The sequence below is a fragment of the Cinclus cinclus genome, chromosome 6 (assembly GCF_963662255.1).
Source record: "Cinclus cinclus chromosome 6, bCinCin1.1, whole genome shotgun sequence".
NCBI lineage: Eukaryota > Metazoa > Chordata > Aves > Passeriformes > Cinclidae > Cinclus > Cinclus cinclus.
Genome location: NC_085051.1, coordinates 48,235,443 through 48,349,821, shown reverse-complemented (window position 1 = coordinate 48,349,821; position 114,379 = coordinate 48,235,443). Strand labels below are relative to the sequence as shown.

The 114,379-nt window shown below is 41.3% G+C and overlaps 1 protein-coding gene across 1 annotated transcript; it reads left to right on the top strand.

The window, feature by feature from the left end:
* Positions 1–25,416: 25,416 nt before the first annotated feature.
* Positions 25,417–94,066, top strand: CLMN (calmin). The gene is made up of 13 exons (XM_062495277.1): positions 25,417–25,498; positions 74,924–74,985; positions 77,497–77,592; positions 79,061–79,144; positions 81,685–81,777; positions 83,024–83,211; positions 84,968–85,161; positions 86,114–86,196; positions 87,399–88,712; positions 89,909–90,084; positions 91,278–91,341; positions 92,367–92,428; positions 93,913–94,066. The coding sequence occupies exons 1-13, from the start codon at positions 25,417–25,419 to the stop codon at positions 94,064–94,066; spliced, it is 2,652 nt and encodes an 883-aa protein (XP_062351261.1).
* The last annotated feature ends 20,313 nt before the right edge of the window (positions 94,067–114,379 follow it).

The following is a 114,379-nucleotide window of genomic DNA, read 5'->3' as shown; positions in this document are numbered from 1 at the left end:
ATGCCTTTAGTCATAGGACTCTGCTTATTCAGTAGTTGATGTCAAATTTACTTCAGTAAGCAAAACTTAGAGTTCTTTCAGAATTGCTTTCCTGTTCCCCAGTGAAGGAAGTGTTAGACTTGTTCCTTCTCTCACTAAAATACATTTGAGCTTTGTTGTTGATTTCATGGAGGCCAAGAAGGCATGAGACAATAGTTTTTGAGCCTAAGTCTCTCCAGAGCTATTCTAATTCACACCATCTGAAGTGTCTTTTTAAAGGAATCAACAGTGAAAAGAAAATAAGCTTTTGGGACAAGCATTTCAAAAAGGTAGAAACTAATTTAAAAGTTCATCATAGCTCAAGTCCTCCCGGCCAGCTGTACTGTCGAGCATGAAGCCTGGGTCTTTGATAAGGAATAACTTTAGGCTGAAATCAGACAACAATAATTCCTGATGAACAATAACCCCCAAATGCTAGAAGCAGTCTGAAATGGGGAGGCTGCACCTCAGTGCCTTCAGGGACAGTTGTAACCAGTCCTCCTCTAGCCCAGCTACAAGATTCTGGTTGGCATCAACTGCAGCCAGGCCAAAGACCTTTCCAACAGGTTATCCATGCACGTGACCATGCAGTGGGAATGGTCACTGCAAAAAGTAGTACAATAAATGCATCTCAGAATCCCAAATTCAGGTAAGTATGTTGGCCTCTGATGTCAAAAACCTGGACTTGAGGGCTTTGCTTCATGATGCATTTAGTGATACAATAATATGGAAGATTATGGTTTTGTTAAGAGTGAGCAAGTATCCACTATTTTGGCTAAGAGAGCAAGCCTTTTGTTTGCTCAAAATAACTCATAAATTGGAGTTGTGCCGTTAATAATACAGCTACTTGCTTTCCTTTAAGAAAAAAAATGAAATTGCTACTGTTATTGTGTCCCAAATTGTATTCAGTCATAATGGTACTCAGTTTTTTATTGTTGCTGTAAAATATTCAGGCATTTCAGTCCCATGAATGGAACACCAACCATCCATGTGTGGTACATTTTCTATCAGACAGCTGCAGGTTTGCAAGAAAAGAAAATTAAAAAAAAAAGGAACAGTTTGTAATAAAAGAAATGCAGGAAAAATGTTCAGATTTTTTAAAGAGGCGTTTCTTGCTGGGAACTCTGAGTTACAATCACTTCTTCAGCGTGCTGAAATACTGAGTGCCCCACACTTACACCAGGGTCATTAATGGCTGTCCCTCAAGCACCATGCTCTCAGAAGAAGTCATGTTATTGCTGTCATTTTGTGGTTTCCCCAGATTCTGACACAAAGAAAGCTGAACTTTTGCATGTACTCCCATTAGATGTTTCAGACTTTTGTTGGCTAAGAAGTCCAGTGTCATCACCAGGCTGAAGGTCGTGGCTCTTCCCAGCTCCAGCCTGAGCTCCCACCCATCCTTTTGACACATGGAAAGAGAGCAAAATCTGTGCATGTTTTAGTACAAGTCAAGGCTGTTGCTTAACATGTTGGCCAAATGAAGCTGGATGTGGACTAACAGTCCACTTCAGCAGCAAATAATGTGGCTTTGGCATGATGAAGGCTGCTCTTAATTTCTCACTGCAGATGGGGCCAGAAAGTTCTTTTGCAGAACCTGGAGTGACCCAAACCAAGCTCCTTATGTCCCTGGAAATAATCACAAATACTTGAGAGAAGATCCCCTTCAAGGACTGTGTCATTGTCCCCACTTAGACATGGACAAAGAGAAGCCATGGGCTGCCTTTGAGAGGGTTACCTGGCAGCTCAAGAGCCTCAAAATGACAAGCTGGTGTGATGGGTCCTTCACAAGAAATCCAGTTTTTGGCATGGGAGAGCTATTTCCAAGCCCATCATCCCTTTGGAACCAGTGCTACCCCAGGGAGACAGGCAGTTCATGCTCCAGGGAGATGCCTGATATGGTACCTGGATGCCAAATCCTCCTGCCCCCTGTGCTGCACTGCGGCCTGCATCTCCCCCAGCCATGGGCAAAACAAACGTGTTTTCTGACTCTCTTGAAGGAATTAAAAGGTAATCCCCGCTAAAAGGCTTCTGCAGGAGCAGGGTATTCAGCATTTCTGGCAAAATGCTGAAGAACCACTGATTTATCGGGCCAAGCAAGTCTCCAACAGCTCATCACAAAGCTCTCCCTGTTGATCTGAATACAGTGGATACAAACTAAGAATGTACAGCTTCTGTTTTCATTTCTTTTGTTCAGTTCAAGTTTTACTTCTTGTGTCGAAAATAGGCAAATAAATGGAGTTTTTAATGAGCTTCTTTCCTACTAGTAATGTCCCAGTAGCTTTGTCTGTGTGGATGTGATTCCCAGGCTCTTTCCAGTCTCACTGCTGACCTGGAAAAGGTCCAGTCAGATGACCTGTAGACTCCAGACGAGTCAAGGGTATCAGTCTCACTGTGTCCCAGTTTTCCTTTTCTAAGGCAAAACATAGCCCAGCATTAGATAGTTCCACCTTTCTCAACGCCCAGAAAAGAGCTTCATGCTGAAGGAGAAATGGCCTTCCAAGGTAAGACCATGGACTTGTTTGGTATGGACTGTCTTCATTTCTTTGCCATCAATGTCTTCTTGTTCTGAGACAAATCCTCTGGCCCCAAAATACAAATGCTCCCTCTCAAAAATAGGGTTATTAATGTGTATGTCACATTAAATGAAAAATTTATTGATATTTTCTAGAGTACTGATAAAATTAATGCCAGAGAACAGCTTTATAACTACCTCTAAGCAAATATCTCTGTCTATCTGTGTCATAAGGAGCAGATCCTGGTTTCAAATTAATTTGCATCTTTTACTTGATTCTTTTTTTAAAACTGCATAAGGCTAAATCTGCAGCATGTGTTTGTGAGAGAAGACTTTACAAAGTCCATAGCACCAGAAAAAAGCTCAATCAGAATTACCTTTTACTACATGCAGGATATGATCTTCATCCAGGAAAGACAACTTGAATGACTGGTGAATTTTTATGTCTAGTAAAGAATTAACTGTGATCTAAACTTTCCGTGCAGTTAAAAGTAATCCTGTGTGGATTTTCTCATATTCTCTCCTCTTCCTGCCTGTTTATTTAAGACAGAAATTGCATAAGCATTCTATCTCAGTGATTTCTCCTTCTCAGTCAGATCTGGTTGAAACTGGTACATAAGTTCAAAAGTTACTATGAGAAGAGCAGTTAGAGATGCACAAACACAGACATATACATTGACTGCATAGGCATTTCCACACAAGTTAAAAATAGAAAACCAATTAAATACACAAAAACTATTAAAAATGAAGGCTTAGGCTTAGGCTGAAGAGAGGCTTTTTTTCCCCTCTCCAGTATTACCCATCAGTCTTTTGCTGTCTGGGCTCAGCATGCTGATGGGGTGCAGGGTAACCCACCAGCCCTGGCAGCAGTTTCTCTGATATGAACACCAGGAAGTTATACCACAACCCCATTCCCAAAAGCATTAGGACAGGGGTTGCCTTTGGGTAGGAAAAGCTGGCAGTCCTGCCCTTGTATCTAGGCTGCCACATCATCCTTTCCACAGACTGTCTCCAGGGAATGCCACTGCCCCCCAACTTATATATCGATATCACAAATAACCATGGAAATGGAACTTAACCAAGACTCAGATTGGAATTTCTGTGAAAATTTGGATCAAAAATCCTCATGGCTGGACACACTGAGAGCCTCCAACTTCAGGACTTTGATGACATGCCTGCAAGGGTTTGTCAGTCTTTTCCCAGGATAATAAACCCACCATCCTGTAAGGCATCAAATCCATCTCTCTTAATGAAGATGATGCACCCTGATGTACCTCAGTGAATCACGGATTACCCAAGTAAAAGCCATCAGGTAAAATTAACAAAAAGCAGCTTTTTGCAGGAAGGTGGACGACTTGTCATTGTTTACCCAAACCCTAGGATTTCTCAGCTTTGCAGAGAACCATTTTCATTCCACCTGTTGCCTGTCACAAAGGTGAAGTTGTGCTGCCAGGTAAAATGGAGACAGCTGCAGAAAAGCACCCAGACTGCATCAGCAAAAGGTCTTAAACATGAGGGAAACATTAAAAAAAAAAAAAAGGGCAGGACATGTAGCTCAGCCAATGCAAACATGTAAGAAACTCTGCAAGGGCTCAGAAGAGAAACCAGATTGCTGTTGAAATAGCTGGTTAACATTTTGTCTGGAAGCACAGCTTCAATAAAAATAGGTAAGGAAACCAGCTAAGGACCCCCAATGGCAAACATATTTATTGAGAATCCAATAAAATCTCAGAACAAATAGCCTGAAGGACCTGTAGACACAGCCTCTGCTGTAATAAAAATGCAATACAAGGCATCAGGGAAATGCTAAGGGAAAAGGGCTGCTCCATGAGAAAACCAAACAAGAATCCCAGAGCATGAGGCCTGGAGACACAGGCTGGGATGTAATAAAATAACTGCCATTGGGGAAAAAGAAAGAAAAACAAGACATCTAACAAAGGCACAAAGAAGCCCCAGATACCCCAGCTAGTCTAGAAAATCACCACAAGTTGCCATAAAAACACATAGGAAAAAAGGAAAAGGGTAATGGCTGCAAAGTGATCAACTCCTGCAGGTACCTAAGGGCAGTGCGGAGGCGAAAGTCCACAGGAAGCCAAGTCAGCTGCAGTAAACTCTGAGGGTGCCTAGGAGACAAGGCTGTAAAAGGTGACAAAACAGCAGCCTCAGAGGGGCTAAATCTCTGCATGGGAGAGAGATTTACTTTAAATCCAAACCCCACATTGCATGGGGCTGGGGGTTTTGTTTTATTTATCTTGGTCAGCAAAACTTTTTGGTAAGTATAAAAAATGCTAGAGAATTTCTATCATAAGTGCACAGAAAAAATTGTTTTCAGAGACATCTGCTAGCTCAAAGGTTCGATCTGTACCAGCTTATTGTGAATTTTCATGTATGACAAAAGCATCCAGAAAAACGGGCAATTATTGTCAAAGTCGTTGTCATGTTAAGTACTGTTAATGAAAATTATGTAAGACAGGGGCTCGTAAGAACAAGTACGATTTTTTTAAGGCAAGTGAGTCAATTGAGAAAAGAAGGTGATTTTCATTTCCTGACTTCAGCCACATGCTGCAGGTCACAGCCATAAAAAAGGAGCTGCTGTGGAAAGGCGAATGAAGAGCTGTGACCTCGGGATGTCCTGGGGAGCACAAGGGACAGGACGGGACGGGACAGGATGGGACAGGACAGGACAAGACGGGACAGGAGGAAAGGACAGGACAAGACGGGACAGGACAGGACAAGACAGGAGGACAGGACAGGAGAGGACAAGATAGGACAGGACAGGACAGAACAGGACAGGACAGGGCAGGAGGACAGGACAGGACAAGATAGGACAGGACAGGACGGGACTGTACAGGACAGGAGGACAGGACAGGACGGGACAGGACAGGATGGGACAGGACAGGACAGGAGGACAGAACAGGACAGGATGGGACAGGACGGGACAGACAGCACAGGACAGGACAAGACGGGACAGGAGGAAAGGACAGGACAGGACGGGACAAGACGGGACAGGACAGGACAAGACAGGAGGACAGGACAGGAGAGGACAAGATAGGACAGGATGGGACAGAACAGGACAGGACAGGGCAGGAGGACAGGACAGGACAGGATGGGACAGGATGGGATGGGACAGGACAGGACAAGACGGGACAGGACAGGACAGGAGGAAAGGACAGGACAAGATGGGACAGGACAGGATGGGACAGGAGGACAGGACAGGACAGGATGGGACAGGGCAGGACAGGACAGGAGGACAGAACAGGACAGGACAAGACAGGACAGGACGGGACAGGAGGACAGGACAGGACAAGATGGGACAGGACAGGACAGGACAGGAGGAAAGGACAGGACGGGACAGGACAGGACAGGGCAGGAGGACAGGACAGGACAAGATGGGACAGGACAGGACAGCAGGACAGAACAGGACAGGACGGGACAGACAGCACAGGACAGGAGGACAGAACAGGATGGGACAGGATAGGACAGGGCTGGGCTGCCCCCTCAGCTGCTGACAATCCTGCACACCCTGCTGCAGAGGGACAGGTCTGCACACACGCTGCCCCTCCTTCATCAGTGGGCCAGGGCAGATTTGGCACTTCTGCCTGGGCTCTTCAGGGATGGCCTCAGAACAACTCAAGTTGCAGAGCTCACCTGGTTTTCTCCAGCTTCAGAGAAGCTGTGGCACACATAATAACATACATCTGCAGCAGAGAATTGTGTGTCTCTTCAAAATTTTATTAAATCCACATTTAGGGGTTTTGCTTATTAAAAATACATATATCCATATCTATACATACATATACACACACATATGTATACATACATACACATGCTTCTTCTGGAACAGCTGCAGAATTAGTTTGCTTAGATATGTACTGGAAGTTGGCAGTTACAGAGTATATTTTTTTCTTATAAGCCTCTGCATTAGGACATCAGAAGCTGACAGTGCTTTGGATCCATTTGTCAAGTTTACTTTTCATTTCTGACAAAGAATTATGTGCTTTTTCAACAACACTTCTTCCACCTGCTTGTCAGCTCTTTCCCTTGCACCAATCACTTAAAACCACCCACACTTTTGAAATTGTCCTTCCTAAACTGGTCTGCCTGGGCTGTGCAGTCCTAGGGCTTCCTGGGCACAGGGTTTAATAGTGGAGGATGCGGGATTAAGATTTATTAATGAATCCCAGCCAAGCACGTAGTGAGCTATTCCTCACAGCTTTGATCTCTCCAGTTCCCATTGATACTTCGGGGTAGAATTTGCCCTTCTTGTGTAATTTACAGTGTTGCTTCCTTTCGAGGACACTTCAAGTTATAGACACTTCTTCCAGCCCACCTCGTGTGGATTTATCCACCATATCCATGCAGCTTCCATCTGCTGCTATGCCTCGAAGTGCTCCAAGGACACGGCAGTGTCTGCAGTTCACCAAGCCACACGTGCAGGGGTGCTCTCACCACACGCAGGTCTGGAAGGGAGAAAGCCCAAAAAGACCAGTTACAGCAGAAAGGTTAAACTCAGAAAGGTTAAGCTGTTATGTCTGTGGTCCAAAAGGGCGGAGAGCTGAGCTCATTCCACCAAGTCTCTTGCTAATCTGGTGCTCTCATGGGTGTGAAATACTATCAGCTGTTAGAGTTATTAACCAGTGTTAACCAGGTAGTGCACGCACTGAGCTATGTTTAAGGTTAACTGTGCCATTAAGGGCTTACAAACTCAATTAGAGATTTTAGTGCTCAACAGCTAATGGTTAATTTCTGCAGATGTCCTGTTTCCAATTACTGTTCATATATAATGTAAGCAGCATGGCATCACACTTCAACTCAGACTGATGTTTTAATATATATTTTAGACCAGCAGAAGGTTTCACTTAATTGTGTAACACCAACATTTAGTATTACTGGAGTGTCTTTGAAATCCCTTTTAAATCACAACTATTTTCACCTTTCTTTTTTCTATTACTATTACTGTTCCTCATATCACCTGTGCTCATCTGACCTCACAAAGTTAGGGAGATGTTCTCTGCATTGTGCCATGACCCCACTGCCCAACAGGAAAATGCACTGCTGCAAAGTGGTCCTTCTGGTTCCCACAGTCACAGGGAGAGACTGAGAGGTTTTCTTTTTTATCTCTCATTGGAGATGACGTGGGAAGCTCACAGCTCCCAAAGTGTATGGAGAAGCTCAAATGCCGATTTAAAAGCCTACATTTGATCCTGCTGAGTTTGGAAATTTTTAAGCAACAAAAACCCTCTTGTAAGACCAACTCTGATAAGAGAGAGTTTGACTAAATCTGCAGAGGGAGTTAAGTGGAAAGTTCTGAGTCCTGGAGTTAGACCCAGGTGGAAGGAAACTTGCTGCTGTCAGTAGAGAAAAAGAGTGAATAAATCAGCTCTCAACTAATGAGCCAAATAAATTCATAACTGGGATCACCCATTAGGAAAAATCAATTACTTTCCATACACACAACTGTGATATTCCTCCTGAGAAGGACATGAACGCATACCTAGCTCTGCACATACGAGTAAATCTATGCTTATCATTAAATCTAAGTTAAGAATACAATTAAATTGAAAATAAATATGAAATGCCTTGGGAACTACTCATGAACTTGAAATTCAGTCATTTAACTGCAATGCTGAACTGGGGCCCGTGGGAGAAAAGGACCCCAGGGAGATGCACAGCACTCTAGGCTTGCAAAACCCCGAGATGGTTTCACAAGCCCTTCCAGCCTTCTAATGACTGTGCTGTTATTAAAAAGGCCTGTCCCACCTCTTCTCCCTGCCACGCTTCCCCAGCACAGCAACCAACCACGTTGTTTGGCCAACTGCATCAGCAAACTGATCTAGACAAAAAACAATCCTCCAAAATGCCCAGTAATTTTCAGATGGGTGTGTTCCTTGACTCATATGATTGCAGGTGCTGTCCCACAAAATGGAGGGGTGGGAGGACAGGGTGATCCCACCTCTTCTGGTGGCTGCAGAGCCATCAGCTGGTCAAGCTGGTAAGGAAACTCCATGTGCCCTGAGGGCCTGTTAAAAAGTTCACTTCATTTGGGAAGTATTTGTAGTCACATCTGACCTGTGTATTGTGTATGAAATCCTGGATGTTTGAGTCATTCTTTAAGGTACAAGAGCTTTCTGGATGATATCGAAGGAGATGTTGTTCTCTGACATTTAGAGAGGTACAGTGTCAGTGCCTGTTAAAGATATTCAGGTTAATGTCAGTCTACAGAAAAGGTGTGAGCCACCCAATGATAGAGATCTGCCTTTTTCAGTAAGAAACACCAACAGGAGTAATTAACCCCAGTTGTGTAAGTGTACTCAGCCATTTTAAACTGGGAAAGATTTGAACAATAGATTAACAGAAGGGAGATACAACTTCAGCTATTAAATGCAGAAGAGGCAATGCTAAGTTCATATGATAGAATATAAAAAAAAATATCATGGATGGGAATAACAGATGGTTGGGGCTCAGAATTTGTCTAGATGCCTCTGAAGTTTTGGGGTGAGATCCATCCTTCTCAGGTGTGCAGGGAATTTACACTGTGCATGAAGCTGTTCTGGGCAGGGGCCTCCACTCTGGTGGTGGTTCAGAAGCTGTGGGTAGAACTCCAACAAGATATTAGGCCCATCCTAATGTTCAGTGCTTCTTGCTCCACGTCTCCCACAGAAATAGATTATTGAACACCTCTAATTGCCCCCCACCAAGTCCCCAAAGGGGAGAGACTCGCCCACACAAGCCTGTAAATGGAAGGCAAGAGAGAGGAGGAATAAGGCATGCATGACAGATATTCATCATGTTCTTCAAAGCATCTCTGGGTGAGGCTCACATGGGTTGTGTGAGTATGAGCAGTATGGAACACATCAAAAAACAAAGAATTCTATTACACTACAATGTGTCTCTTTTTCTTTAATTTAAATTAGTGGGAATGAAGGAACAAACAATCCTGCTTAGGGAGTGATTTTCACTTAGCACTTTCACATTGATGAAGATATTTATTTATATCAGGCATTTACTTTACAATGGCAGTAGCACCTCTAACCAAGACCAGGCCAGCTCCCTACAAAGAGACAAAATCAGGAGGAGCTGAAAGGGTTTCTCAGACCTCATAGGATTTCTCCTTGCTTTTTTTAAATTTTCTTTCTCTCAGTAGAAACTCAGAAAAGCACTCAAGTGAATGGCAAAGTGTCTCACAAATATCTTGAATAATTTGGCAACCGCAATGTTCCACATCTAATTTCATTACAGCACATTGACTGTTTTGGGAGTTTTTACAATGGTTTTTGCACCTTTAACAACATGTTGATTATTGCATTTTGAAATAACTCACTTCTTTAAGAATAACTTAAGTGAAAATTTCATTTAGAATTGCAGCACCTGGAGAAAATCAACATCATGTGACTTTTAGGCACTTCTAAACAGGAAATACTCCATTTATTTTTTTAGCTGTGTTTGTGTAATAAAGTCTAGCATCCAAGTGTGAGCAACACATTTTCTCGTTTTATTAAACAGCATGAAAGGATTTATTACTTCTCCACTGAATGCACTTCTGGCACCAAACGGAGCTGGACAATAATTGTCAGGCACTGAGTTTAACATTACGAGAAAACACCTTTGGTGGAGTTCAGAGTTTATTGTATAATGAAAAATACACCTAGATGGTGAGGCTTCCTTTGAGAATTTGTTTGGTGAGTATAATCTCAGATACTGCTGCTAATAAATTGGATTCTTTGAAACAGAAATTAAAGTATTGAAAAAATATCTAAGACAGTTATTTCTCTTTCCTCCTCCAGCTGTGCAAAGTTCCCTGAGAAGGAAAATGAAAACAGAGGGAATGGAGAACATTTCTTTTACCACTCAGCAGGTTAGGGCTGTGAGGTGCTCACAAGAGCCGTGTACCACATTCGGAATTTTTTTCCCTTTCTCCTCTGAACTTTCTTGAATGCTCAGGCTGCTCCTCCTCCTGTGGTCCCCCTCCCCACCCGGCCAGAAAAAGGCTTGAAGGACTTTCCTCTCTCTGTTTTATTCCCTATACTGCAAGGCATAGTTGCTCCAGCCAGGGCAGGAACCTGGAACAAGTCCTTCGCTGGAGAGAAAGTCAATGAGTGTTTTGCATGTGTGCAGCATTCTTGTGCCCTCAGCAGTTCCCCAGGAATGAAGACAGACGAGAAAAGGGAGAAATGTGGTAAAAAAAGATGTGGTAAAAATTGAAGTCCTGCTCTTCAGAGGATGAGCAGCAGGGACCGATCCGCAGCTCTGAGTTCCCTGCATCTCGTACAGGCAAAGGCACCTATGCAAAGTGCCTGGAAAATGTGGCAGTTTTATGCTCTCTTGACTCAGTCACAAACGACTGCTCAAAGTTGAAATAATAAAAAACCCTGTGTATCTCTAGGGTCCAGGGCTGACAAATTCTCCCCGATGTCTCTGTGGAGCATTGCAACACTCAGCATTTGATTTGTTTTCCACTGAGACTGGCAGCGCACGTGTTAGAGGTTTAAGGTTAACTACAGGAATGGGAATAACACAACCCCCCAAATTAGGGGCCCTAACTAATGAAAAGCTCTCCCCTTTACTGCCTTCCTCGGTGCAGGACAGCAGGCTGCAGGCACCCGGCGTGTCCCGCTGGGGAGGGGAGGGGAGCGGAGCGGAGCGGAGCAGTCCCATCCCTGCTCCCCTAAGGCAGGGAAACGCTGAAACCACCTTTATTGCCGCAGTCTTTCACACCCCCTTGCAGTTACCTGTAAAGTGGGCTATATCCAGGAAAGCCCGCTCAGTCCTGCGGCTGCCAGGCCGGCTCCCGAGCTGCGGGCGGGCGCCAGGAGAGGGCAGCGGTGCCCGGGGCTCGGCGCCGGGAGCGCTCCGCTGGCGGCTCCGCGGAGCCTCGCAGGGCTCCCAGAGAGGTTTCCTGTAGCAGCCATCGGGGCTGGCTCACGTGTGCCGCTTTGCTGCGGTTCGTGCTGCCCGTGACCGTCAGACCGCACCTGAGCCGCCGGACGCACGGGAGTTGGTCTTCCATCCCCCCACTGCACTGCAAGCCATTGCCTAAGGGGAGGCAGGTTCTAAGGTCAGAAAGGACCTTCGTGGAGTGGCACAGAATTCCTAGTAGGGCCTGCTGCAATGGGACAGGGAATAAAAGAAGGTAGATTTAGACTAGTTATAAGGAAGAAATGTTTTATGAGTGTGATGAAACACTGGCACGTGTTGCCCAGAGAGGTGGGTGGATGCCCTATTCCTGGAAACATTCAAGGCTAAGTTGGACTAGACTCAGCAACCTGATCTAGTTGAAATTGTCTTTGCTCATTGCAGAGAATTTGGACTAGATGACCTTTAAAAGTCACTTCCAACCCAAATTATTCTAAACAGCTCTTACCTGGTTACTTTCAGTTGGTTCTTCTGAGTTTAAACGATCCTTTCCATTTGTGTGTACTGCAGATCTCATAGGCAATGCGTGAGAACCACAGGTAGACCAAACTGGCAACAAAAGAAAAAAAGAAAAGCTTGTCTACTGGTCTATGGTTATCACAGAAGGAATATAGTAAATCGCAGTCAGTAAATACATCTCAAAATAACATAAATCTTAAAAATTGTTTGTGCTTTTACACATTAATGTGTTGATGCAAAAAATAGTTATGCGTATAATTGATGTTACCATCCTGATAATTCCATCGTGGCACATTAGCTGTAGGTATTTGCATTTTTATGGAAAGTCACAATAAGAAGCCACAATAAGGTTTTTCAGTTCTACCTTAGGCAAGTTGCAGAATTTTATGTCCTTCTGAACATGTGAATAAATGACATTTTGAGGAAAATTATTATAATTAGTAGATATTATAGGATCATGACCTGGTTATAAATAACGAGGTCATGGCTAAAATGGGGATACCTTCCAACCACTTTTAAAGTTTGTCTAACAAAAATGGGTCAGGCCATACTAAATGGTGTCTCAGGCAGTTCTGAAATCAGTTTGGAGGAACTGATTTAGAACTTATGCAAGATGTATCGTGAAATTTTACAGCTTCAGGGAGCTCAGATCACATTTATGTGATTCTGCCCTAAACATGCAGTTTTGGTTTCAAAAAGCAGAATAATAAGTGAATAATAACCTCAGAAATCAAATGCAAGAAAGAGGTGCTCAGAAAATGCCCTGAAAACAGTCTTTTTCTTATGGGATAGGTATGTATGGCATGAGTGAATGACAAACTTCCGAGGCAGATCTTAGGGGCATGTTAATTACCTTCATAATCCTGACTCCTCACAGATCATAGATGTCTCCTTGGCAATCAGACCCTGGAGTCACTGATAAAGGCTTCATTTGGCTGGGAAATGACTCCTTCTAAGCATTGCAGTTGCACACACAAAGGTACATACTGTATGAAGGCCTGTTCCTGTGGAAAAGTGCTGCTGGGATTCGAGCCATTGCTTATATTTGTTCTTGGTCTGTTTTCTCATGAAGTCTATCCAGTATGATACTGATGATAATTCTTGCCTGACTAGACAGCTCTGTGCCTGGACACTGTTCCCAGAGACTAAAAAACCTAGCTTGATAATCCATATTGGTGAGACTGAAGTGTGATAGGAGTAAAAATAATAACACGTATTTTTAAATATCTGTCTACTTCCAAGTTTCTACACAGAAATCTAGAGCTGGCGCTCCTATAACATTTTTACAGAATGGACATTGTTCCTGTGTGATGAGTTCAGCAAAGCAACTGAGCATGTGTTTAGATATGAACGACAGCAGGAATGGAGGGAGAGAGAAAAACATGATCAAATGTGGCTATTCTTCCTGGGTGAGCCTGGACCCTGGGGATATTTGGGGTGAGGAGGTGATCCTTAGAAATTGGGTAGTTACATTAGGATTAGCCAGATAAGTGTTACCTCTCAATAAAAGAGGGGATTGGAAAGACTTATCCTGTACTGCCAAAATATATTACAATACATATATAAATACACAGACAGCCTTCAAGTCAAGTCCTCTCCAGCATCATCCCCGTGGAATGCATGTACATGTCAATAATTCCATTATGTCAGCGTCTGGTACTTGAGCAGGAAGAGGTTAATTCCGCCTCAGCCTTTACAAAGTAAAAGCTCTTGTTATTTTTGTTTTGTTTAGGTTTTTTTAAACTGTGTGAAGGAAGAGGCAGGCTTTAAATATTTGTGTAGGCTGCTTGGCAACAGATTGCATGCGATCTTTACAAAAACAATGAGCTCTCATAGGATTTACATTGTTTGAACTGGGTGCTAATGGCTCCCGACCATGCTCAGTGGCTGGTCTGTGGGAAGAGGAGGGGACAGAGGTGTTCTATTGTGCACTGTGTGCTGCTGCTCCAGCTTTCCGAGAGCGAGGCACTCACTGGCAGCAGCTGAGGACCAGGGTGGGAATAAAGCCGTGGCTTTTACAGCACATAAAATGCATGAGGTGAGAGCTGACACTGACTGTGGCTGCGGGGTTAAATCTGCACACACGACACGGTGCTCCCTGATGCAACCAATGGCTTCAGGTGTCTGTCTCCTTTGGTCTCAGGAAACAGCAGTGCTCCCAATATTTTTCCTTTAGAAATGACTTCTACTTGTCTGCAGCAATGGCACTATTAAGCAGATTGCAATCCTTTCCCTATCAGCTGGGAACTGATTTAAAACTGATTTATCCTCTGTTCAGACGTTCGGGAAAGGCAGAGCATCCCTCTGCCTGCAGCTGTTAAAAAGAAAATTGAAATCAGCTCAGAAATTATAAGATGTCTCAAAGCAATAAGGATTACTTTGGTTGCTTGGTTGGTTGGTTGCTTGGTTGGCCCTTTCACCTCTAGGATACAACTGGAGTATGTTTTCTTAGGTTTTTTCCAGTACTGTTGGAGAAAAACCATACATCTCTCCCCCAGATTTTTTTCCTGGCAGGGAAAGAGACTTTTAAGCAAATACCTTTTGCAACAGCAGTGAGAAGAAATCTGAGAATTTCTGGTACTGGGTTTGTAGCTCTTTCCATAATCTGAGGAGATTACACCGTTTCCCTGCATTGACAGCCTTAGGTAAAGAACTTTGGAACCATTCCTGGTGATCAAAGAGGGGTTAAGCACATGCAGTACCAACTGATATACTTGAAAAGAAGACATAAAAGAGAACTGAACATGGGTGTAGCTGATACCCTACCTTAAAACATGCACAAATAAAAACTCTGTTGAACACTGTTGCTTCACTTTTACCAGCCAAAATACAGGCATTGCTTTCTGTTTATGCAGGCAATAATGAAACCACATAGCTTTCCTGAAACTACCTCCACATGAAGACACGTGAGTGTAGCAGTTCACAAGAGCTGGGAGAAGTAGGGTAGAGTAAGCCAAGAGCATCCAGTCATATAAATAAGATAATGTGAATTCAGAGAAATTCAGAGACATATACGATCATGTATGCCCTAAACCACAACCAAATCCATACTAATATCCAGGCTTTTCAGATTCAGGTGCTCTGAATTGAGTGAAAGATGCTGATAACGTTCTGTAGGTGTGTCACTAGTTGTCTTTTAACTCAGAACATATCTGAATGGGGAAGATGAGCTCTTGACAAGTATCACATGGTAACAGGGCACCCACTGACTCACTGAGCCTCTCTTTGCAGATACCAAGTCTGTGTTATGAGTCTTTATGAATTACATAAGAGGAGCAGGAGGCAGTAGCTTCTGTGCAGAGATGTGTATGACTTGCAGAAACAGTGCTGAATAAACCAGACATTCCCACGTTCATGTTCCAGCAACAACACTCTTCTGTTTACTCCCATATTTATTAATTCCATATATGTGTATATAGAGGTACACACACGATAATTTTTTACACACCTTTGGCAGAGAGGCCATTCAGGTTACACACGGGTATGAATTGTGCTATAACAAACATCTAGCAACATGTATTTACAAATGTTATGGCATTGACTATAAATTCAGGATAACCTTGCAAAAATGGGCTGTATGATTTAGTGACTGTCTTGCTGAATTGATAGAAGAGGATTAAATTATGACTATCAAACTATTCACCTTTGTCAGTGTATCTAATCACAATCTGTTTGATAGTGACAAAAAAATGCTGTCTGAGGGCAGCTTTGTAGCTTTGTGAATGAGTGAATTAGTTCCCACTGGCTAAACACTAACTGCAAACTGTTATCACTTCACAGTTGCTGTTACGACTTTTGCTTTGCTCAATGGCTTTATTTTCCAAGGTAGAAATCTGTAAGGAATGTAATTAAAATACTTTGACCTAGTCTGTGCAACAGCTGGAAAAACGAAAAGAAAAGCAATAGTAATTTAAGATAAACCTCACAAAACTAAAGGCAAAGGACCATTAGTCAGATCCTCTGATACAACTTTTATTTTACAAGTCATTATACTTCATACAATTAACCCACTTTTGAATAAACTGTTCTGTTAGTATGGCTCATCTTCTAGAAAGGCACACTCTCTCTCTGAAGACATTAAAGGCTGGCAAATCATCATTTCTCTGGATGACTGACTCACTATTAAAATCTCTTCATTTGGATTCATCTTGGCTTCAGCTTCTGGCCATTGGTTTTTGTCTTTCTTGTCCCCAGTGCATTTTAAAACCCCTTAAGGTCTGGTGTTTTCTCCTTAAGAAGGAAATTAACTGTGTGTGTGAAGAGCCCTGAAGAGTTTGCCTCTTCATCAAATACTTCAGGGATGTTTCTCACCAGTGATCATAAGAAAGAGCTCCTGGACATATACATATTTTAAAACGAGTTGTGCAATAAAATGCAACAGGATTTGTAAATGCTGGCAAAAATCACTGAGTACAAAAGGCAGAGCTCTCCAGCATGCCTACATGTGGTCACACTTTTACCTTATCCTAGAATCTCAAAATGCTCCCATAAGAGTTCTTCTGGATCAAATGGGGTAAGCCATTGACTTGTATAAAAACACGAGAAAGAAAATCTTTGATTTTCAAATTTTATACCTTTTGACAATCTCACTAGAACTTAACAAAACTGGGAAATTTGTCAGATTTTTATCTCAACAGCTCTGCAATACTGGAGATAAATATTGCTGTTGGGACTTCCAGTCAAGCCCACCACTTGCAACTGTGTTGATTTTGAGAGGTAGGAGAAGGGCTCTTTGAAGGGGAGAATTAAGGAGTATTTTCAATCTCCAGAATTTCTTCTCAAATTAGACCAGCTGATTTTTGTACTGTAGTATCCATGATCACCTTCCAGTTCAAGTCAAGGGAGCTGCAACATAAACAGATGTATCCCTAAGACTGTCCCAGAAGCAAAGCACAAACATTTCCATCAAAGCTAACTTAAGTGAGGATGCCTCATTCTTTTGCCTTCCTCTTTAACTGTTGTTCATTTTTGCAAAGAAGTTATTATAACAGGGAAAACAATGCATAAATACATGCAAATCCATCCCTCTTTTATCCCCTCACTCCAACTCTGTTATGCATCTGGGTGATGCAGAGAGAGGTTGGACATAGGGAAAGGTAACATTAATGAAATCCCTATACTGAACCACAGGCGAGTTGTCATTTCAGCCTGCATTTCTATGGTCATGCACACACCAACAAACTGAGCACAGAAAGTTATTTTTGGTATTCCACACCCACAAAATATTGCTGTTGTTTTCTCTGCAGATTCCAGATTTTTCTGTTTAAAGGATGGGTTTGAAATCCAGAGTTTGATTTGGAAAATACATTTGGAAAAGAGGCCAAGAATTGATCAGATGGAAGCAGGCAGCCACCTCTCACTAGAAACACTTCCTGGCTGGGGTGCTGCTCTCCAAACCAACACTGAGGGCCCTGCTGACCACAGCAAAGCAAGGACATCAAAACCTGCTTATGTAAAGGCTCCACCGTGTGTTGTGATCTCTAACATGACTTTTAAGGTAATTAGTCTTTAAGAGCATATTGGTTAGAGGATGACAAACCCTGAGAGATGCTTGCAGTTAACTGTGCTCAGGTGAAATACCACATCCATGAATTCTAAACTGCCTCTACAGGCACCACAAGGACATTCCTAGCACTCCTCAAGGTCACACTTTGAAACATGATAAAGAGAAAACTTCTAAATCATCAACTTCCTTCTGCTAAGGAATGACTGATGGGTTTTAATTCTCCTTATTTTCAGAGGCTTCTGGCAGAACTGTGACATTAAATATTCAGTGAAATATAAGTAAGGTTTGAAAATGCCTGCTCCAAAAGAGCTTGGAATCATTACTGAGTGCATCTCATACTGCAGAAGTCTCCATCTGGCAGGTTATGCATTGGAGTAATCCATTTCTTACCTCAAAAAATTATCAGTTTATTTATCAGCTACAGGGTACAGCCCCTCAATTTGAAGCATTTATATATTTCTGTTACTTTCCAAGTTAATATTGTTTGGCAAGGTCAGGGAAGGAAGCTCTTCGCACATCTCTTTCACAATCAAAGTGACTTGACGTTGGATGTAAAACTGAAACCCCTTCTTCAAACAGAAACAAACAAATAGGAAAAGGTTGAATTACTTTGGAAGGGTGCTGCATTGACAGGCAGTTTAGCTGAATGTTGCATTTGAAGAATATTTGACATCTCCAGTGCTGTGAAAGAGGTCAGGCAGTTCAAAAGAAGCCTTCTTGCTTGCTGGCTTCTAAGAAACCAATTCATTTTGTTACTATGGTGAAGTACGCACAATAGATCCCACATAATTCATTCCTCCACAAACATTTTATTGCAAAAATATACTGGTTGCTTTTTGTAATATCAAACATTATTTCAGGGCTTGCAGATTTTGCTTCAGACAGGTTATGCCAGGAAATTACAGAAAATTGTAATATACAAGCGATTTGAAATCTGCAGATGGAAAGCTGTGTATAAAAGTCAGCAATGTTAGCATTGTTTATACAGCAAATGCAACTGCAGTGCTTGAACACTAATAATTACCTGCTGCCCTGCTTCCAATCCTAATATTCATGGGGTAAAAAGCAGACTAGGCAATCTCCATTTTCATTTGAAGCTTTCATTTCTGGTTGGTGTTGGAGGAGGCTGATTTATAATTTACCCCCTATTAAATATTTGTAGTTATGTCCAGAAATAGTCTTTGCCAGCAAGTACTATTGCAGAGGCCTTGACTTGTATCTCTGGGGTATAAAATGAATGTACCACAAGTTTATCTAATCAAGATAATTCAGGCAGAAGAAGGTAACCAGGCTAGCCACAGTGCCTTAAAGCTGAACACTGTGCAGGGATGGCACCCCTGAGCAGCATTTAGCTGGATTGCTTCTTCCTACACAACTTCACCAACTTAACACCACTCTGCCAGGCACTGCAGCCACCATCACCTTCTGCAGAGACATCCACACACCAAGCCACTGCTTGTTGTGCCTCTCTTCTTCCATGCAGCAAGCCCTGACACAGAATTAGCCCCTCTGTTTCCTGGGTTATTATTTAAGGCACTGCTTGCACCAGGCTGACATCTCTACCTTTGCATGGAGACCAGACAGAGTGAAACCATGAAATTCACGTTAAGAGAGCAGACTCTAAAGAGATGGAAACTCCTAGGACATGCTCAGATGCTCTCAAGATGAAAGCTTTGCTTCTTTGGTCTTTTTCCTGGCTTTTAGGGTGCTACACAACATCAAGAGCTGGAAAAATTATCCCTTTACTGGTAAACATTGCAACCTTTGTTCAGTATCTACTGGGGAAACAAATCTTCATAGTGTGCTGGAGAACACAGAAGGGAATCTGAAGGTCCTGAATTCAGCTGGTCACAGACGAGTGAGAGCAAGTCAGGCTCAAAGGGGCAGAATTACACAATACTGTCACATGGATGAGACAACTGCATCCCACATCCATCAGAAACAGAAGGAAAATAGAAGCAGAATAAAGGGAAAAAATAACAAGTTTCCAAAAACTAGATGGAACTTTTTCTGTGTCGAGTCCTCTCTGAATCAAGGAAGGGTTTTGCCCTAGTAAGGGGAGATTTTGAATGAAAGGCTCATGGCAACAGAAAGAAATCAGCTCCACAAGTACATAATATTCAAATGAGTTTTACATAACTACTCTCCTTTTCTTCCAACTTTCATCTGCATGAAAGAACGGCAGAAAACCAAACTGAATGTAAGAAAACCAGCCTGAAGGCCAGAAAACAGCCTTTCCCACTGCCTCTGTCAAATACACCACACATGTTCTCAATATAGCACACCTTAAAATAAACCACACTTACCAAAGAAAATTAAAAACCAGAGGGAGGACTGAGAGTGACCCACACAACCCTGCTACACCACACCAGCTGTCCTGATAAAGAATCAGAAGGAACTTACCTCTACAGCTCCAGCATATGAAAGCTGTCCCTGTGATCCCACCCCATCACCCCAAAAGACCCAGATTTGAAAATACCCAGGTGCATTTTGTTACTAAGTCAGTCCAAACAAACTTTACCTTGGTACCAAGCAAATAAAACAGATTTACCTTCCAAGTTAGAAGACACTGTAACTCCTGGCATTATTAATGGACTGTGTGATGAAACTTACACATAACACATAAAGACCTTCCAGCAATTTCTATAGTCTATTTATTGCCAGTATGTGGCAACAGTTGTGAATCACTGTGGTTCATCAGTGTGGCCTACATGGGGGACTTCTGGGAGCCAAGGAAGGAGGAGGCACAGCAGGAGGAGGCTGCTTAACATCCAGAGTTTGTGAATATGCTCAGTGGTACACTGAGGCAGGGCCAGGAAGTCATCACCCCTCTTCTCTTACCAACTGAAAGGGACTAAGAGGAAGATGGATCTAGTGGGGCACAACACTCCTATTTCTAAGGTGATATTCATTTTGTTGATTGTAGGCATTTTGTAAATTAATTCATTGCTAGTTATCACACCTTGGTTGGACAAGTAGACTACACATTTTAGTGTACGCTCCCTTTCCTTTAAAGAAGTCATAAAGCACTTGTCTTTCCTATATTGTTTTTTTTTGAACATGACCTTACTTCCTCCAGTTGCTTAATCGTCTTACTACATTTTTCTCAGTGTCTCCTCTTGGCTTGGTTGAATTAGACTGTCTTTTTCTCTCCTGCCTCTTTTGGTGTTCTGCTTTGAAAGTCTGTTCTACATGGTACCCCTCCCATTGTTTACATGTGTGTAGGCAGAGGAGCCAGACTATGGGATGGCTGCTGTCAGACAGAAAATAAATCTACACTTGCCTATTCATCTGGGACAGCTAATGAGTCTTTTCTCCGGGCTGGCCCTGCTCAGTATTTCAGATATGGGCTAAGCAAGGAAAATAAAATATTGATGAGATACACAGTGGCATGATTATTGCCTTAGAATGGAGTGACCACTCAAGTCAGGTTTTTAACAAGAGTTAAAAAATAATGTGGATTACTTTCCTGTGTTACAAATTTTAACTTTACTCCTTTTTTCTCATTCAGCTATGGAGTAAGACAGCATCCATTTTCAGTCCTCTTCCTGTAAGACTTCAGAAAAAGGATTAAAAATTGAGTGAGATCCTCACATACTCTGCAGCCCCTTTAACAAGCCAGAAGCACACACAACGACTCAAGGACTGTGCCAGTAGCACAGGGGCAGAACCCAAATGCCCACCACCTTTCCTGAAACAATTTGCCATGGGCGGAGGAACACCTTGCTGACCTGAGGCATTCAACAAGGATGTTTTGGGAATGTAGGTAGAGGGAGGTCTAGAAAGGATCACTGGAAAGTTGTTTTTGTAGCTCTAGAGCAGCCATGGATGGCTAAGGCATGGTTGGATAGGAAGTTAGACTTCTCTGAGGTTTGGGTTGAAATGCAAGATATAATCACCTATTGCAAGATAGACAACACTTTTTTTCTGGTCATCATTGGTCTGGAACCATTTTAAACAAAAGCAGGAAAATATCCATTCCTAGAATGACTGTTCATATGGAGAACTCTGTTTATAAAGGCAAAGCAAATTAGCTACAATGGCAGAAACATCTTCCTTAATTTCAGAAATAGCGTTGTTTGTGCCAGATACCTTCCCTTGACATTTTAGCAGGAGCCACAAGGTACCCTCCACAGGCACAAAGCTGAGCTGTAGAATTTGATGGCCTTGTCCCTACTATTACACAACCTTCAAGTGTAAATTTTCTTCTCAAACTGAGAATTCAACTCATTAAATCACTCACTGGTAAGATAAGCAAAGGATGGGAAACGAAAAGCACTTTAACATATTTATTCTGCATACACTAAAAATACATATATATATATATATGTATATATAAAGGCTGTGCAGAAGAGTGGTAGGTTCCCCATGAACTTCCTATCAGACTCCCTGCCTTCTCATATGTGACCAAACTCTTTTTTTAATAAACCCGCTATTATAGTTCAGAGTCTGCCAAGTGTTTACAGCATTGCCCTAAGTAACAAGTCTGAGCCAAGGGACTTAATTAAATCTAACCAGCTTTTTCAGTTATAGAATAGTCCTTTGACATCAAAAGGCAAGTGGACTTTGTTAATAAAATCTGAAATCACTTTTTGTTTCAGAGAAGTTCTTTATTCCTCACTGCATACAATCAGTTACTTCTTAGAAGGCATATAGTATTTTCACAGACAATTTCAACAAGCCTTTACAGAGTTCACAGCAACTAACATAACACTTAATGTTCTAGCTTAATATGAGAATCTCAGATTTCATACTTTCTTGCTGAGCTGATTCGTAGACCCCAGGTTGCAGGGAAGAACTTAAAAAATTTAAAGAAAAATATTTGTACAGGATACCCTGTTGATCTTAAAATTTTTAAATGTCCTTACTACTTTAGAGCTTACCTTTCCATTTAGGAGCACTTGGTTTTGCCTATATAGTAATGTTCTTTTACAGTTATCTCAAGGGAGGTTCTACATATGAGGGCTTCTGCTAACCACCAAGCTGATTTGGGGAAGGTGCTGGAGAGCCATCTGAAAGTGTCATATGGACAAACACAGGGGACATGGCTGCTGCCTCCCCTCACACAGCTACACACCTGCTAAAGTGAAACTGGATCAGGGTTGTCATTCACAGAACCTCATGGCACACAGTGTTAATATAAGACAAGGTCGATGCAGTTTATATTGATGTGCTGGGCTAGAAAATGGAGTGATCAGACCTGGCAGACAGGGTGAACCCCAGGCTGAGATCCTGCCTGACTCACTGGCAAGAGAAGGGCAGGCTGCTATGCTGGTGGTTTTGCCTTCGTTGGCACAGGAAGAACTGGCAGCCCCAGCCTGTGCTGCTACTTGACCACACAAGCCTCTGCTATTGTGCCTTCAGAATACAGGGCAATATAGAGCAGGTGTTTTCCCAGGTAAGAATGGTTTAATGCCTTTCTCCTCTCTCTAAGCGGAAGTTTTAACTTCCCTGTACCCAGAGTGTTAATCATTTACATCTTAAACCCAGGCTGTGCAGGTCAAGTGCAGCTACCTGGCAGGCCTGGAGATGTCAGTGACGAGGACTGCACCCTCAACCACCATGACAGTGGAGCTGGGCAGCTCTTGCATGAGGATAAGGAGGGTGAAAGCAATAATTAGCTCTAGGGAAATCTGCAAGCACATTGAATCACAGCTGTAACATCACAGGTCAGGTGCGGTTGGCAGTGAGGAATTACAGCTGGAGTGTGGCTATCAGTGACTTCCTTCCTGTACTTAGCACTGGTGCAGCTGCACCTTGAATCCTTTTCATTCTGGGGGCCCCCACTGCAAGGAAGACATTGAGGTGATTGTGGAGCTGGAGCACATCCAGACAAGGGCAAAGAAGATGGTGACAGATCTGAAGCACAAGTCTTGTGAGGAGCTGCTGAGGATGCTGGGAGGGTTAGCCTGGAGAAAAGGAGGCTCAGGAAGGATCTTATTGCTCTCTACAGCCACCTGAAAGGAGATTGTAGCCAGGTGATAGTCATTCTCTTCTCACAAGTAACAGGTGACAGGGCAAGAGGAAATAGTCCCAGGTTGTGCCAGGAGCCGTTTAAATTGGATATTGGAAAAGTATTTTATTGAAAGAGCTGTCCAGGGAAATGGTGGAATCACCATTCCTGGTGGTATTTAACAGACTTTTACATGTGCCACTTAGGGATGTGTCTTAGTGGTGGCCCTGACAGTGTTAGCTTGATGGCTGAGCTTGATGATCCTAAAGGTTTTTTCATCCCGAACAATTCCAAATCTGTGAGTCTATGATTCTGCAGCTGAAGGTTGCAGGTTGGTTTGCTTCTCCTCATTCGTTTGCCTGCATCTCATACTGCCTCCCTCTGACCAGCTGGTGTGCTGACCATAGCAAATGGCCACTCGGAGGTCTCAAAAGCAGGCCAGTGCAGAATGGAAAAGGCTATTTAGGGAGCTCATGACACCCCAGCTCCTGGAGGGTGTTCACATACAATGGGACAAAGCCTCAGCTGTTCCCATCCAGTACTGGGACTAGTCCTGCTTTGATCTGCAGCATGGATTAGACATCTCCAGCCACCTCTGGCAGACAGTATTTCAGCTGATGCTGTGAAGTAATTCACCTGTTTTTCACACAGCCACACTTGCTCAGTTTCCAGTTCCACCTCTAAATGTGGTACTGATGCATTCAGCCCACTTGGATAATGGAAAAAACCAGGTCCTCCCAGTCTAAAATGAAGGCAAAGCCAGGCATTGTGATTTATGCAAATCTATCTGAGTTCAGATGCTTTTTCTTTTCCACAGGCTCTTTTTTTCTGCTCCTTACGTTCAGTTTTATAAACTCTTTGTCATGGCATTCATGTTTCCTTACACCTATGCAAAACTTTCCAGTCTTGATTTGTAAACACCTGAAGACTGCCTCAGACTCTTGGAGACTGCATTTTGGGATAGCTGACTGCTGCATGTTATAGTGGTGACGAATCCTTATTAGATGCTTAAGGGATGACTTTGCCTTCTTACCATCTCCATCTTATTTTGAGTTGTAAGGGCAAAATCATCAGAGCAGGCTGTGGGAAGAGCACTGCATTCCTGAGCTGGGTGAAACAACTGGTTGTGTGGAGTGTTTGCTTGGGATCACACAAACACTTGAGACTTGAAAGAGCCACAATTTCTAGATCTCAGTTTGTTTATATTTAACTTTGCAGATTCTGCTTACATGTTTTGCTAGTCTAACTCTTGATGCTATACTGGTCTGACTGGATCACGTCAAAATTTGCTGTTTACCGGCATGAAGGTACAAATAGTGGTATATTGCAATGAAACGCCTCGTAGGCAAATGAACCGCTCACGCTGTTCATCAGGTTTGTAGAGAACAGATCTCTGTGACACTCAAGAGCCTCGGTAACAATTACTGTCCAAGCTGGATGAAAAACGGTGTACGTGAACACAAAGTGAGAATTCACTTCAAAGGAAACTGGAGTGCTTGAACAGACTACCAAGAGCAAACTAAATCAGTATGCAACTACTAGTGTTTTTAATGTATAGTGGCACCGATTTCATCCCCAGGAGGGAAACCCCTCTGCTGCTCATACTTTTGTTCTTCCATTGCTGCCGTGGGTGCGTGACACTCGTCCTAGGGACGACTCTCCTCCGGTCCCCAGGTACGGCAGGAGGGCGGGGGCACAGGCTGCGCCCAGGGGGCGGCCGGAGCGGGCCTGGCCGCTGCCGCCGAGGGCAGGACGGGGCGGGGGGCACGGCCGGACCCCGGTCCGGACCCCCGCCCGCTCCACCCCGCCCCAGCGCCCCCGTCCCGGCCCGGCCGGGCGGAGAGGACGGGAGGGGAGGAGGGAGGGAAAGAGGCGGCGAGCGGGAGCAGAGGGAGGAAAGGAGGGAGGGACGCGGGGCGGGGCGCAGCCGGCGCGGAGAGGGGCCGCCCCTCGCCCGCTCCGCTCCGCGCCCGCCGTCGGTGCCGGTGGAGGCGGCGGTGGCGGTGCCGGTGCCGCCGGCTCCCGCCGCCCCCCTGGCCCTGGCTGCGCGTCCCTATGGCCGGGCAGGAGTGGGACTGGTTCCAGCGCGAGGAGCTCATCGGGCACATCAGCGACATCCGAGTGCAGAACCTCCAAGGTAAACCAACACCCCCGCAGAAACCCCTCCCTCCGCCCCCGCGCCGCCCCGCTCCCCTGCCCCTGCCGCTCTCCGCGCTGCTCCTTCCTCCGCCGCCCGCGGGCTCCCGCAGCTCCGCGGAGCGGGGGCGGCCCGGCTGCGGGGCCGGCGGAGGAGCTCGGTGGGGCCAAAGTTTCCCCCGAGCGCGGCGCCTGCCCGTCCGGCCGCCGAGAGCCCCGGGGCAGGGACGGGGCGCGGGGGCTCCGCGGGCCTGGGGATGCTGCGGGGGTGGCACTGTCGGGTCCCCCCGAGGGGTGCTGCCACCCACGGCCTCCCCCGAGGACCGTCGGGGCGGGGGTCGCGGGCTCGGGCTGGGCTCCGGGGAGATGCGGGTGGCCGGGCGGTGGCGGGGCTCGCCCTGCCGCGGGGTCCCCGGGGGCCGGAGCCCGCCCGCCGCTCCCCTGCCGACATCTGGGGTCACTCGGCCGCGGTCAGGGCACGGCTCCGGGTCCGCACCGCCGCGAGTTGAAGCGGAGCCGAGGACTATCGGAGGGCTTGTTTTAATGCATCTTCTAATAAACTACAGTTGAACAAACATGGACGGGGCTTTTGGATAAATTATCTACGCGATGCTCTCCTGTTCTGCCACAGGCTGTGCAGGCGGAAGGGATGCAAATAGCTGGCTCTGAATGTAGATCGGTATCAACGTCGTAGTAGTAGCTGTAGTTCCTCCAAAGTTGTGCTTGACCCTCACCTAACTCCTCGTGATTGGGAAGGACGGCAAGATCCGATGGAAGAGGAAAAAAACAGCAATGGTTTATGAGAGAACAACTTGTTTAATGTAACATACTGATCTTAATAGCTCACGTAATACTGCGATGTATCTTCATGTTCCATAAAAATAATAGACTCGAATCAGAGGTCATTATCTCTTCCTGCCTATGCATAATTACATTAAGGCACTGTCTACTGGCAGAGCAGTGCAATTACTGGAAATTAGTTTCAGTTTGGATTGATTATAGAAGATATATAATTTGTCAGAAAAGAGAGTCAAATTAGCCATTCTTTCACCTCTGGTGAATTAATGCAGTTAGCTGCTGATGGGGTCACTCCCCATCATTTTGACCTGCATCATCCTAACCTCTGAAATTCAGATTTTGAGTATGGTCAGGGCTGTTGATTCCAGGTTGCATTCCCCTTGGGTTTTGACTTTCTCTCATTACACTGTAGTTGTATGTTTCTGGTTTCTGTCTCAGTCCCTTTTGATTCTGTGCTGACATGGCTGGCCTGCCTCTGATCTCTGTTGCTCAAAACTGTAGTCATTAAACCAAGTTTAATCCTTAATTCATGGACATTTTTGAGAAGGAAGTCAAAATAATCTGTTCTTAGAAAGAGTAATATGTTTTTGGCTTTGCCTCTCAGTCGTTTGTGAGTGAATGGTTAATTTCCCTTTCTGGAGCTTAAAATGCATGTGTACAGATGCACACAGCCTTATCTAAAATTCCTGTAGTTGTGTAGGAGAATGTCATCCTACAGAGCAAATTCCTTTGAATGACATTAATGTTAATGAAAAAAAAAAAAACCAACCCCTCCTGGTCTCTTCTTATCATCTGAGAAAAATTTTGAAACTTGTATTGATTGTCACCTTGCTTGCACTGCTAAATAGGTTTTTAAGAAGTTCCATGCCTCACCTGAGCTCTTATAGGGCAGAAAAAACATTTGTCCTGAGGTGCTGTTCCAAAGCAAGTGATAATAGCTGTCACAAAAGATATGATTTGTAGCACATAATTCTCACATTATCTTCTGGAGATGAAAAACATTTTACAGATGGCAAGTCTGATACTTGTGAGAGTGTGATTTTTGTTGCTTGGGAGCTTGGTGGCAGAGCATGGTGCTTCTCTTCAGAACAGTTTCTTGTAAAATGGCAGCATATGTTCTGTGCTCATATGTAGTAATTAAACTTGTTTCTGCTTTATAATTCAAAATTCATTCTCTCCTCTCAAAACAATGGAATCTGAATCATTGCTAGTATCATTGTCTATCAGTTGCAGAATCATTAGCAGCTTTGATGGACTAGGAAGTCAAGAGTTTAGGATGAAAAACTGTGTGAGGACAACACAGCATTTCTGTCATCACTATCAGCGTCCCCACAGGGCCCTGCTGCCCAGAGCCACATGAAGGAAAGGTCCCTGTCTGCTGGTTTGTCTTATTCCAGAATGCTCCCATTCAGTGGGGCATTTTCCATATGTGGAGGTGCCTCCTGCTCTCTGGGGAGCCCACCATGTTAATATAGACCCAAGAAGGAGTAAGGAGAGGATGGGAGGTAGCAGTGAAATATATGCAGATATGAACAACACATGCAGACACTGGCATGTCTGCATGAAGAGGTGGAGACTTCTGGGCTGATGCAGAGAGCCAGAGAAATGTGAGGTGTGCAAGGCAGATAGAGGCCAGGCAGTACATCCAAGCTGTGTCCAAGACATCCTGCCAGGCTGGAAGAGCTGGAAGAGTCCAAGAGCTGATGGAGGTCCTGAGCAGCCTAGCTGGTATTAAGGTTTCTGCAGGAGTTATACAGACATCTGCTGAAGTAGTTTTCCATACCCTTTCTGCCTCCGTTTTTAAAAGTGAAAATTGTTTATTTCTCTTGAAAGTTTCTTAATTATGCCTTAGCTAAGCTGTAGAGCATTGCTGACATAGAATTCTGTTTGAAGATAGCATATGTTGTTTCAGTCTGTTGCATTTTCCCTCTCTAGTTTGGTTGTTTCACATCCAGGAAGAATCCAAGATGCCAGTTACTGGGAAATGTCTGCTTTCATGACGATGCTTCTGCAGTGGTATGATCGCAGAAAATTGAGAAGATGTTGTAGGTGAATGTGCTGGCTGCAGAAGTAGCTTCAGGAACTATATGTTCTGTCATGTAGTTAATGAGTGAAATTATGGCCTCTGAGAGTTTTTCAGCTTTTTCTTGGGGAGACTAAAACTGACAGCAAGGGGTGAAATTTATTAAATGGGCTGGACTTGGGGGTGGAAAAAAAGAATGGTTTTAAGAATGCAATTACATCTTGATCTTTAGGCATCTAATGATGGGCTTCTGTTTTCCCTTTCCATCAAGAGAGTTTCTATTTTATTTTTTAAAGGAAGGAAGTGATATTTCAAAATTAAGTGATATTTTATCAGCTAAGTGATGCTAAAAGCCAAGCACAATTCTTCCATTTTCAACAGTGGTGTTTTCAGAGAACAGAAGCAGAAGTGACAATCTAATGGAGGAGAGAGGAATATAAAGAAGGAATAAACACTAGGTGTGGTGATGCACAAACCTAGTTCCTCCCTCCTGGTCTGTTCGGTTTCTAAATGCATTTAATAAACTGATATCTTCGTGCTCTTTGTTCTGTTTATATATTCTCCATAGTGAATTTCTCCACATACTGAGAGAGAAAAATGGAAAGCCTGCACAGAATGTAGGAGTGCATCGTCAAGCAAGGGAATGCTCAATAATTAATTCCCTGCCAGGAGATTTTTTTTTTTCCTCTTTCTTTCTTTCATTACACCACCATTGGGAACATTTTGTTACAATACAAGAATATTTTAAAATCTTCTGTACTGGAAGCTTGATTTAGGATCATCAAAAATATACTTCCTTATGTGGTGAATTGCAGTTGCTGGAAAGAAGCAACATCTTCATCCTCTTTTAGATGATATGTTGGTTGTGTGTTTTGCAATAGTCTAAATGTGAGTTGAGTAGTACATGTCTTTCCTTGGAATTAAATACGTAGAGATGAATAATTGTGCAGTCAGATGTATTGTTCATCTGTGGTAAACAAGTGCTACTGCCACAACTTTAAAATAATTATGATTTAAATGTTAATTTTTTATTTCTAATAGAGTAGGTGGGCTGGGATGGTAGAACTCTACTGTTCTGCTATCAGAGGACAAGTCAAGGTCCTGCTGCTCATTATTTCACTACTCACTCAGGGTTAGATTCAGAAGTCACAGAAACCTGTACAGATTTATTCCTTGGTTTCTGTAGATTTAAGTATTTTCTTGAGTCTCACTCTTGCTCTTCTGAAGGGCACATGGCCTTCAAAAGTATTCGGAAGGCTACACAGGAGTGTATTGTAGCATTGAAGAAATAATGGAGAAAAAGAAGGATGACAGACTGGATGAAATAATCTCAATGATATCAGCGCCACTGGTTCCCCATCCTTGCCATAGTTTATATCTTTGGGTGGATGACTTAGTCATAAAGTCACAGCACTCTCTGACTTTGCTTGATTTCCTGTTTGCATCCTTGAGATCTAGCCTTTATAAGCTTTGGACAGTAGTAACTATAATTGTCACTAACACGAATCTCAGCATCTTACAAGGTAAAAGATTCTGAAGCCTCTATCTGAAGAAGTAATACAAATACCTAACTCACAGAAGTTAACTCTCGCAGAGGGGGTATCTATACATCTTTACTTTGTGGGGGCTTAAGCATCGCTGATGGATGACCAAAGGCAGGTGCTGTAGTCAGTCTTGAAAATGCTTCTCTCTGTACTTTTTATTTATGTATGAGGCCTATTTTAAATGACTTTGCCCTTAACTACAGAGAGTAATAATTTTCCTTTAATTACAAGATACAGCAGCATCCAACTTGTTTACTATAGTTTGACATGCTTTTCAAATACCTGGAAATTTCACAAGTAGAAGGAAACCTTTTTAATATATCCATTAATTCTGACAAAAGTAAGGTGCTGAAACTTTTCATTACTTTAACTCTTCTATAACTTGTCACCATACTCAGCAGGATTTCATTCTGCCTGTAGGCATGTTCATTTAGTGGAGTTCTTTGTAGATTCAGGTGACATTTGAAAAGATTAAATTGTCTGGAGAACCTTAGGCAAAGCACTGTACAACAACAAAGTGATCCTATTCTATATCAGTGATGCTAAATTTGCCTGGAAATTATAAATGTGAATCCCCAAAATACCGAGATCCAGGTATAAGAAGCTCAAGTTAATGCTGGAAACCCAAGTGTCTTAGAGGGCATGTTCTTTGTAAGGGTAGTCTCTTACCTGGCAGTATTTGTCAGCAATGGAAGAAAGACTTACCTGCTCCAGATGTAGGAAACCCTGGCTGAAATGAAGGAGCAGAAAGAGGTAAGGCTAAGTGCAGATTGCATGTTTCAGCATGCAGTTTTAACAAGGTTAATGCCTAATTTCTCTAACAAATTAAAAGTCTGGACTCTCTGTCCCATTGAATGGATGAAATGACACCAAATTCAAATCATGCCCCATAGCTCCACAGTCACTTGAACTCACTTGTGTACTGACACTTTGTCTTAAGAGAGACTCTGGCAACTGCATGGACCTGACTCGAGGCATGGGGTTGATGTGCTGTCACTCACCAACATCACCTTCTCTGTCTTTTCTGGGGGAGCTGCTCTTCATGTGCTGACCAGCCTCAGCATTAGGAGAGCTGGTGAGACCTCAGATCATATCACTTGCCTGAAGTCATAATTTAAAAATGACAGTCTCCGAAACACTGTGTTACAACTAGTGATGGTTTAAAAATATAATTGACTTTTCATGGTTCTCCTGCTTGTTTTTTTGCTTTGTCCACTTGACTTGGCCAGAAATTCAAACGATTTTCTTTCTCCTAAGGAAAATTTCAAGGTTATGTCACTTGCCCCCTGAAGTATGTGTAGCATTTATTTTGGAAGTATTACAAAGAGATGACTTGATTTCCTTTTTCACTTTTAAAGACAGATTTCTGTTGGATTAGAAGAAGCAACCTTGGGCATTTTGGCTTTTCAGTGTCCATTTAGACATTATTTGTTTATGTCCTAAGTTGTTGAACCTTACTGTTGTTTCAGAATGATTCTTAAGGGCATATGTGTAAAGGGAAAGAGCCAAATATCTGTCTTGTGGTGTAGAAGTCAAACCAATTTCAAAAATGTATTTAGGAGAAGAAATTATCAGATAAGCAGTGAGATGTGTGTCAGTGCTGGGGTGGTGAAGGGCATCACAGCACTTTATAAGAAATAAGTGTCTTTTTCTACATGTCTCTGTACCTGTTATTCTATTTTTATATCTCTCCAACCAGTTAAATACAGGGATTGTGGGTGGAGGGTTGCAGGATGAATTTTACTTCATTATAATTGCTGCATATTTCTGTGCAAAGAGCTGAGCTGTATTTTACTGTAGTCTGAGGCCGTATAGCCATGAACAAAAGTTTAAATCAGCATCTTATAGAGATGGCTGTAATAACAACAGCCTGGATATCTATGGAGTGGATGCCTATGGACCTGTAAGCTTTAAGCAGAGGATTCCATTATAAAACCAGAAATCTTGCTGAATCTGAATAGATGTTATCAAAAACACTTAAAAGATAACTCTAATCCTGTGCCCATTGCTTAATGTGATAGTGTGATTCAAGACATATTTGTTATCATAATGTAATACTTTGAGAGATTCTATTAATTTTCCACTAAATAATTTCAGATATAAATTAAAAGAGTAGTATCTTGAAAGTTACTCCTAATGTTGGTCAATGTAATTCAGACCTGGTATATTTCTGAAGTATTAGTTACCCTTTTTTTCATACTTTTAATATTAGCATCTCTTACTGTTAGCAGTCAGAAGTGAGACCTTTCAGACTTTCTAGAAAATCTAGTGTTGATTTGCTTCATTATGTTTTTCCTCTTTTGGTAGTTTAATTGGTTAGTATAATTCCAGTTGTTTACAAAATATATGTTCATTAAATATGTTGTCATAGGGCTCATTTTAAAAACAAAGGTTTATATTCCAGTCCTTGTTATACTTAATGCATTCATCCTTTTGGATCTTCATTTTATTATAGTTAAGACTGTAGAGATGGGTGCATTCTGTGGTGTACAGAGCTGCTCTTAGGTAGTGTCCATAACCAGTAAACATGTCTGTTTAGATGCTCTGTGTGTCTTGAGTTCCTCTTGAGCCCTGCTAAGGTCAGAGATGCGTTACCCATACCCATGGAGTGGCCCAGATACATTTTTACTCTTCTAGCCTGTTTTTCCTGAGTTTTCTTCAAGAGACACACATACCAGTGCATTAAACCCCTGACTATTGGGAGGCCATGTGTTTTTCATATGTTGTGAGAGTCATATCACAGCCTGAAGTGTCCACTTCACAGCACTCCAGCTGAAGCTCTGAACTGCAGCCAAAGCAGAGGGAGCAGTTATGTGCACTGTCTTTCTGTTGTGCACTAATGGCCAGAGAGAAGAACTTTGCCATTTTGTTTCAGTCTTTTTGATGAACCCCCTACTGTATGTCAGAAGGTGTTCAGTGTATGCAGTCAGGTTAGTTCACAACTGAGGGCTGATTATGCTTCTCTTGGCTCAGTGAGAAATGGGAAGGGCAAGAGAGACTTGGCTCTGTGACAAATGAAAGCAATGCCAATGAAGATAACTTAAAATCTGGTCCTTCATATGACTGCATCTGGACACATGATTAAAGTTTTCTGGCTCTTACTGATGTTCGTGATAAGCGTGAACTGCAGTTGTAACTTAATAAAGATATAGCATTTATAAATAACATAGTATGAAATGTCCACTTCAGACTTGTTGTCTTAAATACAAGGAATGAAACACAAATCTGTCTGGGCTGTTTGCCCAGGGAGAGTAACAAGGCAAACAGAAGCAGCCCGTGGGGAAGAATGGTGCTCAGAAACCTAGATAGTGCAGGAAGGACTGTGGCCAGTATTTGCATGTCATACTTAACTTGGCAAAACATAAAAATCCTGCCCAAATGAGAAGATGATCTTTCAGAGACAAAATTCCCATTGCCTCTTCCTTTTTGATAAGGTACTCCATAGGCCTATTGCTGGTACAAAACCTGAGTGATTCCAGGAGTACCTGTTAATGAGTATCTGGGTAACATTTGGTGTCCCTCTCCTTGTTCTCAGGTTTCAGGCTGTGTAGGGGACTTCCTGCCTGATGATAATGTCACTGAACAACATTTAGTTCCTGTTGCTCTCATTTTTTTCTGGTTTTTTTGGGTTTGTTTGTTTTGTTGTTATTTAGGTTTTTGGTTTTTGTTTGTTTGTTTGAGGTTTTTTTAAGATCTCTCTGTATACAGGACAAGGGGTGATTTGAAGTGTTAGACTCTTGCCTGAGTTTTTCTTCCCATTACAGAGAAAAAAGTTGTTGAGGGACCTAATGTTGGTTAAAGGAACTTGTGCTCAGTCTTCTTGCAGAAGTTGTTTGGTTGTTAACATTGGAAAGAAGACAGAGTATGAATTTTTACTGGCTAAACTGCATTGCAAAGGTAGACAAGTATTTTTGACTTATTCAGTGTTGACCCTTCAAAAACATTATGTGTTTCCTTATCCTCATGAGAAGGATTAAAGAAGGTGGGAGATCTTCATTCAACAACTTTGTATATGAAGAGAGGAAGCACCACATTCTGGTTGCTAGCACAGCCAAGGGATGCTGTAAAAATCCTTTGTTTAAGCTGCAGCTGACAGTATCAGTCATCATCAGTTTATTTTAATTTAAGAATTTGAAGCTTGCACCAGCATGACTCTTGTGAGGTCAGGAAATGGTTGATGGGTTGACCCTGGTGATGGGGGCCCATTTCTGCAGAAGGACAGTGCCCAGGCATGGTCCACGTTCTCAGGTGCTGAGAGATCCCAGTGTAGCTGAGGAGGTCCAGGAAGCTGATATCATCTCTCTCAAAGCTGTTTGGAAATTAAATAATACAGCAAGTTTTATTCAGATTCTGTTTTAACTGGTCAGATCTTAGTACTTTTAAAGATGCCCTTGACTTAGTCCTTGACACCCTTTAATTCTGGGAAAGGTCAAAGCATTATTTCATTGACCATCCCACAGATGGCTCTAGAGCAATTTGTTTCCATGCAGGATCTCAGCTTTTTCATGCATAGTGAGTCCTTTGCTTTTATGCTGAGACTGATTATGAAAGCCAGTTGCAGAAGCAGCCTGGATGCCCACAGCAAGCACTGATGAGACCCCCTTGCTGCGTGACTCAAGCCAGTAAACAGCTTTGTCATTTAGGCACTTAATTATGAACTGAATGTTCACTTGACCTCTTATATTCTCATTTCACTAATGAACCAAAGCTTAGGAAGACTGAGTGACTTAAGAGTTGCAGCATTTGGGCTCTTTGAGCCAAAGTTTCCACTCATTTAATTTATCATACTAATGATCAGTTTTGGAGCCTAAACATAGGAGCTGCATGGAAAATACAGCGTAATGTGCTGATGTGATGGCCATGTGACAGAAAGATTGGCGGGGGCTACCCACTTCTTGGCTTTCTGGTCCTGCTGCACATGTGTAGTCTTGCATGCAGCATCCTTAAAAAAGAATGAAGGGGCTATTATGGATGTGGAAGTAGCATTTAGGAATTCTGGTTTTACAGAGAAGATCCAAACTTGAGTTCTGGTACTCAGATAATATTGATGTCTATAGGCTTTCTTTCTTACTGCTTTGTGTTTGTCTTGACTAAAACTGAAAGGTGTTCCTACTGCGTTCTAGCAGTGATTTATTTATGTTTTTTTAGTGTTTGAGTGTCTCATGGTTTTAATTTATTTCTCTAGATGACACCCTTAAGTTAGGCTTGAGGCTAAAAGGCACATGAAAGCCAGAGGATTTATTTCAAAGTTATCTAGACAATCTAATGACATGCTTTTCTATGTATGAACATGGAAAATTTTGGTGGAGTAGGGCCTGAATATTAGTATTCTCTTTTCAATGTGACCATTGGAACTACCTAACCAAATTCCTTTCTTCACATCTTTTCTCCTTCACTATGGTACAGCAAAAGCTAACAATGTCCCCCAACAATTCATGTGAAGTCTAACACATATATACTGTCTTTTTCATAGTAAACCTTTACAAACTGATAATTTCTGTGAAGCCGCAGACCCATCTTTCACCCCAGCACGTGGTGTTCTCATGCTTGGTGGCAGGTGGTTCCCCTCTGGGTTTGCATGTGCTCGTTGGTGTTCTGTGCAGTGCACACCAATAGGTGTGAAGGTTAACTGCAATCAGGTTTCAGTTTGGCTTGACTTGGATTTTTTTAAATACAAGAAGAACAAAATGCTTGTAGAATGAAATAAACCTGCTTTGTTCTACTTTTCCCCCATTTGGGAAGACGTATTTTTTTGTCTCATGTTGATCATCCTTATGAGTTACTAGTTATCATCTTCAGGTGGAAACTCTTTTTTCCTTCAAGGGCTTTGGAGTTACTTAAGTTAAGATCCAAATTAGCTGTGCTCCCTCTGGCTCTTTGTACTATGCTTTCAGTTCCCTGAGTTTGTTAGAAGTTTTGTTTGTTTTGTTGTGAGTATGTGTTTCTAGAAAGAAGATAAAGTGAAGCTGGGGAAGGAAGAAAACATCCTGCTAGATGGAAGAGGGTAATTAATGATGAACATCTCCAGGAACTATATTTTTTTTTTCTTTGAGAAATGTATGCTAATAAAAGCTTTCTGCTTGCATGCGTAAATGAATCAGATTAAATTTTATCCCAGCATGAACTTGCTGTCAATTTATGCTCTTCAGTTCAGTTCTCAGAATCATCCAAATGTTATTTTAACAGAGAACAGTGCTATATCCATTTTCCTGAAACTCTGTCTGCCTTGTGCACAGGTCTGAAAGAGCTCAGTGGGGAAGAGAGGAGGATCAACAAAGAGTTTGTCAAGGGCATGGGTGAGGCATGTTTCTCTTGTGTGAGTGTAGGAAGATACCTATCGAAGGATGTGTGTCTGCCCTGGATGATCACAGGAATATGTTCTGCAAGAGAAAGAAACCAGAGAGTTAATAAGAACAAAATTAGAAATAGGACAGCAATCAGATTCCGTGTTTTCTTACTGCAAAGGTCATCGAGGAATGAGGCAATTAATTGCCTAACCTTTAAACATGGTTTATAATGGAAGCTCTGTGATATCTGGGGGTGTAAGCTGCCTTGATTTGAGGCAAGTTGTAGCTGGTGTCTTGTAGAGTTACAGCTTGATAAATAAGCTATTCTGACCTGTTCCTGGAAGATTCCTTTCCTTCTTTGTTCTCTGTTCCCAGTTTCTCAAGCTCTTTGGTGTTTGGTCATCTCCATCTAGGCTTGGTTTCATTGCACGAGCAGAGGAAAGCATTGCTGTTTGATCTCATTTGTAGAGATGAGTTCTTAATACTAAGAGGAATGAATAAATGACAGGTGCTTTGCTGGGAACTTTCCCCCCACCTTCTCAATCTTTCTTCCCACCAGAGCATGGTAAGTCCTGAAATAGCCCCGATTCTTCCCTGGCAGGTTGTTCCCACTGCACACGGGCAGTGGCTTGTGATCAGCATGTGCGTAGGAGCTGATCCATCACTTAAGGCTTCTTTGGGAACCCCAAAGAACAATAATATCCTGTTGACTCGGATTTTACTATTTATATCCATCAGCTGAGCAGCCACCTCCTCTGTCTGCTCCTTAGTTACCAGTCTGTAAATCTGTCTTTGGACCACATTGTCTACTGCATGGTTGACAACATGATTTTTCATTTCAGAATGAATTTGCTTGAGATGCTTAGAAGAGAAAATACATCAATGATGAAAGGTGTCAGCTTTTTTTGTTTTGTTAACCTGTTCACTTTTTTGGACATCAAAGAGACTGGCAGGAAGCTAACCTATAAAACAAGGGCTTTCATTGGGAAACAGTACAATAACAAGAGGAAAACAATCAGATCCCTTATAGGTATGTTTGTGAAGAAGTGTTGACATGCACCTATCAGATTAAAGACTGAATCCTGCCACCCACATACTGTCCTGGCAGTTTATTTATTTATTTTTCCCACCTTTTTTTTTTCTGCAGCAGATTTTCAGTCTTCCTGAGTAGAAAAGATGCCAGTTTCTTCCAGAAAAACCCTTCCCTGGCTTTGAAACATAAGGAAAAAATGTCAAACTTAGCCTGGTATTTTCTATGCTGTTTTTTCAAAGGTGAGCTTTTTAAGAGAAGCTGTACAATTTACTTTGAAGAGAAAAAGTACAGTCTAATCTGTGGGAGTCAGCTAGAGTGAAATGAAAATAAAGCAATTATTTCACTGCAAGCCTGTATGAAGATTTTTGAGGCTCCTATCAGCAAATAAAGTGTGCTAATAATGGAACTTAGTTACAAAATCCAATTGCTTTGGTTACAGTAGGGATAAATGATTGTGGACAGAGGGGGTTAAACCTGATTTGTATCACAAGGGACTATTGCTCCTCCTAGGAGCTAATTTTAACAGTTTAAATGTGGAACACTTAGTTCTGTAACTTTGCTTTTGTGCTATCCTGCATGACCAAAGACTGCTTCTTTTCTGGAGACCTTGCTAGTACATCCACCAAGGAAGCACCATGTAGCTCTTGGCTTCCTGGTTTCTTCTTTCCTGCACTTGGGAATGTGGTGGTTCTGCCCATCTCCCTTCTCCTGTGCTATCACTCCCCAGGTCTGCCTTTTCAGGTTTTCCAGTGCATGTATGTCCTTCTTGTTAAAGTACTGTAAGCAAAATACATGGCATGTTCAACAGTTAAAATGAGCAGTTTGAATGAGAAATACTCAGAGAAACCAGTATATTTTCTGAAACCATTTTTTAATTATAGTGAAAGCTTTGTGCTTACAGAAAGTTTGGGGGTATTTTTGGTACCATCTGGATACCTAAGCTTGGACAACAAATCACTTCTGACATAATGACGACAGTGTATAATACTGTATTCTTCTAACCCATGTCTCATTAATGTGGAAGCACATGGATTTTCCTGCAAAATGTGGATTCACCATCTGTGCTAGTATTCTTTGCATGAAGTGAAAGTCTGTTCTTTGTGTTGTGATTGCAATGGACCCATTCTGGTTTTACTGCCTTCTCTCTAGGACAAAATGGATAGGTCACAGAACAAAATAAATCTACACCAAACACTACTTACTGGTAATGCTTATTTACCTCACATCCAATGTGGGAGCTACCAACATTTATTAAAGATGGAACTCACAGATTAAGTGACATTTTTCTGTTGTTCCCAGTTTCACGTTTTTATGCTTTGACATTCATTGACTTATTTTGGCTGGAACCTCTGGCCTTGGGGTAACTGGGAGTTCCTTGTATGCCCCTTGTAGATGTAAAAACCTAAGGGAGAGTAGTGTTAAGAGAGAAAATGTTACGGGCAGGTTTAAAAAAGGTGTAGGAGACAATTGCCCATTGAGTGTGTTGCAGCCTGGTTTGAATCATGTTGCACATCAGTTATAAAGTAGGTTAGAGGTTATTTGCCTTTAGAGCTAGGAATGGTATTTTAGTCTGATCTAAGCTTGGGGATCCTCAGCTTCACTGTACTTCCCATTGATGTCTGAACTGCTTTTTAAATTTTCCTGCCTTCATTGTGATTACTTTCATATTTATGGAATAATAGTTAAGATTCTTATATAGAAGGTAATTGCAAAGCGATCTGTCTTTTTAGCATTATGTAATTTGAAGTATTACAAAACAAGTGTTTTATATGCTCTGAAACTTTATGCCACTATCATATTAACTGATAGCTTCATTTATACTCACAAGCTGGTACTGATGGTTTCCCCATGATACCTGTCAAGCCCAGGGATCTTTGATCATCTTATTCTTTCTTCATCTCTGTCAAGTTCTTCTTTTGCATACTCTTGACACTGAGAGATAGATGGAACATCTTTAAGTAATGAAATAAGATATTACCAGTAAAAATTTAATCAATAGCAAAGTACAGTTAAGGGACGGATTCTATTTTCTTGTGCTTTCAGTAGTTTTGCTTCTGCAGTCTTATGGAGATAAGCTGCTTTATGGAAGATACAGATCTGTGCTTTATTAATGAGTTTTTATGGTAATTTAGATACATCAATAAATAATACAAAGGGGGAAGGAAAGGGCTCTAAAAGAGATTTTTTTTTGTTGTTGTTGATGGATTCAGAGTATCAGCTGAGAGGTTACACTTTCTCTAAGGACACTGTAGGGGAAAACAGTTAAAACAGGACAGCAAGAAGATACTGGGGCTGGAAGGAGACTGAAGGGGCTGGAAGCTGGACAAGCTGGTGGACAAGGAAGGTGCCTGATCCCTATGCTTTGGGGCAAGTCCATCTTTCTTCAGACACAATGAATGACTCTTACTAGATTCAGTAACAAATTCAAAACAGCTATAGCAAAGCTTTTCTTAGGTCATTAAGGCAAAATTCTGGTGAGGTTTAACAAAGAATAGCACTGGCTGGTGGTGGTCAGCAGGATATTATCAGAAAATTGACTGGAGTAAGGTTTTCTGAAATGAGAGGATATCAGTAGGGGAGACTTTGAACATGTTGGTAGACAAAATCCTATGATTTTGCCTGCTGCGTGAAAAAATGCAAAGCTGCTCACTGGGGACATGGATGAGGAGGTAGTTATAGTATATGAAGCTGAAAGATTTTGATTCTTTGTTCATGACTTAAATCCACCAAACCATGCACTTGTGCAAACCTCTGTAACTCTAAGATGTTAAGATTGCTTTCATCCTTCCTACCTGTCATATGAATTTCTTTGCCTGCAACTGGGATCTGATCTTGCACCCACTGAATTTTTTGCCATTGAGCTCAGTAAGGCTAAATGTGGCTACTGCAGTGGAGGAACTCTTCATCTCTTCCTGTCTCACGTGCACAGAGTTGCATGCTAAGGCTCTGAGCACATAGTCCTCCAAGGACTGCAGTGTGTCTTCAGCCAGTTTATATAAATGTAACTGCCTGCAGTTCAAAAACCTGAATATACAGAACTATATACCAGAATGAAATCTAGATCCTCAGATCAGTCTGATATCCCATGCACTTGTCCTTGGTTGGCATGTTGCCAGGTGAGCCAGCAGCACACCTGTTCAAGAGGGGTGATGTGGAAGCCCCTGAGTGGATGTTGCAATGCTTTATGCATTCATTTGCCTGGCTGTAGGAGTCATTCTTATGGCTTCTGGCCTATTTCTCAGCAAGGTAATTAGCAAGTCCGAAAGGTCTTGCCTCAAGGCTTTTACAACCATGAATTATGCATTTTATTCTGTATCCTGCCTTTCAGTTTCTCTAACATGCTCTTTCTGATCATGTAATGTTTTACTTTCCCCTCCCATAAAATCTGACAGCCTGGTGCCCAGAGCAGGGGCAGAGGAAACCCTTTTCATCATCTATTTCCAACATAAAATATCTTTAGTGGGTTGACTGGTTGATTTTTTTTTCAGGTGGTGTTTATGAAAGAAAGTGTTTGCTGCAGCCAGTGATATCTTTAGGCTATCCAGTGCCTTCCCTTCTGAGAGCAGTACCAATCTGCTGGGCATTCAGCAGCAACAGCTGCTGCCTGCCTGCCACCATTAAAACACAGGTTTAACGTTTATTTACAGCACCGTGGAGCCATAAACGTGGCCACTGCCACTCTGGTCTGCTGCAGCTAAGGAATAACATAGGCTGTGTCAACAGGAGTACCCACAAAAGGTAGTGAGATTGACTTTCCCAAAAGTCAGCCTGGATGCTGGTGTAATGGTTCCCATGAAGAATAAAAGTGGCTCTACCTTAGCTCTTCGTAGTTAAATGTAAACTGAATTAAGGATACTTTTTCCCTCTGCTAGTGTTCTACATGAGATAAGGTGTTTGCAGTGCAGATCTTCCATTGCATGCTTGAAGCTGATCCAAGTCCTGACAACAGAAGTGGATGCAGAGGAAGCAGTGAGGGTGGCAGAGGAGGGGACCCTGAATCCAGGCAGAAGTGGCAAGCGTGTGCTTTGTGCCAGGATCAATATGTGTGGAGCTGGGCTCCTTCCCAGCTGCAGGTGCTGGAGGCTGTGCTGGGAGGGGCAGGCAGAGGAGTGGTTCAGCTGGAAAGGCTGAGCACAGAGCCCTGTCCTGCCGGAGCAGTTGGGCTCAGGCTCATTTGTCTGCAATTCCGGTTTTTGCTTTTGACATCGCCTTCGGGCAGGGAGGTGTTATGTGGCTACTCTAAACAAAAATAGGCTAGGAATTAATTTCAGGAGTATTTTCCTGATTTTTCTGTCTCAACAAGAAGCTCACTGGGGATGCCCGAGCTGCTGTTAATAACAAGGATGCTGGAAAGTGACCACATGAGTGTGGGTATGTTTACTCTGCAGCTGACAAAGCAGGGTTATATACTTAATGGCTATATACCTATAGTGGTTCCTGTAAGCAGTTTATTAGGCCTCTCCAGACTTCGAGGATGCTCCAGGGAAATTGCCTACACGGCCTCATGGCTATACGTGACCTGTTCATCTGCTGATCCGTGAGATGCAATTATTCCTCCAGCCTCACAGAAAATGCTCTGCTAATTCAGTGCCGTGGCAGGAATGAAAGATGGCTTTCAGCCACTTGAGGAGCTTGCTGCTGCCTCCTCTTAGGAGTCCCCAAGGAATCCTGCATGTCTGCAAGGGAGCCAGCTCGTCTCTCAAATCACTTATTTGGGATACAGACCCACCCACTCTAGCGATGGTAATTCTGGGCAGTGTCAGCTGGGAGGTAATTTGGTCCCAAGGCCCATCCTTTTGCTGCTGGGGATTCTCCATGGATACTGGGATTGCAGCATGTGGGGGTGGGGGAACTCGCAGATTCCCAGCCTGTGCTGGCCAAATTACACAAGCTGTGTTTCCAGTACCTGTGTTCTCATGCTTCCTTTGCCCTTCTGCACTGAAAATCTTGTTTAGTTAACAAAATCAATTATAAGCTGAGGCTGCTCTTGGACTTTTAGTAAATGTAAAATTTGATTGCTAGGATGAGAAATGCTCGAATAGTGGATTTAGTGCCATGATACAAACAAGGCAAGGTTTGTAGGGAGAGGTAATGCCTTTTTTCAGGCTAGCTGATAAGTTCCTTTGTTGCTTTTCCTGATTCTGTTTGTTTGCCTAACAAAAGCTGCCACCTCACCTGGGACTTTTTTTGGTGGCATGCTTATCTGAGCAACAGAAATCAATGACATTAGCCCAGTGCAAGTGGTCATGTTTCCAGACTGCAGACTATTAAACAAACAAATTCAATGTTAATTTTTATAAACCTGGTTTATTTATTGTCTTGCTTATATTGCTTTTTAAATCTAATTTGTGACCATTAGGAAAAAATTCTTTCATTTATACAGGGTAATCTCCTGAAAGTACAACTTTCAACAGCTTGGCTACAAATAAGTGAGATTACAGCAGTGACTGACTGAGAATGACAAGTAACCAATAGCATAGCTAAGGCCCAGCCTGACTGCAAATGCAAAATGTAAAATTTGGCCTTGAGAGGTAGTAAATGGAGAAATTACAGCTGTAAGCAGTAGAAGACTGTTTAGCTGTACTGCCATAACCTGTGTTTTCCCATTGATACCTGGTCCCTGAACAAACTCAGCTATCTGTGCTTCATGGTAAAAAGCAACACAAAATACCTATCCAGTCTGCAGCTTGCTAGTAATCCCAACATGTATAATGTATCAAAACAAGAAGGCTCACTGCTTGAAATGCAAATATTACAAGTCATATATACATTTTCCCTAGTTTATTTGACTGTGTAGGGCGAGGCCTATTTGAAGTTCATCCTACCTTAGCTTACTTGTGCATGGAAAGTCCTGGAGGAGTAGCTCAGGGAGGAGGCACCAGTGAAGGCTGGGAGATGGCTTAGTATTTCCTCAGCCCTGGCCAGGCTGTTGACATTGTCCTGGGATCATTCATTCCCAAAAACAGTGCTAGGATTTAATTGCTAGCAGAGCAATGGCTAGCAGAGCAAAGTGGAAGTATATTTTAATTTACTAAAGCAAGATTTGAGGTACTAACAAAAGCCCCATGTCTGGGAGGACACTGGGGTGAACAATAGGGAGGTTATTTGAACTGCTCACTTCCAAACTACTTCAGCAAGTGTTTCCTTGATCAGTACAGTCTACTCCTATCTGCAGTCACTGTAGCTGCTGGTATTACACACCTGCAAGGTCCCTCCTGTTGACTTAGCTCTCATTAAAGCTGTGCCTTTCTCATGACTGTGACTCTTTAACAACAAACACTTTGAGTTGTGGCACTTTGCAGGGGCTGCGTGTGATCCCTAAACTTAGCTGCCCTATCTGATAAGACTCCTGGGACTCTCTGCAATTTTGGCTCACTGGGTGGCATTTCTCTTAAGCCCTAACCAACTGGAAGTTGGACCTTCTCATCTGGTCATGTAGACTTGGTCACTTTTCCCTGGGTTTGATGGTTGCTTGCAGCACATGAGAACGTGAAATGCTAAATGCCAGGGTGGGAAAGCACTCTCATTTGCTGTGAGAGAAAATTAGGCTCAATTTCAGCCTCTGCTGTAACTCTGCAGACACAGAAAAAGTTTTGGGGCCAGCAATGAAAACCCTGCAGACTACAGTGTAAGCCCTGCAGCTACTGAGGTGGCAGGACTAGTAAAGAGACAGAGGTCACCCCAATTTCCTTTTGACAGGGTCAGCAAACACTAATCCTTCTCTTCCAGGGGAAGGTTGCTCTGTTCACTCACAGGGAGCCCTTGGTCATGTCAGCCCATGTTTATGCACTGAGCAAAGTATGAGAGAGCACATAAAAGAGCAGTGTTGTCAGCTGAGCCCCCCCTGCCCTGTACAAACACTGCCTTGTTTAGCCAGCTTGGCTCGTCATTTTTGTTTCATTTTGGTAGGGTAAACTCCTTTTCTTCTTCTTCTTCTGTGATGTTGGTAGAAGACTGTGTTCCATCTATCAGTTGCATGTAGTACTTGCTCGTTGTGTCTGCCTTAGAAACCTCCAGGTCTGTACATCTACACCATCCCAGGCGAAGACTGCAAGAGGTGATTCCTCCCCATCACTGTATATTCTGTGTATTCAACCTGACCTGCTTACCCACATTCCTGGTTTTCTTACTGAATGCAGATTGAATATCAAGTGCTAATGCACAGGCAAAACTATTTGTTATAATTGAGTCCATCAGGTTAATGCTGAATTAACAGGACAATTAAGTGAAAAAAACCCTTGGGTATGATTGCTCACATAGGTCCAAAGAGCGTTTTGCTGTGGAAAAAGAACAACTCTTACCAAATCTGAGTTTCTATTAATCTACAAAAGAAACTTGTCAGATGATTGCAGTTTTTGATTGTTGCTGTATTCCCTTGGCCTTCCCCATCCCACCAGCTTGAATTCACTATTAAATATCATTAAATAATCTCTAAATATCAGAGTGCTGATATTTGCAAACCTGTCCTTGCAGAGACGTCGTTGCTTTTCATTGTAAAGGATGCAAATGTGGTGCAGAAGGTAACTCTAGTCCTTTCTCCCTGATAAAAAATATTTCCAAGGGCAAGGAGAGAATTTCTGTGTGCAGAACTTACAAATAATACTCAAAACATAACTTTGTTGTAGTCATGCTAACTGTTTTTAAGGAACCATTGAAGTGGTATTGCAAAAAAAAAAAGCAGTCAGTGAAAAGCCCTCCAACACCCATTCCTATAGGTGCTGACTCTTCAAGAGCTCCCTGGCTACAGTCTCCCTGTCACTGCTGCCTTGGCATGGTGTGCCACCTTGGACATGTCTAAACTATGCTGAGCTTGTCTGTAAAGAGATGGGAAGTGCTTCAGGGTAGAAGCTTTGTGTGTCTGTGTGTGTGTCTGTGTGTGTGTCTGTGTGTGTGTCTGTGTATGTGTGTAGCTATGCAGTCTGGATCAAACTCTCTTTGATTTTAAGTTGTGCTAATAATTAACCCTCAGCTTGTAGTAACTATCCAGCATAATGATAACCACTCTGCTGGCTCCTGTTCACAAGGTTATTGGGTATGTACTGCACAGCATATCCCTTCCATGCTGTCTGGGAGCTGATGTTTGTGAATGTGAATGAATGTGAAAGAGTCTAAATTAGGCACACTTGCCAGTATATTTTTCCAAATTCTAATACTTTATAGGCAGATAGCAGTTCATCTGTCCATTGACCTGTTATGTTAGGCTTGAAGAGTATTCTTCTTGCAGAGACTCTTGAGCACACACTGTGGGCTGTGCTCTCTGTGTTAGCTGTGGTGCTTTTTCATGCTAAACTGGTTTGACCATAAACTGTATGAGATTAAGTCTGCCTCTCTTTTATCTAGATTGTTTTTCTTCTTCTGTGTTATGTGATGGTGGGTAAGCAAAGCAGCAGTTGGGTCTCTGTGTTGCTAATCACCCTTTCTGTCCAATTCCTTCAGGTATGGAGGATACAAACAGGCAGTGTGTGTGGTTATTGCTGCCAATCACTGATGCTTTGGCAGCTCACAGCAAATATTACTAAGAGGTGCAGGAATTAACATAACTTTTGTTTATGCTTAAAATATCATTTGCTTTAAATTTCATCTGCTTCTTCTTGTCAGATGCTTTGCCCTAACTGCATTCCCTCAACTGATTGTCATCAAAGCTGAAATCCTGGCACAGGCGTTGTGGCTGCTGATCTCCATGATTGACTCTCATCCTGGTGGCTGAAACTCGGCAGTGAGAAACTTTTCTCTGCAAACCAAAGGGAGCTCATGCAGCCTGGGAAGGGGAGCAGAAAACATGCCCTACCCCCTGTCTGCCCCTGTCCTGCATGGTGACCCTGCATCTCACCTTGCACACCAGCCATCCTGACTCCCACCAAGCTGATTTACAGCCTCTCCCTAACTGCATGTGTGAAGGAAAGGGAAACTGAGCTGTAGTTAATCTCATGTTTCTAAGCAACCAGGTAATTCTCTGCAGCTGATCCCTAAAGGGAAATTCCTGTTTTCTTGCACCCCTGCTCACAGGGCACCTTCCTCTTTGCCTTCTCCAGCTCCTGGGCAGCAGGCAGTGGAGTCTGAGGAGGGTCACGGTTTTGCAGCTTTTCTCCAAATGCTGTGGGGGAGGGTGAGGAAGCACAAAAAGGGCACTTTGTTAATATTCTGTAACAGGTAAGGAGGCGGTCCTTGCAAAATCAGTAGAATAGAGGGAGTGTGAAAAGTTTAAATGTTTTTCCCAGAGCTAAACTGAAAATCACAGCCAGAAGTGGAGGGGGGAAGAGGGGGGGTCTTGTGCTCCAAGAAGCTTAAAAATGTCTGAATAGTGTATTGCCAATCCTGTTTACAGTGAAACCGGTTTCCTGTTAAGTTTTGGTGATAGTAGCGACTGAATTCTATTCTGAGTGTGTTTGAGCCCATCAGAGTGACTGTAAGGAACTAGCCTTTTATTGATAAAAGGTTCCTTAACCTCAGACTATAGAAATAGGAGTCACAGGAAATTGAGATTAAATGAGATCACTGAGCTTCTCCACTGTTGGGAGAATGGACACCGCTGGGCTGGGGTTTCATAATAATAATTATTATTTTTAGGGCTTCTTTTTTGCTGTTTCTTTTATAGTCACACGACCCTTACACAGGCAGTTGTACTGCAGGGATCTCAATCTGCTCAGCTCCACCACTGAAGGTGATGAGTGGTGAGCCCAGAGATGTGCTGCAATAGTGACAGGAACTGGGCAATGAATTCTAGTCACAGCTCCAGCCCCAGTGGAAAAGGTCGGTACCTGGCCCTGGAATTAGCTCACTTGGTTGGAGCATGGTGCTAATAATGCCAAGGTCACAGATTTGGTCCCTGTACAGGCCATTCACATAAGAGTTGGACTCGATCCTCATTGGCCCCTTCCAACTCAGAATATTTTGTGATTCTGCTCGGGGAAGCAGTGCTGGATAACTTGAGAAATGCTTCTGTTGGTTGAAGGCTGCCCATTTGACCAAATAGAGTTACTGGTTAGCATGGAGGGGGGGAAATTGTTTTTTGTTTTTTTTTCCTAGAAATTCAACAGCAGTCAACAGGAGGGAATATAGTTAATGGAAATGGACATGTCATGTATGACAGGTGCATCACTGTCTTGAGGTTTGGGGTTTTTTGTCTTGCCCGGAGTTTTATAATCTGGAGCTCAGCTGAGAAACTGTCCCTGTTGGCCTTTGTCCTGTTTATTGACAAATATGTGCTATTGGCTACTGTTGAGGACACCAAGTCCACTTCCATTTGACCCAGATAAGATCCTATGTCAAATGGACATTTAGGTGTGATCCAGCATTCTGTCCAGAGAAGAGCATACTAAACCACTCTGCACAGACATTTTATAGCTTGGGTAACCAGATGCTGGGAACGCAATTCTTGGGAACAAGTCTACAAGCCTGATGCATTTAAGCCTGTAACAGGCATGTACTTTTACAGAGTGAAAAACAGAAAAAGGTAAACCTTTGAAAATATGACTTCAAAGTTATATTCTTGAGTTATAACTCATGGAGGGGTGCTCATGACATGTACTTACTTTTGGCTGAGGTGCTGACCCGGCAGGGTGCCTTGTGCCACGTACCCCCTCACTGACCTCGGGGGATCCACAGAGCCACATGTCTGTAATGGCCAAGTGACTTCTTCCCCAGGATCACCCTGGCCCTTCACTGGTTTGCCCCAAGCACAAGGAAAGGTTCACCTGGGCATGGCTGACGGAGGGCTGCCTGCCCATGGTGCTGCCTGTGCATGGGGTTGCTTTGTGTGGTGATGTGCAGAGGAACACAACCAGCGCTGCCTGGGGCTGGACAGACTTTATTTCCAGGCAGGAGATGCTGTCAGGGCAAATTGTGAGGAAATCTTCCAGCAGATTCACTCTAGTCTTAAAGGTTGGCTACGTTTATCCCTTCAGGTGGTGTAGAACAGCAGATGTGTCAGGGCAGCATGGCTCACAGGGCTGTCCTTGGAGCTCAGTGGTGCAGCTCACATGGGCACCACAGGTCTGGTGCCACGACCTGGGGTCTGGCTGGGTACCAAGGAGCAGTGTCTGGCTGATTGGTACCTGGCAGCCTGTGCACAATGAGTTTCTTCTTCTGTGGTACTTTTGTTGAAGATCTGACCATGGTTAAAATGAGAGATTAGTGGGCAGGAAGTGCCTGACAAGAGAGAGATTAAAGCTCTTGTAATTTTGGTTTGGGAGCACACAAGATATATTCTAGCTGACAGCCACCAGCACTGCATATGAGGTAGCTGTTTTCTGTCAGGCGTGTCTACTCTCAGCACCAACATGGGCTTTCATCTGGTTTTAAATTAATGATAATTACAAGTTATTAATACTTTTTTTATACAGTAAAATGCAGCTGAAAGCAGTTACCCCTAATTGGTAATTTGTGTATGTACACCCAAAATGGTAATCTCTTCATCTGAACAACCAGTTCTCACTGGAGTCAGTCAGTGTGTTTTTGCTTCCATTTTTTACTTCAGTTTTGGATTGTATGATAGTCTTTCTTTTTAATGGCTTTGCTGAAAGCTACAAGATCTCTTCTCACATGTTCTGTGATCTTCTAGAAAGTGTGATCGTTGGTAAGGAGGCCTCACTAAAGAGATGTTCTTTAGTTTTGGAAGAATGCTTAAATCACAGTCACTGACATTGGGAATTAATCAGTTCTTGCAAGCTGTGCATAATATGCACTTGAATTTGTGCTGGATCTCAGTTTCATCTGTGAACATCATCGTCCTTTTTCAGAAGCTAAAGGCCACGAAGGCAGCTTGTGCTGATAAATTTCTTGTACAGTTCAATGCTGACCTTTGCAATCCCAGGTCTCAGATGGTTTTGGACTTTAAAAATTTAATCCAGAGATACCATGGCTTCTCTTTCCATCTGCATATTTTCATCCTTGCCAGTATAGGAAAGATTAAAAGCTGCCAAATTCTGCCAATGGAAAATGGCCTTTCTGGTACTGCAGTCACAATCTGGTGGAACAGATTGTTAGATGGGTTGAAGTCTGCTGGGGCCACCTTGGGCTGGACTCCAGGAGATCAAAGTGCTGGCACCAAGTAGTGAGCAGTGTACTCTGCTGGAGTCCATGTTGCTCGACATTTTGATCAGCACAGAGTGTGCCTTCCTCAAATGAGTGAAGGACGCTAAATTAGGGGTAGCAACAGTAAATGGGAGAGCCTGAATCCACAGGGATAAACTTGATTACTAGGCCAACGTGAAGCTTGTGGAATTCAGAAAGCAGAACGGTCTGCACCTTGGTGAGACCAGCCCCTTGCAATGGTGGAGGCTGGGAAGCAGCTGGGGACTTGTGGTCCAGCTGATATGGACATGGGTATTACTGTGAATGCCAAAAGATGCCAGTAGATCTGAAAGTTGAAAACAACCCAACAATGCACCTTGACTGTGAATAAGTGAAGCTATCACTTCAGCACGTTGGGAAGGTTATGCCTTGTGTGTTTCAGTGTTAGTCACGGCCCGTCTTCTTCAAGGAGCTGTCATACTGCAGTTGACATTTACTGGCTGTGGAAGGGTACTTGCCTGAGAGATGGTGCATTCCTGAGCACTTGCCTTTGTCTGTGTTTTCATCCTGAAGTTCTACTTGAAATGTTTTCACTTCCATAGGAGACCTGAAAAAAGATGAATATGCTAAGGCAGGAAAAATGTTGGGTATTGGGTATTGACCAATCATTAAAACAATGGGTTTTCCTTTGTCTAAAATAGCCCAGCTTTTAAAAAGACCTGAAGGAGGAAATAAAAGTGATTTTTATGCCATCTATTCTTGAGTTACAGAACTGCCTGTCCTTTTTGTAAGATATGCAGTACTACAAGTGCTCAGGAGTTTCTTCCCAGAAGCCAAGATCTGCAGCTGAGCGCTGTGCCCACTGCCCTTTGGGCTGCCCTTCCACAGCTAGCAAATGCCAACTGCAATGTGGTCACTCCTTGGAGAATAGTGATTGTAACTGATGCTGGAACACTTCATCCTACATTAGTGAGGACTCCCATGTGGAGGCAGACAGGACTCTGTCATGATCAGCCTTCAGGTGTTTTAGTTCTGTTCTGCAAGCTGAATATTCAAAGGGACTTCGTCATCAAAAGTTGTTCTCTTACTTTGCTTGTTTTTACATCCTTATCTCAAATGATAGCTCTACCTCTCAGCCTGAAGTGTATCCATAGTAGTTTTCCTGCACTAATAAGGGTAAGAGGACTTCTGACTTTGCCACTGGCACTTCAGAGCTGTCAGGCTGTTAGGGAGGAAAGTGCAGCTAACAGCTCAGCTATAGACCTCACATGTGTCTGCAGGCAGCAGAGCCAGCTTCCATCGTGGGGCTGTAACACAGACATTTCTGGACTGGGGAAGCATTTGGTGCACCTCCCATCCTACCTGGGTAGGTGTGGATCATACCAGGTGTGCCCAGTCCATCCCACTGTGCCCCAGCATAGCTGGCAGCACAAAGCCCCCTTGGAGAACCTGCCAGGGATGTCAGCTTAGCAGCAAACTGCAGCTTTGCTGAGAGCGGGGATTTTTGTTCTTCACCTATGGAAAATGACTTTCCAGCCACAGTGTGTATTTAACTAGCTTCTGTTTGTGCAGCATTAAGTCACTGGAACAAGATGAGTTTGTTTCATTTCCACTGTTACGGCATCTTCAAGCTAATGCCAGTCAAATCCCACAGCCTGAGCCCAGCTCTTGTTTAACCAGGTGGTACATTTCATCCTGGAGCAGCTTGTAAAATTAAAATGAAAAGGAGGGAGTCTTCATCTGCCTGTAATGTGCCACCAGCACAGTGAAAAAAGGACAGTTGTGTGAGTCCTGCAGAAGGCAGGGATGCCTGTGTGATGATCACGTTCCCCAGCTGAGAGCCAAAGTGTCTCAGGATCAGTAGCTGGGTGCTCTGCACATCAGACCTCTGCTGCCAGCCTTTGCGTATGTCCAAGGGACCTTTGACTTGTCTAAACTCTTCCTTATATAGGAAAGTCTGGATCTGCTGGATGTTGTTCTGCTCCCAACGAAAGATTTAGTTCTGGTGAAGAATACCTGCTGCCTTTAAATTATTAATTCCTTCAGCTATAAAATAACCAACAGAGAGGATCCTTTTATGGTGAGCTGGATTTAAAAGGTAGCAGCCCCTTGTGATTCTGATATTTGATGCATGAGAGAGGACTGGATGCTGCTGTCAGGCCTCCTGAGATGTGCATCAGCTGCTGTCTTTGGGCAGCATAATGCAGAGATGCCTGAGGGGTGTTGTGTACCTCTTGTGCTGGCCTGAAATGTTATAGCTGGAATGACTAGGTAGCTGTAATGCTCCCCTAACCACAGCTATCACAAAGCAGCATCAGAAATGGGTTATGATTGCTGTGGTTTTCTTAATTGTTCTCTGATAAGGAAAGGAGCTACCTTTATAGAGCTGCACCACTTTATCAGCTGTGAGATGGAAAGAATGAACAGGAGGGGAAGAGATGACTGTGTGCCAAGATTACAGCCAAGATCAAAGACTGAATGGGGAAATCAGCACCAGCAAAACAGAGAGGTAGGAATGATAAATGCAAAGTAGGCAAGGAGGAAGATAGTTATTGATTCTTATGTCTCCAACCACTTGTGCAAAACAAAGTCCTCCATTTACATCATTGGGAGTAGGATTGGGATGGGCAGCTAACAAAATGTGTAACTGAAATGTTATAAATCAACAGTATCTGCACTTTCTTCTGTGGCTTTTCATTGGTATAGGTATAGGTAAGTATTAGAGAGAGAGAAAATGAAGAAACTCTTAAGATAAGGACTTTTCTTGTTGTGCAGACCCTCCAAGTACACAGGAGAGAATGGACAGTCAACCTGTTGACAGACATTACACATACCTTGTTTTTATCACAGCTCTGCTACATTTTTTAATGCTTTTACAAATTTTGAGAATCTAAAGGTTCTGTCAGCTGTTTTTTTCATAGACATGCAATCAAAATGTTAGTTTTCATCCTGAGACCTTACAAAGTGCTTATGGAAGGTAGGGAGACTGTGGCATGAAAACAAATTTGTTTGTTTCTCTCATGTTGGTGACATACCTCAGCAATCCTTTGCTTTAACTACCAAACTGCAACTACATGTGAAAATACAACCATTGTATGCAGCCATTGGATCACTGAGTATTTTGTTAGACATGCCATAGTTTTCCCTCCTGTATGAGGACTCAGGCTTTGTTTATGAAGTGTCTCCAGTCTGGACAGCAGCAAAAATCTGCGTGATGTATGTGTGACTCAAGAGACTAAATAAAATGGCTCAAGGGCTGTTAAGACATACTTTAACATACAGTTTAAATAGAAATAAGCCAGTGCTGCTGCCAAGACAGGCAGAGCTATAACACACCCTTTTCCCCCTTGGCTCATACAGGCACAAGTGTTTGTGTGACTGTGCAGTGAATTGGATCGAGTGACCAAGTTAAAATAAACCCTTTTGTCCATCAGGTTAACTTTAGCTGGCATCAAATCCTGCATCTGGTTTCCCAGAGAATTACAGAAGGATTTAGACAGCTCTCCCTTATCCCTCACTCCCAGCCATTTGAGCTGATGGAGAACATTAGGCAAATCTTTGCACAAGAGTTGTCTGCATGCTCTCATTCGATATGTAAACCATGAATCTGTGGTAAAGGTGGGGAAAAACAGATATGGCCCTACAGGTCACATTTAGTCATGTACCACTAAAGGATGAAGAGGAAAGCAAATTGTCATTCTGGGTCTTTTCTACCTGATGGGGTATTGCAGACTTGCAACTCTGTCATGAGATGCATGTTATGTGGCTGATGAAACCTGCCGTAGGCAGGCATTTCTCCATTTCTGCTTTTGATTGCTTCCTAGGAGGGAAATTTGAATCAAGCTACATGAACGCTTCTAAGTTAAAGAAGTAGTAATATTTTAGTTACAACCTCTGTTCCCAAGAATAGGCTATAACAAATCACATCCTTGAGTTATAAACATATTCAAATACGACAATCACTTTAAAAGTAGCAAACAACACTTTTTTGCTTTTGAAGATGGTGAGAATATCCCTTCCCATGCAAATAAGCTCTGATCCAGGTATTCCACAGCCACCCTAATTTATAAGCAAAAGGGCTTTTTTGCTTCCAGACCCTCATGGGGAAGGAATTGAGGGCAAAATGCGATGGGCAGAATCTGGTCTTCTTGCTGTGCATTCAGGTCTCCTCAGAGGCTGTAAAATGAAGTCTGAGGCTTTCCTGGGCTGGATTGCAACTGGCTGTGCTAAAATACAAGATGAGCCAAAACCAGACTTGTCCTTGTTTCCCTCCTTTTGGTGCGTGCCAGGATGTGATGTGCAGGTTGATGGGTGACAACCTAACTCATGAGGGAACTGTATCCTACTGCCCCAGATTAAAACCAGGAGTTATTTTGACACTACCTCACCCATTGCTGTTAATATTTATTATATGTTGTTACTGTACAAGAAAACAATGTGGAGGTAATCGAGAGCACACGTGGGTTCACATTTAGTTTTCTCCTGCATTTGCCAGAATGTGCAGTGAAGAGTTTGCCTGCTCTGCACTGACCCGCCGGCTGCAGAACACCAGACAATAACTGATGTGATCCAAAACTTGGAGATATGAAGTTAACTTCCAACTTTTACATAATAAAACTGCTAGGTTAAGATTGTATTTGGTTGGCATTTTATATGATCTGGGTTTTAAAAAAAGTGGTCTCAGCAAGCTTTAGGATGGATTTACTGTGCTTTTGAACTACAGTGTTGTTCTTTCTTGCTTATGTTATTAAGTTATTATGTTTATCTCTGAAGATAATGAAAGTGAACTAAAAATTGACTTTGCTTTGCAAAGGTTTTAGGAGCCAAATTCTTGGCTAGGGAAAGCAGCCTCAACCCAACATTAAGAATATATTTTTGAATGATTTTCTGGGAAAATTACATAACCTACACTTGGGATCCAAGCTACCATGGGGAATAGAGAAATTGAATGCATATGGGGAAAATCACAGTGTCTCTAATTGTGTTTCTTGTCATGAGTCTTGGAACATCAATAAAAGTTTAAAAGTGACATTTTTTGAAAGGGTAGGAGTGTGTTTTTCTGAAAGCTTTAAGCAAGTACTTTAGCTTTTTCAGTATGCAGCATAAAAGCTAAACTGACAAAGAAATAGAAGATGATGAAAGTAATCCTATTTAATAAAATTAAATAAACACATCCAGAAAACACTGGTAGCTTACTAAAAAATACCCAGTGAGTAATTTCAGTGGTTTGCTAGGCAACAGGTACATTGCTTTGGCTCCTTACGTGTAGGTGACCTGAGCTCTTCAAATAAAGCTTTTGGCTCCAGAGGTGCCCCAGGATATCTGTCCTTTCCTGTGAGCACCATCAGTCTCTCTGTGGCACATCCTTATTCTTTTCCTTCTTCTTTGCCAGGAGAGGAGTCTCAGGTGTCTCTCTGCAGATGTGGTTGCAGGCCTTATATCCTAGTCACAGTTTAAGAATATTTTGCATGTAACAGTATTAGATTTGTTTAAAAAAAAAAATCATTCTGATATGTAGAGAGAATGAACTAGTTTAAAAAAACAACAGAGCTAATGATTTAGTAAAACTGAGACACTGCATTTTCATAAAACAATTGACAGCTCAGTGTAACTTTAACCAAAACTTACAGAAGCTTTATGCTTCAGTGAATTGAATTGGATAGTCATCTTTGGAGCTGCAAAAATAGCTGAGATGCTGACATTACTCCAAAGATAAAATCTACAGACTGATATTTTCTTAATAATGTGTATAAATCCTTCCTTTTCTTTCTTCTTTCCTTTCACCCAGAATTCTTTAGGCATGGAAAGTGTTATTTTCTATCACACTGCAGTTGCATGGTTCTTTTTGATGTATTGCACTTGCATGCTTCCCACAGGCTCTGGGCTGCTGATTAATCTTACTAAGGAGTCATACCCAAATTGTATGACAGGACTCAGTGGTCCTTTTGGAAATCCTAACAAATAGCATTTAGTCTGTTAAGGAACACTGCTTATTGATGAGAATGATGCTTTTAAAAAGAAGTGGCCTGCACAGCTGTTTCCTAATTGTTGAAAACCTTTAAACTGAAAGCAGTTTAAAATATAATGATGCTTCTCTAGAGGAACCTTCATGTCCCTGAATTATTTACAATATTGGTCTGCTGTGCTTGCTTTTCTGTCTGCCTTTCATATGCATGAAGAAAAAATTGAAGTGCCTGTGATTTGCACGTACGTTTTTTCCTTGCTGCTCAAAATGTTCCTACTGAAGGTCAAATTATCAAACCTGGAGAAGAGGCAGAGGTGTAGTGTGTTTATGAGGAAACACAAGAAGTGATCAAAAGCAACATGGAGCAATTTGCATTCAGATCTGAGGAAGAAACTCAGGTTTCAGAGGGCAGGAATTTGGAAAGCTCCACAAGAGTCTGTGTATCTAGTGAGACACAAGAAAAGCTGGTCTTGGAATTAACTGAGATGTTTCTGAAACCAGTTTTTTCTGATCTTTTCTGAAACATTGTTTTTTTTGGTGCTTGGTATGTGTAATAGAATCAGATAATCAATTTAACAAGTAAATAATGGAAGAGGAAGGCAAACTAAAAATGACTAGAAGGGTTGTACATACAGTAGGAGCTACCTGGAAAAAGGGGCTCCTTGGCAAATAATGCTTGCTTGCATGTGGAAACAGTACAGAGCTTCAGTGCAGAGAGGACCATAAGAAAAAACAGGTATTAAAAAACCTCACATAATATTAGTGTCTAGTGTTAGCATGGGGGAGCAAATGACAAGCTGGTGAATCTGCAGGATTTAATTCTGCTGCTCGAAGTACATGCTGCATCAGTTTTTAATGGCATGGAATGTACTTTTTGGGGGAGAGAGAAGTATGCATATTGGGCTTTTTTTCTGAGTTGACTCAAGAAGCAGAAGGAGGATGGATGGTGGGATAATCTGTGGAACATGTGACTCCATATCCCAGGAAAAATTGAAAATTCACCCCTAGAGACATGCCTGTAAATTGCAAAGGCAGATGAATTCTTCCGGGAAAGGATAAAATAATGCCAGCCACTAGTCTGGAAAAAGCTTCCAGGCTGCAATTAAAGGAGCTCAAAGAGATTAACAAAGACAGAAAAAGTAGCATCTTATCCAGAGTGCATACGTTGGGCAGTATCACGCGAAGTATGGAGTAAAACTCCTCCTTGCAGGCTGGGGCACAGGAGGAGGAAGGGAGGGCAGGTCCCCCGTGCCCCAGGCTGGCAGGAGTGCTGTGGGGCAGCCCTGGTGCCCGCAGCCTCTGGGGTGCTGGGCTCGGGGCTGGCTGGTGCTCCAGCCGTGGCATCGCTGCTCCGGGAGCTGCACCCCGGGACTCCCGCCACGGCTCAGCCCCTCTGGCTGCACAGGTGGTTCAGAAAATGGGGATCATCTCCACGCAGCTGGGCTGGCTGTGAGCAGCTCTGCATTTTGAGACTTGGCAGGAGGGTACGAATCTGGGACGGTGGTGTGGAACGCTGACGGGAGCCGTGTGGAGCACGAGGACTTGGGTCTGCAAACGGGCACCCAGAGGATGTGTGGGTTTGAATTGGGACTCACTGGACCTGTAACTTCCTAACCAGGAAGGAACTCCCTATAGCAGCAGAGTAGAGGACAAAAATGATCCGTTTCTAAGGACTGATATGTCTGATACCTCTCGTACCACCAACTCCATTCAGGGCAGAGGGTTTCACTGGAATGAACATTTACCCAGAATGAGCATACTGGTATGCAGAGCTAGCTAGAAACCTCTTCAGTACAGAGACCTGCAGACAGTGTAAGTTGGTTTCAGGGACATTTTTGAACAATTTCAGGCAAGAACCAGAAGGGCATTTAAAGGTAAAGCGTGAGTTGGTGCTTCCACACTGGCGGCAAAAATTCAGGTGTGCCATAATTGGCCATCAACTTCTCATTGATCCATGCTGCAACTTGGGAAACTGTAAACTTTTTAAAGAAAGGTCTTCTCCAAAATTGGATTGCTGGCAGCATTCCTTAATGCCAGACAATTCTACCTTCTCACCTCTATATCTGAAGTGAATACAAAGTCTCCAAGCCATTAGAAAATGCTGATGAGTGTGTCCAGACTACTGCAGATCATTTGAGGTTTAAGGACTACAGTATGAGAAGGTCCTGCCCAGGAGCTGCAAGGGGTGGCAGACAGACTGAAGGGAATGTGTCCTTGAGAGAGTGCAGCACAGGTGGCTTTGTGGGAAAAGTGCTTGGATATGCACCTTGTGCATAGGTCATGAGTAGTCACAGCACTTGGGGACTGAGCTGCTTCCTCAGTAAGAACACAGAGTCCTTTTTGATAAGTGTAGTGTTCTCTTTTGCTCTAGGTCCAATTCCTGAAAAAGCACCAATTAAGAAACACCTTTTTTTCCTCAGAAAAGAGCAGAGACAGCAATGAGATGCTTTGAATTGAAAAAACATTCTCATGTATCACCATACCCGCAGAATTTATCAGAGTCAAATTCTTTGCTTAAAATTCTTCTGTTGACTGATAACTTCTCTGCCCAGAGCTTATTCCAAAAGTGCCAGGATGCTCTTACAGGCCTAAGGCAAGAGCACTGGACAGTAGGTGCTGACACGTCTGGAAGCAGCAGGTTTCTGTACAAACACTCAGTTTCCTTTTTAAAGCAAGTAAGTACAATGGTGACCTTATCTGTCAAGCAGTTGAATTGTTAGGAAAACCTTTAATAGTAGCACTTTCTGTATCCCAGCTGCTCAGCAAACCTGCTTCACTACAAAAAGCTCTCCTGATGAAGTTTGGGAAAGAAGAGGGATGTTCATACAACCTAGTCAGCCCAGGGGAAAGCAGGGACAGCCCTAGGCAAAACAGGCAGAAATGTCATTTTCTGATCGCCAGGAAGGAATTAGGGGTCAGGCTAAGATAAACAGATCTGCAAGGGGATGGAGAAATAAATCTTCAGAGGATGTTGGCATCAGTGAACTAGTGCTCGCTGTGAGGGTAAGAGAAAGTAACTGCTCTTTGCTTCTAGTCCACATTGAGCAGACTGGTTTAAAAATATTCTCTGTGGTGTCTGAGAATAATTTTGTGTGACTTTCCTGACTTTATTTCTGGCTTTTGATTTCCCATAGAGATCTGGAGCCTGATGGACTAGACCTGTTTCTGGGAGTAATTGTGGCAGTCAGGAAGGGCCTCGTATCTGGAATGTGCTTTCCTTGGCAAGCACTGGGTGGTGGCAGCCTTCAGGGTGTGACAGGAGAGCTATTTATTTACTTTGGTTCTTATGCTCACTGTAGGGGTTTTTCTGAGTGTCCAGCTTGGGATGACAATTCTTGTCTCCCAGCCTTGGGCCCTGTGATAGCTACACTGTCTAAGACATGCACTGCAGAAATCTTTCACGGCATTTTATTAACAGACAGCTGGTTTAACAAGGCCAGCTGTTTTATAAATAGGTTAGTACATTTTAAATTAATAAAATAATTTGTCAAAGCAGTTGATTTAACAAAGTATGTTAATTTTTACCAGTAAAAGTGAGTGAAAGGCTCTTGGAGCAGGAAGCCAAAAGGCTTGTTTTATCCAGGTCCTTTCTTCTCCCTGATTTTTTTTTTTTTTTAATATTTCAGTCCATTTAAGGGTGGAACACACAAGGTCATGCAAAGAAGACTTTAAATTGATGTCAGGTATAGTAATGATCATATGCTTATCTGCAGTGGGGGAAGTCCTACTGTAGGAAAAAAGAAAAAACAAACCCAAGCCTCTTGCCTTGCCACTGCTGTACAAGCATGAAAAAGCAAAGGTTTCTCACTTTTCCTCTACCTCCCAGGGCCTTTTTTCCAAAGTGGTCTTTTGTTTCAGCCTACAACATGTCAGCGTGCCTTCAGCCCAAGTTCTGTCTGAGCTGTCCCACAGCTGAGACTGGTCCACTGCAGTACCAGACAGGAGAATGTGCTGGAAGCATTTACTCACACAAAGGTTTGCTCAGCCAAGCATCTCTCTCTGACAGTGCCAAAGGGGGTACCTAGTTAGTATAAGAAAAGGGCAAGAGTTTTCACAATTTCCTCATCTAGTCTGCAACCATTTGCAAAACAGGGACTTCCACAGCCAGGAGGGAATTTGCTGGTGAACCATGTGGGTGAATTTTCCTTCAGTGACTGTGCTTCCCCTTAAGCTCTCACTACATGTGTTGAATCCGCAGTGTCTGGCTGTGAGGACTTCAACAGTGCAACTATGTGAAGAGGCAATTCTCTTAGTTTTGTTTTTCAACCTGTGCCCTGGTGTTTTCATTTGATGCTCCTTAGTTCTTTTGCTGGGAAAGACAGCGAATTAGTCTCTCAGTGCCACTCATGAGGCACCTCGCACAAAGAGAAAAAATTACTCTGTCAAATCCTAAGTCTTTGTTTCTTCAGATCAAATAATTTTACTCTTGCTACCACTCTTGTATCAAAAAGATAAAAGAATTGTTTGTCACCAAAAATATCCATCTGCCAGGTAAGTAGTCACAAGAGATTAGCATGATGTGTTCTAGCACCTCTGTTCTGGTAAGGCATGAAGATGACAGGGCAAAGGCTGGTATCACCCATCGACTTTTTTTCGGAGCCAGCTCTTCCTAGGCAGACACAAGGCAGCAATTACACTCTGCCAAACCCACTGCAACTTGGAGATCTTGTTAGGAAACATGCCAGGACCAGCACTGCCTCCTAGCTGTAGGTGGATATTGGCAAGAAGTTCAATGCAGGGTAACCAGAAGGAGTGCTGGAAATATGCAGCTCCTTCTTGCACTCTAGAAGTGAAGTATTCACCAGCATTTATGCTTTATCCATGAGGAAACTGGGACTAATGCTTACATTAGTGCCTGGGCAAGGAGGGAAGCCACACACCGTGGTAACTTCACAGTTTTCCTCCTCCTGCAACCACACATCATGGTGACTTCACAGATTTCCTCCACTGGTTCCCAGGAGCTCCTCAGAATTGTGCAATTCATCGTAGCTTAACTGGTACAGTTCTGGATCTTGCTTCTGGAAGTGATTATGGCTCTAGTGTGCCAGGCATGATATGAAGTCAGGATACATTCCCTTTCCTGGATTGCCTCTGGTACCTGGCTGAGCACCAGCTGTCTCAGACTTGAAGAGTAATTAGTAGTGCATCTCTGTTTTTATGCCAGAGGTTAAAAATGTTTCAGGGCTACTGCTAAAGTATGAGATGAGGACTTGCATGCATTGACTTTTGGAAGTAACTTGAACCACACGTTAGGTTTGTTACATAATGCTGTTAAGTTATTAAAAATAAGTGGATCCTGAGAAATTGTGGGATTTGACTAGTAGGCAAGTTTCAGGGATACTAACTCAGCATTGATTAGCCCATCTCTGTGCTTGAAGAACAAACTGTTAGTACAAGATGTGAGTGGAGCAACTGTATTTAGAAACATGTTTCCAAGGAAACATTAGTTTCCCTGGAAGACAACCCTGAAAGATGAAATTTTATGTGACTCTTGGGACAAATGTTAAGTTTGAAGACTTTTTTTCCCCTTACTTTTTATAGCAAGTACATTCTGCTCCAAATTCATTCACTTCAAACCTGTATGGTAAAACCTATTTTAACTGTGGAGTTAAGTATCTCAGCGGATTTCATTAAGAAAGGGCCCACACAGGCTGCATTTCAAAGATCCATCTCTTGCATAGCAACTCAAATCAAATCTGTGCCTTCTAAGCATATCCTGGCATACCATGAAAAGTGTGATTTAAAAGAGCAAGGCTTGAGATGTAAATTGGATTCTTGTGTGACATCAGAGAAATCAATCAAATGTAACTTGTTTGTAAAATCAGTATAATGATAATTTCTTATGTTTGACCCTGCAATTGGATGGATCAATTTTATGAGTGTCTAAAAATCTAGAGGAAAGGGTCAGTTTATACTAGCACAAAGTTTTTTTCTTTGAACAGGGAATTCCTTCTGAAACCAGATGATTTTGTCTCTTAACCCCTTGGCAGCTCCTTACTAGTGAAGTTCTCTAGAAGACAGCTGTATCTCACTTAGTGAGCAAATTTTATGTTCTTTTCTCTGTTGAAATTGTAAATACTATGAACTTGTCAAAGTACTTTTTGTCATTATTTTGTAAATTTTAGTCTGTTCATAAACTCAAGGTTTTTATTTCTCTGCATGCTGTCTGTGGCAAAAATATGTCCTTTGCTATATAATTGTACTTCTATACCTGATGATATATTTTATTTTTTTTTTAATGGAGGGAGTGATCTGAAAGTGTCTAAGTGGAAGGATTTATATAATTAAGCTTTAAAATCCTACGTTCAGTGGTCACAGAAGTAAATCAATTGATTGTTGCTTTTCCAGCAGAGACATATGAGCCAATACTGGCATTTGTAACAGTCACCAGTTATCTCCATTGTTAATTTTCTGGCCAAGGCAGGAGAGGCAGACAGATTTGTCTGATTTGATCTGAAGATTTGTCTTGGGAATTTGAATGACCCATGGTCCTTTCTTCTCATCTGTTAATGTCAAAGAGTCTTCATTTGCTTGTACATGTGAAGTTTAATGTGGCCATCCTACAAAAAACAGCTGTAAAATTAAATCTTTTCAATATTGAAAGAAAGAGTGACTATTATTTATTATTTTATTTATAATGAAATGATCTGCAGATTAAATCTGTTTGGTTTAGCAGACAAAAGCTAAATCCTAATGCCTATCTTGAGCTGTGGGTGCTGTCAAGGAAGAGCCTCTGTGGGACACAGCTGTGCCCAGAACACTGCAGGATGTGAGATGAGTGAGGAATGAAGGCTCTGCAGGCCTTGAAGAGGTGTGCAGCATGTTGTGGTGTCATAGCATCAAATCCTGATTAAATTATGTGCTTAGGGATTTCTGACAAGCTTTTTGTACTTAATTGTCCCCCACGTGTTTCATCTGGCATGGAATTGTAAGTAATTATCTTGCTGTCTTTGGTCCATACATGCTTTCTTCACTTTTATCAACTGCTGATCTCCAGCAGAGCAGCAAAGCCCTCTTCTGACAATGTGTCCACACTAAGAGGATTCCCACCTACTCTGCATACACCACAGAAAATGAAGAGTGTTCATGTTATTGGTGTTGCTGTTGCTGACCATTTGAAAACAAACAAAAAGTGAAATTACTGGTCTGTCAGCCAGACACAGCTGTAGGCAACAGTGTGAGCTGACTGACAGTAAAGCAACATAAAGAGAAGTTATTTTTCAATCAAGTTAGGCTTTACCCTACTAATCCACTGAAACTGCAAAAGCTGTTTTCCCTAAACTCGTCACTTTATTAAATGGGAGCCAAAGCCAAAGGAAATCCACTTAAGAAAGAAAAGTTAAACAATGTAGTTCTGCAGCTGTAGAAATAAATTGAAATGGAGAAGGTATATTTTCAAAGCCATTCTTACAGCTAAATTGCAGTTATTAATGGCAAAAATAAACTAAAGGATAACCATGAAAAGTCTCTGTGAAGTTAGACTAAAACAAAATTCCCATCCTGACATTTCTGGTGACTTTCTTAGGAATGTCATGTTGGTGAGCAAGGGAAGAATGGCCTGCTGATGAAGTTCAGGTGTAACATTTTCTCCTCTGTTCCTTCCAGGGTAAGCAGGTAAAAGGTGTTTACTGCACTGTGGTCAGTACACAGGTGCAAACAAAACTAGCACAAGAGAAGCACACTGTTGTATCAAGTCTCATTGGCATTCCTTCCTTGGCTGTGCAAATGATGTTATTGATCAGCAGTTTTGGTATTGTTGGATAGATGAATCATGAAAGTCATCTTATGAATTCCTTATTTTCTGAACATTAGGGCCGGACTTTGCAGTCAGTGTTTGTGGGTTCAGTTTCAAGTTGGCTTCAAATAATTGCACTGTTGCAGATGAGAAGCACGGAGCATGAAAATTTACCCAAGGCCTGAAAGGAGTTCCCACAGGCATTTAACATTTTGAGCTTTCTTTTTTACATACTTTACATAGGATTTCTCGATAGAGGTCATATTCTGGTATCCATGACCTTCCTAGCAATGTTTTGTGGCAGTCTAAATGCTGGTTTGTATTGAGAGTAATTTTATTTTTTGTAATGATGCCTCAGTTTCAAATTAGCATCTTTTGCTTAAAGACTTGGTGTTTCCTTGTTGCCATCATGCTGCAATCTGGTTGTTGCATTCCTGATTTTTTTTCTCTATGAAGATTTCATTGTGTTTCTAATCCTGAGGGGAGCTGGTTGTATGATCATGTTTTAGTCATGATTACTCAATTCTCTGGTCGGACTTTGCTTGTACTATGGGTGCTGCAAGTGCTTTGATGGTGCTTATTGCCATGCACACTTCAAGCATGCCAGAGTCCTTGGAGTAGTTAATAATGTCTTCCTATGATTTCAAAATGATACACAATGGGGATATTTGAACTCTGGCTCTCAAAGTCATTGAGTCATGTCTCATATTTCTGAAATGTTTTCTTTGTTTTAAGTCATTTCATACAGCTGTAAAGAGTAGAAACTCCTCACAAGAGTTAAGCTTCTCAACCTAAAACCCAGCTCTCAAAACTAAGCATTTGCTGGATGGCATGAGCCAAGGCACTGCTGCACAGGACCATAAACATCTGCAAAAGCTTCTCAGCTGAAAGCACCATGCAAAGGCAGAATGGCTCTGTCCTGGCTCTAACACAGCTCTGTGAAATACCTGGACTGCTTATAAAAGAATCTTGTACAGGTCACATACAAACAGCTTTGAAATCTCTAGGTCTGGGCATAGACAGGGCCTGAGTGAGGAGCTTTTGTCATCCCATTCACCCACAGTGCCATTGCCCATGCTTGCACCAGCTCACCTGATCTCAGTGTTGGTGACAAGGTGTTCAGCCATCAGGGTCTGTGTGCAGTGCAGTCCTCCTTATGCTTTTGGTGTCTTTTCCTATTTTACTGGATTGTCCAGCTCTTTGTGTATTGCCATAAGGAACTGCCCGACAGCAGCAGTGTCTTCTTCTGCTGTCCATGTGTCCATCCATCCATCCATCCGTCCATCCGTCTCATTTCCTATGGTTGAAGAAAAATCAAGGCTAAGGTACTGATTTTTTTCCTGTTGTTCTATGCATGTTTCAGCTCTATAGGCAGCTGGAGGCCTAAAGAAGGTGGAGGTATCACCTATTAACCATATCCAGCACATCCTCTGGGCTGAAATTGGCAGGAGTGCCTGTCAGAGAGAGGAAAAAGAGGCAGAACAGAAGCTGACTGATTGGAGCTCTTCTGACTCCTACAGCAGCAGGAATGCTGTCAGCCCTCATGCTCTGCATTATTCCCATTGCACAACATTCCTGATTTGATACAGCAAATGGATTAAAAACCAGGAGGAACATGCACTAACCAGAGTCCTGTTGTTAGGGCTTGGGGTGAGAGATGCAAGGCAGTTCAACGTGGGCAGCAAGAGTGAGCTCATGTGATGGTGTTTGTGTTTGTAAGTGCTCTTGGGCCAAGGGCTGCTGTACACAGCAGGCCAGCTCTGCTGCCAAACTGTGGCTTGACACCCTCCCTCTCATGCCAAAATGCCTTTATTCCTCTTGCTAGGGACTGCGACATATATTGGAAGGTGTGCCTTTCTCTGGAATATTAGATTAACTTCTGAGTGCAAGCTAATATAGCAAATAAATGGCTTGCATCCCATTTTGTGTATCTTTTAAACATCTCAGGAGGGATCGTTACACATGCTGGACACAGTTCAAAGTAACAAAATACCTGTTCTTTCCATGAGCTGGTTTTTTTGTTGTTTTTTTAATTTTAAACTTGGCTTTTGGAAAGATGTGATGATGCCATATGAGCACTGCAGATCATATTAAAGGAAGGGATTGTTGCTTGCATGATAATTGGTCCCTGAAGTTCTTGCTGTTCCCATTTGGTTCTTTATAACAGAAGACTCTGCTATGTCTTGTTCCCAGGGATGAAAGTGTAATAAGGAGGATGGCAGAGCTGATGAGGCTGAAGGTACAGTGCAACACAAAGCATAGTTATGTAGTAACACGGGTTTTGCTTGAAAGAAGATTTTCTTGCTATGGGTGATACTGTACATGAGGAGTATCTCTCTGGTAAATTTTGTCTTTGGAAATGTCCATAAACACAGACATTTGCTTGGCACTTAAATCCAAATTCTCTTACATTTGCCTTTCATTCTGATGTTCTATGTTGGCTATGAAGGACATACAGTATGGATTTTCCTGGTTTCTGCCACGTTCTCATTTGAAATCTGGAAACTGGTTGATAAAAAATAGCAAGGTGGAGAGGTGGTAGCTGTCTGGAAGCTACAGGTGAACTATTTAATAACAAAGTGAGGAGGCATGCCAGTGTAAGTGTTGAAGATGCATGAAGTGTCTACAGCTCCCTGTGCTGTGGTTTTTGATTGCATTGGTTTAATGCCATAAAACAGTACTATTTTACTGTTGGATCCTCAGAACAAGAGAGCTGGTACACACATTGCTCTTCCTTGGGTTTTCATCCTGGCAGATTTGTTCAAACCTATCTCCAGACAGCTAAAAATGTGGAGCTCCATCAAGAGCATCAGCCAGTCACTTGAGGGCTGCATTTCCACATTCTGGGAGACTCAGGAAAAACTGGGATTCTGAGTGTTACTGCAGACCTTAAACCAAACCCAGTCCATGATTTTGTCTGATACTTTCTAGTTTTGATTAATTGGTAAGCTTGCAATATTATTTCTGAACTATGTTCATACATTATAACCTAGTTCTTGGAGCCTGCTGGAGCAAAGGAGAGACTGCTACTGATGTCAGCAAAATAATTTCTCTGCTCACTTTTGGTCGCTGGACAGCGTCACCCAGAATAATACATAGGACCTGCAGCTCACAATTCCCTGTGCTACCTAAAGCAGTGCTCACCAGGGTGCAGAGGGGATCAGGCTTTCTGCTGTGGTGCCCACAAAGCCTGTGTTAGTGCTAGAGGGGCCAGGCTTGGGGTCCTGTAGGGGGGACTGCATGATTGACTTCACTGAACGCTCAGAATTTTGCCATCCTTAGTCTGCCTGTAACTTCTTCTATGGCAGCCACCCTTTCTAGAAAAGCAGGAGTAACTCTCTTGAAGTGTCCTAGAATACCCCCCAACAGGTCATTTAAGTCAAATGGCAACTCCTCAGGAGTATGTACTAGTCTCACTGCTAGGCTCTTGCATTTTATAAAATGGATCTTAAAAAGGGTTTCTACTATGGTTCAGCTTTTTATCCATTTTAATCTAACTTTGGCAGCCTACAGTCTGCCTTCATCCATTTTTGCATGGTGGTTGCCTTGTGCTGCAGTACAGCACCTTATATAGTGAAGCTCCCACCTCTTACATTCTTTTTGGTTTTGTGTTCCTCTCTGTCCCTCCAAAAGAGTCTTGTACCCTCTACTTCAGATCAGGTATCTGGCCCACAGTGAACAAAGCATCTGCTTATTCCTCCAAAGCCAGAGGATTTTTCTCTAGTTAATATTAATCTCCGTAAATCTCTTCAATCTTTTGCTCTTAGAGTTGCATGTATTTCTGCATGTTTCTAATATTCACCTGATTACCATGCTACTCACGATTTTACCTCTGTGCTGCTTATTGGCTTTGATAAGAGACACTAAAAGGAAGAATAAGTGGGAGAGAGGCAGAAGGCAGTGTCGCTCTGGATTCTGTATATCCATCTGAGGCTGCTCCATTTCTTGAGCACCCCACTAGATTTTGGTGGTCCCTGCACTGGGTTACTCCTTTTGGCTTTTATTACTGCTCTTGCAGTACTGCACACACATAATTAAGTTTTACTTCTGAACCTCTTCTAGTGCTGTGGTGTCCAGAAGGCTTTGTAAGCATTCCTTGGTTTGGATAATGTGCTGTCTGGGTAATCTCGAATTGTTTGGGGGAAGTGGGGGAAGCAGAAAAGAGAAATCCAGAAGCCACTGGCACCCCAAAAAGCAATTCTTTGTGATTTCAGGATTTTTCAAGGTCGTTCTGTGACACATTTGTGGTTGCCTTTCCTTACCTGATTTTAGAAAATGAAGCTACCATCTTTTAAGTTTTCCTCAGGTAAAGGTAAATTCCAAAGAAGATTATACACCTCTGGCAGTTGTCTTCTCAGCCTTTCTGTATCATCCTGTGGTGCTTTAAAGATCCTGGTTAATAATAGGGAGAGTTCAAATTTTGTGTTAAAGACCGATTTGTCTAAGGAAGCTCACGAAACTGCCTGGGACTCTTCTGTGGAAAGTGGACATGTTACCAGTCCCCAGCACTTGGGTTTTCTTCAGTCTACTGACAGATTTAATTACAGTTGTTTCAAATGCATAAAAATACAGTTAAACACCAACCTGTTAACATTAACTGACAAATATAGGAAACAGTGGGACTCTGGGCATGTTCTATTTCTCATCTGATTCTGAATGTCAAGAAATAAGCCTGACACATAATGTTGGTTTTGTTTGGCATCTTCGCTCATCTCAAATTATTCAGGCTTTAGCACTGTTGTCAGATCTGATGTATAGCAGAATATCTTACTGCATTTCAAATTTTGATGTCTTAACAAAGTTAACCAGCCAAAAGGATTTTTTCTCCTCTGTAGAAATGAAAAAATGTGAAGTTTAAGCTTTCTAGATTTGCCCTAACAAGTAAAGGTAAATGCAAAGTGGAGATGAAATGAACTGGACTCTGTGACTAGCCCTTACCGGCTGGATGTAGGATGGTTTCTAGTGGATGATGTATTTTCTGTTTTAGATTCCACAGGATGAGAGTGGAGATCTTTCCAGAGATCACTTAGAAGTGATACATAGATACTGGTGCAGATACTGATATGGCTGTGGGATCTACTTCTCCATGTGGGAGGGAAAGGTTGTGCTAGTAAAACCACGTCAATGTGAACTTTATACAAGAGCCATTTCTCTAACTGATAAGAAGATAGGGCTAACTGGTACCTGGCTGAACGTGGCAACTATGATTTTGTTAGTTTCAAAAGGGTGTTCTTGATTTTACTTTTGAGCAAGCTCAGAGAATCTGACCAAATATACTCAAGGAGGTAGAAAAGGAACAAGAAATTGGTTGAAATTGAAGTTAAGCATTGTGCTTTAAAGAAGACTTCAATCTGCCAGCAATGAAAGGGGTGGGATATTTTACCCACTGCAGAGCTGGGGATCTCAGTTGCTTCAAGAAACATCAGCAGTTCCTGGAGGAAAGCCATTTGGAGAAGCCAGTACTAGTGCAGCAAACAGCGCTGGAACGTCATGAACTCTGGGTGAGGAACAACTCCTGAACCATGAGGTTATTGGTTGTTGTTGAATTTCTCCTAATGGCAATTGCTGGTAACAGCAAATCCTGTTTATTTTCATACACAGAAGGAGGTATTATGGTCCTTGAACAGTGTGTAAGAAACCACAAGAGGTGTTCTGCACAGCCTGAAAAGCCCTTGCTGGATCAACACTTAAGTCACTTTTTAGATCAATTTCAAGCTCATTGAATTTAACCTAGTCCAGTGATCTTCACAGTAAACACTGATGAGTCCAGCAATCTTTATGGTAAACTCTGATGTCTGTTTCATGCAATGTTCAGAACAGAATTGTATTTCTCTTTTTTAACCTTGTCAGATTTTATTTCATAACATTCCTGGTATGTAAATGAGAAATTCTGTTAATCTGTTCAATAACATTTCCCATGTATATAAAGAGTCATGTGAACAAAGATGTTTGCTCTGTGATTGAAGGGTACATGGAGGAGAATCTTTACCATCTGCCACTACTAAATTAGTTTTCAAGGGAAAATATAAATCCCTCTTTTTGGAAGCTATTTTGATCAGCTCTAATAGTAATATTTTCTGTAGGATTTCTTTTCCAAAGCCCCATAGAATTTACAAGTAAATTAATCTAATTCTTGGTAAGAGAAACATCTGTCTCAGACTTTATGAGGATTGAAGCGCTAAGAGTTTTTTTAGAAATCTCATATTCGCGCTGTAGTATTTGTCTGGTGCATGTAATCTTAATATACCAATTGCAGTAGTTAATATTTTGCTATAACCAGACACTGAAGTCCAAAAGAAACCTGTTTAGCTGCAACTAATGAAAATGTAATGCTTGGGATCTTACAATGTTTGTGTTCTGCAGCACCAACCTAAATTTTAAAGAATTTTGAACCAATAAGACTTGGACTCTGCAACTTTGATGGAATGAAAAAGCCTCAAGCTTTCAACACCTGCCATAGAAATTTAATAAGGACCCTAATAAATGGGTCAGTTTCAACAAACAATTAACTTAACAACTTCATCTGGAGGGCTTAGAGGCCCTGTTCATAAGAGGTAACTTGAGAGCAGACTCATGTTATATAGTGTAGTTAATGTTTCCTTTAGAAAACCAGGGTTTTTAAGATTTAATATTTCATGTGCTATAGATTACATCAAATTGGCATATGGTACACAACAAAGCCTTCAACCCCTGCACAGATCAAACAGAAAGTTTATATTAATCTTCTAAGCTGTTTGGGGGTTTCTTAAGCATAAGGAAAAGATAGAATTCACAGGAATTCATAAGCTTATAAAATCAATTTTGTGGGCAGTTTGGTTACAGTTATTCCTTATATTTCGATTATGCCTTTAAAATTCACACTCCTACAAATATGGAGATTTTTATGTGCAAGTACTGAGTGCTCACAGAGCAGTGTTGCTGAACCGCACCACATACTCGAGAGGAATGTTGTGAGCTATTTTTTCATGCTCTTGTGAAAACATATAATAGAAATTATGTCTCTGACCATTCATAGTTCAGTGTTTAATGTAACTTGGTGTTGAGATGAAATAAAAGTACAAAATTTAATTGCTCTTTCCCCTCCCCTACTTTACACATTTCATCTTAAACTCTCCAATTCTTTTGCTGTCAGTTGCTACCCCCACACCGCACGCACCCTTTCCCCCTTTTACTTTTGTTCCAGTAGACCTTTAGTCACCCTTCCCATGTGAGATGTGTTGCTTGCATGTGCTCTGTCCTTGGGCAGTTCACCTGAACTTTGTCCCACGTATTGTATTTGAACAGTAGAAGGCCTCCCGGACAAGGATCCGTACTTCCTCAGGGTTGTCGGTATCCGGTATCTATCATCAGTATCCTGTATCTAGTGCCTGACCACGTACTCTACCTAATGGCATGGTATTTATTTGCCTGTAGGCAATTTCTTGCATCTATCATCATCTCAAATGAATAATTTTAGGTGAAATCCATTTTCTAAGATGTCAGTCTGGCTTCCTTTGTGAACACTGTTTGCAGAGAAGGGAGCATTCAGATTTGTTAGTATGATGCCTAGTAATCAGAAATAGCTAGGCTGCATCACAATGCAGGAACACCATGAAGCCCAGTTTAAAATCCAGTTCTCATTTTATTTAGAGGCCTGGAGTTCCAAAGTGGATTGTTCAATGTGTGTTCATTGGAGACTGATTAATTGCTTAACTCTATGAATGGGGGCTTGGGGGTGATGAAGGTGGAAGGAGAGGAATTTGCATTTCCCAAGACTCAGGGTAGCTGAACCATGTTCCACTTTGGAGTTAGGCTGCAGTATTTAATTATCATACATTTTCCCAGATATTTTTGTTGTGTAATAAGAAGTGTCATTTTCTGCAGATCAAAGACTTTGGCAAATGCTGGGATACATCCAGAGCCATGCACATTATGAACTGGTTCTGTGGTGGCCTCTGGGTACTTACGAAGTGAATATGGGGCAATTATCCTGGCAAGTTATTGCCTCTGAAACCAAGGGTGGTTAAAGCATCCTCTGTCACAGTTAGATAGCCAACACCAGTATTTCTATCTTGAAGACTTGCTTCTTGTTAATAATGAGTGAATCTATAGAGGTTGAGCTTGTGGTAGAAAGGAGGAGGATGGATTTTGTGCTTAAAACTGGAACTTGGCAAGATGTCCAGAAGGTGAGTTGTAAATGGATCTACAAGCCAGCTTGGCTTGTTGTGATGGTTTTAACATCATTTGTTGATGATATCCTGAATGAAATGCTAATAGGTTTGGAAGCAAATTTAAGTGACCTTCTGCTTTGCTTTGGGAGTAATATCCATACATGCAAATCAAGCAATTTCCTGAAGCTATGTAATTACACACTGACAAGTGTTCTACTCAAATCAGCTTCCATGTTTCATAGTTCCTTGAAGTGCCCAGCCCCGTGGTGGTGTCCCCCTGAGCATTATTCATAACTGGTTCTACAACAACAGAATAAATAGTATTTAGAAGCAAATCAATATTTGCTATCTCAAATTTGCTCTTGAACATAGAAGCTCTTAGGGATTGGCTTCCTGCAGGTGATGCAAACAGTAGTGACCTTTGAGGAGATTTGGGAGGGGGAGAAATGGCATTAGCAAATGCGTGAGGACTTTCTACACTGATGGGGAAGGAAATAGTGCCCCACAGGAAAGCAGCTGAACTACCTTGTGCATAGGCAGCTAAATCTTGAATTTTGCCCAAGTGGTTTATGAACTAGCTTAGTTTTACTCTTTGAGGAATCAGTTGCCTTTGCCATAAGATTTTACAAAGGAGTATATATTTGTGAATATTGTATACTGACTAAGGTGCAGTTACTGGGGCTGAGCCAAATTCTGCCAAATTCTGCTGTCCTCTAGGACACAGCTGTGGGGCAGAGAACTGTGTGGAACCCTATTATACAATGGGGTACACCAAATCCTAACAGTACACCTTTCCCTTCTCAAATGGCTTCTTTCCCTCTAAATTATTGCAGTTAATGCCTGTCAGTGCCCTACCCATGCACTTTTATACAAACGCTGTGCCTCTTACACCCTACTGTGAAAGCAGGTCATAGTTGGGCTTACTGGAGGAGTGTGGAAGACCCAGGTTCTGTGAGTGGTCAAAATTTGTCTCTATAATTTTTTTCTTATATCAAGGTCTGAGCTGAGCTGAGCCAAAAAGGCAATCCCTGAATTTTAACTGCCTTTCAGCATTACATCTTTTAATTCAAACCTCACAGCAGGCATCTTTCTTTTCCAGTATAGGATTTGTGTGCAGGCCAGCCATATGGTGGGTCCAGTTATTATTTTATAATAGTGTTATTGCTCTCTAGCTGCCCAGTAAACACAGCGCAGTTTTAGTAAACTATATACGTAAGTATAGGAACTTTGGACTTGAATGATTTTCTTCACTTTTATATAATATTAGGTGTGAAGGAGAAAAAAGACTCGATTTAATTTATAGAAACTGCATAAAGTTTATGGAGTCTCTACAATCATCTAAAATGAAAAGACTGTGGAGAAGTGGGGCTGTACTGAAACTGGGAGGTCCACAACACCAGAGCAGAATAGCAGTTAAAGGCACACATCAGTAAATACCTGTGCTGAACTTTTCCCATTAATTCTGCCATTGAGCATATGGACTGCATTAGAGATTTGTGTGCCTTTGGGATTTTATAAACACATTTCCTCTGCTTTCCTCTTCCTCTTGCAGTTACTGTTGCTTTAGAATTTTGCAGAGTCAAATAGTGCCCATTCTAGGGTCAGCATTCTTCCTGGAAAGAAGCTGTTTACCATAGAGACAAATTCATCTCAGAAACCTGTCTCTGTATGCAAGTGCTTTACTGAATGTGCTTTTTTTAATGTTTGGTGTGTAAGCTTCCCAGAGCAGTAATACCAGCTTGGCTCACCCATCATTTGAGGCATATGTGCAACTCTTGATTTGCATCATGGCAGAATTTGCAGCAAAATTAGGAGCCTGTGTGTGCTCAGTTTTATGGATGATCTGTAAATAAACACAGCTCTCTTTTGCCTCCTTATTCACACTGAAAGCGAAGGTTGCCAAAGTCACTGACGAGAAGTAACTGAGGCTCTGATGGTACCAGAAAACACTATATTTGCTTCTATGAACCTTTATGTGTTTCCTCTTTGATTTTGGTTGACATGGGAAATCTCTATATCCAGCCTGTCTGATAAGGTCTCCTTTTGATTTTCTGAAGCCTGGCACTGGTGTCCATCCAAGCATTCCTCAGCATTTCAGACAAGTTTAATAGGTGGCCCTGTTGCCTGCTGCTAGCTCCTCTGCCTGTTCTGCCTTCCCCTTTGCACCCACACCTGTATTTGAACAGAAAGAAGTATATCTGGGAACAATTCTGGCTTAACCTCCGCCCACTGTCCAAGGTCAATTTTAACAGCTCGGTTGTTGAAGTTACACCCTGGGTGACACACAGCACTTCTGCTGTTCAGCTGTGGCTGTGGGAGTGAGTGCATGGAAACCCAGTTCTGAAGCTGAGGTGCTGAAGAAAGCAAAGCCCAAGAAATATGTGACACATCTCTCAGTTTATTGTACTTTGGGATTTGTAGGTGGTAAATGCTGTGGGTGTTTTACAGATACTCTGGAGTCCTAATATAATTTACAGTTTCATTTCTAGAGAGCTGTTTCAAATCTTTGCACATTCTTCTAAGTCATTTTAAAAGAAAAGCCAACAGCAATAATTAGTTTGGCATTTTCTATGTTTTCTAAAGCACTTAAAGGGTAATGACTTTTTTAACCAATCTTGGAGAAAATCAGGTTTTATGGAATAAGATGACTTAAAAGTCCTGAATGGACACCAGTGACAGATGTACTTTGTTCTGAAAAGCTCTGTTCCAATGCATCAAAATAAGGAAAACACTTATACATATGATTAGAGGCTGCTGACCCTTTGGTTAAAATGATCAAAAACAACAGTATTAAAATTTGATTTACAGAAGCTACTGCTTGGCCTATAATCAGTCTGACCAGTAAAAGCAACCCAGACTTTTTGAGAATGTGATTTCCCAGTAGATAGGTTAGCTGTTTTTGTAGGGCTGAATAAACACAAAACGGTTTATAAATATATTTGATATGCTCTATGAGTAAATTGAAATACTAGCATATAACTAGTTTTAATGGGTTTTGTTCATAAATTGCCAGATTTCCTTAATTCAAGTGAAACTTGAGAACCACTTGAGAATAATTGTCTTTAAAGTGAAATATTGCTTTGACAGTCTACTTCATTATATTAAATATATGGCTTAGTTTTTTATATGAGAAGGTAAATGAAAGCTGGGCAGTAATATGATTCCCCTTACACTCTTGCCGTAGTTCACTATGGAAATGGATTCAGGAAATGGCAGATGTGATTAAAAACTCTTCAGCTGGCCCAAGAGCTGTTTGTACAGCACCCAGTGCACAGCACTTCTGGTGAGGAACAAGCACTCCTAGTCTTATTGCAATATAAATAAAATTATTCTTTGGTCTGGGGACTTGGAATTTTGATTCTAAATGCACTAGTTAGGAGACTGGGAAGATGGGATTTCATGAGGTTTTTCCATTCATAAGAATGAAGACAAAATTGTTGTCTTGGTCCTGTTTCCTTGTGCATGCAAGTGCATTGGAATCCAGGCCAGCTCAATTTGCATGCGGGTCTCAGAGCAGTAATCCTATAAATTGACATAGAAGGCTCAGGCTGCCTGCTCAGAGGGTGACAACACTGGAGAGCTGTGCACGGCACATAAATGTTCACATCTCAGAAGCTGAACGCTGAAGATTGCAAAACTAAGAAATTCCTTCCTCCTGCCTTTAAAATGCCTCTACAAATGTATAGCTCATTAGCATGGGCAAAGAAATTGAATAAAACACTGAAACTGGACTTTACATCTCCTGATTTAGAATATGTTTGTTTTATTCACCTACTTCTCATGAATTCTAACTCTTTTGTGCATCAGTTTCTGAAATTTAATACCAGTTTTCCCTCTTCTGGAAGGTTAAGTGCTGTTTTTTGTTTCTAATATTTCTAGTTGAACGCGAAAATGTACAGAAGAGGACCTTTACCAGATGGATAAACCTGCATTTGGGAAAGGTAAGACTGACAAACAGCCTTGATATTGGGATACAAGGACATAGCCATTGACAGGTTGCAGTTAACTCCTCTGAAGTAGTTAAACTTTGGAAACAAAGATGACATCTGTGCATATAGGGGTGTTTGTTAGAGAATAAGTGAAAGGTCAAAGCCTGTTTCTGGATTAATTAAACTTCATTTCCAGACATAATGAATGCTTGACTGGCATTTTTCATTTCAAATGCATTTAAATCTTTAATGCCATAGCCTGTTGCCATGAGGGTAGAATTTTCCCAAAGAATTCGCCCACATAAAATCAAATATAGTTGAGGCTCTGAGATGATGATGTCTGTGTTCTTCCCTGAACTGTAAATTTGAACATCTGAGGAAATCATGGCTAAAGACAGCTGTTCTTCAGAATCTGTCATCATCCCAGATCTGAAGATGGAAAACATTAATTCCTCGTCAGTCATGTTATAGGGGGCAGTATAATGGGATCTTCACATATCCACTTACATCAGAGAGCTAATGTTTGGACATCATATCTTTAAGTTGTAATTGTTTCTTAATGACACCATAATATGGCTCTTAAACCTAATTTACTGTTCTTATTGATAGTAGACAAATACTACCTCTCCTAGTAGTCTGTCTACTACTGCCTAGTAGTCTGTCATGCAGAGAATGGTTTTTTTTTTCTGTTGAGGTTGAAAAGAAAAAAAAAGTCCTAATATTACTGAGACAGCAGCAGCACTTGGTGCAGGATCAAGGTATGAGACCAGGTTTCTGATTTAGATGGAGCCCTAACTCAGGACTGGTGATTGAGCTAAAAATGCTTAAAAAACTACAGACTGGGACTAGGTTTGGGCTGACTCTCAGTTTGGTAGTTCTTGAGAAGTGATTGCATTTCAAACACAGTAAAGTAAAGGGGTTTTAGAAGAAAGGCATCACAAGAAGAAAGGCATCAGACTTGCTTAAGTCCACTACTCTGAAGTGAGTGTTTTTGAAGGCATAAAGGGATCCTCTTAAATCTCACTGGAAAATCTGAATAAGGCTAATTGGAAATGTTGTGACTAGCAATTGCTCCCAAAGGCCTCTCAGAACAAAGACAGTGTTACGTGAATCAGGCTCTAGGACTTTAAACTAACAACAGTTTTGGAACTTGTCAGAAAGGGTTGTCAAATATGTGACTGAAAAGGTCTTTGATTTACAGAGGGAATTATATAATGAAAAAGGCTGTAGGGTGCTGTTAATTCTGCTGTGCCAGCCATACGAAGTCTTACAACCTTTATGGCAGGTCAGCTTTCTCTGGAGTGCATACAAATTTTTTTTCCTCTCTGATTCAACAAACAAAAATGCTTTTCTGGAGAAAGGGTGGAAGCCTTCTGCTTTATTATTTTTTTTTTTACTGGAAATGGCATAATAAACATTGTAATAAACCATGTAAACAATGAGCTTCACCAAAGCTAATTACAGGTGATTTTCTGAGGACACTCACTGAGGAAGGTGTCTTCTGCCTTTATCCTCAAAGAAGTACTTCTTGCAGAGTGGTTTCTTTTTTCAGAGGCAGCAATGAAGTCTTCTTGTACTTCTTCATGAAACTTTTGGTGTGATCCCACTTGGGTCATCTTTTGAGAGGATCTGGGTTTGCTGGTCATGGGATAATTGGGAGTAGTCTGAATTTCTGAGTTCTGTTTGTTCTTGCTTAAAGTACTGAAAGAATAGACAGCGTTTGGGTTTTAGTCTTTCAGAGAAGTTATTTAATTTTGAAATGAAAGATACTTTGCTTTCTTTCATGGAGCATTGTTTAGTCTCTTGGCTAGATTAAAGATCAGTCATGAAAATGTGTGGTTCCAGTTTGTCAGGAGCAGTGCTGAATTGAACAGAAGTGCATTGCCCAACCAAAGAATAAAAGATTGGGCTCTTTAGGGACAAGTGAGTGAGTGACACCTGAACAGAGTGTAGCTGCTGCAGCTGGGACTGCCCCTAAGGGCTGAGCTGACTTGGCTGTGTGCCTTGAAGTGCACACATCTACCAACACCACAGTGAAGTGAGGAGCTGGTTCCCTTTGGAGGAGTTTGCCGAGAAAAGAGAGACACTACAAGAAGTTGCTTTCTAAAGTACTTAGAAAATGCTGGGAGGCAGAGTGGCATGACCAGAAGCCTTTCATATGAGAAGGGACATTGTGGCTGGCTGGATCATGGGCTTATCACTGCACAAAGTGGTCCAGCTTCTGCTGGACATGTCTTAGTCTGAGGGATCTGTACCAAGCCCTGGGTGGTTATTTCTTAGGCAGAGTTATTTAGGGTTAGATTCTGCTGTGGGAAATCTGGAATTAGTCCTTTTCTGATTTCAGTCTTAGCTCCAACATTCATAGGACAGAATTGCCACTGATGTGAAGAACAATCAGCTCTTTATTTTAGAGCATGGTATGATTTACTTCTTGTATCTCTGTCTTGTAAAATTCCTTCTACCTCTCTGAAGTCACATCAAAAAGCAGTGCTTTAAAAACTACCTGGTTTCTTTTCTTCACAGTGCAAGCCTCCTTTGAAAGTGAAAGACTTGTTTATTGATATACAAGATGGCAAAATCTTGATGGCGCTCCTGGAAGTCCTGTCAGGACAAAAGCTGGTATGTACAGAGAGGGAGAAATCTCCATACCTAGGAGCTTGGTATGTACAAGCAAGAGTACCTGGACATCCAAGGAATAAGGGTGAATTTGGGCCCATGTCTTGCATAATGTAGTAAGAATTTCAGCAACTTTGTTGTAATTTCCTTATGTTACAGGTGGGTGTCCTGAGCCATAATGTAGATTTCAAGGAAATATAACAATGAGGTGTAAATGGTGTGTGATCAGTGTTAATGTTCCTGCATCTCAGGGTTTTTAAGGCTTTAATACTTTAATGCTCACACATTCCATTTGGAGACTACCAAGAAAACACATGTTTGCTATATCATTTTTTTAATCCCTAAGTTCTATTTCTATTTTGTCTAAGATCATTATGACACTCAGTAGATCTTCTGATGCCTGCTGTAGGCCTGGGTTTCATTCTAGTATCCTGGCTCAGGTTTTATTAGTCTTACTAATACAGTCTAAATCAGCAGGGCAAAACTTTACTAATCAGAAACTTCTCTCCTCCTTTCTTTGTAAGAGCTTTGTAAAGTTCCACATACCAGAAATGGAACACCCAATGTAAATATAAAGGCCCAGTTGACTTTAATGTTTCCTCCATCAATCTTGTCATCAGAACTCTCCTGTGTGTGCTTATCACACTTGGGTAGGAGGAGCAGCTGTCTCACCTTTGCAGATACACCTGGTGATGCTCTGTAGGGACTGGCCACCTGCATACCCTGCAGCAGGAGCGGCCCCTGAATGTGTGCTCACACATTCTGAGTCAAGAGTATGTTTTAATATTCCTGAAGGTTGGCAGAGCTGCAGCAGAGGGAGCAGTGTCTCTATGCACATTCACATGGATTGCAGTGAGGGCCAGGCTTGAAATGAATTGAAGGGGGAGATACATCATGGTAAACCCTAGGCTATCCTCTGGGAGATCAGGAAGGAGGTGAGAGAATGGGGTAAGGTCGGCTGGCTGAATTTCTTCTTAGCTGTTGCTGCACACATGGGATAAAAACAGTGTGCCAAAGTGGAGTTGCAAGGAGACAGGTGTGCAAAATCTTTCATTTCTTCCAAAGTGAAGGTTTTTGCCTCCCACCTGCCTGTGCCTGCTACTAAAATTGCTTATGCTTCCTAATTAGGATAATTTCATTTAATTCAAGACAAAAGAAAATCTGTTATTATGAATTTTCGGGCAAATCTGATCCTGTGACTGAACATGGCTGGGGAGTGATTACATAAATAATCAGTGTGGCAGGTCCAAGAGAGTGATAACATCTAGAGAGCAGGAAAGCTATTTGCTAACCCTGTTTTGCTCATCAACCATGCAGTTGAAGCATTTTGCTGCTCACAAAATATGGCAATAATTTTTCATAGATAGATTTCCTCAGCGTTATTTTGCCTCAGTGCTTGTACTGTTTTAAGCTTTGTATGATGTGGTGATTCCACAAGTTTTAAAAATAGTGCGGCACTTCTTTTTTCTAGATGCATGAATACAAATCTTCAACCCATCGCATTTTTCGTTTGAACAACATAGCCAAAGCACTTAAGTTCTTGGAGGACAGTAACGTGAGTATTTTCAAAGACTGGTCTTAATATTTTCTCTTGATGTATGCTGCAAATTGTAATTGTTGCTAATCTAATGTGCTGCATAAATGCAAGAGGAGTGTACTGCTCAAGAGGCTGTGACTTACCTTAGCAGCAAGGCTGAAAAGCCACATGAAAATGCACAACAAGAACACCTACAGAGTCTAAAGCCAGGATTATTTGCTCATTTTATGTGGTGAAGTTCAAAGGGATTAAAGGGTCAGAAACCCAATATTAAAAGAAAATAAAAAGAAATGTGAGTAATTTTTATGATCTGGGTCTTAGTGGCACTACTTCAGTTGCAGTGATGGTAGATGACTTTTTTTTTCCCCCAGAAATACTTTTACTATTAGAAATCATGCATTTATCTGGTAAACTGATTGCTGCAGCAGCTGATCATGAGTCAAAAGCAAGAGAAAGTGAAATCTGGGAACATGATATAAATGCATGATTCCAGGAGTCAAAGTGTTACAGGGATATAACTTCTTTCATAGTCAGTGTTGTACGACCACATCATCACTTCCTACAGTCGTAAGTGACCAAGTGTGATCAGACCCTGTAGCTGGAAATTATTAATTCCTTTTTTCTCCTGTGATAGGATTATTCCAAAGCCCTGTGTGTTGTTGAGAGTAATGGGGTCAAGAGAAGCCCCAGCCATCTGTATCCATGGTATACCTAGATCTTCCAGAAAGAGAAAAGAGATATTGGACTATTTCCTATAAATGACTCCAGTAAGGTTAAACTTTATGGGTGAGGAGGGACCAGTGTGTGCAAAACCCTGCCTTGTATGGGATGCTCCAGCAGCACCTGGTGCCATTTTGCTTTTGTGCACTGAACTTAGCTCCTGCTCCAGCAGCAGAGCTTGTCATGCAGGAGAGTTGCTGCAAACCCCAATGTAGGAATGACCATGATGTGAGGTCTTAGCACATATCTTATGGCTTTATAGATGTGGGAGGTTTAACATCCTTTGCCTTTTTCCCCAGGAGAGGATGTGAAAGGTCAAGAAGTTATCCAGTAACTTCCAGGTGTTCCAGCCTCCCTATGGAAACTCCATCAGTAGAGGCTGATCTTGCCCTAAATGTGTACATCTACACATCCTGCTGTAGAACTGCTAAGAAATATTTTACATATTCACATATTTCTTAACAGTTTCCCTGTTGATGCTTTTTACCCAAATCCAGCTAAGGCCCACTGGCAGATGAGATTATTTCTCTCTGTTGATACCAGCATTTGGCAGAGCTGCAGCTGAAGCGTGTCTGGTTGCCAGGACCTCACTAGGTCCTCAGTCAGCAAGGCCAGAAAGGAGGAACCTTGAATGCAGGTGGCTTTTTAAAATAGTAGTGCTAAAAACTACTTTCCTAAGCATTTCCTGTTGCCTTAAGAGTAAGCAGTCAATATCTTCTAGCTGAGTATCTCTGCTGGGCTGGGTAACAAACATAAGCAGCAGTAAGAGGACAAAGCTCACATTGAGCAGTGTAATGATAAATGTGACTTGCTCCCCATTTTGGAGAAACTGCTGTTCAAATCTACTAAGTCTTAAAGGTTTTCCCATGCCAAATACCTTGGAGCTAGCAAGAAATCTGATCCTTGAAATCTGACAACTAGAGGTGTCTTCTTGCTAAGACTGAAAATGTTGTGCAAACCACTAGATAAAAAGTTATTTTGCTTTCTTTTTTTCAGCTTAACCAAACTGGTTAGTGAAGGTTGATGATGAAAGTGTTGGCAAAATGCCTTGGCTGCCAAGAGCTTCAGGGTTAGATATTAAACCACAGTGGGTGGAACCTGGCAGAGTCTGCTCCTGTGGAACTGGGGCAGCAGGGTAGAGCCCTGCCGAGTGATTCACCGTGTCCAGGACTTAACTCCATGATAAATAAATGGGCTACTGGGCTTTAACTCGGTCTGGGTGCCATGTGCAGTACTGACAGCTTCCTTGTTTCCTCCCTCCTCTGTGACCTTTGCCAAAACTGAGTCTCAGTTGTCTAAGAGAATAACATCCTGGTGTTATCAGCTGGAAAAAACCTCGGTGTGGGAAAGTCTAGAGTTTGCTTGGATTAGGCAACCCTATCTGCTGCTGACTGATTTGATCAGAACTCTGTGACAAGCTGTGTAAGGTGGAATGAGGAAGGAAAAAGGAGATGCATAGGAAAAAGGAAGTAAGCAGATCTTACTAGGATTTTAGATTTTTGTATGAGAAACAACTCTACTTTTTTGAGTGGGGTCCACTGGAGGGGGCCCCATCTTCTTCCATTTTTGTATGGAGGAAATGCATTTGTAGTGTCAAAAATGCAGAACTAAGTTCACTTTTGTTTTCCAGACCATGCTGGGGGGTTTCATATAAGAGTTCCAGGAGAAGGGTGATTATGATCACAGCAAACTTCCATTAATACAAGATTGCAGTATTGCTTTTTTGCTGGCCTGTCAGTGGCAGCAGTGGTATGGACGTATCCATTAGTCTCAGTGCATTTTTTTGTGTATACCTTGCTGCTTTGAGTTTGGCTCTGAATTTATGATCTCTTCTACAGGTAAAGCTTGTTAGCATTGATGCAGCAGAAATAGCAGATGGAAATTCCTCTCTGGTACTTGGACTAATATGGAATATAATCTTGTTTTTTCAGGTAATAAAATTTGAATACTTTAACCATAAGTAATCAGTCTTCATGGTATCTGTCTATTCCAGCTGAATAGTGATTTTTAAATTGATTTTTAATCCTAAAGAACATAATTAATCATGCTAAACCTGAGCTTTTCCCCTCCTAATATACACAAATTTTATACTTGCAGCTGCTTTCATTTTACTTCATTGGACCTATTTTGATGTAAATTGGAGACAATTTAAGCCCTCATTTAACTTGGACCTGAATTAGAGCTTCAGATTACTACTCTCCCTTCTTTCCTGTGCCTTCTCAGGATTCTGTTCCAGATTCCCTGGATCTGAACCAATGTCCTGTGTATGGTTCCAGGTCACAGTTTATTTTCAGTAACCTTTACTGGATTTGGTACAATGTGGTGGGAAATTGCATTTAGAATCACTGTTTTCTGGAGACTTACTCAACATGACAAAAATTTGCAACTGATATACATGGTCATACGAAAGATCTCAAAGGACCTGGAACTGATAACACATATTTGAGCCTGAAAATTGATTTATCCCCAGGCTTAGATTAAAACTGCTCCCCAGCCTACACATAGTTTGAAAATTACCTTCTAGACAATTGCAAATTCTAATGGACAGAGAGAGATGGAGGGAAGGTTCTGCAATTCTCATAAGACTGTGAGGCCCTTTCATTCTCTTGGTCTGATTCAAAAAATGGCTATAAGGTTAAAAAAAAAAATCTCAAAGTTGCACTGAGGCTTCTCTCCCTGGCTGAGTTCCTGAGGCTGAACTGTGCTGCACAGAACCAGTTTGGCCAGGCAGACTCACAGGCAAAGATGGTGTGACCAGAACCTGTCACCCTGACAGCAGAAGGCACGGGGCACCCAAAAGCAGCAGAGTCCCAAATGTCAGTGCTGATCAAGGACAGGAGTGCTGCTGCAGGTCACCATTTCTTGGTGAAAAATATTTCACTCAAGCCGTTCCTGTGAAGAGGACAATTTCAGTTAAACTAACCTTTCTTTTAAGGACATGTTTCTCTGCTTTTTGTTCAATTTGCACAGTTCGGCCTGAACTGGTATCTTGCCCTTTCTGTTGCCTGGGCTGCTGCTGGCTGTCATGCTTGTAAAATACAAGTTGAGAGTTAAAATGAACAGGTTTATAATTATCACTTAAAATTCAGTTATGGCACTTTAAAGTTTGCTTGAAAACACGGACGCGATGCAGCCAGTGATAAAGCAGAACACTGTGTATTTCACCTTTTATTACAGATTAAGGAACTTACAGGCAACCTCAACAGGAACTCCTCCTCCTCCAGCCTGTCCTCTGGGCCCAGTGGTCCAGAGTCAGACACATCCCCCAGCACTCCCAGCGTGGAGAGAAACATGACAATTACAGTGAAGGACCAGCGGAAAGCCATCAGGGCCCTTCTAATCTGGGTTCAGAGGAAAACCAGAAAGTAAGCTAACAAACTCTTGAGGAAAACAGTGTCTTGCCACCTGCCTCTTTGAAGCCGAGTCTCTCTTCTGTCCTGCCCCATGGGTGTGTTACCATGTGCTGTGGCTTCTGCTTTTGCAGTTTGGGAGCACAGGGTCTCTGCAGAGGGGTATTTCACTATGGCCACGTGTTTGCAGCAGCCATCTGACCCTGTGGGCCGCTGCTGGCTCCATGGTTTGAATGCGAAACGTTAACTTGCACTAACCTGCTTGGTGCTGTTTAAAACAGGATCATTCTCTACTCCCCAGACCCTGGCTTTCATGCAGTCTATTTGACATCTTTTGCATTAAAGGTTGGGTATAACCAGGGGGTGAACTGAAAAAATAAATGTATGAAAAGCTTTATAACCAGCTTTTTAAATTAAGCAGTAGCCCAGAGGAAGCTTCTCTCTGCACTGCAGAGTGCCTTGAAGGACAGAGTCCCTGCTAGAGTCCCTCCTTCCACAGAATTAAAGAGGGGAAGGGGGTGAAACTTAAGTAACTTCTCTTGAACTTGAAACATTTGAGTGCATTTTCACTGCACAAGACATCTCTCTCCTCTTTAATAAAAAAGCGGTTCTTTACCAAAGAGCATTTTGTGTAGTAATGCTTTATCCTGGCAGAGTTAAAAAACTGTAGTGTAAGATGTCTCATGCACATGCAAGTGCTTGGAGTGTATTTTACATGTATTGTTATTTGAAGTAGTGACTGGCAGAGAGTTTTAAAGAAGGTAGGTGTCTTATTACTTATACAGGTTGGTTTAGCTGAATATTTGGCAGTTTTTTCTCTGGATTTATATCTCGCCTTTGAACACAAATTTTCTGTGTCTGGTGCTGAAGACAACAATCTACATTTTAAATACTTGTTCCTGTGGCCCACATCATCCCTTGGTTATTTCCAGTGAAGCTAAGGGTGCTTGTAGAGCAGATAAACTTGTCCCATTGATATCTGTAATTCATTGCTGCCAGTGCAGACCACAGAGGAAGTACAGTTTTAGTCCAAAATAATGCTGATGTCATCATTAATAGGTGGTACAAAGAAAGTGAGGGTCTGAGAAGTAAAGGCCACAGACTTTTCAGCCCAGTCAAAGAGTAAAAATTGAAAATATTTAATAAGAGAAAATTGTTCTTGCAACTGCAGTATTTAAAACATAATAGCATCATTGTAATCCTGTTATCCCATAATCTGTGCAGAATTTTCTATTCTGGGGCTGTCTTCCATTTCAAGTTTGATGGCTGTTTTTCCTCCAAAACTTTGGGCATCTAACACTCTCGTGGTTTGTGCATATGCTGACACCATTTTCATTTGGCAGATTTTCTGCTATAGGAGGCCAAGTACACAGTAATGTGAATCATTTATGCTTATGTGTTTAAATATTTAAATCTTGGAAGTTTTCCCAAGATATGGCATTAAAATGCTTGAGAGCAACAGAAACAGGAATCACAGAGACATTTGGTTTTGTGAATGTTAAATGTGGTTGCCGAATTCTTAAGGGCTTTGTTTTTACTAACTACTTCCTACAAGCAGGTTGGTGTTAGCTGTTAGCCACACCAATTCAGTTTGTGAACCCATGTGTTTTCTAAAAGTATTTCTAGATTTTGAAATCCAAAAATATCTCAAATGTGACAAGTGCTACTCAGCACCCTTACATTTTAACTTTCAGAAGTCTGAAAATGATGATGCCTTTACTTTGGATTTTGTAACAAACCACCCATGTAAAATGTATGGAATTCTGTTTAGGTATGGCGTTGCAGTCCAGGACTTTACAAGTAGTTGGAGGAGTGGCCTTGCTTTCTTAGCTGTCATAAAAGCCATAGATTGCACTTTGGTAGACATGAAGCATGCACTGGAGAAATCAGCACGAGAAAACCTGGAGGATGCTTTCAGCATAGCACAGAATAAACTGGGTGTCCCTCGGCTCCTTGAACCAGAAGGTAAACACATCAACTTTGTTGGGTAACACTCAGACTACAATGAAGTAATGAATACTGCATTGTGATACATACCAAAAACCTCCCAGTGATTAGGCTCCTGATGGGATCAGTGTGCTGAGCTTTTTGATAAGAAAAATAAAAATGGTCAGTGGCTTGTAATTGTATACTTCCAGTCACATTTGTGACCTCCTTGAGGTCAAAGATCTTACCATGGTTTTAGATGCTTTGTGACATCTGCATTCTTAGAGGGCATTAATTGTAGTGCTGAGGGGTGTCTCAATGCATCAGCATTGTTCTGTAAGACCTAGGCTGTAGAGAATAAATGTCACAGCAGGATGAACTGTGCGAGGCTCTCATACGAGGCAAATAGGGAGATACCCATTCAAATGCATCTGCATCTCCCAGTTTTCCCTTTACAGTGCACACATGCACACAAGTATTTATACATGTAAGCCTAAGTGTGTATGTGTATATAAAATATGTATAAGTAGATTTCTTCTTGTTCTTTTTACTGAGCTCTGCTAGACCAGTGCTAGGCCTTGGTGTCATGATTGAAAGCGCAATTGAACTTTCGTCACCTGTTAGAAGACTGGGCCATCCTGCTGAAAATAAACCTCTGTATTGTCACTAAACAGCAGTCAGCTGTCTAGTGACAACAGCATAAATGGCAGTATAAAAGTGAATGAAAAGGGAACCCTGATCAGGGTACAGTATGTGTTTGAAAACAGGAAAAGATGAATGTGAATATGATGTTGAGAACTCTTGTCAAGTGCCATCAGCAGTGAAGAGCATCTCTCTTATCTGTCAGAAAAATTAAAAAAAAAAAAAAAAGAAGTATTTGTAGCTGTTACTTCTGTGACCATAATGGCAGGATAAATGTCTGACAATCTGTTCCTCAGCAAGAGCATTTCAAAGCTGTGTGTGCTCAAGCCCCTCGCGTCTGTCTCCACAGATATCATGGTGGAGTCACCCGATGAACAGTCAATTGTGACATATGTGGCACAATTTCTGGAGCACTTCCCAGAGCTGGAAGGGGTATGTGTTTACCTCTATGTCATATCATTTCTTTAATTTGCCTTGGTGTACATGATAAAGTCAGATTTATTTTCTAGGTTTCTTTCTAAGCTATTTAAAATAAACAACAAACCTGGGTTTAATTTTTCACATTTTTGTTAAATCTGGTGAAATGGGCTTTCATTTGTGATTACTAAAATGCCTCAGGTAGAACAGTGCTTTTTAAAATTTAAATTTAAATTATAATTTTCAGAGATTAGAACTGGTTTCATAGGACTCTATTGCTTTGCTATATTGGTTTTAAATAAGGCTGAAATTTATTCCTTTATCTATAATTTTTCATTGGACTTTGAACTTAATTTTTGCTTCTATCTTCTCAAGTTTGAGGGCCATGATCAGTCTGAATTTAACAGGCATGAAACACGAGATACCAAAAACTGAATCTTGTCAATACAACAGTAAAAAGCACTCACTATAAGCATGAAATAAACTGCAATTTAAATGACCAGCACTTTAATGCAAAAATAAAGAATTGAGGATTAAGCAAGAGCTCAGAGTGTCAAGAATTGGCAAAGGCATTTTTCTCTCATTTCTTGACTCAAGGTTACAGTTGGGATATATTTTGTAGTTGATAGAATTGGTAGGCATTATTAAAGTAATTGGAATTAAAATTATTATAATAATCTAATTATTATTATTAGATTAGTTGAGCAATAAGATTGGTTGACATTAAGACTTGTTGGCATTTTAATGGACAAAGTTAAAAACTGCCTTTCTTTTAACAGAGTCTGTTGGAAGGAAATAATCTGGTATATTACAATGTTTCTACATTGAGTAGAAACATACATGCATACAATAAGTATATTTCACAATGGATTTATTGGTGGTGTTAGATTTATTTAATTCCCACGGTTTGGGATTGTGTCAAAAAGCCAGGTCAGTTGTCTCCACAGGTGCAGAAGAGAGAGGTAAATACATTATTAACTGAGGAGTAGGCTTGTCTGCATTCTCATCTTCCTGTACAACTGCCTTGGCGCTGAGCTTTGTTCAAGGCACTTCACTTGCCAAATTAGTTTTCCTACTTTCAAAATAAGTGAGTCGTTAATTGGCCATTCATAAGGTAATGGACTGAAAGACTAGGTATTTCCTTCCATCGTGTTTGGGAAATGTAAAATGGTATCTGAGCTAGGATTTGTCTTGTAATGGTATATCATCACTTACAGGAAGACTTTACAGATCCTGACAAGGAGCTTCCAATTGAGTCCACTTATGTCCACATCAAAGATACACCATCAGAAAAGGAAGGCAAAATCTTGATTTTAAGTGAAAGTGATGAAAGCATGTATACTGTTAATCATGAGAGGAGTCATCCAGCTCCTCCAAAGGTCCATATTCATGATATCCCTGAGAGAATCCCATCAGAAACCACTTCTGAAAACTGTAATGGGAAACTGAATCAAGTGTTAGATGATGTACAGGGAACATCTGAAGAGGAGCCTCAAAGGCCTACCTCACTGAAAATTACAGGACCTGTCAGTTTTGAATCCAATTCCTCTTGGGAGGTTCTAAATGATAAATTCATGCCAGGTGAAGAGAGCGTCTCTGATGATCCACTGAAACAGAATGATGACCTTTCTCCAGCTGTTCTGACAGATCATAAAAATTCTGTTGACTCTCTTGAAGAATACTCTGAAGAATTAACTAAGGAAACCCCTACTGAATACGACAACGAAACCAAGAGCCTTTCAGCCAATACTTCTTCTTTGAGTCCATTATCCTGGACTTCAGGTATACTTACAGATGATTCTATTAATAAAGTTGAAGAGAGCAAACCCCAGTCTTCAATTCTTTTACCAGAAGATACATCAAAACAAGAAGATACGCAGAAGTACATTCTCCACCTTCTAAATGAGGAAATACAGACGCTTCCTCAAGATGAACATACAAAGGAATCACCTGTCCTTGAGACAGTAGAAACAAACCCTTGTTCACAGAATGGTTCTAATCTTGAAAGCCAAGAACTATCTACACAGCATGAAATATCTGATGACTCTCTCTCAGATGTACCTAAAACTCCAGAGGACTTGGACAGCTGTGATGAAGTCGAGTCTGCAGCTGAAGTGCTACCGAGTTCTTCGAAAGTATCTGTGATACCCCATGATCTCTTTTATTATCCACATTATAATGTTCCCATATCAGCAGTTCTGAACGCTTACCTCGAGCCCTGTATCGAAGCTTATGATGCAGGAAATGAAAAGGCTTCTTCTGAAACAGTAACAGATGTTTTATATGACAAGAACTTACCAGAAGAGGACCACAAGGAAGATGCTCCAGAGCCAGACTTGGAGAATAAGCTAGGTACCTCTCCATCAGAAACAGATTCCGAGAACAGTGAGGAGGAAACTACAAAAACAAGCAGTCATGTGAATTCCTCCGATGAAAAAGAAGTGCCATTAATAGTAGAAGAGCTAGAAATAGAAGAAGATGGCAATAAGGCCACCAACCATGAAGATTCCACTATTCCACAACATCCTGAGGTATTTTATTTTATTACCAGCATTTCTTTGTGTACATATGTGGACTTAACATCAGATCCCAGGGATATTCATTTGCTTTCATTTTGCAATGTTTGGGAGAAATACTTAAAAAGTACTAGGTTTCCTGTTCCATTACACTGTTTGCCACAGCCCCCTACTGGAATGAATGTAATTGCAGATCCATGAGAAGATCTAACATTAAAATAGAAAATAAGTCCTTATACTAGTGGTACTGCAAAAATATGAATTTATATTATGTTTTAAAATAATTTGAGGCTTCTGTAATTCCTAAAATCCTAAACATAAAAGATTACCTAAAAGTACAGCAAAAATGTGAATTTTTTATTGTGTTTTAAAATAGTTAGAGGATACTGTATAATCCTTAGGCATAACAGATTACCAGAGAGGGTATTTTTAATAATCTGTAATGAGATGAATAGAAATTAATATTGCTTCTAAAGAAAGGATATGGGCAATTATAATTTTTTTTGCAATCCAAGTAAGTTTGCCTACAAAACCTTAGAAAAACAATTTGAGTTGGATACATTACATGAGTAAAGGGAAGGCTTGTCTGCAATGGAGGAGGAGAAAGAAATGGGTACTTTGGGTTTAGGCAGTTTTCTCCTGCATCTCTTCTTGCAGACACCAGTTTTGGAATGCCTTACATGTTTTCCAGCACAGTAATTTTTTGCAGCCTTTTTCAGGAATGAGTTTCCATTTAATGCTGCTCTACATGTTGCTTAGACACATTGCTTGAACATGTTTCGGTCCTGACTCTAACTACAGCAATGAAGTCAGTTTGCTGTTAACTTGAAGGACTAATTTGGGGTAGATTTTAAAAAGTCTAGTGGGTTGCTTCAAAGAGACTTGGAGGACTAATTTGGGGTAGATTTTAAAAAGTCTGGTGGATTGCTTCAAAGAGCCATGTCAGGTCATGACTTCTTAACAGAAAGATCTGACTTTCCAACGGTATATATATATATGTATGTATGTATGTATTATGTTGAACTGATGATTCCATGTATCCCAAAAGATTACCAAGAAATTAATTGCTTCTTTATTCTCTTCAGTGAGACTTTCATTCAGTCTCATAGTATCTGCAATTGATTGTCTGAATAGGCTGCACCACTAGGATATTTGGAAGGGTGGGGAATCAGTCTTGTTGTCTAAAGCAATACATTTTTAAATTTCAACAGGCCATAGTAGAACATTTAGAGGATTTACCAGTAGCCATAAAGACGCCAGAAGAAACTAATAGGGAGGAGGAAGAGAAAAATATGATTGAAGAAGATTTGCAGATCTCAGAAGTTGCCACTACTGATCTATCACAAGATGGCCTGGAAGAAAATGCTGAATTCCAGGAATTTACCAGGTATTTCACATTAATTTTGTCTTAAATACAGCTAACTGCTCTTTAGAAATTGCCCTGTCCATTGGGTGTTTGTTGTAGTCTTGTTTCCAGAAGAAGTATTGGGATTCATTGGCTTCTCCCCATGTTTCTCTTAAACATGTTGGGTGATTCAGTGGGACTTGATTTGACTGTGCTACAAACTTTGCCACACAAAACCCAAGTGGAAGCCCAGTGCATTTTGAACATGGAAGTGTTATAATTGCTTTTCTAACAGAGACAGTATTTTGTAATGTAGATGGAATAGTCCATGTGCATTGTGACACTGTGTGGAAGCATGACACTGACTGATTTCAGTAGATACTTTTTGGTTGTTTTTTCTGATTATGAACAAGTAAATGAGGTGTTGGAGAGAAAATAAGATTAGTAACTCATGGGTCAAGGTAATGTATGGAAGCAAGTTAGAAGAAGACCCAAAAAAATTTATTTATTCTCTACTTCCCATCAGCATGGCAGTGTCCTGCCACTTCCTGGGAAGCAGGGTGTAGTGGTTGCTTCAGAAGACAGATATAAGAACGTGTGTGTGTGTGTGTGTGTGTGTCACTGCCCTTTGGTCAGTTTGGGTCAGCTCTCCTGGTTGTGTCCCCACCAAACCTCTTGCCCAGCTCCAGCCCACTGCTCTAGGGAAATTTAAATGCAGCCCAGCCAGGCCAGAGACACTCACCTATTTTTGCTCCATTTACTTCTGGAGGTTTTTTTATGTGCTAATTTATTCTTAGGTAATCTATTTGAGCGGGACATGAACTATAATTTGTTGATGCTTATCACTGGAGAACGCCAATGAATTTGAGAGTTTGCTTAGAAAAACCTGTTGTCCCCTTCAAGCTTTCTGTTCCCTGTCAGTCCAATTTTTTTTACCAATGGCCATAAAATTTGAGTATACTCTCACTTAAAGGTCAGTGATATCAAAGGTGCAAAAATGCTCTCAGATACAAGTTTTCATAAAATATTCCTTTTTGAGCATATGAATTTTTTATTGTGGGTCATGTTTTCCCAAAGTCATTTTTATCATATTACTGATAAATTCCAGTCCATACTCTTAAAATACGCAACAATGCATGTTTGTGGTTTTGTGTAGCTTAAACCTGGCACATCCATTTGCAGTTTCTCTTTTTAACTTAACTTTATGAATTTAAAAACTTTGCTTTTGCATCCAGAAGCAGTGACAGTGATGCCAACATTCATCTCCGAAAAAGGTTTTCTCATAATGCTTCTGAAGAGGTAAGCATGGACATTTATTTACTCCTGTTTCTCTGGTTCTCTTAAACTCCAGGAGTTCACAAACTGTAAAAATGCCTGTGATAGCATGGAGGTCTTATGACTTCTAATAATTTAAATTAAATAAGAATTTAGTGCTAAAACCAGGCATAGTTGCAAAGTTTTACTGAACTCTCCTAAATACATACTAAATTTTACTGAACCTTGAACAAATTCACAGAGGAGTACCTAATACTACAGTTAAATCTATTGTAACTTTAAATCTTACTTCATCATACCTGTATAGCTGCAATATTTTGCTTGTTTGAAGCTGCTTTTGTTTGCTGCCCCAGTTTCATTTAGTTTTTGCATTTCTGTATATGTTGGTGCCCTGGTCTCAACCCTGCAAAAATGCTGGGTGCCTCTCAAAGAGCACTGTTTCTGAAAAAATTGGCTCTGTCCCTTTTCCTTACAGTAGTAGTGTATTATATTAGCTAGCCTTAAAAGGATTTTAGTTGTAACGTGAAACTAATGACAGATATGATTCATAGTGGCTTCTTGAGAGCACACAATACAGCTGAAGTCTGGATTATTTTTTTTTAAAGTCAGAAGGAAGGGACACCATCAGCAATCTGGACATGCTGAGCAAGGACAGGAAAATGGCTTTTTTTCAACACAAAAATTAAATTTTGACTATCTTGGAGTTTTTAAAAAATGCTGCCACCAGTGTTCAGTGAAAGGGAGGTTTCACACGGATGCTTTAGTTTTGCAATGCTGTCAGAGCTACTAGAAATACATAGGAATGAGGAGAGTTTTATTCAGCTGATGAAAGCAGCTGAAAGCAAAAAACCTTGTATCGCAGCTTTTTTCCTTTTCTGTGTGTGCTCCAGACTGCAGCGCTGGATGTGCAGCGGGAAATATGTTTATAAGCACACTTTCATTTTATTTGAGCAAACATTAGATACAATTTGCATAAAACACACAACTACCACCTTTGTGAGATGCTGAATTTTATTTTTGTTATCTAATCTATTCCTGCTTTGTTTAAGGAAACCTATTGTGTAGATGAGCAGAAGATCACAGATATGGATGAAAATCCAGTAATCATCGGGTGAGTGTTTCTCCTTCAGACTGACTTTTGCAAGGAACCCATAACTCCTAGGTACTACTAGTAGTAATACAAAGGGAGATGGAAATTATTTGTAATTGTAGCAACTGTCTTCTGTAATGGCTCATAGTCCATGTTTCCCATAGGTGGAAGTTACAAAATTTCCTTATTGCTCAGTCTGTCCTTTGACTAAAATGCTTTTTCTTGACCTGAAAGATTCAGCTGTCTAAGCAAGATTCTGAGCATTTTCCCCACATGGTGGATATGTCAGGATGAGAGAAGAGTGGCAGAACTTCAAATGTTGCTCTGGCAGCGCTGACTGAGTAACATTTCCAGGTTTAGAAGACTGTTAAAACAAATTTTTAGAGAGATCAGTGCCAGGGAAAGTCAATTACTTCAGTGGAGGACTGGCCTCTGTTGGAGCTTCAATGAGTTTTGATGATTTTTAGACTTTGGGTGATGGGTCATAATCACAGAATGTGCATCCTTTGTTATTAGGGTCTAAATATCTATAAGAAACAAGGATCTCTTTAGGTTTTTCCTCTTGGCTGATATTGAATAGTAGCTCTTAGAACTTCTAGGTAGAATGGTTGTTACATTTAGATGCAGAAAACACACAAAATATTGTCAGGATCCACTGGCCTGTCTCTCTGTTAAAAAAAAAGAAAAAAAGAAAATACACAAACAGCTGTTACAGTTGTATCAATTGTACAGTTTGCTGATAGTAAGTGAATTTTGTGTTATACTCGGGTATATATCCAGTAGGAGGCCCCAAGCAGAAAAACACCATTTTTCTCCAAAAGTAGATTAAAAACAGTTTACCGGAGTGTTTTTCTTAACAGTACTAGAAAATGATTGTACCATCTTCTGCCTTTTAAACTAAGATCTTTCCTCGTCTTTGTGAGAGCTCAGTGGTGCTGAGACAATCCATCAGGCTTTGCCCTTGTGAACCACAGCTGAAAATTTGTAAAGTTGAAATTTTGGAGTTGTCCTGCAAACCCCCAACTGCTAGTTGATTTCTTGGTTGCAGGTCTTGGGCTTTTTCTGTTTAGTATTCTAGTGCCTAACATGACGGGCTCTGAAAGTAGATGATTTGGGGGACGTATATCAAGTCAGATCCAGTGTGTAAGCAAAACGGTGGATGTGTGAGATGTGTTGCCTAGTGCTATGTTTACTGTTCTGAAAATAAAAGGTCATCCTTTTGACAGGTGTTCTTACATCAGAGGGCTGTGCTGTAATGGCACTTATTTGAACTAGCTGAGAATTTATCTGGAGTTTTCAAAAGATTCTTATATATGTTGACTCTGGAAGGAACACACTGCTAACACCCAGTATGCCCCTCTTAGCCTGGCTGGGGCCCTCCTACTGACCAGACTGAAAAGTTTCATTAAACTGCAGTCTTTTAGTCCACCCTCTGATCTGCACAGTAATTAATAATACTGATTCTTATTTTCCTTGCCTCTTACTGAATTCTCTCCTGTTTTCAGGAAGAAAAAGGACATGGAAGCAAGAGAGACTCCTGCACCAACTCATGAGATAACAATTTTTGAGCAGCCAGAGCTATTCTACTTTGTCATCTTCTTCTGGGTGCTGGTCTACTGCCTTTTACTCCTTCCACAGCTTCTTAGCAACAAAGTTTGATCTGTGTGAGGTGTGGAAAATAAAGGGATAGTGGCTGGATTGCTTTGTGTATCTGCATATGAATATGTTCCTTCAGGTGAAGCACAAACAGAAATCCAGGACCTGGTATTTGTGTTTATTATCAGGTTATCCTCCATTCCGCTACTATTGTGCTATGACAGTGTCAAAGCACGTTTTATATTATGGTAATTGTGTAAATATATATAAAAATGATCTGATTTAGTAGATGCGATTTTGTACATTTGTGCCTTGCTTTATAAGATGCTAAATAAAACCAGATAATTATCAGTAGAGGTATGAACAATTCAGAGCTCTAGTCTCCAAAAATTATTCTTCTGGCTTCATTTTCATATGTAGGGCCTGATAGCTGTGGAAGAGGGATGGTGTTGACTTACCTCTGGATCTGACCACCTGCAAGGGCAAGGATAGAAATGCTTCTTCCCATTTTCCATTTGAAAGAGTTGGAGGCAGAGCAGAGCTACAGCTAGTGAAACACACACCAGGAATTGCTTACAGTTCCAACAGCAAATCCAGTGGAGCAACAAAATCAGGTTGAGGGTATATTGGTGTAGGGACATTGGATTTTGTTTTAGGATTTAAAGTAATTTTTATCCTGCACCTTTTTGTATGTTTGATTTGCAGGAATAAATTGGGTATGGAGAAGTGTAAAGAACATACATGCTACTGCTTCTTAGGAGACTTTGTATGGGAAATCTCAGGCCAGAAACTGAAGTTTTTTAAATGTACCTCAGTGCTTTTGAGTTTGCTTCTGCTTCAGTTTCTTTGCTGCTTTTACTTAGAGATCGCATAAAGATTTCTGTCTTTTGCAGATACAAAAAATAAGTAACCACCTTTGCTGAGGCTACTGTTAAGGCAATAGGGCATGGTAAAAGAATTAGAAATATCTTTTAAGTGTCCAATTCAATTGAGAAAGAAATGGCAGATGTAAAACTAAGTACAGAGAAATGCTGACAGCTAGTGCAACTGAAGAGATTCCTGTGGCTTATCCATGGGCACAGTTGAATTACTTCTGCCTCTTGTAATTTTTGTCCATATCAATGATCACTTTAGGATATTTGGTATAGGATCTTTGCCAGACAAGGTGTAATTCATGCTTTGTAGGACAGAAGAGAAGTCTTCAATTTCATAGCAGTAACTTTTCTTCATGTGACTTTTAGTCACTACTTTTCATTGGCAAATTTTTAGTTCCACTGCATGCTTTATGAGACTGCATCACATTGCTGCTTCCACCTGAAAATTCAGAAGGTTGACTGTGAAAATTCAGAAGGTGCAATGTGCTTCCTAAAATGAAGGGTTTTAAAATTTTACACTGAGTGAAAATTAAATGACATAGCTGTAAGTTTTACATATTCTGTTGTAGCGTAAGGTGTATCCCTACCCTGGCTAAGCTTTCAGCTGAACTAATAGCACCTAGGATCAAGATACATCAAAATATTTATCAACTGAGGTACAGTTAGAATTCAACAGAGGAAGGAATGACAGGAGATCTTAAACATTGAAGATAAAATTCTGAACACCTTTTAACAAAGCTGAAATATTTTCTGTTCTGTCCTGCCACTGTTGACTAGAGCTGGATTCACCCTATGGATGTAGAAATAAGATCCATTCTTCTTGGTGAGGAAGAGATCCAAATGTCCCAACTAAATTTGGTTTAAATCAGCTTAAGTAAAAAAGTAAAAAATATATTTCTTTCATCCTGTTCATGAAAACAGTCAAGATTTTAAGTCAGCTGATTTTGTGATCCATGAACCTGTTTGTGTTTGTTGTGGAGGACAGTGATACTTTCTTCCAAAAGAAAACCTAAATAAGAATTTTTTAAGGTGCTTGCTGGAAGTAGGCTAAAATAGAAAGTTGAAGGGTTAGTGCTTTTTCCTCTGAAAGAATAAAACTTAGTACAAGAAACCTTTCATGCTTATCGTGAAAATCAGAGAATACCAGTCTGGGGTATGGCATCTATTTAATAGCAGCAAGCAGCAGTGTACTACATTAGTTTGGAGCAAAACTGTTGACAGCTTTTCATTATGTTCCACTCTTCATAGGCTTTTTTGGTTTATAACTTTTTCTGAGCCTTTGTATCTTTACGCTGGTTCTCCCATGTTTATTAATCTTCAGCAGAGGCTATTTGGAGTTGGATTACAGTCTCTTTAGAGGGCTTCACAGCTATTAAAGTTCAATCAAGTATTCTCCCTTCTTCCTTCTGTCCTCCTAAGTAAATTAATCAGGATGAGGAGCTCTTTGGATGTCTTAGCTAAACAACTGTCATCCATGAAGAATGGAAAGGTGAACGACAATGTGCTGATGCCAGAGATGTCATTACACAGTATTTTTGTCCAAGGAGAAAACCCAAGGTTTTCTTTGTTACCTGCCACTGATGGACAGTGACTGATACATTGAAATGAGCAGTTTAAATGTCAAACACCATCCCGCAATTGGTCATCTCAGCCAGTGTTTCAATTGATGTACATTTTCCCAGCCTATGCCATTGAGAGGAAGAGATTGCTTCTTCCATCCAAAATAAATGGAAAAAACATACCAAGCCATTCCATGATACTTGGTATTACATTGCTCTGGGTTTGTTTTGTTGTGGGTGTGCTGTAACAGAAGCAGTGTACCTTACCCAGCCATTCCATGGGTGAGAAGATCCAGGGTGAAGCACTAAGAGTTATTATAACTGGTGTCATCAACTGTGCTTAAAAAATGACTGAACTCTTCAAGAGTTTTGCCTTTACCTGGAACTGTAAAGACTGACATATGCATAAGCAGCAGCTTCCCCCAGTTAAACTGACTTGTGAGCCTGTATCTCTTCTTCCACAATGTAAGATCCAATTCCTTAAATGCAAGTGCCCTGTTCTAAAAACACTTCTTGGTTTTAGGGTTTGTGGCTTATTCTGAGCTGCTGCCTAAAAGCCTGATTATGAAACATTTGTTATGGCAAAGCTTATTTTAACTTGCTGCCCAGAGGACTGCCTGGCAGTAGTGGAGGGTTTAAACCCTGGTGGGCAATCCATTGTCTACCCATTTTCCAACAGATTTGTGCACTGTCGGAATACAGAAGTTGTTGCTGAACTTTTGCCTGGGTTGAAAAACGCTAAGCTTGAACTGCCCACATTTGGTATATTGATTTAGCAGCTGAATTCAGATACACCAGTTACTGATCTGAGTCTTTCTAAAACCTTCTGGTTTTGAGCAAATGTGGCAGAGCATTATGAAGTGTAAGTGCCAGGAAGTGCGTGGAGGATCACTGGATAAAGGATGTTTGGTGTTTGCAGAAGCAGCATTAAAGACTGAGTGGCAACTGTAATAGGATGGTTCAATGTCATTGTAGTCATGTAACTTAACTGCAAAGTGTTCCATTGTGATTTTATAGAAAGTACAAGGAATGATACACTATTAAAGACAGTACCCCACTAAGCATTTATGGGGAAGATGACTTAGAGTTGAGGAAATTAGTTGAACAGTCACATAATCTACAGATTGGAATACAGTTTTTGCCAAATTATAGGAAATTATCAGTGCAAAGGCAGGGCAAGCACAGACTACAGTAAAAAATGACAATCAGTTTTCAGCGCCATGAATATTTTTGAGAGATTGAGCTCTAAAATGTATTTTTATTGAGTTTCTAGATTGTAATGAATGTGTCTACAGAATTTTATGCAAAGCTTGAGAGTTCAGCTGTTTTAAAATGATTTTTATATAGCAGTGATTATTTTATCTATATATTTAATAGAACTGTAAAACCATTTTAAGAGTACCTGTAAAATTCTATGTATGTGATACAATTATTTATTAATTATGACTCATGAAAATGAACAACATTAAGCTATGCATTAGTTGTGTCATCCGCTTGAAAACTGGAAACTGCAAACAGGAGAAGAGCTTTTAGTGAACAGCACATCTGAAAAACAGGGGAAATGATTGAATACATTTCTGTGATTCTTAAAGCTGCATAGCAAGATGTCATTTTGTGATGTTAAAACTCTCAGCTAAAGTTGCAAAATATACTGAGTGATCGAGCTACTTTCTTCCATTAAAACTTCCTGAGGCTGAAATTTCTACATGTTGATATTTGGTGTCTAAACACACTTAAATCCCATACATTTTCTGGACCCTCTCAGTTTACTCCTGTTCAGTATGACTGTAACTTCTTTATTCAAGTAGTGCTCCACTGGGTTTACAAGGGTATATGCCATACCCACTGGGGGTTTTTAGGGTTCTCTGCACTAATCCTCAAATAATCCAAGCTTTAGGAGATTCATTTGGCCACTGTATGTGGTATCACATTCAGCCACCTAACACACTAATAATTATAATAGTGCATTATCACTTATGCTAGCTTTAAATACTTGAGAGTCCCTTCTTTCCAAGCACAAATATGAATGCATCCATTGATGTGTTCAGTTCCTCTACTTCTGTGGAAGTCAGTGCAACACATCTGTGTGCTAAGCACACACTACAAGATCTGGCCCTGAGGACACTTAAATCAACATCAGCTGCATAGGCCAGGAATTTGCTGAAGCCTATGCAATGCCCATGAAAATCCAATTATACCAACCATACACCACTCACTTCAGTCACCTTCATTTTACACAGAGCATTTGTTTGCCTAAATTCTGCAGAATCAACCCTCCAAAGAGAGGAAGTTAACATCTACTTCCATCTTCAATTAAGAGAACAGCAGCAGGGAACAAATAATTGGAAAACAAAGGTGAGGTTTCAGGCTGGGCTATGGCCATGGAAACTGCTACAGCTGAAAGCTCATAACCTGGCAATAAACCTAAAGCCTGCTGTTTCCATTGAGCTTATAGGTAACATATGTGAATGGAGGTAAAAATCCTTTGTATTTCTGCATTGTTCAGATTCTTGTCAGGTAAATAACTTCCCCTGGCACACCACTGATAATACTAATTTATAGCTGCCCAACACACCATTGTTCACATTCCAGGTTTGTATATAAACAGGACACACAGTATGGCTTGTTCCCACCTGTACCAGCCCAAGATCATGAAGCCATTCATGCAAGAGGATGGGATACATGTGTATTAAATGATACGGAAAAGTCATGTTCTCTGTGGAGTAGCTCGCTTGCTCTGTCCATCGCTTCACAGATCTCACTAAGAGTGAAAAATTAATCCCTACTTTTTCAAGTGCCATAGTCATTTCAGGGTTATCTTAACTAGAATTGTGGAACATCAAAGTATTTCTTTCCTCCAGTAAATGTAAGACATGGAAAACCTCCTTCCACCTCAGTGGCACTTTTGACAATTTCTTTCCAAGCAACTGCTACTGCTGTTGCTGGAAAATGAGACCCATGTTATTTTCTCCCCATAGTGGGGGAAATGTCTAAGATTATGTCTCTGGAACATAAAATTGGCCCCTGAGTGATTAATATAATGTTTTTTTCAGGAAAAGGTTAGAAGGACCAATAAAAATGCCAAGAAAGATCATTCCAAGAAAGGCTAGTTTGTGGTCATCACTGCTATGTTAAGGCCAGGTAATACCCTATTCCCCAAATAATTTCATTGCTTTCACTGGGCCTTCCTGGAATCTCTTTGATTCACAGAATAGATTTTCTGCGTCCTAGGACCAGTTTGTACAGGGGGTTCCTCGTCAATGGCCATTATTAAGACTGTAACAGAAAATCACTCTTTTTTTATTTCAAAATGACTGGTCTGATGTGAGTCAAGTAACTTTCAATATACATGCTGCTGAGTTCTTAAGAGAAACAATGCAGTCACATTTTAATGCCAAATGAGTTACACAAATCACATAAGTATTTTTACTGTAATAAAAAATTCAACTAGTACTTTTGTCTTGAACAAAACATTTTAGTAGGCATACCAGCTTGTGCTATTGTATACTGCTGTGTAAAAAGCTGAATAAATGTGTTTACCTTTCTTGTTAAAATGTAAAGTGCTAGATGGCTGAAGAGTTAGAGGGACTTCATCCTAAATAAATAATTTGTAAGTAAGGAATGTAATATTTAAAATATATGTTTCTCTTTGGCAAGTGGTGAGGAGTGATGATTTTTTAAAATGAGAACAAATGCTGGGAGGATTTGAGTGGTGTCCAGATATACTGAAGGAAATGCATTTTCATTTACTTTCAAATACATTTCTTCTGAATACTTAGTCAGGGGCTTTTATTGGATGTTTGCACTAGTTGATCAAATCTAATTTTTGTGAGAAAGAACTAAATTCTCTGTATAGCTGGTAAACAAAATGTTTTTACTGTTATGCTGTAATAGGAATAGTATTTACTAGTGAATAGCTCCAATTTATTTTATAGAATCTCCAATTTTGAAATAAATGGACAGGCTTCCTGTATCTGATCTGTTACCTGTGGGTTTGTCCTCGTGGATTCTAATAGTTTAATTTATTGTTATTATTATATATTGTATCTACTATACATATTGCTTTCATCTATTTATACATTTTCATGGTCAGAAACTAAATGCACATTTTGAGAGAGAAGACCTCAGTAAAGACTGCAAATTCAGAAAGTGCATTGTTTCCCACTTATGCAAAAAGTGACTTTTTATTTTGGAGGAAGAATCTGGTCAACAAACAAATGGATCTTAATTTTTTTAAAGGGGAAGAATTGCTAATTCATTAATGCACAGAAATTGGCATTATAAAAGGAAGCCATGGGAAAGCTTACAAAAACAGTTGTGCTTAATTATTTACTGTTCTTAAAATTTGTTTATCTGGACTGTTTCTATATACATGTTTAGACTTGGGGATTAGTGAATTACTAGCTGCAGTGCCAATTCATATTTACTACATACTTCCCCTTACACCTTAATTCCCTTTGCAGTATATGAGAAAAAGAAAATGAAGTACAATAGAGTTGCAGTACAGTTCAGAATCAGCCCCATGATGAAAAATACATCTAAGTTGGATAAACACAGAGAAAGGAAATGGCATATAGGAAAGATATATGAATGATTCTTCTCTAAATGCTTCATAGGTATCACGCTTTAGGACTTGTAAATATTCCTCTAATCCTTCTACAAAATCACATCATCCCACATGCTTTCAAAGTGTTTCTAGCCACTCCTGGATTAGCTATACCTGCCTATTGGGCCACCCTCCCACACACCTAAGCATACATAGCAAGAGAATATTCATGGTGCTGTTGAGAATTTGGGATATTTGGGTCCAGTGCTGTTAGCATTGCGGATTTCCGGAATCATACAATGGTTTGAGCTGGAAGAGATCTTTAAAAGTTACTCAGTCTAACTCCTCTGTCATGGGCACCTCCAACAAATCAGGTTGCTCAGATACTTGTACAATCTGACCAGATGTTTCTAGGGATAGGGCATCTACCACTTTTCATTACCAAAACTTTAAAATCTCTAAATACACTTTGTTCAGTGTTTTGCTTGTCTAGGAGAGGTGGGGTGGAGGGGTGGGGACATTTTTGTTTGGTTGGGGTTTTTTTGTTTCTTTAATTGGGTTCATTTTTTTGCTGCTGACACTGTGCTTAGGAATTTGCAAGTGCACTGGGGAGGAGAGGGTGTGAAGTTCAAATAGGCAAGGTGGGTCATTTCAGTGTGTGGAAGCAGAGTAAACTTTTATAGTGGTATGAGATCCAAACTTCAGTTCAAATTCAAACATAGTAAGACAGGAACCATAGGACTGGTTTTCTTTTAACTACTCTGAGATAAAAGTAAAACTCAAAAATAATCTCCCTTATCCTTGCTGTGTAATCACAGTTTTTGTAGCTTGAAGATGATGTACGTGCAGTGCTGGAAACACACTGGATTCATCTGGATCTCGGCAGCAACAAAGACAAACACAGGGTTCATTTCAGATAAGGAGCCCTACACGTGTACACGCTGAGTATCCTCCCTAGGATAACTGTGGCCATTACACATATTCTTGTTGGTAGTGTAAACTGAAACCTTCATCCTCCCTCCGAGGCTCATTTTACCTGGTTGGTAAACAAAAGCCAGCAGGAGGGGAAACTTCAAACTGATGAGCAGATATAGCAAAGCCTTTGACTAGAGCTGTGATCTCTTAAATCACGAACATATTGCAGTAATCTTTTCTTGAGTTGCTATTTCTACTGATGTTACAAGGATTATTTCCAGGAGAGCTAATTGCAGCAATTTATGAGCTGCCTTCTGTGACTGCCTCCATTCCTTGGTGAGACAGTACCACTGGCTTACCACGGTCCTTGGCAAACAACACTTTATCTTGGAATATCATATAACATATGATCAAAGCAAAATGTATAGCTCCATCTGCTGTAAATACTTCAAACTGATTATTCTTATATTTCTTTTTTATGGTTGCTCTGTACCCTGGGGAACAGATTTATCACTCTGCTGATATGTATTTTCTGAATGTAATGAAGAATCTACGTAAATATAGATTTATACATTGTAAAGTGGTATTTTTTGGTTTTCAGGCATAAATTAGCATTAATAAGTGTATATCTTGAGGCCATTAGGAACTTCTGTTAACTGCTGTATGGCAGATCTTTTGCACTGTGCTATTGCAGGTAATTGTAAAATTGCTCCCCTCTTTCAGTAAAAAAACGCCATCAGGTGAAGTCCCAAGTGACTGGAAAAAGGGAAACCTTGCACCCATTTTTAGAAAAGGTAGAAAGGAAGAGCCTTTCCCCCTTGCTTCTTGGGTTCCCTACTGGCCCAAACCTGAAAGGAAACAGTGCAGTGCTCAGTTCTTCAAGGGGTGACATCATCAGTAAACCTGAGCAAAACTTTTCCTTCTTGCTGCCTATGTTCAGATATTTTTAGTCACACCAAAGTATTTTGTGACTCCTTTTTTCTATATTTTATGTATTTCTAAATTTATAGGAAAATAAATCACAACATCCAAACCCATTGTAGATTTGATGGCATCAAAATAAGCCAACAATGATTTCTGAAGGAGTTGGAAGCCAATTTTGTTTTAAAAATATTCTCTCTCTGTGAGACATTCCAGAACAGCCAACACAATTACAAGCACAGAGTTGAATACAAATCTTGGTTGATATAAATTTTGTTCCCCCCCTTTTTTTTTTCACCCACTGGTAACTATAAAGAGTCCAACAGGGATTTCTTTCCTAACAGAACATTTATTTTTTCTCCATCCTTCTTCGTTACCAGTGATTTAAATTTGTTTAGTTTCTTCAGTGATGTGTCACTGTGATAGAGACACTCTAGAGACTGTAAGTAGAAGATGATGGAAGAGGTCATCAGTCTGGAGAAATCCAAGGAAAAAGCAGGGAACTTTTCCTGGGAAATGTTGCCAGGAGAGAGAGGGGTCAGTTTCCAAACTACATCAGCTCATATCCTCATGTCAGCAATTTAAAGAGGTAAAAAAAAATAAAAATCACTGAAGTTTGTCTTGTACTAAGGAAAATATCCTTGGAATTATCCTCTGGGTCACTGAAGTGGGAAAGCATGCCAATGTTTTTTAATGAATGTTAGGTTGAAACAAAGATTCATGCAACCTAACACCTTGTTAAAATCTAAGCTTCAGTTTTAAAAATGGAATCTGTTCAAAGGTTCTTTCTTTCTTCCAACTTCCTTCTCTATAATCATACCTGCAGCTTTTTCTCATAATACATTGCAGGTGCTATTATTAGCACCGTGGTTTAAAATGTTTGCAACTGCTCTTTCCTGCAGTGATTCACAGCTATGAGCTGGAAAACTGGTTAACCAGATTAGGGGCTTCTTGAGAGGAAAACCTCAAGGAAAAATTTCCTGAGTGGAATGCAGAATAGATACATCCTTTCCTGGCCAGAAACTAGAATGCAGCACTTGGGCACCTTATTTCCTCGGTAAGTGCCAACTTGTTTCAAAGTGTGTGAACCAGTGTGTGATATGAGACCAGAAGACAACGTGGCTGGTACCAACAGCAGGGAACAACAGAGGTCACCATTGTCCCGCAGGAAGGAATCTCTTCAGAGTCCATTTCAGAACCCGATGTGACAAGTGGAACCAAAACGCCTGGTTTCCAGGGTGTGATTAGAGAGTTCTGTAGCATGAACAAAGACAATTCATTGTGACAAAGTAATTTTTAATGTCAGTTTTCCTTCTTTCTAACCCAAACAGAATATTTTTTTAATCTTAGTCAACAGAAAAAAAAAAAATTCCCCCACTCTTCATCCGTTATGGATTTTTTAAAAAGGGAGATAAATGTATATTTTCTTGTTGTCTAACAGCAGTTACTCCATAGAGTCAATATCAGCATTTATACTACTAAACATATGGGGAAGGCTGTTGCTGGTACATTGTTATTTATTCTTTTCCAGATTTTAATACTTGGCTAGTGTGTCCTTTTCATCTCATAGCCTGTTTGCTTAATTTGTATGGTTGGTTGTGTGTTTTTTTTACCAAACTCTGAATACCAACTAGTTTGAAATATGTGGAATTTTTTCAGCTGTATCTCACACGGATGAGTTAATCTAACTTTAAAAATCTTTGTAAGGAATTTGTGAAATCAACATAAAAGTAATTTTGTAATTTGGGCTTAAACTCTGAAGTTTAGGTCTGATTACACAAATACATGACATCAAATATCTGTTTCTTAGAATGGAGAGAAGGTAGTGGGGAAAGGATTGTAAGGAACTGCACAGATTGTGTCCTGTGCTTTTATATAAAAAAGTCCTGTCAGCAGACAGGCTCAAGGAGGAAATACTTGTGGAAAAAGACACCCAATTTTATAAGAAAATAACTTCCAGAATTCTTCTGGCATTTGTCTGTTTTGTTTTCTAAGTATTCTGCTTGCTTTCTCTTTGAACCTATTTGAAATGGATAAAATTCATTATTTAACCATGGCCTGCACTAAGGAGGGTTTCTTTCTGCTCTATTTTATGTTAGAAGGAATCAAGAATGCCAATTTCCTTCAGTACTTCAGCTAAAATTGGAAAAATAGACCCATATGCTCTGACAGTTCCCACTGGATAAGACTGAACAGCTGCTCTTCTTCCTCAGCTTTTGTCATGGGATGTAATTATTCTTCCATCCATAAAAGAAACAGAAGGATGCCCTTTCAATCCTGTAAAAATACCTAGTACTGTAACATTTAACAACATAATGGCAGGCATTACAGAAGATGTGCTCTAAAAAGCAGCAGAGGTTTGTGCCAAGAAAATACCTAATTTGATAATGCCCCAGGCCTCTAGATCACTTTGAATCTCAAGTAATTTTACTCCCGTTGCTTTAAATGAACTTTAGGAGTGCTCCAGTCAGCTTTATTTTTTTTCATGCTGATTTTGTAGGCACAGTTGTGTTAAACTGGTGAGTCCCTGGTAGAGAGCAGACGGAAGGAGGAAGCTGGATGTCCAACAACAGATCTTCCACTGAAAACACACTGCCTTCCACACAGTTTACAAGGGCAGTGGCTGGCCAGAAGTGGCATCGTATTTATGCTCATCCTCTTTATTAGGCACCAAGGCTGATCACCACCCAGTCCTTGTGCAAGCACACGCCATCATAGAAGACTCTTGGTCCCCTGGCTTGGCACATATGTAACTCATTCACCTCTGGCTGAAGGGTTTTTTGACGGCAAAAAAAGTCAGCTTTTTAATCCCAGACATTTCAAAGCACTTTTAAAAATAGTTAGTAGCAACATCTACTAGATCAATGGAGTGTTGCTGATATACTGGAGTGAGAGCAGTGGTCCAGACAGACCATGATCTGTCTCACGCAGTGACAGAAGGAGATACTGCCTTGGGAGCCCACATAACCCAACCACCTCCAGATGTCCTTTTGCCTTCTGGGCCCTGCACCAGCAAAGACCGACGGCTCTCCAGTGGAAAAGTAGCACTTTGCGTGTAGCCGGAAGGGGATTTCCGATAGAAACGGCCACCTATGTGTGGAAAGACGGGATTTTGTTTCACAGTCATGAGGCAGCTCAGCGTTGCTCTCTATCCACGTTGCAAAACAGATCGTTTTTTTCCCTTAGGGCTTGCCGTGCGATAGAACAACCCCATTTCCTCAGATCCGTCTGTCCACGACAAGCCCTGCCTCAGTGACACAAGGAGCGAAGGCCCGGACCTCGCCCCCCCCCTTCCAAGATGGCGGGCACCGCCCTCGCCTCAGCGCCGCCGCCCCCCGCCTCAGCGCGCGAGAGCAGCGCGCGAGAGCAGCCCGCCCGCGGGGCACGGCCGAGCGTTCCCACCGCTCCGGCGGAGGGGGGGGGGGGGGGGGGGGGGGGGGAAGAGGAGGGAACGCGCGCGCACGTGAGCGCCCGGAGGCTCTCCGCCAGTCGCTGTATCCCACCGTCCCATTGGCCGCTTCGCGAACCTTTCACCTTTTACCCGGCTGCGGCCGCCAATCGCCTGCTTCCTCTCATAGCGTGGGGGACGCGGAGCGTGCGGACTGCGCAGGGCGGAATTCTCGGAGCGGGCTTGCGCCGCGGGCGCTGGGCGGCCTCCGTTGGTACGGGCGGGAGGGGCGGGGGCGGCGCTCCGTTTGCGTAGCGCCGGCCGTAGCGCGGGGGCAAGGGAGGGAGGGGGAGGCCGTCCCGGGCCCAGGTGAATGGAGGGACCTGACAGCTGCGGGGACTGAGGCGGCGGCGGCGGCGGGGAAATGGCGGCGGCGGCGGCGGCGGGAACACAATGAGACGCGGCCTGTAGTAGGGGGACGCGCCGGGCTGGGTCCGGTCCGAGCAGGTAGGAGATGGCGCGCCGGGAGCTGCGTGGCGGCCGAGCGCGGGTGTGTCGCGCTCGCCGGCCGCGGCTCCCGCGGCCCCGGCGCGGGGTGGGATGGCGGCAGTCCGTCCCTGCCTCCAGGGGCCCGGGCACCGCTGCCCCGCCTCCGCCCCAGTGGCCTCCCGCCCCGCCGGCCGGGCCGCGGGATCGGCCCGGGCAGCTCCCCCGGAGCCGGCGAGGCCCGCACGGCCGGGCCGCGCTGCGGCCCCGCTCGGCTTTGTCTGCGAGCGGCACCCCCGGGCGGCCGCGCCGGAGCCTCCCGCGGCTCTGGGGCTCTCCCACCGTGTCCGGGGAAAGCAGTGGCGAGTAGTAAAGGAGTTTAAACTCGGCAGTGCTGATGTTGAAGGCGATATAAGAATGTCTTGGCTCTTTTCTTTGCTTCCTTTCCATCCTTTTGCAGGGAAAATGTAGGCAGCGTGATTAAGGCAGACCGTGTGCTGTGTGAATACGCGTTGAAAAGTGAAAGAGTAAAAAGACAGGCATTTTTGCATAGGACCTTATTGGTTTCGTTAGGTAATATGTAAATAGCCTGCATGAGTGGAAAATGGGGGTGTGATACTGGTATCTGACAAAAAAAAAAAAAGGTGTTTTTGTGTGCATTATGCTTAACCAGAAATCAGTGTTTAATAAAAGCGACTCTTAAAGTGAATAGTAAATCTCAGTTAACTGCTAGCAGTCCGGAGGGTGTTTGGCACTTCAGATCATCTTTGAGTATTTTTGATGTTAAGGTTTTGGTCTTCAAATTATTTGATGGGCTCAAGAGGTGAATGTGTGTAGGCTGGAAGATTGTCTTCCGTTTTCTTTCCCTGAATGTGGTAATCAAAACAGTTAACTTTGCAGACACTCAGTTTGCCCTGTTCTACTGTGTTTTATGTGTTTTCTTTAAATAAGCCACTCTGGATGCTCTGTTGAAATGCTGTCTGCGTGTGTATGTTCCGTAGGTGGGGGTAGTGCTTGCTTTAGCAAGTTCATACAGACACTAACTGAAATTAATTTCATGACTATTCTCCTAAGCTCCTCTCTTAAGAGAGTCTTTCTTATTGTCTTTCTCCTCATTGTTGTCTGTGAGCTTTGAAGATGCTACTATCTGTTTTCAGCTGGAAAGTGATTTTTTTTTACACATTTAATAATTGGATTTTTACTTAATTGATTGGTATGGTTAAGAAATATGTGTGTATTTATTCAGAAGTGTTGACCCTGAATTAGCTACTGCTCTTCTTCAAAGCATCCTGATGATAACAGTTCTGTAAAAGTGGCAGGTCAGTACTTGGCAGCCATGTAGTGATTTATACAAGAATTAACAATTAATTTAGAAGGAAATGGTGTTACTATGTCATTGTATAAACCTGTTCTTAGTCTATATGTTCAGTATTAAGTGCAGTTTAGGTATTTTCTCTTTATCTCTCTTCTACTTCAGGAAGGTTGTATTAGGCTAATAGAAGTATAGATTGAAAATTGACTGGGCCTTCTCGATTGAGGAAGAAGTGAAAGGATAACATCACAAAGAGAGTAATGAAGAAAGTAGAAGAGGGAAATGTTGGTTGGTTGCTTGTTTCTCCTGTTTTTGAAGGATTTCTGTATCCTACAGGCTGAGCACAAGTGTCTGGGAATGCCAGACATTTACAAGACAGTTGAAACAGTTAATTTGTAGTGAAATTTATGCAAGGCTATAAAAACAAGAGGATCTTTTCAGTCTTGGCAAACGCCAAGGTGGCTGGTCCGTGGAAGGTATTTCTGCCTGCCCTGCAATTATACAGCTCCATACATGTCCTCCACTGGTTACTGGTGGGGAGAAGCCAACCAAGCTGTTTTGTCTGTTATATTGCACTAATGTTTTTCTAGAAGTTAAACTTTTTTTTTTTATACCTTGATCATCTCTAACATACAAATGGAAAAATATGAAACCTGCAGTTCAAAAGCAAGTGTGTTTTCATGGAGTTTGTCACCCATAGGTGTTTCTCCTTTCCCACTTCACAAATGTACAAAGTACTTTGCCTCTTTTAGCAAAGTGAATGGATTTGGTTCAGCACAGGTGCTCCGTCTGAGTATCGCAGCTTGACTCATATTGGCTTTCAGTATGAACTGACTGAATGTGCATTATCTGTACTGAATGCAAATTACTGTCAAAACCAAATGAAAACACATGCATTCTTAAAAGAGCAAGGAGTTATTTAGTAAAATGGATAAAAGAGCTGAAATAGTTTGATTTCTTTTGGATAAGCTCTAGAACATAAGTGAGAGCAAGAGTTCAGGAAGATTTTGAAAAGGATTCTAGGGCTTTAAGGACTATGAGGATTATTCTAAGTGCTAAGACTACAGACAGTTCTTTTATTTTGGGGCATAGGTTAATCTGTTGATACTGAATTGATTTTTTGCCTTTTTTGCTTTTATATATTCTTTATATTCTTTACTTGTATATTTGTAGGTCTGTGGCCTGTTACTGTATTTGTAGCTAGCATTTTACCTTCTCCCTTAGACAGAAAGACACAAGAAATTCCCGGGTGGCTCCAAGCCCTGGGGGTCCAAGTTTAGATTCTCTGGGAACTGTGGTCAGAACGACTTCTCTGAACACATTTTCATGAACAAAGTTTAGTTATTATCCTAGAGGGGGGAATTTCAGAAAAGGGTAGAACCAAGGATGAATTGCCTCATTGCCTATGTCTGTAATTGGGGATTCTTGTCAGTTATGCTAATTTGCTAAACTTATAAAAATTGCATCCACAGTCTGTTACTTGTGCATCTTCTGACCTTTTCATCCAGCACATTGTTCACCATAAGGATCCTTGTAAAGGTAACCCCTTTTTATCACTTAACTGTGTCTGGCTCATGATTTTAGGGCAAGTGAAAAGGCATCACTATTGGGCAGCAGATAGAATTTCAGAGCATTCTGAGTTGGGTTGTTCTGTTGTTCCATAATTCTCTCTGAGTATGATAATAATAATAATTCTGTCTCTTTTTCCCTCTCATGTAGTTAGTACAAACTAGGGAGTGTACTGAGTGGATAGGTTGTTGGGAGAGCACCAAGGTGACTCCCATGTCCTGGTGCCTGACTGTGTAACCAGCCACTTGCTTTGTTCAAGTAATTTCTTCAGACTGATAGCAGAAGTTTGGTTTTTTATATATATATATATATATATATATAATTTTTTTTAGGAAGTGCTACTTTTAAAGAAAGTAAAAGTACAATTATAGTGTTGTGTAAAACAGGAACTTTCATAAAATGCATGCAATGTGCTTTTAGAGTGCTGTATCCTGAAGGCTAAGGTAGTTGGAGTAGATCAGAAAGCATGATTTTGCTTTACACCTTCCTGGCATTCTTTTTTCATCTGTTAGTCTTTTGTGAGTACCATATGTATTGTGATAAACCAGAAGAGAAGAAACTTGATATATAGTAAAAACTAAATATTTTAGCTGAAGTTAGTCTATTGACATTTTGAGTTTTGGTGTTTAAACTGTGTTGGCTGGGGGTATGGTGTCTTTAGGACACTTACTAAAGTAAACATTCTAGAAGACTTAATCTAGAGAGCAAAGCAGTGCCCACTTTAAAGTATGCCATGTTATTATATTAGGTAAACTCCTGGTTTTGGTATTTCTTCCATCTTACTTACTAGTAACATAATTTTTCAAGTTTGCATGCTGAGCAGTATATTTGGAATTCCCTTGTTATTTCTGCTCTGTATTGCAGACTGAATTAGTTAAATCACTTTTCCATTATATTTGTTGCCTTCGAAATCATATGCAAGAAACTGAGAACTGAAACTCGTGTCAGTGAATTTACTCTTATTGTTGCACAGCTGCAAGTGTTGAAGGGCCATTCTCTGACAGGAAAGAGAAGAAAGAGCAATATTTTTCCACTTTATCCTGTTGTAAATACTCTTGTATCCAAGAGACTTCAGTACTGCTTGTTGTGGCCCTTCCTTTAAGGGCAATACACTTGTCAGTCTGTGATCTGTGTTTTGGTTGGCATGGGTGTTACTACTGAGTTCCTTCTTACCAAGACAAAAAATCAAAAGTGTTCTCTCTTGATCTTTGCTAATGGTAGTAGAAAGTCTTGGTTTGCTGTGCTTTCTTCTCTTTGTCAGTTACTCAGTACTTCTGTAATGTAAGCTGGCATGATCAGTTTCTGCCCATGTCTTAAATATTCTGTTATTCTTCATAAAGGATTAATTTCTTTGGGTTCATTGAATGAGCCTGAGAGATCTGAGAAGCAGCAAGGTGGCTACTGACTTGAAGGATTGGTTGCTGGGAACCGAGGTGCTCAGTTTGGGACTGTTTTAGCTGGCCTTGGGATTTTTTTGGTTTGCTTTAAATTAGCAGTATCCTTGTGTTTTTTTCTTGTTTGTGTAAATGCATAAAAAAGCCCTGACCCCAAATGCGTATTTGAAGCAACCCCTTATTGTTAGTTATTAAAGCCTGATTTCTGGCGCCTGTCTCTTCTTTAGGATTCCAGCTCTTGATAATTTGTCAAGCCGTGTAGCAGCCATTTCCTCAGCTGAGATGCTAATAAGTAACTGGGTAGCAGTAAAGAAATTGGTCTTAAATGTAGGAATTTAGGGTTTTTAAATTTTTTTTTTTTTTAAACTGGAGTTTTAGACCTGCCCACTTACTGATTGCACAAGTCTCTCTTCCTTAGGAACTGAGGTAAATACATTTTTCTTTTTAAAGTCAATTTGTTTGACTCCATTGAGGTGATTTGGCTGTGCAAGCATGTCTGGGCTGGCTACCTTTGCAGTTCATGTTTCTCTTTTGTTTACAAAGTCTGCTTTGTTTCTGATATAGACCAAGCTTCTTACAGCTGTATTTGAACTGTTACTGGCCTTTTATGATATTCTCACTCTATGTATTCTTGTTCAAGCAGAAATGAATGAAAAAGGCTTAGCTGTCTAAAGGTGAAGTTGTCTTGTAGCTTGTAGTAAAAACTTCTGGAGGTGATCTGAATTCTAGACGGCATTCAAACCATAGAAGACCTAACTTCTCTCACTAAATTTTGACAAGTTAATTCAGGTATTTTTTTACCTCCTCTTTTGTGTTTAACTTTCAAGTACATAAATAAAACACATTTTCCAGATGTTTATATTCTGCATACCTTAAAACATTTAAATGTATTCAATCTGACTTGGCTGAGGTTTTATGAATTCATAGTATTGATAGTATTTCTTCTTTATTCAGGATATTAGTGTCTGGGTTCAACGTCAAGCAAGACTTTTAATTCTTCACTGAAGCCGTGTATTTCTGAGCAGGCAGACTTGTGCTTTGCTATACCTTCATGGTCAATGGCTGCTAGGCTTTTGTTTTCAGAAGAAGACATAAAACAATAGTGCTTACAATGCAAGCAAAAGCTCTGGTCAGTCCATTTTTTTATTGTGACCCCAGCCTTTATCATCTTTCAACCAAAGTTAAATGCCCATATTGTCAACTTGCTGTATAAAGTTGTTAAGAAGGGATGTGACCTCTGTTAAAATTTGTTTTGGGGGGGGAATCAATACTCCTCCCTTCCCCCCAGCTACTGAAGTGATGTTCATGGTTCTTGCTAACATAGTGCTATCTCAATGACTGCCAATACTGTAGGAACTATATTACTGTTGGAGATAGAGAATAGGCTTAAAATCCCTTTAACAGGTGCACATTTAAACCTTTGCTGCTGCTGTTTTTTGAGTCCCCAAAAAGATGAGTGTTGTTTTTGTCATTTGTTCTTCTTACTGCTTATACCTTCCTGTTTCTATGAGACAAAATAAGAGGAAAATTGGAATATGAATGTTTTCTACCAGAACAGTCAGCATGAATGGCAGAGACTGTAAGGGGGAGGTGACAGAAACATGTTACTGAGCCAAGGGATTATCTTTGTATCTTTTTCATTATTTCTACAGTTACTGTCAGCAAGGTTTCATAGACTGCCTTACAATTTTTTACAACCTGTTAAAAAAGTGTATGAGGAAAGTTCATTGTTTCTAAAGAATATTGAACTCTATCAGCATTGGCCTCAGGTGTTCACTGCCGCTAAAGAAAGATAGCAAACTGTAAGTGATAGGGCAGCAAGAAACTGTCTGCATACTTTCAAAGATTACAAATAAAAAAAAACAAAAACATCCATGTATTTTCAGAAATGTATACACACAGGTGTATATACTGAATAGATCAGTTGATTTGTTTGCTGTGTAATCAATCACAAAGGCTCTGAGTTAATGAAATCAATCTTCCACTACAGGAGTGTACCACTAGGTGGTACAGACTGTACCACCTCCTGAGTGATTTGAGAGCAACAAGTTTGAGGCATGATGGGTGATGAAGCTCTGGAGGAAAAAGTGTGTAGGTTTTAGGAAAGTAATGCATTTTTATCTTCAAGCATTTAATTGAAAAAGGGATTGGAAGAATGCCGAAAGCATTTATGAGCTCCCTGGGTCTTTGAAAGATATATGACCAACTTCCAGGAGATGAACAGTTTTCCCTGTTGTAATTCTTGCATAGTTAATGCTTTGCTATGGTGAAGTTAAGAAGTTAAACCTACCTTGATTAATAGTAAGTTGTCTGAAAAATGGTCTTCTAATGACTGTGTTGCCTAAACTGAATGCAGGATGAGTTTTCAGTGACAGAATTAATGCTTCATTAGAACTGTCTACTGACCAGTTGTTATCTCAGCTGATGAGGTCTGCAAGGAATTATTGGATGATTTTAGGGCATGTAGTGACTGGCAAAATGATGAAGCAGCTGCTGATTTCTGGCAGGCATTTGTAGTAGTAAGCCACTAATGTATACATTTCCAGCTACTAGGAGATGTTAAAACCTTTTATCGGTTCATCCTGTTGCTGCAGTGTGCTGCCTCTAGGTGTTTCCTCTGGCACCATTTAAATAATTTAGAACTACACAGGAAGAAGTTTTGGGTTTGGAATTTTTATTTATCTTAGTGTAACGCAGTTCAGCAGCAGTTGGCAATAGAGAAGAAAGGCTGGTGTCTGATTTTGAATCACACAGTCAGAAACCTGTTGAATCCAGTTTCTTGTTTTCTGTAATGAAGGCGTTCAAGTGGCTGTCAAAATGGATGACAACCTCCTCCTCATGCCAGCTCCAATACTCCTCTGCTCCATGTCAACTACTTAATTCAGCTTGCTGAGCCAGTAGAAAACTTGCCTAGTTCAAGGGAAAAAAAAAAATCACTTGGTTATATTGTCCTGAACTATTTTTCTCCCAAGAGAGTCAGACAAATGTCAAAGCTGTTAGAGAAGGGAAGGAAAAGTGACAGTGGGGTTGCTTCATTGAGCTAGGTTGTCATCAGATTGGATCTGCAGTCCCATGAAAGCTAACCTCAAACTGCTACATCTCACCAATTAATTGAAATAATTCTGATGTAATTTTCTTGACCTTGTACTTTCTCATTTACTGTTAATAGATGTTATAAACAAGTGTGTTGTGACAGTTTTGTGGGGCTGTGTATAAAAATCGGCTGTGGTAAACCCAGGATAGGAACCAGAGTGAGGGGAAAATTATGCTGTGAAAATTAAATAAAAAACCAGTTGTATTTACCAACAGTTCTTTAGCAAGTACTGTTCTGAGATATAAGTAACTTTTTAATAAAAATAATTATAATCAGTGCAGTAATCAAGATGGTACACTTAGACTAGCTGTTAGCTT

Coding starts and splice junctions, on each gene's coding strand:
- CLMN (XM_062495277.1), top strand. CDS start 25,417: ATGGCCGGGCAGGAGTGGGACTGGTTCCAGCGCGAGGAGCTCATCGGG. Junction 77,593..79,060: donor TCCTGTCAGGACAAAAGCTG/GTATGTACAGAG, acceptor TCTTTTTTCTAG/ATGCATGAATACAAATCTTC. Junction 90,085..91,277: donor GAATTCCAGGAATTTACCAG/GTATTTCACATT, acceptor TTTTGCATCCAG/AAGCAGTGACAGTGATGCCA.